This window comes from Meriones unguiculatus, chromosome 8, assembly GCF_030254825.1.
Source record: "Meriones unguiculatus strain TT.TT164.6M chromosome 8, Bangor_MerUng_6.1, whole genome shotgun sequence".
NCBI lineage: Eukaryota > Metazoa > Chordata > Mammalia > Rodentia > Muridae > Meriones > Meriones unguiculatus.
In genome coordinates, this window is record NC_083356.1 from 22,543,295 (window position 1) to 22,680,632 (window position 137,338).

A 137,338-nucleotide genomic window follows, 5' to 3' on the forward strand; every position below is an offset into this window, starting at 1 on the left:
CCAGTGGTTTTAGTGGGCTTCCTTATGGAACGGCAGCACCATTCCCTAGGGAGAGGATCCTGAACTGCAAAAAATGTAGGGAGGGAGCTGAGCACAAATGAGCATGAACGTGTTGATTCTCTCTGCTCTTGACTGGGTGTGGTATGACCAGCTACTTCAAGTCCCTGCCTTGACTTCCCCGCTCTGCTGGACTATCATCTGGGGTTTATTTAATAAAATAAACCCTTTCTCATAAATTGCTTCTCGCCTGGTATTTCATCACAGCAACAGAAATGAAACAAAGACAAACGTCTCCCCGCGGAGTTACTTTGTAGTACCTCCAAGGTTACTTTGGTCAAGTCATGGCCCTGCCTGAGACCCCCTCAGAGATCTGGAGAGTGCCATGATTCCTTGTTCTACCCCAGAACCTGTCTTCGCCTGGCAAGTGGCAGGGGCACCCGGCCCTTTCTCCCACAGGCTGCGGAGGGGTCAGAGCCTGGGTGGGCAAGGCAGAGGGCAGAGTAGGACACATGGGCCTTTAGGAGGGTCATCAGAGCTGGCTGGGGCCAGGGCTGTCCTGTGATGACCACACATGGCCAGGCCTGTTTTCGTCCTCTTTACTTTTATAGCAAAGCACAGAGTCAAGATTAGTGAACATTGATTTCAGCTCACAGTTCACAGGAATACAGCCCAAGGCCTGGCACAACAAAATCAGACTGTGACTGTGCTGGTGGAAACTTCTGAGGGAACGCAAGTGCTTCCTTGAAATCGAGCTAGCTTTCAACACGTGGCTAAGCCACTCTAAGCTCGAGGCATCTCCTGTGCCATCTCTGAAACGGTAAATCTTCATTGCCTGAGATGGCTCAAATTCCACTCTCTCCAGGAAGGCCTCTCTGCCACTCCAACCGAAGCAAGCACTCTCAGCTGAGGCCTGGGAAGAACTCATGATCCTCATGGGTTATCTTTTGCCTCAGGAACCCCTGAGCCGTTTGAGGCAAGGCCCTGTGCATTGGCCTTTATCTCTTTGGATGTGGTCAGCCAGCTTGGTGGACTTAAATTTTGCCATTGATATTAAGAGTTACCATCTCTCCTAGGTCCTGGGAGTCCCCAGCGTACAGTCATGGCATTTGAACTGTCTTGCTGTCCATTTGATCTGCAGTGTTCTGTACTTGGCAAGTGCCCTGAAAACGTTTGGCAAGTGAAGGCCTGCAGGAGGGCCTTGCTACCTAGACCTTTGCCCTGGGTTTCAAAATTTCTGATCTGCCTGCACACACCCTCACCACCACTAGAGGCCTCTCTAAACTAAAGCCCTGACCCTGACTCCAGTCAGCTTTCTCCTCTCCTCTGAAACTACCATTCCTTGCTCTCCAGGACCTTGAACCACATTCCATCTCCTCCTGTTGCCCAGCTCAGGAAGAGCCTCTCCAGACTTGTGAAGAGGTATCTTGGATCAGAAGCCTTCTCAAATGCCCTTGTCCTGTTCTGGAGTGCTTGGGCTGTCGGCCTTCCCTGGACTGAGTCACTGTCATTGTTGTCCCTGCATATGGCCTGCTAGGAACCTTTAGCTCTGTGCTGTTAGAAGCCCTCTCCACAGCTCTTCCCGGGGAACAGCCTGCTAGATGTATCCCAATACCCCTTCTTCCTGTTTTAGCAGGTCAACCCTATCCTCTTCTTCCTTCTTAGGACAGGTCAGGGTTGGCAGTGAGAGCCCTCCTCCCTCTGCCCTAGCCTTTGCTTTCTATTTGGTCAACAGAAAACCTGGAGTCAAGTTTTTGTTTCTTTAAAGAGTTAGTTTTTATTAGTATACAGTATTCTGCCTGCAGGCCAGAAGAGGGCATCAGATCTCATTACAAATGGTTACGAGGCACCACGTGGTTGCTGGGAATTGAACTCATGACCTCTTGGAAGAGGAGCCAGTGCTCTTAACCTCTGAGCCATCTCTCCAGGCCCAGTGGCAATGTTTTTTGTTTGCTTGCTTGTTTCTAGGATTGTTATGTCCTTCTCCATCCCCTCCTCTTCTCTGTATGCTGGAATGTAGATATGATGGCTATAGCTAGAGCCATCATATCTGTGAGGTCATCAGCTGAGGTCATCAGCTGTGAGGTCAAGCTGTCAAAAGATGACATAAAAGGAAGATCTAAAACCCTGCCACCCCAGGCTTCTAGCCTTCCCAGCTCCAGGCCAGAAAGTTTGTCAGCCTGAGAGTCCTGAGTACATGAACTAGTTGTGATCTTTTGATGCTGTGAGGAGCTGGACCTCACTGGACTAAGTCCTTCCATGTAGCCCAAGCTGGCCAAGCACTGAGGTCTACTACCTCGACCCCTCGAGCTGCTGGGACAGGCAACATGTGCCAGCACGACCTCATCGTTCCTTTTCTGGTTTACTTTCTTTTTGAGCCTGGCTCTTTGTGGCCCTGGCTGGACTCGAACTTCACCAATCCTTGTCCTCTGCTTCCAAGTGCTAGGACTAGAGGTGTGCATCACCATGTCCAGCTATCCTCACTGCTCTTGCCGAAGTCCAAACAGACCCAACCCTGCCCAGGATGGAAAGACAGGGAAGGAGTCCAAGCTTGGTGTGCGTTGGGGGAAGGAGGACAGGGTGTCTCCTGTGTATGTGTATGTGAGCTCCTCTGTATGTGTGTGAAGTGGGTGTCTCCTGCATATGTGGTTGTGAGGGGGGGTGTCTCCTGTGTGTATGAGTTTCCTAGAAGACACAAGTTCTTCAGGGGGCTCTGACTCCACCTCCCTGGTCTGAGGACTGGCCAAATTTCTGTGATTCAACTTCCCTGGTCAGCTAGAAAACCAATGACACACAGGAAGAAGCAGATGGCATTTCGCTTGTGAATATAAACTGTCACCAGAGGCAGACCTCGCTGAGCAGAGGGACATGCTGTGAGCCAGGTGTGAGCCCAGCATGGTGCAGAGCACCCTCCACTCCTCACACTCCGGCCTCTGGTGGCTGGGAGACTGATACAGGGAAACAACCAGGTCAGCACTGCCTGAGGTTCATGTGGGGACCAAATCCCTCCATCTCCTGGCCTGCTGTCCTGCTGAGTGGTCTAGAGAGTGAGGCCCTTCTCTGGGCTGAGTACCAGAACCTCCTAGAGAGGCAGGCCAAACAGGTGGAATCGCTGCTCTCAAAGCCAAAGCCTGAGAAGGAGCTGAGGCCAGGCCAAGCCAGCTTCCAGGAAAGGCCCACGCTGAGGTTTCCACCCGAGTGTGGCTTCCTGACTCTGGCCTGATCTCAGATACCTCCTGACAGCCTGCCCAGGATGTCCTGAAACTCCCTGTGCAGCTGAAGATGACCTGAATCGAATCCCCGCCTCAGCCTCCTTGGTGTACCTTCTCATACACCAGCAGAGCTGGCTACACCTCTGCACTCTACACGGGTCATGCGGGTCTTCAGCTAGGACTAGGAGCCGGATATGACATGACCTTGTAATCCTCTCAGGAAAACCTGGAGGTGCAAGATGGAGCCCTGGCCATTCCCACCACCCCAGCAGTCAACCTTTGGTGCATGGCATCAAAGCCAGGGCAAATCACAAGCATAGATGGGAGGAGTTTCAGAGATCTGTTGAGTACCAGGTGGATGTACATTTGGGAAGGAACCCCAACACTGCTCTGCTGGCTCCTGGAGCCCAGGCTCTCAAGAGCCCATTCTTTCTGGGCTCAAAGCCAGGGTGGTTCCCAAGCAAGGATGACCCCAGGCTGGAGACGTCCTGGTTTTCAGGCTTAGGCTGCAGTTAGCCCTCAGCGCAGCTAGGTTATAGGGACGGCCGAGGACTCTGGCCGGGGAGCCACAGGCTGCCTGAGGGCTCACTCCCCGCTGTGCCTGGCTTTTCCCGCCATCCGGCGGCGGCGCTCGGTCTTGCTGGTACGAGTGGCGCTTGGGGGCTTCTTGGTGGAGTCCTGGGCCCGACGAGGGTGTTTCCTCTTCACCTTCTTCCGACTGTGTGCATGCAGTGTGGCTGTGAGGGAGGAGATGCTGTGGGGAAAGTGGAGACCAGTGAGCCAGGGCCTTGGCTTACCCTCAAGACTCGGGCAGTGGCGGGGGCCCGGGTAGTGATCGTTACCCTCACAGATGAGTGTGATCATTCGACGCATGGATGGGAAGCTGGGACAAGCTCCAAACACGTTTCAAACTCGGCCTGGTCTGGCTCCACAGAGCCTGACAGCCTCTCTCTCAGACCAGGGTAATCCCACATGCCCAGCCACTAGCGCCAGACAGGAGTGGAACCCAGGAACTACAAGCCAGAACTTACCGCTGAGACAGCAGAGGATCTTTGGACTTCCTGGGCAAGGCTTTTGTTGGCTTCTCCAAAGAGGACACCTCCTCCTGGGACCCATCACAGTCCCCTTGCTAGAGAAGCAAAGGACAGGGACCGTTACAGGACAGGCATTCTGAGCAGGTCTGGCTTTCACACAGGGAAGTCTGGCCAGCCACCTCAAAGGCCTGAGCAGAGCTCAGAGAAGACTCTGGGCAGCGGTGCAGTGTGCCTCTGTCCCGCTTAGCCTCAGCTGTCAACTAAGAAACTACCAAGATCAACCTGGTCTATGGGCAAGGCCTGGCCCACACTGGGTGGTACCATTTCTCGGGCAGGTAGTCCTGGCTGTACAAAAAAGCTAGTTAACTAAGCATGAGCTAGTGAGCAGCCAGAGTAAGGAAACAGCGTTTCTCCAGTTTCTGCCCCGACTCCCTTCTATGCTGAACTGTGATCTGGAAGTATAAGAGGAATAAATGCTTTCCTCCCCTAAATTGGTTTTGGTCACAGTGTCTGTCATGCTAGCAGAAGAGAAAATAGGACACCGTTTGAGAACCAGAATGACAAAGGACAGTCTGTTCCCAACAGACAACAGCAACATCAGCAAGATGGCAGCAAGACACGCTGTGCCAGGCCTTACAGGAAGATGAGCATAAAGCAGGTAAGTGGCAGCCAGTCAGCTGGGCATGACTCTTCGGATGTACAGACACTGCAACTCAGGGCAGGAACTTTTTCCCTTTCAGACAGGAGCTCAGTATGTAGCCCAGCTTGGTCTTGAACTAGCGATCCTCCTGCCTTCACCTTCCTTGTGTGCTTCAATGACTGACCCTTGGAAATGTGTGGGATCTTGCCTTGTAGTTTTTGTGATGCTGGAGATTAGAGGTGGGCAGGCAGCACCCTCAGCCCAGAAATGCACTTTAGACTGTGACTCCCTTGGGCAGCTGGAGTCAACCAGCTGCATGATGAAAAGAAATGAAACAACTGGAAAGAAATATGTTATCTGTGCTGAGCACAGACTTGTGCTCCAGCATCTTTACCCTAAGATATCTTGCTGGCCTGGCATTCAGGTTTTTCTTTCTTTTTTTTTTAAGATTTATTTATTTACTATTTATACAGCATTCTGCCTGCATGTGCGCCTACACACCAGAAGAGGGCACCACATCTCACTATATGTGGTTGTGAGCTACCATGTTGTGAACTCATGACCTTTGGAAGAACAGCCAGTGCTCGTAAGCTCTGAGCCATCTCTCCAGCCCCCCTTCGTTTTTCTTTTTCTTTTGGGGTTTGTTTTTTGTTTTATTCTTTGAAATAGGGTCTGTGTAGCCCGAGCTGTCCTGGAACTCACTCTGCAGTCCAGGCTAGAATCTCCAATTCACAGAGATTTGCTTACCTCTGCCTCCTCAGTGTTGGGACTAAAGGCGTGCGCCACCACGTCTGGTCTCAATGCTTAAAAATTATTTATTTTCATGTGGATGAGGTTAAAGGACAGAGATTAAAGGTGTATGCCACCACCACCTGCCTTAGGCTCACTTTTCTAAGTAACTCACAGATGACTTAAAGGTCAAGGGAGGACATGCTAGGGTCTATGTAAATATGACAGCATCTTATTAAGACTTGAACATTTGTGGACCTGAAGATAGCCTGATAGAGATTCCTCCACAAGCCACAGGCAGAGCTTTGAGTAGATGTTCTGCTGCACTTCCTGGGATGCTGCTGATATTTTCATCAACAAGATGCTGAGTGCTTGCTAGAGCTGAGCTCAGCGCCCGGGGACTCACAGGGCTTTACCCCTGCATCCTCATGGCTACCCGCGCCTATACCCATGGCAGCACTCAACTGATGGATGGGCTGAGCCATGCAAGACAGCTGCCAGGGGCATACTTCAAGTAGGAGACCAGAACACGGACCAGCACTGAGCAGCCCCCACAAACCCATCTACCCCTAAACCCCTTCTTCCCCACAGCTGTCATGGGACCTACCTCAGGCAGGGGCAGACCTAGCAGCCGGGCCCCTGAGAGGTCCAGGTCACTGATGGTGGTCACAGTGACTGTGTGATTGGGGTGGTCGTACTGCACCGATTCTGTTTTTGCTGTCACCAGCCGCTCCAGCTCATCTGCCTCCTCTGCAAGGTGGGCACAGGTCAGTCCAGGCTTCCTCCTAGGAGGATGGGGACTGGCACACAGTCCACTTTTCTAGAGCCAGCCGTGTTTCTTGTATCTCCCTATGCCCCTCTCTCTTTCCCCATCTACAGAGTAGTCCAGAGTCCCGCCCACAGCCGAGTGCTGGAAATGATCCCTCTGTGCTCCAGCTTGTCCCTGCTCTGGAGAAACTGAGTGACAGCGAGAGCTAGTCCATCCCGGGCTCTCTGCTCAGCTTCAGTTTACCATGTGGTTGGGTCTCCTGGTCTCTGATCCACTTGTACATAGACCACCCTTGGCCCCTACATCACCACCAACATCTCTAAGCTAAGGAACTCACCCTCTCCACAGTGTTCTCCCCATTCCCCCTCAGCCTCGCCAGGGGACACAGAAGCCCAGGCTCACTGGATGCTCTCCACGTAAGGCCTAAGTGAAAACTTACCTAGCGCCTCCTCTCTTTCTGCCAGCATCTTCAGGTACTCCTGGTGGCGCTGGAGCCAAATGGGAAGAGGTGATGGTTAGTTGTTAACTTTACCCTTTGAGCACACCTATAGGATGGTATCTTGACTTTTGTTCACCGAGGTAGGAAGGCCTGCCCATTATGGGTGGAGCCATTCCCCCTGGCTGGGATCCTGGCCTATGTGAGTGGGGAAAGGGAACGGAGGGGCAGCATGTATTCATCACTCTGCTTCCTGGCTTGTGGGTGTGATGGGGGCAGCCACTTCAAGCTCCTGTCACCCTCACTCTCCTGCCATGATGTACTGTGCCCTTGAACTGAGAGCTGGAATAAGCCCTTTCTCCCTTAAGTTGCTTTTTTCAAGAGTATTTATCATGGTCACAGAAAAAGATACTAGGACAGAAACGAACACAGTGAGGACGGCCTTCCAGTCCATACCAAGCAACAGCCCTGTTCACTTCCATGGTGTGAGATCACAGTCGCTAGTTAATGCAAGAGGAGACTCATCCTTCACCCCAGCCCCCAGTGTCTCTACTTGTGTACGCACCTCCAGTCAGACTCACAGGCCCTCTGCTCTGTTCCATGATGCCCCTCTCCTAGGAGTTTGGGACCCCCAACTCCCACCCCATTCCATGAACTGTACCTCTTCCCGGAGTTTCTTCTGCTCCTGCTTCAGCTTCTGCTTTATCTCTTCAATGGCCGCCTTCCTGCGTTCTACCTTCCGCTTGTGGAAGCCTGTCAGGTAGTCCCTACAGGAAGAAAACAGAGGAGAAGTGGGGTCAAGAGGAGCCACAAGGAAAGAAGGGCTCTAGAGAAGCTCCCAAAGCCGTAAGCGCCAGGCTCTATCCTACCTACTAACGCATTTTACCCTCTCAACAGCCAGTCCGTGTTTGACAGATAGGGACACTGAGGAAGAGACTGGGGTACTTATCCAGGGTCACAGATAGTGTAGTTATGAGTCATTCAATGGCAAGGGTATCTTATGAGAAATGAGTTGCTAGTCCTTGCTGGACCATCAGAGTGTACTTACATCATCCTGGGCGGTATAACCTACCACACATCTAGGCTGTAAGCTACAGTCTCCAATAACACGCTCCGTTATTGGCCAAAACATCTTGGGCATCATCACACAATGTGTGAGGAGGCCGCTCCCCTCACCAGGCTTCACTCTCACCCGCTGCACCTGGGTTTCTCGCCCCTTCGTAAGTACACACAGCCAGGTGAACACACAGAGCAGGCGGGCGCTGCCTCCTATGGTAAACTTGATTTTGTACAAGTCACTTCTGGTATGGCTTTCTATTAACACCTCCACCAGACCCCAGAACTCTTTCACCGAGTCAACCAACACCCAGTACTCAACGACACCTAGCCTGTGGGCCCAGCTGCAGTGTAGGACCCAGGAGTGAGGCCCACCTTCCTGACTCTTGCTTCCCCTTCCTATCTGAGGTCTGCTCTGTTCCTGATTTCCTTGTTGTACTGAGGGTTAAACATAGGTCCTGATTCACGCTAGGCAAGCACTCTAATAAATTAATTCGTTTGTATTGATTTGGGGACAGGAACTCGATAAATTACCCAAATGCCCATGCTGTTCTTGAACTTTCTTTGATCCCTAACAGGGTTTGACTTTGCAATCCTCCTGCCTCAGCATCTCTGGTGGCTAAGATTACAGGTCCGCACCATCAGGCCTGGCAATTGCAGTTTCGTTTGGTGCGCTGTTCCCCAGGGGCTTTTGCAGACGCGTTATAGCAGTGGTTCCCGACCTTCCTTTTTTTTTTTTCTTTTTTTGGTTCCCGACCTTCCTAATCCTCATATTGAAGTGACTGCCAACCATAAAACTATTTCTGATGCTACTTCATAACTGTAGTTTTGCTATTGTTACGAATCACAATGTAAATATCCATTTTCGAATAGCCTTGGGTCCTGTGAAAAGATCGGTCCAGACCAAAGGGGTCGCGACCAGACCAATGGGGGCTGAGAACCAAGGCACTACGTGTCATTTATCCACGGTGACACCAAAGCACAAAGCTCCAGCCTCCGGGTCGCAAGTCTGGCTGGCACAGTCTGATGGATGAATGAATGAACATAAGCCTCTCTCATCCTATGCGCCCGGAGCCTGCTGTGTGCGGGGACCACGGACAGGGCTGGACTCGGGTGGTCCAAGGCACAACTCCGTGCGGGCCGTGAGCTGGGAGAGGAGAACCAGGACCTCCATCCCACCCGGCGGGGAAAGCAGTCAGCAGTCACGTCCAGGGGCGGAGCCGGAAGGGCCCTCTGCGTGAGCGTGCGCGTCCTGTGCCTGGCGTGCCTCTACCCGCAGCCCGACGGGAATCCGGTTCGACCCTGCCACTCACCGCCGCTTCTCTTCATCGAAGTTGAGAACGAGCCGGGGCCTCCGGTCATCTCCATCTCGCTTCTTCTTCTTGTTGCGGCCCATAACACGGAAGTCTCCGGCGGCGGCGTGGCTGCCCCTGGCCTAAAACAGTTCCGGTGTAGCAGTTTCAGATTTCCGGGAGGGCGCGCTTTGTGGGCTTGTTCCACGGTTCCGCCGAATTGGCTCCGCCTTTTAAAGGAGCCTCCCATCCTCATGCACAGCTTTTTTGTTTTGTTTTGTTTGTTTGTTTTGTTTTGTGTTTTTTTCCAGCACGGTTTCTCTGTATAGCTCTGGTTGTCCTGGAACTCCCTCTGTAGACCAGGCTGGCCTCGAACTTAACAGAGATCCGCCTGCCTCTGCCACCCAAGTGCTGGGATTAAAGGCGTGCTCCTCCACCGCCCGGCCTGAGTCACAGCTTTGATTCAGATCTTCTGAGCCGTTCTCCCAGAATGGCTTCAGTGAGAACCTAGGCTCCCATATTCCATCACCTAACCTGGCCCGGATAGGCCCTCTATATGGAGTTATTCATGAATGGCCAAAAGCCACTGATCTTAATTGAGTTCTGATGTCAACTCTTTGGTGATCTCCATGTGCAAGGGCTAACTGCCTGAATTTGAACACTGGTAATCACCTACAAACTGTGTGGCTCTGGAGCAGTTGCCTTGTTTTTTTTTTAGATTAAAAGAAAAATTGCCAGGCTGTGGTGGTTCACACTTTTAGTCTCAGCCCTCGGAGGCAGGGGAATCTCTGTGAGCTTGAGGCCAGCCTAGTCTACATAGTGAGCTCCAGGACAGCCAGAGTAGAGCTACATAATAGAGAGAACCCATCTCGAATGACTGAATGAATGAATGAATGAAAACTACCTGAGTGGTTTATGTGCAGCACATGAGCCGAGTGCCTATAAGCCCAGAAGAGGGTATCAGATCCCCTGCAACTAGAATTACAGATGGTTGTGAGTCATGCGGGTGCTGGGAACTGAACCCCATCCTCTGCAAGAGAAATAAACACTGAACTGTTGTTAATGACTTGGTCACCTCTCCAGTGCCCGGACTGCCTTTTTCTCTGTGCCTCACCTATTTATAAAGAAGAGAAAGTTGTAGTGGTTTCGGACAGTCATTGTAGAGAGGTGGTTCGAGAACTCTGGTGTGCACAGGATGTCCTAGAGGGCTTGCTGAAGTCCAGAGCCGGGGTTCGGGGTACAGCAGATCCACATTTGGGCAGGGTCCCAGACTGTCCATTTCTAACCCATTCTCAGGTGGTCCTGAATTCTGCTCCTGCGTGCAACGGACTTTGAGAGCCATGACAGTGGCAGGACAAGTGAGTTGTGTCAGGAGTGTGTAACACAGTGCTCTGCCATACTCAGGTTTGGTGCCCACGCCGCATACAGTGATACATGCCTCAGTCTCCTCGAGTATGGGAAGGAAGTTTAACGACACACTTTCTACTAGCCACAAAGGTTTCACTGTGAAGCATGGGGTGAAAGAACACTGGACAGGGATTTTAGTGACATTATACAAGTGACATTCTCAAGGCCTTGTGCATTTGGTCCTGTCAAGTTCTGTGCTGGGTGCTGCAGACATGGCCAATGCCTTTGACTCTGAGGGCTGGCCCTTTGGTCAAGTCAGTGATCTTGATAGTCCACGGGATGAGGGCTCTGCAGCAAGAAGCTCAGCAGGTTGCAGGTCAGGATTGTCCCCAGCAATGTGGAGGACAGGGAGGGGTCCCGAGACAGATGGTGATCAGACATAAAACAGACTCTTACAATCCAGTCCTATTTCAGATATAAGCCCAAAGAGCCAGGAAGCCACATTGAGTGCCTACTGTGCGCCAGACACACAGAGAGGCAAGCTATCACTTAAGAAAGGGCTGTGCTTGCCAGGCATGATGGTACGTGCCTTTTAAGCCCAGCACTCTCAAGGTAGAGGCAGGGGGATCTCTGAGGTCGAGGCCCATCTGCCGGGTCTACAGAGTGAGTTCCAGGACAGCCAGGGCTACACAGAGAAACCCTGTCTCAAAAACAAGACAAAACATAAACTGTAGTGGAAGTTTTGGTTTCTTTAAAATACTCAGTTATGTTCTGTCAACAGGTTTGTTTGTTCTTTTGTTTTAATCCTAAGTGTGGGATATGGAGCTGCTTTTAGTTTGTCCATGGCTGATAAGTGCCTCCTGCGGCTCAGAGAGGGGCAGCTGCAGATGATAGTTTAATTCTGAGGACTCTGAGAAGGTAAAAATACCAGAGCCCAGAGAAAGAAAAGGATCTTCGAAGAGAATGCTCCAAGAGAGAAGAATGCCTCAAGGGATTCTCAGAGAGAGAGTGGGCGAGGGGGAAAGAGACAGACAGACAGACACACACACACATACACACACACACACACACACAGAGAGAGAGAGAGAGAGAGAGAGAGAGCATTTTGAGGGAGACTCCAAGAAGGAAAAAGGCTGCTGCTCCCTGTGATGTTGCTGGTTCATTCTTCTGCTGTGTTTGCTGTTTCTGGTTTGCTGGACTGCTAGATATCCTGACGACTGAGATTGGTATTGACCCAAAGAACCCTATGACCCTAATCAGCAGGAACCAAGTTTAAAGAGGTCTACGTCCCCTGTCCCTTCTAACCTTTCGTTCCTACCTAGGATCAGGGGGGGTGGGAAGAGGGTAGAGGCTTAAGAAATCAAGTAAAATAGTTTTAAAAGGGTGCTACAAAACAAACAAACAAAAGAGAGAGGATTGTGCCAATGCTAAAATGTGAGACTGATTGCCTGTTCTTTGGTCTCCCTTTCCAGCTCCTTGGTCATTCCCCATAGAAGCTTTAGAAAAGTAGGATGCCAACTGTGATGATGAATTTTGGAAAGAGCATCACTTATAGTAGACATGACACCCCATGAGTGTCAGATTCTTTCCACAAGTGTCTCCTACTTGGATAGTCCATGTTAGATGCTGAGAAGTTTTCTTCAAAGTGTGGGTCCCCAAATTGGCCATGTGACAAAAGCCTGTAAGCCTAGCCAGCAGAGCCTGGAGGATCAGGAGTTCAAGGACACCCTCTGACAGATGGAAAATTGGAGTCCAGCCTGGGCTAATTGAGACCCTGTCTAAAGAGAGGGCTTCAGAACACTAGACAAATCTGTTTCCTTGAGTGATCGCTTCTGCTCCCCTAAGCCAAACCATTCTGCCATCCTTGCCATCACCCCTCTGAGTGGAGGCATTGTCCTGGCTCCACTGTGCCTCTGAAGAAGCCCAGAGCACTGACAGCTGCCATCTGCCTGCTGGGCTGCCACATGCCGTCCCCACTCCCTGTGATTGTGGACTAAACAGAAGTCCTGTTGTCTGACTTGGTAAGTCAGGGCCTGTTCCTCTTGTCAGTACCTCCTCAGACTCCCCCAGTCTCTGAGGATCGTTCACTTGATGCCTTCTGGATTGAGGCTGGGGCCTGTACCTTCCCCTCCCCACTCCCACCCCCCTTTTTTAGACATAGCCCTGGAACTCACTATGTAGACCAAGCTGGCCTTGAACTCACAGAGCTCTGCCTGTTGTGTGAGGGATTAAAGATGTGCACTGTCAAGCTGACAGTCCGCACAGTTCTTCTTCTTCTTCTTATTACTTACTTATTGTACATATTTGGGAGTTTTGAGGAGGTCAGAAGAAACTGGAGCTGGAGTTACAGACAGTTGCAGATGGTTGCCAGCTGCCATGTGGATGCTGGGGAATCGAACCCAGGTCCTCTGGAAGGGTGATAAGTGTTCTTTTTTTTTTTAAATATTTATTTTTATTATGTATACAATGTTCTGTCTGCATGTACACTGGAATGCCAGAAGAGGCATCAGATCTCATTATAGATGGCTGTAAGCCACCATGTTGTTGCTGGGATTTGAACTCAAGACCTCTGGAAGAGCAAGCAGTGCTCTTAACCTCTCAGCCATCTCTCCAGCCCAGTGATAAGTGTTCTTAACCACCAAGCCCCACCCCTGTGATGATCCTTACAGCCCCCCCCCCCCCCCCCGTGAGTCAGTGGAGTTTTGATCCCTGCTCTACAGGTGATAAGGCTTGAAGAGGGAAGTGACTGCATCAAGGCGGTAAGCGGTGGGACCAGATCCACTGCCCTGTACACAGCCTGGTCCTACCCTCCCAGGCTTCTTGTATGTTCCAGAGACGGGAACCAGATGACTGCCTGCTGGAGATTCTCAGGGGAGAGCTCTGCAAGACTACCCCTCCCTCAGTCCAGCAATAGCTCTGGACCCTGCAGGAGGCCCTGCAGAGTAAAATATGCCACCCGGGTCAGCATTGTTCCACTCATATTGGCTACATTTCCTCTTGCAATTATTTACTGGGAACCTAATGAGGGCCAGAGGCAGCAGGAGATGGCACATGGGAAGGAAGAAGACAAGAGCAGTGGCTGTTTATCCAGCTATTTTTACATGATGTCTGGAGAGCTGGCCCGTATTTCACTGAAAAGGAGCAGGCTCAGTCAGCTGCAGCCTGAGGCTACACAGTTGAGAGCAGGTCCAGCAGTCCTGTCCAGAGGCTTAGACATTCAAGGTCATCCTTGGCTCCTTAGGGAGTTTGAGGTCTGCTGAACAGAGGCCGGTGTGTGTGTCCTTTTTTTTTTTTTAATTATTTTATTTACATTTGTGTTTGTCTGTCTGTGCAAGGGTGGACATTACAGGAACTGGAGTTACAGACAGTTGTGAACTGCCGTGTGGGTGTTGGGATTTGAACCCTTGTCCTTTGGAAGAGCAGCCAGTGCTTTTAACCACTGAACCACCTCTCCAGCCCCAAACACTATAGAGTCTTAATGGGGGTGAAGGCAAACCAGCATTTTCAGAGCCCCCATCAGGGGCTAGGCACCACACATCCGTACACACCACCTCGGTGCATCTCACAGCCAGAGAGAGTAGACACATTATTAACGAATGCAATTTGACAGAAAAGTCAGCTGAGCCACAGAGCTGCTGTGTAACCGGTCCAAGAACACAAAGCAGAGGAGCTGGATTCGAACCTGGGCCTTTCTGATTCTATGCCCAGTGGCCTCTCTCCTTGTCTACCTCAGGGCTCTCTCCTCTACTCTGTTGTCCTCCGTTGTACTTGTACATGGTTAGTGTTTAGCTCTTGTGGATAGAATCCCGTGAAAACAGTCTAAGTCACATTTTCTTTGAGGCCCAGCAGGGTGCGTCTCCTGGTGCCTCAGAAAGGCATGGTGATCGTGGGGGTGTGGCTCATAAGAGCCCAAGGCCTGTGTATTCCGTTCTCTTTGGCCCTCCTCTATGGGTAGCCCCCCTTCCTGCATCCCAGAAGACCCACCCACATGAAAACTCTTCATCCTGCTATGGATGGGGAGACTGAGGCTGGGAGCACCCGCAGCCCTGCCAGGAAAGTGCCCGATGTCCTAGAGAATGAGCTCTACTGCTCTGAGGCCCCGCGTCCCCCACCCCAGCCTCAGGATATTATGTCCTGGATTGGAGAGTTTGAGAGAGCCTAATGAGATTCATATTTAAAGCCTTCCAGAACCTTGGCTTAGTTTCTGCAGCTGTTTCCTGGGACGTAAGAGTAGGGGGTAGGGGTGGGGGTGGGTAGACGGTGGTAGCCCATGGGTCCGCTGCAGTTGCTTGTGCTGGGTGGGACGGGGCTCAGTTATGAACAGCATCAGAGGGAGCAGAACCTGGGCTGGTGTCGGGAAGATGCCACCTCTGGAAGCCAGGAATGGCAGGCTCAACTGTTTCCACCAGCCCAACAAGCTACTTGGCTTCTGAGAGACCTGCTTGAGGGCCTTCCCATCAGCATCGCTACCTGACTCCTTGCCCCATGTCTCTGAAGGGGCCCGCTCAGAGCCCCCAACCACATCAAAGGCCTGCGACCTCAGCCCAGGTACCCATGTTAGGGAGAGGACCTGTCCAGGGCACGGGAGTCAGTGGCCTCTAGCCTAGACATCCAGCTGCCTCTGGGCTCCACAGTGGCCACGTGGTCCAGCATCCTAGAGCTAGGGAGCTTGCTTCCCTGTGTGCTCAGATGCTGAGGAGTCATTTTTTGTCCCTCAGAGCCCATTTCCTCCCCTTTGCATTGGTAGGCATAAAAAGGGAGCATTAAGAGAGATCAGAAACTACTCGTAGGGCATTGACCATGAGACACCCAGAGTGGAACTTGGCCTCTTCCAATAAAATCTCATTTAACTCCATAACAACTCTCATGCAAACTATTCCCCCAAGCATTCAACAGTAAACTGAGGCTCAGATCCGCTAACAGGCGCAAGGCCACACAACAGCTTGTAGCTTCTTGCCTAACTCAAGGTTCTCCCACCCTATGAGGTCTTGCTATGTTGCCCAAGCTAGCCCAAGTTAATCCCGTCTCCCAAGTAGTTAGTAGCCTCCGTCTCCCAAGTAGTTAGTAGCACAGGGCTGCATAACTAGTCCCAGCCACCTCCACCCTGTAGCTCAGGCTGGCCTGAACTTGGTCGCCAACACATGGCGATGTGCCTGCCCTAGCCTCCTAGATTTCAAGTGTGTGCCACCATGCCCAGGGTCTTTCTGGCCCACATGAAGGCAAATGAGGCCCTGCTGTTTGTCCCTCCACCTCCCACTGCTCTGCCCCTGTCAAGATGGGACTGGTTCACACTCTGTGGTCACGAAGCCCTCTGTGGGCTGGGCTCTGCTTAGCCTGGAGAACACAGGGGAAGAGAGACCCCTGGGACCACGAGGGACCCGCGGAGGAGTGAACAGAATCTAAGGTGGCCCCGGCCTGGGCAGGGCCCCTCACACAGAACACACAAACGCTCTCACGAGAAGGGCGGGGTTAAGGGGAGCAGAGGCAGCTGCCTTTATTGAGGGCTATGGGACGGCTGGCTTTATTCGAAGGCCACACACTTGATCTTGAAGTCGCCGTCGGCAGCCATGTAGTTGATGGCCTCCAGGCCGAGGCGGTTGGGGAACTTGAACTCGTGCCCGTCCGGCAGCTTGATGGTCAGGTCAGCCTGGTCAAAGGTGATGCAGACCTGGTGGGTGGAGAAGGGCAGTGAGCTGGGGCCAGGATCAGCTCAGAGCCTCGGCCGCAGCCCCTACACAGGTGAGGCCCATTAGGCTCAGAGAGAGAGGTCACTCACTCACTGGTCAGCAACCTTCGACCATGCTGTCCGGCCCGCCCAGGGCCCTCCCCAGCCCCCGCGCTGCCCACCTCCACGACGCTCCCAGGCTGGAAGGGGAAGGCAGGCTCCCTGTGTTCGGTCCCCCAGGCTCCACCATCCTTGCTGTTGCACACAATGGTGTTGGAGTCCCCATGGGCGTTGAAGCGGGGGTTGAAGTGCAGGCACAGGTTGTTGCTGTCTTTCCCCAGGTTCAGCACAAAGCTAGGGAGTGACAGGTGAGCCATTAAGCCGCGCTGGCTAGCTCCAGGCCCAAAGCTCACTGAGATAACATGGCCGCCGCAGCAGCTGGCCATTAGTGCAGCTTGTTGAAACTCGGGGAGTCCAGGGACCTGGGTTCTAATTCTAGCTTCACTGTGTGAGCTGAGCTAGACCCTGCCGATTCTCTGTCTGTACACGTGGGGGTGAGGGTGTGGGGAGGGGGGTTGCTGTCCTGAAGGGCTCTCTCTCCCAGACACAGATTGCCCCTTTGGTCAACGCAGGAGACTCCAGAAAGCGTCCTGTCTGTTTTGTGTAGCAGAGCACACCACATATGTCCCATCCTTATGGAGTCAAAAAAAAAAAAAAAAGCAAATAATAATGGGGGGGGGAGGGGAGAGGGCTCAGAGCACCAGGCAGCTCACTACATCAGCTACAAGGCAGACGGCAGCCACCGCCCCCTCGATGGATCTGGCCCTGGCTTTCTCCACACCACAACTTTCCCTCTGGCTTTATTAGGAAACCCTGACTCTTGTGGGTGTGGAGTGTGGCGGTGCTGAAGTGCCAGCACCGGGGAGGCGGAGGCATGCACGCGGGTCTCCGTGGAGGCCAGCTTGGTCGACACAGTAAGTTCCAAGCTAGCCAGGGATACATAGGTGAGACCCTGAAGCCCGGAGGAAAAAAAAAAAAAAAATAGCCTGGGGCCTGCAGAGCTTGAGTCCAAGGCCACATGACTGCTGAGAAACTACGCGATGGGGTTGTATGAATAGAGGAAAGCGTTGGAAAAAAAGCCTGAGCCCCGAAGGCAGCAGGCACGTGGGTGACCCCTCCCACCCCCTGCGGAAGGGGAGGGCGCAAACCGAGGTAGCTGTTGCGGCCGCAGCTGGTTTAGTTTAAGAAACTCCAGCCCGGGAGAAAGGGGGCGGGAGGAGGGGGAGACCACGGTGAGCGGTGAGGCCGACCAGACGCAGCTAGGAAGTGACTCACCCAGAAAACGCAGCCTCGGCAGCTAGCCATTAACCCCCTGCGGGCTGGGGAAAAGCGGCTCCGGCCGGCCACGCCCATCCCAGCCTCGCCCCTGCCAACATCATCCCTTTCTCCGTTCTCACCTCTTGGCTTCGGGGGCCACCTCGCCCCGGACTCTGAGGCACTCCCCAGGTTTGAGATTCAGGTTGCTGGCGACCAGACCCTGTGTAGAAAAGACCACCCAGCAGCGCTTAGATCGAGTCAGGAGGATATGGCCTCAGCCATCTGTGGTGGCCTGTGGTGTAGGAATGGGGTCATTCCCACCCTGGGTACCCTGAGCAGCCCTAGGGGAAGCCCGAGGTGGGGTGGGCTGGACAGGACCGGGAGTAAATTCTGGTCTTGATTGTGGTTAGGGAAAGGCCCCATTCCCTTCAGGGTGTGTTAGTTTTAGTAGTTTTAAACGTGTGTTTGTCCTACAGGACAGGCCCTAGAAGGTCCCCCCATCATCAGCTTGGAAATCTGGACTTTGAGTGGAGAGGACAATGGAGTGTGACCTCCCAAGTCTTCCTTTAGCTGATGGGCAGGACTTGCTTAACCAAAGTCCTGCTGAATAAAAATGTCTCCTCCTCTGGGAGTGAGAAAGCAGCCCAGACCTCTCTATTTCCCCACCCCACCCCCACCCCAATCCCAAGGCTGTCTCCCCAGAGGCACACAGTAGAAAAGAGAAGCTGAGGGGTAGGGAGGTTCTGCGGGAGAGTGCAGCCAGAGAGTGGCATGATGGATTTAGCAAGCTAGAGGACCCAGCACATATCTGACCTTGCTGGGCATTGCTGGGCACCTGCTTGGGTGGGCAGACAGGAGTTAATCTGGGTGAGGGGTTCTTTTGACATTTCAATCCTGTCCCGATGGCTGGCCTGTGTGTCTCTGTGTCCACATGAAAGCAGTTTCCTTGGCCCCAACCTGACCAGCCTCCGTTAAGCAGCCTGCAGCCTATCTCAGATTCAGGAGGTTTTTTTTTAAAGAGTTTTCTGGAGCAGAGGGTGACTGGGCCCTGGCCCTGTGACTGGGGACAGCTGCAGGGGGGGAGGGGTCAGGAGACTCTAGACTGGAGGAGAGGGGAACAGTGAGTGACCCTGGGCCAAAAACGTCTCCCTGCCTCCCCTTTTCCCTCCCTGGCTGGCCACACCCTTCCCAACTCCCACTTCTCAGAAAACTGCAAAGTGGCAGAATATTGGACCTTGCAAGACATAAGCTGCCAGAACTCAAGAGAAATCCAGAACATTATTAAGCCAGAGAGGCTGAGTGTTTTAGAGGGAACTATGACCCGCCACCCCCATTTTACAGATACAGCCACTGAGGGTCAGAGGAAAAAAAAAAAAAGAACACCTGTCTAAGGCCACACAGCTGGGCAATTCCCAAACTGGCTACTCTCCTGCACCCATCTGCTTCTGTTCAATCCTATAGACCTTGGAGTAGAGGGTCCCGCACTCACACAGGCCATGACTGAAGTGAAGAGAGGATTCCTGCGACCTGCCGAACAAGCTGTCTGAGGACTCCACCCGAGAGATGGGTTTCTAGGCCCGCTCCGACCCTTTTAACGGGACCGGACCGGGTGAGTCCCGACCCCCCCGAGGCGCAGCCAATTGCATGTCAGGGCAGGGATGGAGGCGGGGTCAACAGATTATAAAGTCAATTTTGGTGCAGAGGTGACCAGTCAGAGAGGACAGCGCCCCTCTTGGGTCCCTCCCCCAGGGTCCAAGCGCCGCCTCTTATTCTTCAGCCCTCTCCCACTAAAAAAAGATTTGTGCTGTGGCAGAGATTAGGGGAGCCAGTGGAAAATAGTTTAAAGATGACTTAGGCTCAAGAGTTGGCGGGAAGGGGCCTGGGGCCAGCAGGCAGAGAGGCCCGGGGGCCCACAGCAGCTGAGGAGGGTGGGGAGAGTGGGGGAGATGTGCCTGCAGAGAATTAGAGAAGGGCTAAGAGAGGCTGCTGCAGTCGGGGCAGGCCGGGGTGTGGCTCCGGCTGTGGCTCCGGCTGTGGGCCTCTCTGAAGTGCCGAGGAGGACCGCAGAGCACAGGCCCGCCCCGGGCTTTCCCCGGAAGCAGGGACTGTCACTACAGCTCAGTGCTGTTCACTAGGGCTAAAGAAAGACCGGGCTGGGCGCCAGGCCTGACACTGGTGTCCTTGGCTCCTACCTTGGGCTTCATCTCACTGCAGGGCCTGCAGAGAGTTCCGAGTGCCCTGGCTCTGACATCCCCCGGCTTGAGAGGCAGTCCTCAGAGGCAGCCTAGGGTGTGCCTGCTCTGCACCCCTGGCCTCGTTCTCACTGCTGGAAACCAGACATGGCCACCCTTCCCGTTCATTTAGCAGATAATTTCCTGAGCGTCTTCTAGGCGTCTATCCCTGGACTGGCCTCAGAGAGTCCTCCTTCCAGTCCCAGCCCCTCACAGTTTGCATAGATTCTGACTATGCACAGTTTGCATAGATTCTGACTATGAACTGAATTAAGAAATGACATCGTGCCTGGCGGATGGCGCCCGCCCACCTTTAATCCCAGCCCTTGGGAAGCAGAGGCAGACAGATCTCTGTGATTTCGAGGCCAGCCTGGTCTCCAGAGTGATTCCAGAGTAGCCAGGGCTACACAGAGAGACTCTGTCTTGAAAAACAACAAACAAACAAACAAAAAAGAAATAACACCATGCTGGGTCTGGGGAAGGGATGGTCCCCACTGTGGTAGCATGGAGACGGGGATATGAAGGAAGGTCTTGAAGGACCCAGCATTCCAAATGGGCAAAGGCTTTGAGATGAGCAACACTAGCCTGGGGAACAAGCTGCTTAGCGTGTGGGAGAGGGATGGATGGGAGTTGAGGATCATGCAGGGCCTTGTGGGCCAGATAAAGGGTTTCAGCATGTTGCTTCACCGGAGGGTCCTGGGGAGCTATGGATAGTCATGGGGTGAGGCGAGACTTAGGGAGGCTCCCTGGGCAGAGAGGAGGGTATGGACTCCTCCAGCGGCCGAGAAGGTCACTGAAAGGAGGAGCCTGCCCTTTCAGTCTTGTATCAGTCTCCTTTACCTTGCCTCAGACTCCTGCTTGTCTCAGCCTCCCTGGCCTGCCCCATCACCCTTCTGAGCCAAAGGCACAGAGACAAGCCAGGGTCACCTTGTGGGGACAACCCCTCCCACACAGGAGGGCAAGTGGTCTTGAGGTGACCCTGCACACCCAGAAGGGAGCAGGAGGGACCCTCTCCCGAGAACCAGCACATCCCCTTACACAATGGGACTTTTTCGAGCCATCTTGCAGGGGCCAGTCTGCTCAAGTGTGAATACCTGTAATGAGCCTGTGAGACAGCAGAGCCATCAGGAGCAAAAGTTAAGAGACATTTTTGGTGACAGTGACAGGGCAATGCCCCTAAGACACTGAGAGCTTGTAAGACAGCAGAGCTGTCAAGGATAGATAAGAAGATATTCCTAGTAATAGTAACTAAGAACACTCTTAAGGCATCTGACGTGTGTGTGTGTGTGTGTGTGTGTGTGTGTGTGTGTGTGTGAAAGAATGATAAATTAAAGCTATGCCCTGAAAAATGTATAAAAACTGGAGCCAGAGCCCACTCAGGCACGGCAGGCCAGACTCTTTGGTGAGTACACTGAGAGACCGCCACTAACCAGCCAATTCCCAAATGGCTGTTTGAAAAGCCCAGACCTTAACAAACCGGTTCTGAGAGGACCACCTTATCAGACTGGCCATAGAAGGTGGCTCCCAAGCAACCGCAGCTTCCTTCACATCTGAGGCCTGGCTGGAGCAGAGAAGCTCCGAGGCCTATCAAGTCATCAGAAGATGCGTCTGTGGCCCAGCTGGAACTGAGAAGTTCCAGGACCTAAAAGACACCCACAGCCGGAGGCAAAAGTGTCCCAAGCTCATACCTGTGGCCAGGTTGTATTCCCCATAAGATGTATAATGTGCTAGGCAACTCTTAGATATCTGTGTGATGAGTGTGATTAAAGCAGCATTCAAAAATCATTCTGGCGTTGGCTTTTATCAATACCTCGCCGCCCTTTGTGGCGTCTCAGTTAAAGTCCTTCAGCCCAATTAAGCGCTCGTGACAGCTGGTGTAGTTGGCAGGACTAAACTTTTTGGCCAATGATTAATATAACCCACCTCCATTAAAAGAGAGAGAGAGAGAGAGAGAGGGGAAAGAAAGGCAATCCAAATCTTGTTCCAGCAAATTGTGGGAGCCTAACTTTAAGCCATAACTGACGCCCGTGCCCAAACTCCGGATCTCTGAGACTGGAGGAAGAGGTAATTGGGACGAGGTAGGCTAACACCTGACTTTGACTAAAACAGACGCCTGAGCCCAACTCTGGGTCTTTGACCTGGAGGAAGAGGCCTTTTGGGACGCTGAAGGCTGGAGATATAGGTGCAGGTTGAGAGCAGAAGGAGAATGTTGGATGCCATAGAAACAAATGAGGCACTGGTTGGCCAAAAGAATTGAAAGAAAAAGCTGATAAATTGGTTGAAAAAAATATTTTTAACCCACCAAATTCAAACCTCGTTTGGTATTTACAAAAGAAAAAAAAATTAAATTCTTGTATAGCCTCGCCACAGTGATTTGGAAATGAAACGGTTAATTAGGAGAATGAAGGGTATAGAAATCACCCCAGTTACAGGGCAGGCCACCTGTGACTGAGGAAGAACAGAAATGGAAGGAAGTGGCTCAAAAGACTCAGGATAGGAGAGGGATGAAACCCACAGCCGTAAAAGCACCTTTAGTCGATCCCCTAATAACAAATCCCATTATTGAACAGGCGCCTAAAGCAGAGATACCAGCAATATTAGGAAAGACAGTGCAAGCTATTGATAAGAATAGATAAGTGGGCAAAAGGCTAGCCATAAATATAATAAAGAGAAGGGCTGGGAGTAGCTACCCCGAGTCCAACTCTGCATTGGGTCCATCGCTTCTGGTGGAAACCACCACTAAACACACTCCCAAATTGGAAAGAGTGGTTGATTGCCTCAACCCCTTTCCTCCTAGCAATTCTTGCTCACCAGAGATAGGAACAGGATCAGGGGGTAGACCGCCAACTCGAACCGAAGTAGAGATAAGGTAGTCTAGACCGTTCACTCTACGGGAACTGTCTGAATCAAGGAGGAAATATGCCCAAAGTGCGTGAAAGACGCCATTTTAGGAGCACTAAGTCACTTAAAAATGAGCTTGGCTGGACCATTACAAATGTCCAGACTACAGCAGAGGCTATAATCTATTGTAAGAATTTTAGAGAACTAGATACAGAGAAAGTAATTAGCTTTCAAGCAAATAAAAAACCACAGAAAAAAACTAATCCCCCCCCCAACAAACCATTTAAAAATTTAGCCAGAATAAAACCATTTGGATTAGGAAACAGGAATAGGATGCCAATTAGACCTTTAATACAGAAAACTAAACCAGGACCACTTAATAAGGTGGTAGGAAGACAAATAAATGCCTGGGGAAACAGCCGTCCTAAACCAACACAAAATACCAAAAACATATATTCAAGACCTAACTTCCAGTCTAAAAAGCCTTTTTTAGCCAAAGGCCCTCGGGACCCTGGGAAGCCAAGGGACCCGAGATGGAAGGGACAAAGCAAACGCTTTTCTGCATAAATGAGCAGAAATACAGACCTATGGTGTGTATGCCCATTAAGGTAAAAGACAAACTGATACCCATAAAATGGCTACTAGGTACTGGGAGTGATATATCAATTATAAATATATTTCAAGATACTTTTAAAACTGAAAGATATATTAATATACCAGGAGTAAATTCAACAACTAAGGTACCTCTTATTAATATTAGTTTACAATTATATGATAAGGAATTTAAGATAGAAGTAGCAAGCTTTGCAGCTCCACAAAATGTATTCGGAATTAAGGAAATAAATAGGCTTTTTCCTACCTTTCTAAATTATAAAACAATTAAAAAAACATGCTTGTAATTTAGCAGAGGTTAAAATAGACCCAGTACATTTACCAAAAATTAAACTTTCCTTTACAAACCAATATCCTATTAAGGGAGGAATTAAAGAAATAACTGAAGTTATCAAGGATTTACTTAAAGAAGGAATTATAACAAAAACACAATCATTTAATTACAATTTTCTCCAGTATGGCCAGTTCTTAAACCAAATGGCAAATGGAGATTTACAGTGGATGATAGAAGAATTAATGAAATTAGCCCTAAAATGCCAGGAAACTTACCTTACAGACTCCTGGTGTGTGGCTAATGGAATAGCTATCTGGTCAGGAAAATGGAAACTAGCTGGATGGAAGCTAGGAGGTAAAGATATTTAGTCCAAAGAAGCATGGATAGAATTAGATGAGATAGCCAAACAAGTAAAAATTAGAGTAACACATGAAGATGCACACACAAAGAAATGAAATGAAACTTCCAAAAACAATGATATAGTAGATAAACTTTCCAAGGTATTACAGGTAATTAAGTTGAAACCATTAAGGGAAGTAAGAGAGAACAGGGATGGAAAGATTAAATTAAAACGAAACTAGAAAATACAAAGACCATACATACAGGATATACCTATAAGTAGAGAAGAAATTCTACACTTACATAAGAGCATAGGCCATAGAGGACAACATGCCATGGATCAGCGGTTTAAACAGAGGAATCTTAAGGCACATAGAACAGATATTAAATGGGCATTTCAGCAAAGTAAAGACCGTCCAGCGGTCTTTAAATGACCAACGAGATTTAGACACAATTGTAGAGGAATTTGTAGGACACAAATTACATTTAAATAAGATAGTACAAATTGACTATATTGGACCATTGACGAATTTTAAAAATAAATACACATGTGCAATGGTAGATATATGGACAGGATTGAGACTCGCAAGAGCATCACCACATCCAGATCAACAAGGTGCAATTTTAGCAATATTAACATGGTGTACCATGCTGGGAACACCAGAAGTGATACAATCAGATCGAGGAAAACACTTTACAGGTAAAGACACCCAAAGAATAGCTAAACAACTTGACATACAATGGGATTTCCGTAAGGCATATACCCCAACAGCGGCAGGAGCCACTGAAAGATTTAATGTCCTGCTACAAGTTAAATTATTAGACCGAAATCCTCCTTTAGAGAAAGATTTAAAACTAGCATGTATAGAATTAAATAATAGACCCAGATCAAATAGACAGAGTCCATTAGAAGAAACAAGACAAATGAATATTATGCTAGATTAGTGAAGAATAGATTAGATAGAATATAAAACACTAATTAGACAACTTTATTAAATAAAAAGGGATATAACAATGTAACACATTATGATATTATACATACCAATTATAATATAACATTATGGAACACTACAGGGAATGAAGGAATTTTTTTTTTATTTATTCCAAATAATCCAACACACCTACCAATTATGTCTCCTGATTGGCCATATGTAACAGCACTAGAAATAAATATTCCAAAAAAGGCAACAGAGAATAGACATTATTATGCCAATCAAACAACTTTAAAAATAGCTGAGTTTGATGCTAAAAAAGATATCACTTTTTATTCATTATTAATATCACCACATGTAAATGTTAATATGACTACATGGAGTATACATAATTCTAGATTATATTCAGAATATGATAAGTATTATATTTGTGCCCACCAAACAGGAGGACAAGATGAATTTCCAATTCCATTTAATATTATTGTAAAACCTGAAAATCGTACAATCCCTGCACAGAGTGAACAAATATTTAGAGCCCCTAAAAAACATCAAACATTATATAAAAAGACATTCCCTGAAAGAACATTTAAGGTCTGACTGGGGACTGGAGACTCAGGTTCTGCCTCTAGCCCTGCTTATTCATTCTCTCCACTTGCATGTGTGATGTCCAGCTTTCCTGCCTGAGGGTGATTTAGGGTAGGACTTAGGGCTGTGGCACTTTCTAGGTGACTTTTTTTGTGTGTCTTAATCTGGAGCCTAGGCTGGTCTGGAATTTGAAGCAGTCCTGCCTGGGATAACAGGTGTGAGTCACCATGCCTAGCTGAGGTCAGGTTTTATAGTCCTCTTGTCCCCTCTTTCGAGGTTACCTTCCTTGATGTCTGGCAGACCCTTTCCTGCTCCTCTCCCACCTGAGCTTGGATATGGATTTGCCCAATGCTAATGTCCCCTGTAACAGGCACTGTGTTTTGTTTTTGTTTTTTGTTTTTTTTTTTAAGGCAGGGCAGACAGAGATAAAATTCCTTCTTTGTTTTCCCAGAAGTCCTCCGGTCCTCCTGCTGGTGGCACCCACTTATCTGTCAGGCCCGGTGCCCGGCGCCTTGCTTTCACAGCCTATCTCCTTTGAGCATATCATCTCTCTGCGGTGTCTGCCTTCCTCTGTGAACCTCTGCCCAGGGAACGGTAGCTGTGGCCAGATCCCAAGCAGAGGCAAGGTGAGGAGCAGAGGCAGGGTGAGGAGCAGAGGCCAGCATGGATGGAGGCTGTCACCCAAGGCCTTGGCTATTTGAATAATGTCCAGATCCTGGAAGGTTCAGTCTGTCAATTATTCCTGGCTGAGCTGAGGATCACAGGTATGGAGTTAGAGTGTTTTCTCCCTCCCTCATTCCCTAAGGCCAAAGCCCAGCCCTGGGGATTCTCCCCGAGGCTCAAGAGTCCTGCAGCAGCCAGCAGAGTGCTCTGGAATTCTCTCCTGCAGCCTAGCCCCCGTGGACCTGGGTTTAGCTTGTCCATACAAGTTCCAGCCAGCAAGGCCCTTCCTGGCCCTCCAGCTCCGGCCCAGCCCTGATACTCTGTGCTTCCTGCAGCCAGCACTGGCAGTGAGCCGTGGAACACAGGGTACCAGCCACAGCACAGCCACAGCACCCACCATGCTGGCTCCAACACCCAGTCCTTGAAGTCAGAGCAGGGAGGGACCCCAAATGTACCATGCCTGACCTGCTCCCCCACATCTTACGATGCATTTTAAGGATGTGGAAAACGGAGAGGGAGGGAGGGCACTTGGCTATGCTCCCTCGGGGAGCTGGGGCTGAGGAGGACAGCATGGACCTGGATTTTGAAAGTGGATTCATGAAGGGTAGGAGGGCAGTGTGGGGGCTGTGCCCCAACTGCAGATACCCTCTGCTAGCTTGTGCTGGTACCCCACTGTACTTCTCCCACTGTACCTCCTTGCTGCTTCCCACTGCCCCACCATTCCAGGCAGCCACCTTTCCTGTCCAGTTTGTTTCCCACCTGGGGTCTGCCCTCTTCTGATCACAGGCCCCAACCTCCAGGGCTCAGGCCTATGCTTTAACATGTTACTTTGAAATTATTATTGGATTAGGTTACTTTTCTCATGGTTATCACAGAACACCTGACAAAAAAGCAACTCAAGGGAGGATGGGCTTGTTTTGGCTTATGGTTTAAGGGGACATAGTACATCATGTCAGAAAAGGCATAGTGGCAGGAGTGCCAGGTAGCTGGTCACTTTGTGTTGGCTTGGGAAGAGAGAGATGGTGCTTGCTTCGGCAGCACATATACTAAAATTGGGAAGAGAGAGATGAATGCTGTCATTCACCTCGCTTTCTCCCTTTATTCTCCCCTGGCTACTCACATTCAGGATGGGACTTGCTTCATCAGTTAGACTTCTCTGGAAACATCCTCACAGGTATGCTCCTGGGTGGTTTTTTTGTTTGTTTTTGTTTGTTTGTTTGTTTTTAATTTATTATGTATAGAGCGTTCTGCCTACGTGTAACACCTGCATGACAGAAGAGGGCACCAGCACCAGACCTTACTATAGATGGTTGTGAGCCACCCTGTGGTTGCTGGGAATTGAACTCAGGACCTTTGGAAGGGCAGCCAGCGCTTTTAACCTCCAAGCCATCTCTCCAGCCCACTCCTGGATGCTTTTAATCTCGGTCAAGTTGACAGTGAGGATGAACAACCACAGTCCATTTCTTGGCAACCTGACACCCAAATGCTTCACTTTAATACACAACACTTCACTTCCGGCCCCAAAGTCTCAAATTTCTCTCCCCCTCTTTAAATTTATTTATTTATATGTTATGTATGAGTGTTCTGCATGTACACCTGCATGCCAGAAGAGGGCATTAGATCCCAGTATGGATGGTGGTGAGCCACCATATAGGTGTTGGAAATTGAACTCAGGACCCTTGGAAGAGCAGACAGTGCTCTTAACCACTGAGCCCCCCTAACTTACCTCTTAAACACAAAATACATGTAGCCCATCTCTAAAAATTGAAACAGTTCTAACACTGTTTTGAAAGCCCAGAGTCCTCCTGAGACTCAAGGCATTTTTAGCCAAAAATTCTTATAAAATTTGGAAAACTAGTTGTTTCCAGCATACAGTGGTAAACATTCCCATCCCCCAAAGGAAAGAATGTGATCAGATGCAAACAAGACTGAAAATCATTGGAGAAAATACCAAACGCCGCAGCTTCCTGTCTGGCATCTGGGACTCTAGCGGCATCCTCTGGGCTCTAATACCCTTTTGTAACCCCACCCACTCTCATTTCCTTGTAGCCTACCTTTTGGGCCAGCCATGAACCTTTCCTCAGCAGATGTCCCACAGTCCTAGTTAACTTTCATAGTTTCAAGTAACAACGGTCTCTTAGGGCCTCCCTACAGGGACTCTAGCCTTTCCACACATTGCCCGGCCTGGATGTTTCCCACAGCCTCCATAACCTTGTGAAGTTTGCATGCTTGAAAACCACGCAGATGCTGCCAAATTGCCCCTTGACCACAGGGGTGGTGTATCTTGTGTGCCCTGGCGGGTGGACCTAGGAAACTCTTCTCTCGGGGTGGTGTTTGAGCGAGGGACCCCTCCATCAGTCTGTTTGAAGGCTTTCAAGACTGCATTTTCAGTCTGCCTCTAAAGGAATCTTTCCTCCTGCCCCAGGCACAGCTTCTGTGTCAGGGCACTAATCTTTCTCTGTTGTAACTATTTTCTTGGTACCCCAATTCTCTGCCACTTTCCACCCTTTCTCTCTGTAGATCTAAGAACCACCATGTCATGGCTTTGATGCTGTGCTGTCTTGAAAACTCTAAACAACTTAGTTCATTGCTTTTGGATTCCGCCTCATTGGGCTTTTCAGGACATCTAACAGAATGCGAAGTTCTTGACTAGACAAAAACACGAATGGCCGCTAGCTTAGTTCCTAGTTGGGGTCTCCAGACCCCTCTGGAACCTCCTGAGCACAGTATTTTTTTTTTAAAGATTTATTTATTATGTATACACATGCATACCAGAAGAGGACACCAGATCTCATTATAGATGGTTGTGAGCCACCATGTGGTTGCTGGGAATTGAACTCAGACCTCTGGAAGAGCAAGCAGTGCTCTTAACCTCTGAGCCATCTCTCCAGCCCGAGCACAGTATTTACTGTTCACCTTTCTCTTTGCACTTTGGTCTTGTGAACTCTCGCTGGAATGGCCCATTGAGCTCCGCTTATAGCATTTGAGCTTCGCTAGCCAGCAGCTCCCGACTCTTCCTTATTCCTCCCACAAACCAGTTCAGAAGATCTGTTGGACCGCGTGCTCAGGCTCCTCAGAATGTCGGCCCCACTTCCCACAGCAACTGATTCTAGCTGGTGTGGTGACATGGTAAGCAACCGAAGGAAGGAAGGAAGGAAGGAAGGAAGGAAGGAAGGAAGGAAGGAAGGAAGGAAGGAGGTGTATTTTGGCTCATGGTTTGAGGGGAAACGGTCCACTGTGGGGAGGAAGACATGGCGGCAGAAGTGCGAGGTGGTTGGCCACATCGTGTTTGCTGTCAGCAAGTAGAGAGAGAGGACTATTGGGCTCAAAACTCTTTCTTTGTCTCAGTCTGGGTCTCCAGCCTGTGGAATGATGCTGCCCACAGCTGGGGCTGGTTTTCCTTCTTTAGCTAAATCTCTCTGGAAACATCAGCCTAGACATCCCCAGGGTGTGTCTCCTTCCCAGCATCTACTTGGGGACTCACGGCTTCCTGTAACTGCAGTTCCACAGAGTCCAGTACCCTTTCCTCACCTCCGTGGGCACCAGGCACACACATCATGTACATACATACATGCAAGGAAAATGCTTATAATCTTCAAAATTACTGTAATGCTGAAATCAGTGTTTACTGTACTCAATGGGATATTATGTTGGTGAACTTTTACAAACTTTTAAACTTACATTTCCTATATCTCTTTCTCCCTACTCCAACCCAATCCCTTCCAACACCCCAACACCACGTAGGAGAGAGAAAGGGTTAGTGGGAGAGGGGGTGCAGTTCTCTTAGCTGCTTCCTGCTGCTTAGGGTCATCTGGTTCCTCGGAGCCAGTCCCGTCCTCCTTTCAGGAGATCTCCAGCTTCTTGTCTCACTGCAACAGTAGCAACAAGGAGCCAAAGAGGAAAGCAGCAGCAGCCTTGTTCTTTCTTAGAGTTCCCCACACTCTCTGGGCTCTGGCATTTATTCTCTCTCCAGAGTCCTCAGATTTAAACTATGTGCAGCTGGCAAAGAGCTACTCTTAGAGCCCACATGGGGCAAAGAGTCTGCTGCTCTGGACCATCTGAATCAATCCCACATCCCCCACCTGGGGTTAAAACAAAAACATGTTTCTATCCACAACAATGCTAACAGGAGTAGTCTCAAACCTTCCATTATATTTGAGAGATTTTGAAGGTTAGGCATTTCTTCGTCTGAATTTCCAGGTATTCCGAGGGGTGAGTCAGCCCATTGCATCCTAAGGGCCAATGTCTTCTCTTTCTCCCCTAAACAGTACGTAAACAAAACTATAAGAGTTCATGCTGTGCCTTCATGGGTTTTAAATCACTCTCCTCTTGGGCCTTCATTTAGCTTCCAAGATGACTGGGTTTTGTTTTTTGAGGTTGTTTTCTCTGTGTAGCCCTGGCTGTCCTGGAATCCTGGAACTTGCTCTATAGACTAGGCTGGTCTCCAAACTCAGAGATCCACTTGCCTCTGCCTCCCGAGTGCTAGGATTAAAGGCATGTGCCGCCATTTTTTTTTTTTCTTTCTTAATGTGTTTGTATGTCTGTCAGAGAGGCCAGAACAGGGCATCCCTTGCAGCTGGAGTTACAGGTGGTTTTGAGCTGCCAATCTGAGGGCAAGAGCAGTTTGTGCTCACTGGGCCGTCACCACAGTGGTGCTTTGTTTTTTTTTGTTTTTTTTTTTTCAGACAAGGTCCTGCACTTTGTCTTGAAGGATGAAGAAAGCTCTAGATTACCGCCCTGAGGAATGCTGATGTTGTCACGTGAGGTGTGTGAAATCTATCATACACAGTAGATAGAGAAGCAAATGGATTGTGGATTCACAGAGCCTATTCTGATGAATTGCAGTGATAGAGGGTTGAAGGCTGCGGAGCGGGGAGAGGCAAGTGGGAATGAGTCATCCTTCAAAGAAATTGCAGCCTGAGAGATTTTTAAGGAATGCATAATGCTACGTTATCTAAAAGTTAAGGGGGGGGGTGGCCTGAGGGTGGGAACCTCATCCTGTGCCCTCCTGTTCCTATACTCTCCAGAGGACTGCAGCCTTTTGGGCAAATGCCTGTCTCCAGTTCAAAGCAAAGATAAGCTGTGCGCCCTGGTCTGAGTCCACATCATATTTCTTTCTTGATGGTGCTGGCACCTGAGGCACAGGAGGCATTGGATCTACCACTACGAGATATCCCTGCCCTCCGCATACCTATTTCCTAAGAACTAGGTCATGATGTAGCTGCATGTCCTGTGGGTGCACGTGTTATGTGGAGGCCAGAGTCCCCCAGCATCACCCCTCCTGCAACTTTTTTTAAAAAAATCCCCAGACAGGGTTTCTCTGTAGCCCTGGCTGTCCTGTAGACGAGGTTGGCCTACTTCTCAAGTGCTGGGATTAAAGGGGTGCACCACCACCACACACACACACACACACACACACACACACACACACACACACAGCTATCCACTTTGTTTGGGGATAGGTTCTCTCTACCCGGACACTGGCCCGAGTAGCCTATACTTGCTGGCCAGTGAGCGCCAAGGAGCCACCAGTCTCTATCTCCGGTGTTGGGATTACAAGTGAATGCCACCACACCTGGTTCTTAATTTTTATTTTATGTGCCTACTGTTTGCCTCCATATGTCTGTGTGAGGGCATCATGTGTCAGAGGGTCCTGTCAGATATTGGAGTTACAGTTGTGGGTGGGCATGTGGGTGCCGGGGTATGAACCCAGGTCCTCTGGAAGAGCAGTCAGTGTTCTTAACTGCTGAGCCATCTCTCTAGCCTCACATCTGCCATTCTTTTGTGGGTTCTGGGGACCAAACTTTGGCTCCTTGGCTTATAAAGCAAGCAGCTTACAACTCAACTAACTTTCCTGGCCCAAAATTGTTGTGTGTTAACAGCCCAACTCATTCTGTAGATCCACTGGCCTCTGCCTCCCCTGTGCTGGAATTTAAGATGTGTGCCACCATGCTGAAACAAACTGACACATAAGGCCTCGGAGATGCTACAAGGGCAATAGTCCAGTCTGTCTGTGCTGAGAAAGTGCTGTGGGAGGCATCCCTTCTTGCGGGAGGTGGGGGTGGGGCCGGCACCTCAGGCAGGACTCCCATCCCACAGACTGTGACGCACAGACACTCCCACTCATGTTTTATTAAGTTCAAGGACTGGTTACAACAGGGGTGGAGGTGGTGGGAAGGTCCCGCCCTGCCCCCACCTTCACTGGCACACAATAAATAAACAAACAAATAAATAGCTGGGGACGGGCAGGTAGACAGGTGGCACAGCTAACACTGACTGCAGGCGGGGACAACGTAAGGGCCCCCTTCCAAGCTGTGGACGGTACTATGGTGGGAGGGAGGGCCTCTCCACACCACCCCAGGACCACAGAGGGGCCCGCTGATCAGTCCGTGGAAGGGGAGGACTTTGAAGTTGGCCCTTTGTCTTTCTGAGATGAGGCCTCGCTCTGCAGCTCGCCAACCTCACAGCAATCCTCTTTGCCTCAGCCTCCCAAGCGCTCTAAGTACAGGCACCCATCACTCTACCTTGTAGGACCTGGTCCCTTGGCTGATCCGGTCAAGCAAGGATTGTCAACAGGGTCCTGTCTCTTGGCCTTGTGGATTATGCTATTTGGGATTTAAGAGGCCAGCGGATTGTTATTAACTGTCCTCCTGGTGGACATTCAGAGATCAGTGTCACTCTGCCTTGTGACTGGTGCTCTGGGGCTCCGGGAGGTGCAAGGCATTTTTTGAGTTCCTACTTGGCCCACTGAAGGCCCACTGTGAGACACTACCAGCAGCTGTTCCTCCATAGGCCCATTCAGGCCGGCAACGGGCTAGAGTTCCCTAGACCTCTGACTGGTCGACAGGGACCTAGGGACAGAGTCTAGAGGTCCCAAAGAAGAGGATGAACTTAAGTACTCAGGGTTGGGGGGGAAGAATTCTCCATTTGGCTTTGGGGCCCATATATGGTTCAAGGAGGGGAGGTGACGGGCCGGGGTGAACCTGTAAGATGTGGGGGGCCAGCTTCTGACGAGCAGCGTCCAGCCACTGCTGGGAGGGCTGCGAGGGCCCACAAGCCTTCCTGGCTCCCAGCCTCCCTTCACTGGGGTACGGACAGCCGTGCCGGGGAGCCCGGTACTGATCGTGACTCGAGGTCGGCAGCTGTGTTCGGGATTGGGGGTGGGGGAGGTGGCCTCAGTCCTCCAGCCCCTCCATCAAGTCCGCAATGCTCTCCACGTAGTAGTGGGGCACCAGGTCGTGCTGGCCGGCCGCCAGGTACGCCTGGGCCTCCTCGAGGCGTGAGACGCCCGTGAGGGTGAGCACGGTGGTCATGCCACAGCGGTGGCCGAACAGGATGTCGGTCTCCAGGCGGTCGCCCACCATCAGGGTGCGGGCGGGCTCCACTGTGAAGTCTTCGGTGATGCACTGGAACATGTAGGGGCTGGGCTTGCCCACCACCAGGGCCTGGCGCCCGGAGGCGGTCTCCACGGCGGCGGCCAGGCTTCCGGTACCTGCGGGCGAGGAGGGGACACTCGGTCAACAGGAGGGCCTCGCCTGTGCCACACACCTGAATTCTGATTCTGTCACGGCTGCTCCGGACACACTCTCTGCCTCAGTTTCTCAATCGGTCGTGAAGGCAGCAATGGCACGCACCTTCCAGGTGTCCTCCTCTAAGCCCTTCGGCCTCTCTGACTTTCTCTGAACTGTGGTAACACTTCCCGTGAAGGGGTGCTGGGGAGTCACTTTGTAAGCGGAAATGCACTTAGACAGCAATGGTGGGCATTGCTCCAAGAAGCCGCGCTCAAGTGGTGGCCTGGAAAATCGGCACCACCCGCCTGGAATGCAGCAAGGCACAAATACGTCCACACCTCTGACCCAGTCAGCCCGGCAGGGAAAACGATCCCCTAGAGAAAATTCCAGCTGGAGACAAAGAGCGACAGGCTGGAAGACGCCTGTGGCCACAGTGACCATGGGAAGCAAGCAAGGTCAGGGAAGAAGCCTGAGTGTACAACAGGAGGTCTGTTCAGGTGCTGCCTCCCAGGCAGCACCATCCTGCTGGCACAGTGGTCTTCCCTTCCTGCTCACAGGCCTGCCTCTGCGCCAGAACATTCTGCCTTTACGCCAACATCCACAACTTAACGAAGAGAAGCGCCGTTTACTTGGTGTACTCTTGAAAGCCCATTCCACACGATGAGAAAGCTGAGGCTCCGTGACATTATGAAACTTGCTCAGAGCTGGGCATGGTGGCGCACACCCTTGATCCCAGCATCTGGGGGGCAGAGGCAGGTAGATCTCTGAGTTCCAGGAAAGACAAGGCTACACAGAGAAACTTTGTGTGGAAAAAAAGACAGGGAGAGGGAGAGAGAGAAACTGAACCTCCATAAAGAAAGGCTCCACTTCACTGTCCTCCTAACACCTGCACCTCTCTGATGGCACTGAGGCGGGAGCCCGGATCGTGGGCCTCCTTAGCACATGCTGCACCACCAAACCAGACCTCAGCCCTGTTTCTGTTCATAGGGAGTAAGGAGCTACCAAGTTAGAAGTTCCTTCTTCTAGGACCAGAGACTCTGCCAAGTCACCCTACAGTATTTTTTTTTCCTCAGTGCAAGAATGGGCATGGAGGCATACAGCTATATTCCTAGCACTCAGGAGGTTGAGGCAGGAGGATCAGGAGTTCAAGGCCAGTATGGGCAACTTTGAGATCCAGTCTCACTGGAGGCGGGTGGTAGGGGTGGGGTTCATACTTTAACCCCAGCACTTGGGAGGCAGGCCAAGGCTGAGACCCTGTCTCAGAAACACAAAAGTAAATAAAGAAGATTGTGCCCAGCGGAGTCTTCCCCTTTCCCAGCTGCCAGGACAGAGCTGGAGCTGTTGGGAACCCTTGCCTCATGTCTGTCATCCAGCTGAGCTTTACTGAGGCTCAATACTGTCAACAGGATGGCCAGGCAACAAGCTTCCCAGTAGGGGAGCCGAGCCGTGACTATACCCCCAACTCAAGGCTGCTGTGTGTGATGGCGGACTCCCGCAGTGGTGGCCACCTCCGCTGGACAGCTCGGAGTGGCTACCCTGTGGCAAACACGCACACATTTCACAGGCGAAGGGGGAGAGCTGGGGAGTGGGTCCCACGTTATTTCAGATCTGACGCCGAAAGGGGACCCTCGCTCGTTCTGTTTGTATGCTCCTGTTTGTATGTTACGGCACACAAGCAGCAGGCATTTAAAAAAAATATATCTTCACAGCTCTGGAAGCTGCAGCGCTCACCAATGTGGCTGCAAGCCTGGGTTTGTCAGAGCTCTGCCTCCCCCTTCCAGGCAGTTCGAGTGACCAGCAGGTCGGGTGAGTACAGCTAGGCGGATTTGGAAAAGCCACGAGGGTTCCTGCAAAGGCCTGGGAATACGGCCAGCATCTCCCAAGCTCCTCACACCAACCCTCAGGCACCCTGGAAACCCTTGTCCCACAGCCTCAACCCAAGCCTTGTGGGAAATCAGACCTGACAGTGGCGTGGTGCGGTGGGGGGAAAGGATGCTGCTGCTGCTGTGACCAGATTTACGGTGAGAGGGATCAGGCGACGAGGAGGCAAGCAGGTCTCAGGCAGAGCTAGCTAGGGGCCGGGAAGGGCCCAGACAACAGCTACACCATCCTGACTGTATGCCAACAGCTCCTAGTTAACTGTCACCCGGCCCAGCAGCATGCCTCCTCCGGGAAGGCTTCCCAGATCCTCTCCACACGCATCTGTCTCACTGCCTCACCACAGCCTGGTGACCACCTCACTCTCTCTCAGGTCTATCTGGGCTGAAGGCTAGCAGAGCGGAGCGGCAGATAGTCAGGGCCACGTCCTGAGGAACCAAACCTGTCCACATCCATTCATCCCTTCTTGACAGTCTCTGTTGCCTCCCACTTCCCGACTCCTCCCAGCTTTCACTGCTCCTGCCTCGTTCGGGTTCCCTTGCACTGTGTTCTCTGGCAGCTGGCTCCCCCTCTCTGAGCCTCAATTTCTTTAACCGAGAAATGGGCCAACGCTCTCGTTTCTGCAGTGATCTGGAAAGGAAACAAGGGCAGCATGACCGGAAGCTATCAACAAACGGGAGGTCTGGCTACCAGCTCCTTCGGTCAGGAGCCCTGGGATGACAGGCATGGCGAAGGAGCACACTCGCACCCAGGCGGGGATGCTCCGAGGTTATGTAACTCACGGGGTTAACCGAGCGGGGCCAGAAACGGAACCGGGGTCAAGCTTCACTCCGCTCCAGGTCTCCATCCTGACTCTGGAGGTGCGCAACCCATCCTCCCAGGCCGCTTCCACGAACCCCACCTGCAGAGTGGGTGGGGCCGACGCCAAAAGCCCCGGAGGCCAGTTGCAGCCAGACCTGCATGCAAGCTGCAACTAACTTGCCTGAGCCACAGCGAGCCTCAGCCGGCTCGCCTGGCAAACGGGTCCGCGGACACTACCCCACGGGCGGCCGCGGCCGGAAGCCCCTGCACCCGTTCCCCGCGCCCCACGGCCCCGGAGCTCACCGGGGGTCCGGCTCCCGTCGCTGAGCGGGTGCCAAGGGTCGCGATCGGTGGCCACGAGCAGGCAGTCGGGGTCGCGCAGGTGCGCGCACGCCTCGCTCAGCCTGGCGAAGGAGAAGTGCTCGTCGTAGCCCACGAGCACGGCGCGCACGCGCTGCTCGTCGCCGGGGTCCCCCGCCAGGCGCAGCCCTGCGGCGCGCAGCTCGGCTCGCAGCCCCTCGCCGCCCAGCACGAACACGGCGCCCGGGGCGTCGGGCGGCCCCGGCAGGCGCTGGCGCAGCAGGCGCGCGGCGCACAGAGCCGAGCTGAAGAGCTGCTCGGCGCGCAGCCCCGCGAAGCCCAGGCGGGCGAAGCGCAGCGCCAGCTCGGGCCGCGCGCGCCGGCTGTTGTTGCTCACGAACAGCGTGGCCTTGCCCGCTCGCGCCAGCCGCTGCAGCAGCTCGGGGGCGCCCGGGACGGTGCGCTCGCCGTTCCACAGCACGCCGTCGCAGTCGAACAGGACGCCCTGCGCCTGGCCCAGCACGTCGCGCAGGGCCGCGCCGCGCAGCCGCTCGCAGCGCGCCATGCAGCCGGCTGGCCGCTCGCACGCGCGCCCGGCGCTCCCTCCGCGGCCGCGGGCCAGCTCCACCAATTGGCGCGCGCGGAGAGGGCCAGGGGCGGGGCTACGGCCGCAGGCCTCAGCCAATAGCGGCGAGCGCCTAGTCGAGGGCTCTTGCTGATCCCGAAGGCGCTCGGAGAAGGGGGCGGGACCGCGGCCGCCACCGGGAAGAGGGGGCCAATGGAGGGCCATCCTGGTTTGGAGCCGCGCTCTTCCCAGCCAATTAGAAGCGTAGGCCAGCTGGTTGCTAGGAGGAAAACAAGAGGCCGAAAGAGATGTCGTTTTGTCGCCCTCGGAACCACTGACGCTTGGATTCTGAGCAAGTCCTGAGAAACATGTGGATATGGTGGAGCAAAAGCTGCATCATGCTTGTCTTCGCAGGTTCTGTCTGGGCTATTCCCGGGGAACTTGTTTTTTGTTGTTATAATTTACATTTAGTAAGATGTATAACCTTTATTGTACACTTCGATGGTTTTACATAAATGATTTCAAAAACACGGGCGCAGGGTCAGCAAGATGGCTCAGCAGATGACTTGCCACCAGGGCTGAGGACCTGAGTTCCATCTCCAGGGACCTCACACTGGAGAGAACATACTCCTGTAAGTTTTCTCACCTCCGTAAGAGCATCCACGCACTCAAATTTTAAAACATTCTAGCCAGGTGGTGGTGGCACATGCCTTTAATCCCAGCACTCAGGAGGCAGAGGCACGGGGATCTTGGAATTCCAGGCCAGCGTGATCTATAGAGCAAATTCCAGGACAGCCAGGGAGCCACAGAAACCCGTGGAAAACAAATACCAGAAACAAAAATCTAATTCATGGACAGAAGGCTGGAACCCAAAGACTTGTTTATTTACTTATTTATTTACAGCACAGGGTATTCTTTTTGTTACCAGAGCCGATTCGTTGCCTGCATTGTTGATGGTGTGATCTCAGCTGCATTTTGTAGCTGGGGCCTTCTAATCTGGAAAGCCTTTGAATAACCAACGTGTGGAGACCAGGAATGGATGGGTATTTGTATTGTCGCAATTCTGGGGGGTTTGTTTTTTTGAGACAGGGCTTCTCCGTTTTAGCTCTGTCTTGGAATTCACTCTGTAGACCAGGTTGGCCCCGAACTCAAGAGATTGGCCTGAGTGCTGAGAGTAAAAGCCACTGCCTGCTTCAATTTTGTGGTTCTAAGCAGAACTGTAGCTGTCTAACCCCCAGAGTAACTTAAGAGACCAAGGGAAAACCATTCCTTTAAGACCCAACTATTTTCTGCTCTCTATGCCTTTTGTGAGCTGCTCTCCTTGGCTTGGAAGGTCCCTACCTTTTCCTTCAGCATTTTCACATGGCTAGCGTCAGGATGACTCTGTTTCCTCCTCCAGCAAACCCCACCTGTAACTAGGCTACCAAATAGGGTTTCTAGGCTAATATTTCTGTCACTTCTGACTGCCCAGTCCCAAAAGTTCCTCAGGTGTACAGCTGAATGGGCTGTTCGCCAGGGTGAGCTCTTTGTCTTCAGAACACATAGGGAGGAACTGCTAGACTGTCCCAGAGGAGGAAGCCATGGTCCTGAGACAATGAGCAAATCGCCCTGGGTGGGGGAAAGAACCCAGACTTCAGAGCTAATTTCCCTTACTTCATCTCACGCCCAGGCTTTGCAGGCCATCGCCTGTGCAGTCCCTTCTCCCTGGCCTCAGTAACTTCACCTGCAGATGGCGCTATTTCTTTGAAGAGAAACTATCAGGTAAGACCCATTCTCAGATAAGCAGCTCTGAGAAAGCGCCAAGCACAGGGCTCTTCAAACCAGGAAGGAGGCAGACTCTGTATCTCCAGGAGAGAAAGCTTTCATTTGGCCAGTTGCTCCAGTTTTGTTAAAAATAATTTATTTACGAGCCTTACAAAAATACATTGGCAAGAGAAAAATAAATGTCCTGTAGGAACAGGCAGGTCCGTCCTTCCATCTGGTAGCTCCCTTGAGACCGTGCCAGAGAGTGGGGAGTCAGGGGGGAGGCCCCAAGCGCAAAGTGAAAAGAGGAATAGGTCAGAAAGTAGAGGGATGGCCTGAGCCCTCCTGGCCATGGGGGCTGACCCAGCAGGCACCTAGGCACAGGGCAAGGGCTGTCTTGGGAGGGCAAGGAAGGGAAGGAGAGAGGGGACACTGAGGTCTTGTCAGGCAGGAGGGGCCTGCTCAATCTGTCTCTGAGGCAAGACCCCTGGGCCGGGGCTGGGGTGGCAGAGCTGGGGGGCTGGGATGGCCACCTATAGCCTCAGAGCTTCCTCCGTCCTCTGTAGCCGCTCCCTGGTCTATCTGAGCAGGCATGTTTGAAATGACTAGGCCAGGGGAGGCTGGGCTTGGGGAGGCTGGTAAACGCCGGCTCTGGCGCCGGGCAGGCTGCGGAGGAGCGGGAGGTAATGGCGGAGGCACAGTGGGGGCCCGGAGGCTGGTTCCCACCAGACGGCGTGGCAGAGCTTGAGGAGTGCCAGGGCTGCCAGAGCCAGGGGGCAAGGGTGGAGCTGGAGGGGATGAGCGTGCACTGGAGGGCTGGGGAGGTGGCATGGTAGGCCGGGCTGGTGCTGGGCGCTTGGCTGTGGAGAAAGTGAAACAGAGGAAAATTAGGGGTTCCAGTGTCTGGGCCTTTGTACATTCCTTCTGTATGTGTGTAAGGGGGGGTGTCTCTTTCTACAGTGGGTCCTCATCATTTACGTCTCTTCACTTCTCTGTGATCCTCAACATCTCAGCTTAAGTAGAGACCCAGGCCCCACCCCAGTTATGTGGTCACCTTTCCCAGTAAAACTGGCCTCAGAGGACTTGCCTTCTGAAACTGTCTTGTCCATTTTTATCTTGTGTCGCTCCCTAGAATATAAACCCTAAATGGCCGCTGGTTAGCACAGTCGGGGCATCAAATGGGCATCAATCACATCTACTGAGTATATAAATGCGGCCTGGCCCCGTTGATACATGGGTCCTGCCTTCGTCTTAGAAGCCCCAGCTCCTCAGGCAAGCTCCAGCCTCGTGAGGCAGCTGGAGAAGGTGGGGACTAGCTGGAGCTGAGGTCAGAATTCCCTGGCTTGGTGGACTGGGGTGTCTGGGGCGGCTGATTTGCATCCTGGGGCCTCTTTCCTCACTGGTAAGATGGGGGGGTCGACACCCCAACCTCTCACAGCTGCTGGGGCCAGCTTGGGTGACTCTGGCAGTGCCGCATCTTTCGGGCATGTGGCCAGCAACTTCTGCTGCTCTTCTAGCTACACATGATGCACCCAGCTTAGTAAACCCTGGGGAGGGCAGGGACTCTCCAGTGATCCAGTTCCCACGTGGACCCTTGGCCTCTTACGTATTCATTCTGGGCCAGAATGACATATTCGTGTGCCAGGGGACGTCAGGAGCCTCCAGGCTCCTCCCAAACCCCTCTCTTCCCTCTACCTTTAAATATACTTTTGGCCCTGTCCTTTCTAGTCCTTGGGCTTCTGGACCACACTTACACCGACTTCCTTTCCCTGGCACTTTCTGTGTGCCAGAACCCTGCACAGCCCCCGAGGTACCAGCTCACGAAGCTCTCCAAGGTCAGGGCAGTTACAGCTCTACTGCAGAGGAAGGAGCTGAGGCTCAGCCAGGCAGCATCAACTACCCAAGGACTAAGAGCTGGAATCTGGGTCCTGAGTGCTAGGCAGCAAACCTGGAAAAGGATTTCCAGGAGGAAAAGGATTTCCCACTGTCCATCTCTTCTACCTCATAGCCAACTTACTCCTCCGAGTCATGTCCTCTGCTGAGGCAGCTGTCTCCACGGGACTCCTGCTGACCTTGGGGGATGCTGGTTTGGGCAGTTCAGACTCTGTCCTGTCAAGGGAAGGAGAGGGGCAACAGTCAAGCTTGACCATCTCCTGGAAATCTAGAATCCCACGTGACTCCAGACGGCTGGGTGGAAGGACTTGTCCCCCAGCTGCCTGTGGCTATGTCAAGAATTTGTCCTCGGTCTCAGTCCCTCTAGTAGGTACTTCTGGTACTGATGGGGTTCGTGTCTCTTAAGCCCATCCTAGTTAATTTTAATTGTCAACCTGATACAACCATAATCACATGGGAAGAGGGAGTCTCAGCTGAGGGAATTGCCCACATCGGACTGGCCTGTGGCCACGTCGGTGGGAAATTGTCTTGACTGCTGGTTGATGTGGGAGGGAGCAGCTCACTGTGGGCCCGTGCTGTCCCTGGACAGTGCTCCTGAGTTGCATAAGAAAGCTGGCTGAGTACCAGCCAGGGCACAGAAGGCAGTAAGCAGTGACCTCCAGAGCTCCTGGCCTCTGTTCCTGCTTGAGACCCTGCCTCTGTAACAGACAACTAACTACCTGGTAGTGTAAGCCAAATAAACCCTTCCCCTCGCAAGTTTCTTTGGTCATGCTGTTTTTCCAAGCAACAGAGAGCAAACTAGCAAAAAAAACCCAGGGCTGTGGTATAATCCGTGGAAGAGTCCACAGGGCCAGAGTGGGAGGGGAAGCAAGCCTTTGGCTTTCCAGAGGATTAGTTTTCTTTGTTTTTGAGACTGTCTGGTGTAGCCTAGGCTGGCCTTGAACTATCCACGTAGGCAAAGATGGTCCTGAACTCCTGGTCCTTCTGCCTCCACCTCTCCAGTGCTGATTAAGTACCCCCATGCCCACTGTATGCAGTGCTGGGGCTTGAACCCAGCCCTCCTGCACGCTAGGCAAGTACTCTACCCATCAAGCCGCCCCCTCAGACCTCCCTGTACTCTTTAGGGGATGCTCTGCCAACAGAAGTCAGAGAGTGTGTGAGCAACAGCTGAAAGAGCCTGGCTTCCTAAAGGTCGGTTTGGCCCTCTCCCCAGGGAGGCCTGCCTCTCCTACCCGACTGCCCCAGTCGCCACACTGCCTGTAAACCACCTCACCCTCCTGAGCGCGCACCCAGCCTGACTTCACAGGAATGCAGATGGACACGTCCACTCTCCCTGCCCCAAGGCATGGGCTGTGCCATACGCCTGCCTCATCTGAGGGAGTCCATGGCCACGGTTCTGTGTCTAGAGCCCTTCCAGACCCACAGGATCAGAGCCAGGAAAGTTATAAATCCCAACCCTCCCCTCCCAACTCCCTAGGTTCCCAGGGCGTGAACAATGCCCGGCATAGTAGGTGCTGTAGAAGGGCACATGTTCAAGGTGAGAATGGGCTCCTTCCACCTACTCCAACCCGGAGGACCAGATCTACATGACAAATACCACAAACTACATTCCTACATCCTCAGGGACAGACTAATGCCTCTGTGGCCGGTAGCAGTCCATTCATGTGGCTTGGCCCTTACCTTTCTTTCACAGGCACCGAGGCTGGGGCTGGGGTGGCAGCTGGCGTAGGCACAGCAGCAGGTGGCAATTCCTCTGAGGCCCGTTGGCTACTAACCTTCTCCTGGGGGGCCAGGCCTGAGAAGATGCCTGATACACTGAAGTTGATTTCTAGAGGCGGAATGAACAGGTGCCAAGTTGAGAGCCTTCACCAGCTACACTTCGCCAGGGCTACACTCTTTCCCTGAAAACTATGGGACCACTCTTTGCCTTCGCCTTCCTGCTCCCACGGGTCAGGCAGCACTGTTCCCACGTCAGGGATGAGAAACTGAGCCCCAGTGGCAGGGTGGGGTGGGGAACAGCTTCCTCTAAGCTATACAGAGAGTTCGTGGGGCAATCAGGGACTAGGGAGGAGTCCAGGAACTGGGTGGGAGGTGACTAGAAATGATACAAAGTAAAGGACATCACCTCCAGGGAAGAGGATGTCTGCATTCTGTATCAGCGCCTCGACCACACCCACCACCTGAATGGAGGACACAGAGGCCGCATCCAGTTGGGCCTGGTCCCTGGCACAAAAGAGAACAAGAGTTTTAGTGACCCCAACCTTGTGTGACTTTGCTTGTGCGGTGGATGGCAGATGTATAGCTCACATCCCCCATCCGCCACTCCTTCAGCTGTGACAGACATCACTAATGAATTCTGGGCACTTTCCCCACTGTTCTTGGATGGATCGTCCCCACCAAGCAACTACAATTCAGCACTCGGGACAAAACCTTGTCATCCACCTGTGGCCTGGAAAGTAATGATGAGTCTCAGGTATCACTGCAACCTTATGGTTTGTGAAGCATCTCCCATCTAATTCCTTCAGCACCTTCCCCCTCTCACACACACTTAGAATTTGCATAATCTCTCCCCAGCTCCCCAGTTGACAGGAAGTGAAAAGCTAGAGAGCGACTCTCCAAGGCCATGTCTGGAAAGTTGGGAGTGTTGTGGATATAAACATGTTTTTGTTTGGGTCCCAGGTGTGGGATGTGGGACTGATTCAGACGGTCCACAGCAGCAGACTATTTACTTTGTGCGGGCTCTGAGAGGAGCGCTTTGCCAGCTGCAGGTAGTTTAAATCTGAGGACTTGGGAGAGAATAAATACCAGAGCCCACAGCGTGTGGACGCTCTGAGAAAGAAGGCTGCTCCTGGTTGCTGTTGTGAGACAAGAAGTTGGAGATCTCCTGAAATGAGGATGGGACTGGCTCTAAGGGACCCGACGACCCTAAGCAGCAGGAAGCAGCTAAGAGAACTGCACCTCCTCTCCCACTAACCCTTTCTCTCTCCTACCCAGTGTTGGGGTGTTGGAAAGGATTAGGGGGAGTAGGGACACCCAAAGGTGCCCCATCACCACCTTTACCCTCAGGCTGCCCCTCACAGCAGCTGCAGGACTGTTCGCAGGGACAGAGAACCGATGCCTGGGGAAATCGGCAGCCAGGGACCAGCTGGGGACAGGCTCTTTGTCCTGGTGCTGCTCACCCTTCTTTCTCCGGAGGCCACAGCAGGTTGGGCCCCAAGACAATGGCGATGTTGCTCGGTGTCATCTTGTTCACTTCCTGTTCCTCTGCCAGCAGTGCCAGGAACTTCATCAGGTATCTGGATGGGTGGGAGAGGGTCACGGAATGCTCGCTGGTGCCCTTAAAGGCCCGAGAACTTCCCTACCCTAGGGTTCCAGAGGGGAACAGATACCACAGGGCATGGTTACGCTTTTACTAGCTAAGTTCCCTGATTTATTTACTAGGTGCCCAGAGTATATAAGGAGAGCTAAGCCAAGAATCTTCTGTCTGCCAAAGGCAGTGCGGACGCTCTCCAGTGCTAACCCTGAACTGCCTGCCCAGGGCCACGGAGTGGCATGGGGTGGAGTTTGCAGCCAGGCAATATGGTTTCACAGGTTCAAGAGGATTTTCTGTTTGCTTTTGGACAAAGTCTCATAACCCAGCTTGGCCTCAAACTCTACATAGCATGAAGCTCTGATCTTCAAGCCTCTGTGACTGCAAACCCAGATGCACCAACACCTCCAGCTCATGGCATGCTGAGGATCAAGCCCAGGGCTTCGTATGTTGTGTTGGGGTGATCTTTTTATGCACTGGGTAAAGATGGTCTTTGTATTTCTGTCCCTGCAGAGAGCCGAGTACAGGGCGGACTTTGTCTCTGTTTTGTAAATATACATTTTCCTCACCTGTTTGGTTTAATAAAGAGCTGGATGGCGGGTGCAGTGGTGCACGCCTTTAATCCCAGCACTGGGGGAGGCAGAGGCAGGCTGGTCTATAGAGCGAGTCCAGGACAGCCAAGGCTACACAGAGAAACCCTGTCTCGAAAAAACAAAAACAAAAATAAAAATGAAATAAAATAAAATGCTGAATGGCCAACAGCAATGGCAGGAAAGAGAAGTAGGACTTTTCCTAGAGATGGGAACTCTGGGAAGGAATCTGAGGCAGAAAAGAGGAAGAAACAGGTGCTGGTACTGAGGACAGGTCACAAGCCACGTGGCAGAACATAAATGAACGTAAATGGGCTTAACTTACAATAACAGCTAGTTGGAAACAAGCTTAAGCTATGGACGAGCATTAATAATTGACAAAAGTCTCTGTATGGGGGCTGGAGGGAGAGATGGCTCAGAGGTTAAGAGCCATGGCTGTTCTGCCAGAGGTCCTGGGATCAATTCCCAGCAACCACGTGGTGGCTCACGACAATCTATAATGAGATCTGGCGCCCTCTTCTGGTGTGGAGATGTACACATTGTTAACATAAGTAAATAAATAAATCTTAAAAAAAAAAAAAGTCTCTGTGTCATTATTCAGGAGTTGGCTCCCTAAATGAAGTCCTGTTTTATTAGCACATGCTAGGTATACTAGGTAAGGACTCCGAATCCCAGCCTGATTTTTCCTTTTTCTTCTGGTTTTTCTTCCAAGACAGGGTTTCTCTGTGTAGCCCTGGCTGTCCTAAAACTTGCTCTATAGACCAGGCTGGCCTTGAACTCATGAAGATCCACCTGTCTCTGACTCCTGAGTGCTGGGATTAAAGTCGAGTACTGCTGCCGCCACCACCAACCCAGCTGTGCTTTTTCTTTCCTTAAGGAAAGGTCTCACTCTGTAGCCTAGGCCGGCCTCAAATTCAGCCTCCCGTGTCAGCCTTCCTTGTGCTATGCTGGCATTACGGGCATGAGCCACTCACTGCCCCTGACTGGGTTAGTCCATTCTGGTATCTGGTCTAGTGTAAAAGACAGGAACAGGACGTCATAGCTGAGGTTCTGTGTCCAGGCACAGCACAGGCTAGAGTCAGACCCAAAGCTCTGTGGGGGTGTCAGGGTGTGTATGTATGGGCCAGGGCTCACCTGAGATTGTTGAAGTTCTCTTGGGGTAGGCGGCTACAAACGTCATGTAGGGCCTCCAGGCGGGCCCCGGGCTCCTTCAGGCTGAGGAGAGAGAGCCACTAATGAACCAGCCCAGGGCCACATTTTCAGAGATTTCGCCTCCCCACTTGGCCCACCTCCTCACCTGGCTGCTTTCATCCAGTCGTCATAGAGTTCAGAGGTCATCAGGGGCTCTGGCAGCTCCCGGAGATACGACTTGAGGGCACCTGAAACAAGGCAGGGGAAGGCCTAAGGCGGCCTCCCGAATCTGACCTCTACATGCCCATGGACCCGGCTCTCTCTACTTGGAGGGAACCCCCGCCCTGTGCTCATACTAACATGCCTAAGTATGATCGTTTTTTTTGGGTCACAGCCCCTTTTAACACAGTACTTGGCAGTCTTGTCCTCATAACAAAACATATCAAAACAGATTTCAGAGGGTTCATCAGAGATCTGCATTAGGAACTCCTAAGGGCCCCAAGCTCTCTCTCTAGCAGCATTAAAGCCAAACCCTGACAGTTTTACCTTAGACGGCTCTGCCCCATTCCCACCTACTGCTTGAGCTCCTAGTGGACCAGGTACCTGCCACAGCATGGGGGTCTGAGCAGAATTCCTCTAGGCTGTGGGGATCTGAGGCCATTGTCTGCTTGAGGCGCTTCAGCACTGAGGCTCCAGCAGCCAGACGGAAGAGGCCCTAGGGTGCAAGAAGGAACATCTCATGGATCACAGAGGGCAGGGCAAGGCAGGGCAGGCTGCTGGGCTGCAGTATCCCTGCTGGCCTGGTGGTCAGTGATCATTACGGTGTCTATGGACCCTCCCAACTCTCAAGGTCTGGAATTCTTTTTTTGTTTGTTTTTGAGACAGGGTTTCTCTGTGTAGCCTTGGCTGTCCTGGACTCACTTTGTACACCAGGCTGGCCTCAAAACTTACATAGATCTGCCTGCCTCTGCCTCCCAGATTGCTGGGATTACAGGTGCACACCACTAAGCCTGGCTAAGGTCTGGAATTCTGAGCTGGGAAGTGTGTGGGCCAGGAGAATGGTGAGGAACAGCAGTCTTGTTAGGGGTGGAGGGTAAAGGCTGGCTCAGTATGGTTGGTAAGGAGCCTACAAGCCACTCAAGGTGAGGTAATTTTCCACCTAAGGGCCAGTGTGGGAAAGGAGTGGACCGAGGACCCCTGGTTCCTCATATGACTGTCTCTCCTCTTGCCACAGCCCATGAGGAGGGGACCCCAACAACCTAGGGCCAGCAAACGGATGCTCGGAATCTGTAGTACAATAGGGATCCCCTCCCCCAACACCTAGGGCCAGGAAATGGATACTCAGACTCTGCAGTACAGATTCTCAAGCACCCGCTGTTCAGTGACTCAGAGTCAGTTCAACAACGAAAAGGTAGGCCTCCCTGAGAGGGGAATTGTGGGTGCCAGCATGGGGGCAGCTTGGGGCCCTGCCACTCCCACCCCCCGTGCCCCAGCTCCCACCTCCTCCTGCATGCCTTCTGACAACAGCAACAGGACACAGGCCTCGATGGGCAGGGCGATGTCACGACCTAGCTCTTGCAGGTGGGTTCTCAGGGACACCCCATATACCCTGGAGAAGGGGGCGGCCGTCATCAAGGGGGAGGGGTCTGTGGGAATGAGACACATCAGCAGCCTGGTTCTTCCTGCCCCAGGCAGTAGGGCCAGAGCAGACAGGGCCCATCCAGGAATCCACCTTCCACTCCCGTTTCGGTGGCACACACACAACCTTCTAGCCTACCTCCTCAATCTGCCCACCTCCACTGTGCTGCCTAGTCCAGATCCCAACCTTCTAGCAGGTCTCCTGGCTCCTGTCCTAGGACTTCTCCATCCTCCATAGCAGAAGAAAGCCGGCCCTCAAGAGACCTAATCCAAGCCTGGCGCGGATTAATCCAAGCTTGCCCTCTCCCAGCTCCCAAACTCATGCATGGCTCCCTACTGCCTTTCAGGAGAAGGAGGAGACTTTTGCTTTTATTTTTCAAGACAGGGTATCCTGGCTGTCCTGGAACGCTCTAATGTAGACCAGGCTGGCTTCGAACCCAGAGATCCTCCTGCCCTCCGCCTCCCAAGTGCAGGAGTTAAAGGTGTGCGCCGCCCGGAGCCGTGAGGTGTGAGACGGGCTCGTTCGTGTCCCCACCTGCTTGGCTGTGATTGTCCCTCAGCTCAGCTAGGGCTGTGTCGAGTGAGGTCAGTGACCTTCGATGGTAGTCAGCCTGAATCTCCAGGAGCTGTGGGGACAAGGGACACCCCCCCCAGGAGAAGTGAGGGAAGGAAACTTCCTCAGGGTCTCCAGAACAGACACCCATCATCCTCACGAGGGGGTACCCAGAGGGCCTTCTCCCTAGCATCCGCCCCGAGTTTCAGGTGGCTGGATCTGGACCACGAACTCACATGGATGAAATAGTTGGCGTATGAGTCCTCCTTGGTGGCAAAATGGTAGAGGTCGGCCAAGTACTCATCCTTGCGGGCAGAAGGGAGGAAACAGGTGAGGTGGAGGAATTGGGCAGGGAAGCTGACAACATACTGAAGCAAGGGTCTACAGTCGGGGTCAGCCCACAGGACCCCACTCAAATCCCTGAGGCTTTACAGCGTCCAGTGGGTCCTCAGATCCTAAACACAATGTGTTCTTATTGGCCATGCAATCATTCTTTCGTCCATTCTTCTTTTACTTCATGAACACCATTCATTCATTTACTCAGCAAACACCACTCTTCATTCATTCATTCACTTACCCAGCAAACACTCAAAAGTCAGTCATCATACAAATTCTATTCATTCATTCAGCAAACACCATTCATTCACTCAGTAAATATTAAAGAGTCCAGTAAACAACCACATCCCAGTTAGTGAACATGATAAGTACGTCAGAGATCCCGGGTAGTGACCCCTCCATAGACTCTGACCCCCTAACCGCCGGGATTTAAAACTCAGTGCTGCCTCAGCCAGTCGTGTCCCTTCTGTGCCTTTCAATTTTCCATTCTGTAAAATGGACACGACACCCACGCGGATGCCCCAAGGGACCTCACCTTGCACTGTTCCACCTTCTTCTTTAGCTCCTCCTCTTCTTCCTTCAGCGTCTCCACCTTGTTGGCAGTGGTGGTGTGGCCGTGACTGCTTGGGCCACCGCCCAATCCTTGACTGCTCCCTGAGTTCTTGGCTGCCTGGCTGAGCCTGGGGAGGGTCCCAAGGTGGGTAGTCACTGCCCCACTGCATGGCCAGAGCTAAGGGTCCCCTTCATACATGTAATCACACAGGATTCTAGGGTTTACAGAGGCAAAATAGAATTTCCTTGGGCTTCTTCCCTGACTAGGCCAAAGTGCTCCAGGGCTCCCTCTGCTGTTGTTCCTGGTGATCACAACGACTCAGCTCCAGAATGAGGAGTCCTAGAGCCATGTGGGATCTCACAGACTAGTGGTTTTCCTAGTTTTGGGGTCACCTGTAGCACAAGGGACACCCTCAAATTATATATGCCTTTACCACATGTGCTCCCAAAGAGCTGCATGGCCACAGTACCCAAATGGGCCCTGACGTAAGGCTCAGGTACTCACTTGCTTTTGAGGGTGTTCCAGTCGGACACCAGCTTCTGCAGGCTCTTCTTGTGCTTGAGGATGGCAGGCAGCTCCTCCTGAGGGCAGGCACACGGAGGGTTCAGGGGTCTGGAGGGCACAGGGGGAGCAGGAGACCAAGGCAGCTGGAGCCCGGGGAGGGGTGCAGGGTCACCTCGCTCAGCCTGCTGAGCGGCTGCAGGACATCCCTCTCCAGGGTCATCTCAAACTCGGCTAGGATTCGGGCCAGCTGGTTCTGGATGGCGCAGCTCATCTCCAAGGCCTTCCTGTGGACAGACAGCCCAATAGGCCAAGGCTCCCTTGGCCCCTCACCCTCCCACCAAGAAACACTTGAAGGTCCCTGCCTCTCCATTTCCTGATTTCCTGCCATGGACATTTCTCCCAGCTCCGTCATTTTGATGCAGACACCCTGGCTGATCTGATCCCCACCCTCATCGCTTCCTGACCCCCTCTGGTGAAGAGCCAGGCCCCATCCATGCTCACCCCATGCTGGAATCAGGATCCAGTTCCTTGAAGCTTTCAGCCATCGTGGTAGAAAGAGCCATGAGAGGAAGCTTTTTCTGAAGGAAGGGGAAGACAAGCGAGCCTGACTTTACCGGTCTCCTCCATTCAGCCTGAGCCCAGAGCACTGGAGCACCCACACCCCAGCAGAGGGAAAAGGCAACTCCACAGGTCCACAGTTACGGGTGAGAGTGGAAACTGAATGACGACGGGGGGGGGGGGGGCGCACCCCCAACCCACGCGGGAGTACATGCATTCATTTACCATCTCCTGCCTACCTGGGGTCCTTCCCCCGACCCCAGAAGTTACTGGACTGGACCAGGAGCGATCAATCTCAGGAAGACTAGGAAACTACTCCGCGAAGCTGGGGAACAGGAAGCTGTCCCATTGTCTTGACACCATTGCCAAGAGGAGAGCTGGCCTTGTGGCTAGGGGTTGGGGTGAGATGGCCCTAACTCCTTCCCTGAATCATAGCGCATGTGGTTAATCTGGTCACCCTCCAGCTCATGCTCTCCAAGGTTCCCTATTGCCTCACACCCAGGCTCTTCGAAGGGAGGGCAGCCACGCCTGATGCCCTCAGAGGGCAGAGGAGGGTGCCGGGGTCCCCTGGAGGAGGGTAGCTGTGAACCTGGTGGGCGGTGGGAACTGAACCCAGGTCTCTGCAAGAGCAAGTGCTTTGCTGAGCCAACCCTCCAGCTCGGGCACTCGAATCTTTAACCACCCCCTACTTCCACCAGGAGTTATAGAAAACACTACGTGTACAATCAGAGGGCCCACAGGGTCACTTTTGTCACTGTGTGATCTTGGGCTAGTAAATTTAGGTCTCGGTTTCCGGTTATGCCCAAGTGATTTGTACAGGGGACTGTTGTTGCCAGGTCTGCTGCCAGCAGTGGGGAGACAACGCATTAGCGGTCTTAGCAACAGTCTGGCAGGAATCAATAAATGGTGCCTGTTGGGGAAACACTGAGCATCCTCCATCCAGCTCCGCCCACCTAGCCCGCCTGGGGGCGTGCCTGCTGGGAGCAAACATCAGATGCAGCTGCCGTCCCAGAGGGCCTCACTCCGGGCCGCATCCTTCACTACCCAGGCCTCTCCTCCCTGAGACCCCCACTTACCACCCGCTTGTCCATGTCAGCCCCGCTCTGGCCCTGCAGACAGGCTTGCAGCCGTTTGTGAACATTGTGGGCTGCTCGCTTAGCGGGCTCCAACCGCTGCTCTACCTGGGAGGTACAGGGGAGCGACAGATCGTGAGGGGAACAAGATTCACTGTTCCCTTCCCTCCTGGGGCTCCCCTGGCCAGCAAGGAATGACTCAACCAGGCCCTTGACTGCTGTCCCCGCCTGCTAGCCCTGACAGCCTGCACGGGCCTGCCTCCCAGCCCAGCCCGCCCAGGCACGTACCTGCAGCAAGTCCTCACCCAAAAACTCTGCAGTCTCCGGGGTGCTGTGGGGTGAGGGGGGAAGGGGGACTTCTGCTGAGCCAGTTTGGGTTAGGAAACCCACAGCCCCCTCTACCCTCTACCCTGGGCCCCACTTGCTTCCAGGACCCACCAAGCCCGGGTGGGCAGCCTCCATCGTAGTTGGCGCGCATTCCACGGGTGGTAAGAGGATGCATGCCTGCTTCCTCCTCCACCCTGCACTGTGCCCTGGGAGGGTGGACCCATGACACCGAAAAGTCAGAAGGGAGCTACCCAGGGCCCAGCTTTTGGGACAACAGAGGAAAAGTTTCTCGTCTCCCCATCCCCCCAAATTGTTTGCCTGCCCCGGAAAGAGGAGGCCTACACTGGCCCCCAGAACGGGAAGTGTGGAAGCTGGTCTCCGGGGTGGCCAGGCCCACAGGCACACGACATTAGGCTGCAGCTGTGGGTGGGTCCCAGGGACGCCCAGGGACATGGGTTCAGAGCAAAGGTGGCCCGGCTTCCTAAGTACATGCAGGTGTTTGTGTCAGCAGGTCTGGATCAAGTTTCTGGATACTCTGGGCCCAAAGAATGGGGAACTCCCGGGTTGGGGAAGAGGGGTAGAGAGAAAAGCTCCGAGAAACTCCCCAAACTTCCGCTCCCATAGTTCTGAAGCTGGGGACCGAGGAGACCGGCGGGTGCCTCTACCTGAGCCTGAGGAAAGCAGAAGCAGGACCAAACGGCAAGAGGCCCCTGGGCTGGGGGAGGGGACGTACACCCAGCGCAGGGCAGGCCCCTCCTCCCCAGGCCAGAACACTGCCAGTCCCTTCCCCCAGGGTCTGGGGCCCCGGATCGCCTCGGTTCCTCCCCCACCCTGCAGTTAGAGAGGGCTAACTAACTGTTCCCATTGTTCAGAGGGGACAAACGAGGCTCCGGGCCGCGTCCTGGCCCAGGGTGCATTCTGCTCTCTGCACCCTCACCAACTAGGAATGGAGGTGCCTTTCCTCACCCGCGGCAAAAGCCAGCTATGCCTGTCGGTGCGACCACGGTGGCTTCAGACGCCAGGAAGCGAGGTCAGGGCTCTGGCATGCCAGAGGGCCGCTGCCCAGACGTCCTCGACCTCCCTGACCGGTTCCCCACTCTCCTGCGCCCGCTCAGGTCCTGCGGGGCGACAGCAGGGTTGAAAGGGGGTGACACTCACCGTCCCAAGCTGCCCGTGTAGGCCAGCTGTCGCATGCGGTGCAGCTGCCTCTTCATCATCTTGGGAACGGGCCGGGCGGGTAGCGAGGAGTCACCGTGGGGGTCGAGGCTGGCAGCCCCCGGCCCAGCCTGCTTCCCCGCGCGCTTCGCCCCGGATGGGTGGGCGGCGCTCTGGCTTCCTGGGCCGCCGCGCTCCTCTAGCTGGTGCTGGCGCTGGCGCTCTCCTCCCCCGCTCACGACTCCGCCCCCCGGCCCCCAGGTCACTCCTTTCTCCAAGTTTGGAGTCTAGCTTTCTCGCGGTTTCCGGACCCCAGCGACCCCCCGGCTGGTTGCCTGGCAAGTGTCGGTCTGTCTCTCTGCAGTCCACAGTTGAGTGCGGGCTCCTCCTTCCCCGCACCCTGCCCGGCGGCGGGTGGCGGGAAGCAGGTAAGCCGTTCCTGTCACCACCGGCCTGGGTATAAACAACCTTTGCTCCCTTAAAGGGAAAAGACGCTGCCTAGAAAGGACAGGCCTTCTCCCTTGGTTATCCCCCATGCCTGCTGCACCATTGGCTGGGAACTTGGGGTACTTGGAACCATCAGAGACCCTTGGATCAGTCCCCCAAAGTTCTACATTCACTGTGTATAGTGGCTTGGTGGGACAACTCTCCTGGACCAGTCCTCATGCCACCGGTAAACAAGAAACCCCGGCCTGCTCTTCAGCCTTAGAGTCCCTGTCCCTGTCCCCACTTGTCCTCAGTTTTAAAGCTCTTTCTATTCCTCCTAGTCAATGTCCCCGGTCCCTGCCCTTCCTTCTTGTCAGGCAGTGATACTACAAGTGCTGCTCTTAATCCCCGAACCCAATAGAAGTTTTCTCTTTGGAACACTTGGCTGGGTATATAGTAGGTGCTCATAACTGCTAGTTACTATAGGGCAAGAGAGGCCGTGGGCCTCAGTAAGCTGACTCCAGTGTGCATCCTTCAGCTTTTAGGAGGGGGGAGGAGATGCTACAGGAAACCCCGAGCACCAGTTCAAAGCCACACTACTTGAGTGCCTACTGTGTGTAGACAGACAACCAGCTTCCTTCTCAAAGGTATCCCCTTTGCTCCAGACATACCCAGCACAGGCCTAGCACCTAGTGGGCACTCACTGGGAGCAAGCAGCCGCTTTACTCAATCCAGAAGTCCTACTGATTCCGCATCCCCACCTCCCACCCCCACTGGAATCCCAGCTCCTCCGTGGGCTGTGGATGGGGAGATGAGATGGCAGGCCAGGTTCCTTCCGTACCCCTCTTTTCCTAACAGGAAGGCTGCTGGCCTGTGTTTGCACAACAGGGGACAAGATTCTAGGGAAGGACCATCCTTGGGGTGCATCCTTGGAAACACTAGGGTAGACCTGGCCTCCTAATGTGTGAGGCATGCGATGCCTTCCTTCTTTTTGGTCCTGACCCTTTTCTTTCCCACCATCAGGTCCTACCCAGAACATTCTTGTGTGTCTGTTTACCGTGGCTTGGCGGTGTGTACCGCTCTGCTAGGTGAGCCTTAGGAAGCTAAAGATTCCCAAGCCTGCAGGCAAATTGCTCCAGGTGTCACCTTCTTGCCTCCAGGGAAGTCTCTGATCTCCGTGGTGCCTCAGCCTTCATGTCCAGGGCTTGCGGGCTGTCAGGTTGCTTGGCTGGTCTGGAAGCTCCTGAGGGCAAGCCTTGCTTATACTCTATGCCTCCTAGGCCTAGTCCTGAGTCTAGCCTGGGGAGGGAGACAGCTCCCTGGGCTGAACTAGCAAGTTCGTTGTTTTTTAAAGAAATGACCAGAGCGTGTGTTACCAAGCCGCCCAAGCTGTTGCCCAGCCCCCTGTCCCCAGCTCTAGCTTTCTGTTCAGCCAGACCTGGAGACCTTCTGGATCTGACCAGATAGGGCTGCTGTGCTTCTTGGGTGGGTGACCTCGATGTTGAGTCATTAAAGGCTGGAAGCTCCGAAGGTTGGCTCACAGGCTGTTCCTTCAAAGGATGTCGTAATCAGAAGTTTTGATTGGTAAATGCTGGGATCACTGCTGGGTTGGGCTCTCTCTAGTGGGAATTTTGGTCTTGTACTAGAAATGTGTTTTTTGGTCTTTTTTAGCATGGTTTGGTGTTTCGAGACAGGGTTTCTCTCTGTGTAGCCTTGGCTGTCCTGGACTCGCTTTGTAGACCAGGCTGCCCTCGAACTCACAGAGCTCTGCCTGCCTCTGCCTCCCCAGGCTCTGGGATTGCAGGTGCCTGCCACTGTCCTGTACTAGAGATTGAACCCAGGGCTTTGTGTATGCTTGGCAAGTGCTCTGCCACGGAGTCCCAGCCCCAACTCTCTTTGTACTTTTCTTCAAAAATTTAAAATTTAAATTTGATGTGTACAGATGTTTTGCCTGCATACTGTGAGGGTACAGTGCCTGTGGAGGCCAGAAGGGTGTCGGATTCCCTGGAACCAGAGCAACAGATTGTGAGCTACCATGTGGGTGTTGGGAATCAAATCTGGTTCCCTAGAAGAGCAGCCTTAACCTCTGAGCCAGCTCCCCAGTTCCCTTAGTCACAATTTGTATTTAGTGTGTGCGTGCGTGTAAACATCACAGCTCTCATGGGGAGTTCAGAGGACAATTTGTGGGAATCAGTTCTCTCCTTCTACCATATTGGTCCCAGCAATCAAACTCGGGTCCTCATGGACACTTTTATCCCCTGAGCTGTTTTGCCAGCCTTTTTTTTGGGGAGGGGGGGGCGGGAGGAAGGTCTTGCCAAGTTGCCCAGCCAGTCTCGAACGTCCAATGTTCTTGCCTCTTCAGTAGCAGTTATTACAGGCATATGCTGCCCCGAACCACTCAAAGGATCATAGACTTTGACTTTAGAATGGCACAGAAGTACCTCAGAGGTCACCAGTCAGCCCCTCCCTGATCCCTTCCCCAAACTATGGGCCTGTTGACCGGCTGGATGCCATCTTACCTAGCTCATAGCTGAGCCCTCTCTCAGCACTGTGGTGTCATGATTGACCTGGATTAGATCAGATCTGTGATTACTTGCATCCCCAAAGAACAGCCATGGGATTTGGGTGGAATGTTTCTCACCGGCACACTAACTCAATGACTTTGGATAAGACAGCTCCATGTTCAGCCACAACAGAGTTTAATGGGATTAGAGGAATTGGCATGTAAAATTCTCAGAAAAGTGCCTGGCACTGTCTGCTGTTACAGTCCTTATTCAGTCACCAAAAGTCAGGAGTGAGGAGAGCCTTGATCACGCCTGCCTTGGTTGCCCTTGAAATGTGTCTGGCTGCTTTAGGATAGTAGAATTTACTGGCGTGTCCTGTAGCTCAGATTATCTTTGCCCCCATTTGGCAAATGTGCACACTCAGCTGGCTGGCTGTGTAATAGAGGCCAGGTCAAAAGGTAGACCTAGGAGCCATTGCTGCTGGCTTTCTGCTGTGTACATGGCATTGCCTGGGAACCCCTTCATGGCTGGCCTTTGCTTTTGCCTTTGCTGTGGCCACTGAGGGGCTGACCAGCCTCCTCACAGATTTGCCTGCAATCCTTGTGACAGTCTGGGTGACATCTGCTAGTGAGACTTGAGCGGATGTGGTCAGTAGGCAGGCTGGGGTGGAGGCTTCTGGCTTCATCATATCATCTGAGACACGCTGCCACATGGCTGGATTGTGGCAACAATAGAAAACCTCCTAACGGAGGCTCCTGCCCACAGCAGCCAGGCACAGGTATGTTTCCTGGGGCTTTGGTAACTCTTCTGCCCACTCAGAATTCAGACCTTTCCGGGAACCCTGGGGTGGGGCCGAGGGAGGACTCCGCCTGATACTGCTAGCCCTGGGGGGATGTATGCTCTAGATCCCAGCTGGGAGCACAGTAGGCCAGGTGACAAAGCTGGAGAGCAGGCTCTGGTGGCTGCAACAATCAACCATCTCGATGGCCTCCTCTAGACTGCTGCTGCTGGTCCAGTCTCATGCTCACAGAGCAGTTCTGAGGACTCAAGGGCAAGGGGGGGGGCGGGCTGCAGGCAGCAGGCGGCTCCCCTTGGCTGCCCTGGGGGCAGAGGCCACAGAGGGTGTCTCAGGGCGGAAAGAGGCCTCTCCATCACTCTTGGCTTCTGCCAACGGATAAGCAGCCCGCACTGTGGTCACCGCAGAATTAACTGCTGCCTCTGGCCAGTGTCCCAGAAGTGGAAGTGTGGCTTTGAGGTCTGGGAAGTCCCACTGCTCTGGTGTGGCAGACGGGGTTCATCTTTTAAGAGACGGAGAAGATACTTCTCAGGGTGCTCATGCTAAGATGCTCAGGCAGGGGTAGCCCACCAGGGATCCCTGTGTCCCCCAGCTGGGCTCCAGTCTCCCATGTTCCTACCAGGTTTTGAGACAGGCCATACCTGGCTTGGGACTGCTCAAGACTATCTCATTCTGATAGATGAGAACAAGGCCAGAGGTGTGTGGGGTCAGGAAACTGAAGGGGCTCTTGGGCCTAGAGATCCCTCAGTGGGTCCCTACCCTGTGACCTTTCCAAACGGAGAACCTAGAAAGGGAGAGCAAGCCAGTGACTTTGGAACTCCCAGTTCACAGTCCCGCGCCCCCATGCCAACCTTTGCTTATCCAGTGGCCATGTAACAAGATTATGCTGGAGACAATCCTCGGAGGCCCCAGATGGGAACCGGAGGCTCTTTCCAGAAAGGAGCTGCAGCAGAAGTCATGTAGCAGGAAGGAAGCTCTGAGGTTGCTGCCTCCTGTCCTCTTGCTGGCTGGCCCACCCTGGGGCACCGTCACTCTGAATGTTCAAGATGGGCCTGACAGGGGCTCCTGGCCTGTGGGGCTCAGGGAACTGTCTTTATAGGATCTAAGGGAAGGGTTTTAGCAGCCGGCCTCAGATTAGGAACTGCCAGATGAGACAAAGTGAAAGTGTTTTCTCAGATATTGGACTTCCTGGAGTCTGTAGCAATGCAGCCACTCATGGGAGAGAGTGGGCAGCCTGTCCCCCCCCCTTCCCAACTGTGCAGGGCTCTCACTGCAGTGGCGGCTCTAAGCCAGCTTCTCACTGCACCCCACTGGCAGGTTCTTCTGTGTGGGGCTGCTGCACCCTGCTTGGGGACAGCCTTCTGCCACACCAGAGAGGTGAAAATAGCTGGGAGCCAGCCCCGGGGCAGGCCTGACACTTGTGCCGCTGGGGGCCTTGCTTCTTTCTCAGTGCATAGTCTGGGGCTAGGAGAAGCCCAGCAGACAATCTGCAGAGCACAGCAGGAGGAAGTGAGGGACCAGGGGTTTCCCTTCAGCTTGTGCGGCAGCTAGACCTCCTAGTGGCCACCTCTTTCCCAGCTTTGGTCACCACAGAGGAATGCTTGAGTGACTCAGTAGCAGCCACAGCCCCCCCGACCCCCAGTAGGGCCTCTTTTGCTGAGGGCTGAGGGTCTAGGGTGAGTGGGAGATGGGGACAGGCCTATAGGGCAGTCTTCGGGCCCCCAACTTCTGAATCTTTCCAAGCTCTCTCAGCCTCACAAGAGTGACAAGAACTGCTAGTCCAGGAAAAGGTCATTTTATTTTCATAAATACTCCTACTGTCACCCACACTGACCCTTACTTTTGACCACAGATGGGTGGGCAGATATGAGGTGCTCACAGCAGAAGCTGATAAGCATGGAACTCTAGGAGTTCCATGGCCCTCTAGGGGGCATGTCCTCTGGCTTTGCTTTCAAGTTCCCTGGCCTGTAGGAGGCCTGAGAGTACAGGGAAGCCTCTGGAGGGACTGGAGCTCCTTCAGCTCTGTAACCACGGGCCATTCCAAAAGAAAAACAAAGAGCCAAACCACACACCGAGTGCAAACAGCTAGGGCATGGGCATCACCCCGGTCACTGGGTTCCCACGGAGGAGGCCTGGGCTGGTCCCAGATCCAGCATGGCCTCCGAATTATGGCTGGGCCTTTCCATAAGGCATAAAAGACAGGCGGGGAAGACCCCACCTCAGGCTGGGGTCAGGGCCAGGCCTAACAGCCATGCGTCTTCCCTCACCCCGACAGTCCTTCCAGGGCAGACAGCCCTCCCTATTCCAGGCTCCCACTGGTGATGGGGGTCTCAGCCGCTATGGCAAACCCAGGCCCAGCTTCTTGCTGGGTTTGGCTCAGCAGGAGAACAGGCAGAGGGAGAGGGAAGAGTCACTGGGGGCCACAGGGAGGAGAGAAGCGCCAGGCTGAACAGGTGCAGGTCCTGCTGCCCCTCCTCTCCAGCCCCCCTGTCCTAGAGGTTCCCCCAGGTTTCTGGTGGGGGAAACTGATCCACATCTCCCATCTCATTGTAGGTCTGGTCGCCCATGGTGAAGATGAGCTTGTAGCGGAGGCGAACCTTCTCCTGGGGCACAGATGGCAGAAGCACAGGGGTCAGAGCAGGAAAAAAAAAAGAGGTCACCACCACCCTTGAGTACTACCTTGTCAGAGCTGGGCCCTCACCTTCTGGGGGTTAGCAAGGAGCAGGACCTGGGTGATAGCTGAGGGGTGGACGATGGGGTTAAATGCTGGCAGCTCTGTGCCGGAAGGTGGCTGCAACCTCACCTTCATGACCTGAGGGCAGGAGATGGACAGCTGGTCAGGCAGCCACTGATGAGGAACCAGCTCCCCTGCTGGAGTCTCAGGGACCGCTCCTGGCTTCCTACCACCCCTTCCCCAGCTCCCCCGTGAGGGAGATCCTGTCCCCTGACCATGCCCAGCCAGCTGGCTGCCCACCAAGTCTCAGGTCACCCTGCCTTGATGGAAGAAGGCCAGCCCAGTCTGCCCTGTCACCTTGGGGACAGCTGACTGGAAAACAATGTTTCGGATGGGCTGGGGAGCTGTGCTCAGCATGGAGACCACCACCACCAACACGTCAGAACGCCCCGGCAGTGGGTCCCGAGCAAAGTGGAACAGGACACGGAAGCCATGCTGGTCATAGACAGTCACTGGCAAGATGCTGCCTGTTGGGAGAAGGGTAGGGGAGGTGGTGAATGGGTGTAGCCAGATCATACCTATCTGCCTCTCACTCAGGTGTGGCCTTCACTGGGATCTGACGGGGAGGCAGAACACCCACCCTGGAGCCAAGTCACAGTCAAGTCCCTCCTAGGCTGGAGTCAAGGGCTCTGGTCAAAGGCTGGTCATGCAGTCTTTGGACTCAGGGTCAGTTCTAGCGCTAACAGGGAAGGTGTGGGGCTGTTGGTCACAGCTTCTGAGAAAGTCAACTAGCGAGTGCTACCAACTGCTCGTGGGTGAGAAATATCTGGGATTTAGGCCTGGATCTTTCTTCTAGTTCTGGCCCCTGCCCATCCTAGGAAGGACGTGTCAGGGTTCGATCCTAAGAAGCCCCATCCCGTGTGACCCAGAGATTAGAAAGCAGTCTTTCATTACTCCAGACTCGGGAGGCCCTTTGCAGGGTCAGCAGTGACAGCGCTGGGGGACATGAGCTGACCCGGCCCAGCCTTGCCCACCCCACCTCTCCCTACTCACTGGGTTTGATGGACTCCAGGGGCACAGTGATGTTGGTTAAGGAGAGCTCAGTGGGCGTGGGCTGCAGCGGAGGCCCAGGGGGGTCTGGGAGCATGGTGTGGAGGAGGCTGGTGGCTCCCGGACTGGGCGAACTGCAGCTGCTCTTACTCTGCAGGTCACGGAGGGTGAGACGGGGGGCTGGCTGCTGCTTCTCCCTTAAAGGGGACAGTGCGTTAGCAAATGACTTTCTGGTGGCCTTGTTAAGAGGCCCTGGAAGGACGGGGCTGCTCAGCTGTGTGCCTGGGGCAGCCTCACCTGCAGTGAGAGCCTCTCCCACTCCTGTTGCCTCTGCACCCTCCCATGCTGGGCCCCTCTATCTTTCTCTAGGGTTCTGAGAACTCAAGGGGCATGTTAGTGGGCACAGTGGCCCCTTCTCATCAACTCTGTGTGGTGTGGGCCCATCCCTGGGCACACTCTCGACACAGTGGACCAGCCAACATGCGGGCTCCCAGAATTACAAGTGACGGGTGATTCCCTGCTGGGCCCAGAGGCTGCTGGCTTGCGGGGACAGGGAGAGCCCTGGCAATAGCAGCCCTCACCACCGCACTTGCTGGGCCTCCGGGGGTAGCGCCTGTTGCAGGAGGGTCTTCCCCAAGAGGTCCAGGTCATCCAGGCCGCTGCTGGTTGGTGGGGGTGCCTGTGCTGGCGGTCGGCAGTCCATGCTGGGGGCCTGGGCTGGAGGAGGGACTGAGGGTTCAGTGCCATCTGATGACTGTGGGCAAAGGGGACAGGGTGAGATTCTCCAAAGTGTCAGGGTCACCACTTGTGTCCCCGCAGGTGCCATCTGAGAAAGCTACAGCAGAGAGGACAAAGACCACCTGTCCATGAGGCAGGCCACTGTGCCTCGATGGGTCTCCACACTGCAGGGGCCCCAAATCACCCTTAAGGGAAGATAAAGCTTAACCCTGAAGACAGGACTATGGTCCTGCTGGGGACCCTACGCTGCGGCCCAGGCACCTCCGCTGGAGGTTAGAACAGACTGTTGGCCTCTTCACTAGGGTGGAGCTGCCCTGCCCCTGGGAGCCTTGCCCAGTACCCACCTGGCTGCTTGTCACCCCTCAGGCTACTGGCCCCAGCTTCCCTTTCCCTAGGTCCGTCTGTCATAGGCTGAGCCAGCTTCAGCCCTCTCACCTGGAAGCTGTTCCACCCCACACCATCTGAGCTGGGGCCTGAAGGCGGTGTGGGGTCACTTAGGCCTGTAGAGAGAGCAAGATGAGGGGTTGGATGGGTGGGCAGAGGCAAGGGGGCTGACTGCTGACAGTGTGCTGGACTGAGGCTCCCCAGTTCCTCACTTGCTTCGAGGAGGAGTGAGACCTACACTGGCAGAGGGAACCAGTGGCAGAGCGAAAATAGAAACCAGCGTACCGGCAGCCATCTTGCAGCCCACACTTGCTTCCTCTCTTCCCGGCAAGGCCCTGCAGAAGCCAACTTATCGACAGAAGTTGGAACTTTCGCCTCTGTCTCTCAGAGCTAAGAGTGGGAGCTGAGCTAGTAAGGAGGGGAGGAGGGTCTCTGATCGCATCTGTGGGCAAGGTGCTGTCCTGTGCAGCCTCAGTGTCCCCATGTGGACAATGGTGAGGTGGGTCAGGCAGACTCTGAAGACTCTGGCATAGGTCACCAAAGCCAACTAAGTGGTGCTGAGGACCTGGGGACCAGCCTGGCAGGAAAGTCAGCATGATCCTGTCTCTCCTCAGCCAAGCTTGCCCTGTACGTGACTTAGAAAAGACAAGTGATCTTGTTTTTAGCCAGTGCTCCCCAGCAGGCAGGAGAACCGCAACTGTCATTTTTCACCAATGGCCTTCCTTTAAGACCACAGGGAAGTCTGGGCATGGTGGTACATACACTACCTACCTACCTATCTACATATCTATCTTCAAGACAGCATTTCTCTGTGTAGCCTTGGCTGTCCTGGAACTCACTCTGTAGACCAGGCTGGCCTCAACCTGTCCCAGCTTGGCACACACTTTTAATCCTAGCAAGTGTAGAAAGGTAGAAGCAAGTGACCTCTGAGGTCAAGGCTAGCCTGGTTTACACAGCAAGTTCCAGAACAGTCAGGACTAGACAGAAACTGTGTTTCAAAAACAAAACAAAACAAAACAAAAACAAAAGAAAATAACCAGGGGCTACAGAGATGGCTCAGATGTTATGATCACTGGTTGTTCTTCCAAAGGTCCTGAGTTCAATCCCCAGCAACCACATAGTGGCTCTTAACCAAAGAGATCCAGTGCCACCTTCTGGCATACAGGCACACATGCAAGCAGTATGCTATATAAGTAATAAACAAATCTTAAGAAAACAAAAACCAAAAATACCAATCAACCAAACAAAAAAGGCCAAAGAAAACAGTGTTCATTGCTTACACTTTCAATGTTCCCAGTGTGCTTGGCTCACCAGAAGTGGCGCTTACTAAATCCTGTCCTTCCTCCCTGGAGAACCTAGGGAACCTGCCAATCCTTCGCCAGGGCAGCTCCACTCCAGAGATCACCCCGCCTCTCCGAGGCAGCCAGAGCTGGCCAGTCCTGCCCTCTGTCAGGCTGGTCTTGTTCAGTCTCCCTGAGCCATGGGTTTCTCCAGCACAAGGAAGGCATGCTCGTCCATGGCCTCCACTGGCCTCCCAGTGGGGTGCAGAAGGCTGGTGCCTGCACGCTGCCCCTGCACTGTCTTCCTCCTTACCTAGAGACATGAGCTCGTCATCAAGCAGGGACACCGAGGCACTGGGCTGCTCTGGACTGCTCTGGTTGCCAGGATGGGTGGGCGTGACTGGGTATGTGGTGCCCGAGGGAGGGAGGTCCAGGCCTGAGAGGTCCAGCAGGGCTGAGGTGCTCCCTGAGAAGAAAAGAGAGTTGGGGAACTCCTGGGGGCCATTCAGAGCAGCAGGGGTGAGGACGGCAATCCTCATACCCCCACTCTTTGTAACAGGCCTCCTGGTCCCGGGTGAACACTGCAGCCCTGTTGAAATGCTGTGCCAAGCCCTTTCTTTAGCAAATAGCATTTATGTTCAGAATGCACCCAACTTTGCTTAGGGTCAGGATCATGTCAGAAACGTGACATTGGGGTGAATGCAGAGTGATGCTAAGACAGCTAAGGTGTCACTCCGTGTCACGGCCTAAAGAGACTGCTGCTATTCTCTCATTCCTGAAGGCTCTGTTTGCGCTTGGCTGCCTCTGCATGGTCCTCCCCCTTGCTGCTAGCCTTTCCTGTGACTCCCCTCCCTGCGAGGAGTGAAGTCTGCCTTGTTTGTGTCTAAAGCTCTTTCCTTTCTCCTGATATTCTAGTTAGGCCCAGGGTATGACCCAGCCCACACATCTGGATCCAGGTTCATGGGCTGAAGCATTCTTCCTTCTAGTCCATGGTAAACTTGGGCTCCCTTTCCCAACAGCTTCAGGCTTGGCACAGAATGCCTCAGCTCCCTTCTCGGGACCTTCATGGTCTGAAAAGGCCAGGGTCATGCTGAAGGCCCTGACGCCCTGCATGCTGAGGGCCCCGAAGCACCCCTGCTCTCTTCTTACCAGGGATGGAGCTGGCTGTGGCATCACCATTGACCTCCTCACCCCGGACCAGCTGCTTGTACAGGTTGATCACCTGGGTGAGATTGTCATTAGCCTGCAGGATCTCAGCTAGAACAGGAAGGAGGGGAGAGGTGGGGTTGAAGGAGTGGTGGGGCCTCTGGATAGGGAAGAGAAGCCTCCCAGTCCACCCCAAAGGGTATATGAAGGGGAACGGCCAGGCATCCCACTGCACTGATGGGGTCCAGACAGCCAAGCTGGTGTGGAGGCTGGAAACGTACCCAGAATGTCCCGGGGACAGCCAGCCAGTGAGCAGAGTGGGACAGAGAGTAACAGAGGGCCTGAGTGGCTGAGATGGGACCATCTGCCACACTGGTGCTAGGACCTGAGCTAGTCATTTTGTTTGTTGAGCCCCAGCTGGAAGTGGGGAGAGTTCTCCCTTCTGGGCAGATGAGATGCCTGCACAGGACCTTGTTCACGGGGGTCTGGAAGAGCAGTCTCTCTGGTCTGCAGCCTTCTCAAGTCAGTGCTGGGGAAAGGGGGACCCCTCGTGGTGGTTCCTTCCAACTGTGGGTGTCTAGCAGGGCCTGGAAGTGGGAGGAGGTAGAGGGACAGGGCCAGACCTGACCTGGACAGTTGCCTGGGGCTCACCTAAGGCCTCATCATTGTCTTCTGTGTCACTGGCCAATCGGAAGAGTGTGGGACGCATGCGCTCACAGCGCTGGTAGAGTTCCTGGGGGGAACAGCGTGAGTAGATAAGGGCTCTTGGGGGGCTCAGGGGGTAGTTGGGGGCTGGCTGGAGAGGGCGCACCTTCATGAGGTCCTCACTGCTGCTGGATGCAGTGCCCTGGCTGTGGCTCATCACCATCTCTGTCAGCAGCTTCACATTGTTGTTGACCTCCTCAATGGCATTCACCCGCTTTGAGATCTTCTCCATCCGCTTCTGGTCCTGTGGAGCAGCAAATGGCCAGAGGCTGTCTCAGGCCCGTCACTGGCCCTAGAGATGGCACAGGAGTCTGGGAAGAGGACTCTGAGAGCTTGCCACTCAGGGCAGCTGTGTCCATGAAGCAGTCTACTGCTATTGTGTCACTTCCACAGGCTCACAGTCTCCAGGGGTGGCCCTCCATCCCTAGACATCAGGGGTTTCTAGTCTCATGACTGTGGCCCTGCATCATTCTTGCCCTCCCTGCACCTGTCTTTCAAGATAACTTTCCCACACGCAGCAGTGAAAGGAAAGAGTCCTTGGTCATCACTCACAACCCAGAAACAGGTATCCTGTTTCTCCTGTGTCAGTAGGTGCCTGGCAGGTGTGTGGAGCTCATGGCCTTTAAAGGCAGCTATAGGAGGTAAATCCCACCCTCTTCCAGCCCATTCTGCTGGCTAGTATCCTTCTGCTGCAGGAGGTATGCATGTTCATGGCATGCATGGCCCTTTAAGATGTCCCTGAAAGAAGCCATATATCAGCCCCTCAGAAACTCAGCCATAGCAGGTTCCCTCAGGCTACTGGGCAATTCTTCCCTCTAAACACCAGCCTCCTAGCATCTGTCAGTTCTTTGCTGTGGCAGCTGTCCTGCTGGGCCACTATGGGGCATCATATTCACACACACAGCTCCTGCTCGGTGGCCTAGCTCCACACCCCATCTCTCCTACCCCTGTACACCAGGCCAGCCATCACCTCCTGCACCATCTCCTTGATGAGCTTGTTGGCAGCCCGGAGGTCCTCAGGGTGGGAGCTCTTCAGCAGGCGGGCCAGCATCTGCAGAGACAAGTAAGTGGCTGAGGGCAGTCCCAGGCCAGAATCTACAACCTGGCTCCTCAGTTACTATTTGCGGTACCTGGGCAGGATACTACTGCTCTCTGTGAAACGGTGAAAACAGATTGACCTTTGATGGGTGTCCGTGCGGGCAAGTGAGACACTGCACACACTCCCCACAGAGCATGGCAGAAGGATGTCCTCAGCACACAGCCCCCATCCACACCCCCAGCCTCTGTGAGGACACACAAGAAACTGCAGCAGTAGCCTTGGAGGCTGGCTGGGGGAAGGCTCATTTTAATAGCTCCTCTCTATACAAATGCTTCTGTAACTAGAAGCTTATCAACTATAGAAAGAAAGATAAAGCTATGCAGCTCCTTAACCAAGCCCTGGGTCACGAACTGGGCTTACTGAAGGTGGACGCTTGCTTGGGTCACTGTATTCAGTAGGCTCCCACACTGTCACCTCCACAGGGATCGCAGTCAGCACGAGCCTCTGCTCCAGAGGCCAGAAGTCTCTACCTGCAAGCAACTACTCTACCTTACCTTGGATTTTTCCTCATCTTCAAAGATCACATTCTTGGGCCTTGGAGGGGGGAGGGAAAAGACGGCATCCTCTGGAAGCTTGGGGTCAGACTTCACAATCCCTGGAGAAGACAGGGTTAGGGAGATTATCAGTAGGTGTCGGCAACAGGGGAAGCAGGAGAGAGAGATGAGACTAGAGTGGCAAGATCAAAGGAAGGTCAATCTTTCAACAGCTCCCCTGCTTTGGACTTGGATGGGTGGGACTCCTTCCAAGCTCGGTAAACTTCGTCAGAGATGGTTTGAGCCTAATATATATTAATACATATAGAAACAGAATTTAAATACTAGTTCCTTTGTATGGTTTTGTTTTCTGAGAGAGGGTTTCTCTGTGTAGCCTTGGCTGTCCTAGAGTTGCTTTCCTGATCAGGCTGGCCTCGAACTCACAGAGATCCGCCTGCCTCTGCCTCACGAGTGCTGGGCTCACAGGCGTGTGCCACACCTAGTTTCCTTTATATTTTTTTAAGATTTCAGTTATATGTGGTGTCTGATGTCTCCATGGGGTTGTGCATGTGAGTGCAGGAGCCTTTCGAGGTGAGAAGCCCCCTAGAGCTGGAGTTAGAGGTGGTTGGGAGCTCCCTTTATGTGGCTACAAAAAAACCGAACTTGCGTCCTTTGGAAGAGCAGCAAGTGCTCTTGACTGCTGAGATCTCTCCAGCCCCTACACATATTTTTTGAAAAAGGGTACCATGTAATCCTTTTGAACTCACTGTGTAGCCAAGGGTGGCCCTTCGACTTCACATCCTCCTGCCCCCACTTCTTGGGTGCTGCGATTACAGGTGCACACCACCACACTTGGGAATATGCAGGGGATCAAACCTACAGCGCCATGGAAGCTAGGCAAGCATTCTACCAACTCAGCTACATCCCTAGTTCCCGGGCACCATGTTTTGAGGCCGTTCTCTGAAGATTAGGTTGACCGCATACCACCTTTTTTTCACTCAAGCTGGCCTTAGGCACAGCCACAGAGGCCTCACTGCCTGAGTGTTCTGAGCTATTAATGGCAGACCTGTGGCTTTGTTGGCAGCAGCCCCTAAGACTGCTGGAGCCTGAGCTGCAGGTGGGGCATGTCACTGGTCCCTACCACCCTGGGGCAGAGGCTCACCCTGCTTCTTCAGCATCTGGTAGGCTTCTGCAATCTTCACCTCCTCAGGCAGGCCGACCGTCCAGCTGTACAGCAGCTCCAAGATCTTATTCTTCACCTTCTCTGACGTACGGGAGCCCAAGTACTTCAGAGACACACAGGAGGGGAATTCTCTGAGACTGCTCAGCCCCACTCACTCAAGCCTACACCTTGCAGTCTCCCTGATGCCCCTGAAGTCCTCATACTCCCTGGAACTTGCCTGGTGTAAATTGAGGGTTTTTTTTTTTGTTTTGTTCTTTTTGTTTTTCAAGATAGTGTAGTCTTGGCTGTCCTAGAACTCACTATGTAAAACAGGCTGGCCTCGAATGCATGAGACCCATTCCCTGCCTCTGCCTCCCACGTGCTGGGATTAATGGCATTTGCCAGCACTGTTCTTAGCCACTGACCACCCACTGGCTGTGTCAGCTGTCTGTGACTCAGTTTCCTCATTCCTCATGTGGAGCTGGTGGAGGCCCAGAGCACGAACACCTGCTCAGAGCATGTAGAACTGAACCTGAGACCCTATCAGGGAGCCTGGGCCTCCAGGTGGAGGAGGGAAGGACTCACGTGCAGCCCCACACATCACCTCCAGCAGTAAACTAGGCCAAGAGATGTGACATTCACTGTACAGTTCTCTCCTGGGAGACATGGGGCTGCATGCCCCACTCAGAGTTCTGTTCCGAGGAAGGGTGAGGGGGCTGGGCATCGAATATGTGGGAGAACTCAGGCCAAAGGCCGGCAGCCAGGGTGTGGTCCATTTGCTAACATACTGACTCAGGTTTGTGGTTTTGGAGCCTGAGGCTCAAAGAAACCACATCTAGGTGACGGGGACAGAGAGAAAGGTTGGATACCTAAGCATCCTAAGCTGGGCACGCCCAGGGACAGCATGTGTATGCTTTGGGATCAGCTCTCCTGCATACTGAGTGGTTCCTCAGCCAGGACTGAGTGGTTCCTCCAGGACTCAGCCAGGTCCTGGAGAAGGAGCTGTGCTGGATTCCTAATTGGAGGTCCCTAGGGATCCTCTTTCTGCAGCCTCCATCACTCTGAGCCTGGGCGAGGACGCACCTTGGGAGATACAACCTTGATGAGCTCATTCAGGAAGCGGAACTTGCCCACCTCATCATGGAACCTCTTGCCGCAGCTCTTCATGCATGTTTCCAGAACCTGGGAAGGGAAGCAGTGAGGGAGGTCCGACCTTGCCAGGGTCCAGAGGAAGGGAATGACCCTTGAGGGCACATGATGCAGAGGTTCAAAGGTCTCTGAGATTGCTCATCACCCCCTAGAGCACTGGGCCAAGGGCTCGAGCTGCAGTATGACCACAGGCTCCTCCATGGCTTGGAACATGGACTTTTCATTTCTTGCACATAGACTTTTTACAATTTTCTTTTTTTCCTCTTTTCCTTTTTTTTTTTTTTTTGGTTTTGAGATAGCTTTGACTGTCCTAGACTTGCTTTGCAGACCAGTGCTAGCTAGAATTACAGGTGTGCACCCCCATGCCCTGCCTTTTTTTTTTTTTTTTTTTGAGGCAACATTTCTCTGGGTAGCCTCAAACTCACAGAGAGCCACGTGATTCTATCTCCCGAGTGCTGGGATTAAGGGTGTGCGCCACCACTGCTTTGTTTACGTATCTTCTTTTAACAACCAGTTTGATACTAAAGCTTTTCCCAAACCCATGAAATCACAAGATCTCTGCATAATTAAGGAAGAAACCCCAAACAAAACTAACATGTTGAAACCTGCAGTTACTTCAGGCAATTTTCACCTAGCCTTGGACTCAGAAAGCCCTGCTCTAATTCTAAGGTGGCAGATATTCGAAGGGCCCTGCAGGGAATCACAGACAGCGTCCCACCTCTTTCGCTCCTAGTATAGCCATAACCTCAATCCTGCACCTCCCTCTCACTGCAGGGTCTGCAGATCCCGTGGGGGCTGGAGGGCCCCTGCAGAGGACCTGGGAGCTTTACAAGCAGAGACTCCAAAATATGCCTGCTGACCCACTGTGTTTAACATGGATCCTGGGGAGGTGTCTGCCGTGCAGCTGAAGTGGGCAATGCCTGCCACTGCCGTCAGAGGCCCAGCTGTGACAGGGGGCTAGGCCACTGCTGCTGAGAACTTTGGGGGGGGGATCAGACCTATATCCCTAGGCTCATAGGACCCCAGGGTCTTACCGTCAAGGCCTGGATGGCCTCCCACTCCTGTGGAGACTGGATCTTGTGGGCCAGCAGGCGGGTGGCAAGAGGAGGCCTGGGTAGGAGGAAGAGTCATGACTGCCATGGTACCTAACTCACTCAAAGGGCCAGTCACTGCATTAGCCTGCAGCACTTTAGCCCTCGACTGGGCCTGTGAAGCACATACCAAGGCCCATCTCTCTCTAGGTCAAACAGGACCTGGGATGGTGACAGCCAGGACCAGGCAGCCAGTATAGGCAGGGACCGTCAAGAGGTATAAACCTAGCTCCTTTTGACTTTAAGAACAAGACACGGGCCTGCAGATGTTGGTTATGGAGAAAGCATTTGCCTAGCATGGGGGACTGAGGCCCTACCACCAAAAGCAAAAGCAGCTGTGTCCTTGATTTGTAGGGGGATGCTAGGAACGGGTGGAACAGGTGGCCACAGCCTGAGTGCTGAGGCCATGCAAGGTGGCTCACAAGCACCTCGGCTCCTTGCTCTCCTCAGTGGCAGAAAAACCCCCATAAGCCCACTGCCAGTGCCATGTTACAGCAGAGAGAGTGAGGCTCAGAGTGATCAATCACTTGCCCAAGACTAATCAACCCGAGGTGAGAGTCCTTCACCCCAAAGCCCATGAACCCCACACCAAGGGCTGCTAGAGTGAAGCACCTGCCCCTGAAAGGAGGATGGAGGTGAAGCACGCTGTGATGCGGTTCCCGTGATCCGGAAGCATCAAGGGACCCGGGAACATCCAACCCAAGTCCTCAGGGACTCACTTTGGACAGGCATTCCAGGTAGTTCCGGTGCTTTGTTACATGAGAGGCCTGCTGGGGAAGGCGTAGCTGACCTCTGGAAGGCCCCCAGTAATCCATCAGCTACATGGTAGGCTAAGATTTGACCAAGCTTAGGACTGCCAGTGTCCCAGTGAGGTTCAAGAGCAAACTGCTGAGCCTCGGTCTCATTTATAAAACACGTCCAGGGAGGCTCCCCTCAACTCACGTAGCCCCCAGCAGAAAGTGCTGTTGTCTTTGTTAACTGACTATTTAGAATGGAAACTGGGGCTCCAGCCTGCCCGAGACCAGGTTCTGGACTACGCGTGACAGGGGCACAGTGTATGTTGCTGAGTGTGTCGCCAAATGGAGCCACTTACCCCTCAAAGTCTTCGCTAAGCTGCTCGCAGAAACCGTTGATGCTGGCCCAGTTCAGCTCCTTGTTCAGGGGGTTTGTGGCTCTGTCTGCAAGAGCGGAGGGAGTCAGAATGGGATTGCGGGGTTTCTGCCTCCCCTAACTGTACCCTGCAACTGGTGAGGTCAGGAGGGATGAAGCACATGGGGGAGGCTTCCCTCCACTTCTTGCTGCACAGCCCCATGCCTGAGCACCGACATTCCAGTGGCATCAATGGGCAAAAGAACACATGGCCGCTGCTTACCTGGCCTTCCCACCCAAGGGCTCCATCTCCAGAGACTACACCCAGGGACCACCTCCCACGATGATACCCCACCAGGCTGACTTTACCATCTCTGAGTTTGTTCTCAAGAACAGCATCCCTGTTCTTCTGGAATCTGTACTCAGGAGTCTTAGGGGTAAGGAAAAGGCCAGGGTCTAATCCCTGAGGAGCTGAAACCCCGGGCAGTGGGCCAAGAGTAGCCAGGCTCTCAAGAAAAGGAGAGTGGCCAAGAAACCACAGGAACCCAGAACAGGAGACTTGGGTCTGCCTGGTAAGTCTGTAAGGAGTTCACCAGTCTGAGGGCTACTCTTCCCAGTTAAGGACATGGTCCTGAAAAGACTGTACCCTGGACCTCATGCCTACTTCTGTCAGACCCTGTCCCTGGGGAGTGGCCCTGGAACGCTTCTTCTGCCGGTCCCCTCCAGTCCTTCACTTCTGCCCACAGTGGCAGTGGCTATGTCCCTGACTATTCTTTCCTATGGGCCCATGTGGACCATTTATTACATGATGCTGCTGTGACTCCTGCCACTGTGAACACACCTATCTCTCGTCTCATGGATGGGTGAGGGCTCAGTGGCAGGTAGGGTGAGGCTGGGGAAGCTAGAATGCAGGAATGAGTAACAGCCAAGAGGAGCATGGTCAAGAACACCATGAGCCCCCAGCACTGGCTAAGAAAGGCCTCGTAATTAAACTTCCCCTGGACAAAACACAGGCTGATGACAGATGCTTTGTGCATGGCGAGGCTGAAGTGTCCTCTTGATACCCAGACACTTCTGCCCATGCTGGGGGTGCAGAGGATCACAGCCCAGAGGTGGGGCTGTGAGAGATCAATGGACAGGAAGAAGCTGTGGCCCAGCATGTGGCACCTGTCCAGCTGGGAACCCAGGCTATTCCTGGGGCCCTAGACTGGCCTGGCAGACAGTCACTTGAGCCCTATTTATTAAAAAAAAAAAAAAAAAAAAGAAAAAGAAAAGAAAATACAGTGGTGGACAAAAGCCCTGCTCTCCTGAAGCTGACTGGCCCAAACAAAGGATCACTGACCACTCAGATTTGTGATCACAGAAAGGCAGAGCAGGAAGAATGGAGGGTGCTGGGGGCAGACTGTTCTCTCCCAGGTGCTCAGAGACAATATGGCTGGCCAAAGGGCTGAAGAAACATTCCCTCTTGGTACAATCTATCCCAGGAACCTTGAGGGGACCCTCAAGTCCTTGAGAGGTACAGATGTTACCAGTGAGCCCCAAAGGACACCAGGAACATCTGCTTCCTTGGGGAAGGCTGCATTTACTGTCTGCCTGTCCCCCACAATGGCAAGGACTGAACAGTGGAAAGAGACTCTGGTCTGGAGCCAGACAGAATGTATAGGGTACTGGCCTCTCAATGACAGCTGAGAAAAGGGTGAAAACAGGAAGTGTGAAAGGCATGTGAGCCCCAGCCCCAGCCAGTCAATCTGGATTCTGGAGCCAGAGAAGGGGAAAGTCTGAGCACTCAGGGTCAGCTTTTCCCCAGCTTTCAGGAAACTGAAGAGCTTAGAGCTGGAGGAGACAGGGGCCCTCCCTCCCCCAGCCTCCACCTGGTGGGGGTTGGGGAGTGGGGGGGGGGGCTCTGCCTCTCCTGGCAGGTAGCAGAGAAGAGTACTTGAGGAGAGAGGTTTCATAACTGGGTGTGACTTTTCAGATGGTGAAAATGTCTATGCTCCTTCCTAGAAGGTACCCCTTTACCTCTAACCTTTTGAGACCTGTGCAGTGGCGGCATCTCAAGCAGCCCATGGCCACTGAGCGTCTCCTTCCACCACTGTCCCTCCCCAACTGCCAGGATGACTCTCCCGACATTTTTCCAGATGGCATGGTTTAGAATCAACCTCCCAGTTCAACTCTGTTTAAGGCTGGCTTCAAAGGTTCTAGCCATCCCCCTGCACAGGTTTTCGATGTACCCTAGGTCAAGAGGTGAGGATAGACCCAGAGGTTTCCCTGGGTCCTTTTCAGAAAGGCCTTGGGAAAGACCTGCCACTAGATGGACCAGAAGAGGCAAACTTGCAGCTCCGAGGGTCAGAGTTCAGGAATGGGGTTGGCAAGGCCAAGGTTCTTCAGCAGTGTGGGACAAGGAGAGAAGAGGGAGGGGCTGGGGGCTTGGAAGCCAGAGTATTAGGAAGCGGTTTCTGAGGAGACAGGAAACAGGGGCAGAGGCCTCGGGAGGAAGCTCAGCAGGGGCTAGGAAAGCAATCTGGGACGGGGACGCAGAGTAACAATGGGTTTGGGTATATGACACAGAATTTAAGATTTCCGTATGGAGTCTTAGACGGGACCCTTCCTCTCCCAGTGTGGCCAGAGCTGCATCAGATGGGCCAGGACCCCTGGGCCAGGGAAATAAACAGATCTGAGAAAGAGCTGCGGGCACAGAGTGGAAAGACTCAGGCCTTGAGGGAGTGGGGTCCCTCAAAGGGAAGAACGGAGGGGCTGCTCTTGGCTGCAACAGGCAGGACCTTCGGGGGTTCGGGGGTGCTCTGGGCAAACGGGTCATCGGGTGGGTGGGCGGCGCCCGCTCATGGCCAAGCTGCGCAGCTGCCAGGGTCCCAGTCGATGGACTGGGGCGCCGCCCCTCCGGGTCGGGGGCGGGGCGTGAGGAGGGGGCGCGCGGACCCCGCCCCCGCCGGGAAAGGGGCCAGCCTCGCGCCCCCGGTTCCGGTTCCGGTCCGGCCCGCGCCCCTCCCGGACACTCACTGATTCGCGCCTCCAGAGTCTCCGGCTCCATCGCGGGCTCCATCCGCCACGGCCCCCCGCCTCGGCACCGCCCCCCGCCTCCCACCGCTCTCGCGGGAACTCTTCAGCCCCGCCCTCAGGCGGTTAAAGGGGCCGCGTCCGCCCAGGCGAGTCGGACGGCTGCGCTGGGGCGCCGGGCACCATCGAGACGCGGGCGGGACCGCCCAGAGCGTCACCTCTTTGCCAACCCCTCCTCCTGGTGGCTGACGGAGTCGCGAGTGGGGCCCGTCGGCCTCCTCGCAGCGACGGGCGCTCAGGCGGGAAAGGAAGCCGAGAGTCTGGGGGTTGCGGGCGGCACCATAGAAACACCACAGGACGCTCTAACTCAGTCAGCGTCACGCAGATCCCGGTGACCGCTTCCGGAACAACGCTCTGTGGCCATGTTTCTAAGGGGCTCTGAAGTCACTTCCGGAGCCCTCAGGGGTACTTCCGCTTAAGTGGGCAAGTGGCAATGTCTCTTAAAAGGGCAACTGGGCATAGTGGCTGCCGCGAACGTGACGAAGTTTAGCGTTTAATGTCCCAGGCATGGTTGTAAGCATTTTTTTTTTTTCGTTTGAGACAGGGTCTCACTGTGTGGCCCTGGCCATTTGGAACTCTCTGTAGACGAGGCCGGCTTGGAACGCCTGAGATCCGCCTTCTTCCGCCTCCCAAGGAGTGCGAGTGCGCCACTACCCTCCCCCCCCCAGCCCAGTACTCACACCCGGGAGCCAGGTAATGAGTTTGCCTGAGGTCACCCAAGGGTCAGTGCTTGCACCGGATACTTCCTCTGCATTCCGCTTACAAACCCGGGAAGAGCTTACGGCATTTGGGTTATTCTGTGACCCGCACTGGAGAGAAAGACAAGGTCAGGAATATATTTCACAAGGTGATGAGGAGCTGGGCGTGTTCTCGCACGTCAGTGACGCCAGCACTGACAGAGATCAGAGATCATCAGTTCTAGGCTAATGTGGGATGTCCGATCTCAAAGCACGTAACACTCACGAGGGAATGGGGAACCCCGAAGGGTGGTAGCAAAATAAGAGAGTCTCTCCCCAAACTGGGATGGTGGTGAAGCCAGTCTCTTGTTTTGGGGGTGGTTCAGGTGTTAACAATGGGAGATACCTCAGTTCTTTCACCTGCTTTTTCCATCCTCTCCTGTCGCCTTGGGCAGTTTCCAGGGAGGCCGGGTCAGTCGTTCTCTGTCGCCCCTGGCGGCCATTCGGGGAAATGGCCGTGGTCTCTTCTCCACCGAGCCTGTGCCAGAACAGGAAGAGTTAAAGAGCATCTGAGATCAAAGAACCGGAGAATCCAGTTCTGTGGCCTTGGAGAGGATCTGGATTCACCTTGCAGAACCACAGTGACCTCATTTCAGTCGTTTCTTTCTCGTGAATCCAACGCGCCCTGAGATGTTTAATTCTCTCCTGCAACCTTTAAGATACAGGAGTGGGTTAGGTCTGTGATAGCCACTCAACAAAAACCACAACGAGATGGGCTTGGCCTTCTTTGTTTTCTTTATTATTAAAATTGTTAATGAAATAAAACCCAACTGCAGGCTGGGCATTGGTGGCACACACCTTTAATCCCAGCACTCAGGAGGCAGAGGAAGGTGGATCTCTTGAGTTTGAGACCAGCCTGGTCTACAGAGTGAGTTCCAGGACAGCCGGGGCTACGTAGAGAAACCCTGTCTTGAAAAATCAAAACCAGAACAAAAACTCAAACTACATTTGCCAAATTGATACAGAGTCAGATTGACACTGACAGGCACTTTTTTTTGGGGGGGGAGGGGGAGGGAACCAATGGAGGCAAGGTCTCATGTATTTCTAGGCAGGACTTGAACTCAGGATGCACTAGCCTTGAACTCTCATCCTCCTTTCTCCAGCTTTGGAGTGCACCACCACACCTGTACGGGAATGGGGCTTTTGCAAGCTAACAGCACTCTACCAACTGAGCAACATCCCCAACTACCTCTTGCCTCCGTTTCGGGTCTTTACAGCCCAGGCTGGTTTATGTGGTGCTGGGGAAGGGGGGTTTGAGCCCTAAAATTGCATACATCCATGTTAGGCAGACACTTCACTGAGCTCTGCCCCCCCAGCTCGCCCGCTGTGTTATTTCTCTGCATGCTTATGGTTTGTGTCTCTCCCAGTCCAGAACTTTTAACTCCCTGGGAAGCTTCATCCCTGCATCAGAATCCCTGTCTGAGTGTTCTTTTCCTGTGTTACTAAACTACTCCGACAAAAGCAACTTAAAGGAGGCAGGTTTTGTGCTGGCCCACAGGTGAAGGGCGTAGGCCGTCCTGGTGGAGCGATCAAGGCAGCTGGGCCCATCACGCCTTCAGCTGATAAACAGAGAGTGCTGGATGCATGCTGCCACCCAGCTCCCTTTCTCCAGGTACACAGTACAGGATCCCAGTAGGGGATGGCACCACCTGATTATCTCAGTCAAGATAACCCTCCTGAGGCAGCCTAGCAGCTTATCACCCAGGTGGTCCTAGATCTGTCGCGTTGATAGTACCAGTCATCATAGTACCAGTGTCCTGGGACCTAAAGCAGTTGCTGGCATCCAGAAGGGGCGGGGACTGGCGCCTTCCCACATTAAAGGGGTCTTGGAGTCAGCACAGAACACACACAATTCTCAGCCCAAAGGAGATTTTACTTCCCCAGAGGGGACAAGCAGAGGGACTGCCTCTGTATCAGGCAAAGACAGCAGCAGGTGTCCCGTAGGAACAGTGTGTAAGGAGAAGAAGGGGGAGTCTGTACTAGGAGGAGTTGGTAAGTCCTGATTGGACATGATAATCAGTGTAGCCAAATAAACTTTGATTGCCGGACCTCGGTGATCAGCCCCAGGAATGAGTTAGGCCTAAGGAAGTGGCCAAATATAGGAATAGACCTTGTCGACTGACTTTGGGAATGTAATCTAATGGTTTAGCAAGGGAGAGAGAGCAGAGAGGGCAAGACCTGCCATGTTTGCCATGCTCTGGCCTATTAGCCCTTCATTGCATGTGGATCTCAAGGAAACCCGAAGGAGGCCTACTCACCTTCCCCTGCCGTCCTCTCCGCTTTCTTTCTCCCTTTCTCCTTCAGGCAGGCCATAGAAACTAGGATTCTTCACACCCAAGCACCCCTCTCCAAAGCTACTCGAAAACCTGGCCCTCCACAAACTCCCTAATCTTTTGGGGGAGAAGCCATCCAGGAGGATCTCTCATCTCTCTGTGTCCAGCGTACAAGAGCTTCATCTAGGAGGGGTCTGCTTCACACCTTGGAGGAAGAAGAGGCTGGGCCTCGGCCTCCCCTCCATCATGTTCCTCCATCAGGTCACACCCTTGTCTGGTTGCATTCCCCATGGCTGTCACTGCTTCACCAAACTGGAGCATGAAAATAGAGAGCTCACCTAGGGTCTTTGGGCCTTCCTTCTAAAGCGCTCTGACATAGAAAACTGATTAAATTAATTTGTTACACTTTCTCCCTGTTGATCTGTCCTATCAGTTTTATTAAACCCCTAGCCAGAAATTCCAGAAAGGCTGAGGAAGTTTCTCTTCCCAGCTGTGTATGATAAATATGCACTGAAAAAAAAAAATAGATTGTGCCCACAGTGAGCTTCTGTGACGTGGAAGTCATTGGATTCTCTGGAACTAGAGCTACAGACAGTTGTGAGCCACCATGTGGGAGCTGGATCTTGAACCCAAGTCTTCTAGAAGAACAGCCAAGGCTCCTAACCACTGAACCAGCCCTCCCTTTTTGAATCTGAATTTTGGATGTGGAAAGAAGGCTCAATAGTTAAGAGCAAGCACTGCTTTGGAAGGAAACCCAAGTCCAGTTCCAGGCACTCACATTGATCAGCTCACAACCTCCTGTTAACAGGAGGATCTGACACCTCTGCACCTTTGGTGCAGCCATGTACACACACACAGATGCACACATACACATAATTAAAATCTTTTTGGCTGTGCATGGTGGCATATGCCTTTAATCCCAACACTTCGGAGAGGCAGAGGTAGGTGGATCTTTTTGAGTTAGAGGCCTGGTCTACATAGCAAGTTCCAGGACATCCAGGACTACATGAGGGTAGTCAAACATCTATTTAAAAATTATTACATGCTTATTTTACACGTATGTGTGTAAACCATGGCATATGTGTGGAGGACAGAAAAACAGGAGGATTCAGGAGTGGATGCTTTCCTTGGGCTCCAGACTTGGTTGGCGGCAGGTGCCTTTATTCCCTGAGCCATCCTGCTGGCTCCACACGGGGCTTTATGCAGTACTGGCCACGAAACCTCGGGTTTTGTGCAAGATGAGTCCTCTGTCCACTGAGCTACATCCCTAGCCTGGCATTTAGTTATTGCAATGGAAGAAAGCTGCAGACACTGGCAGGCGCAGGGCTTGCCCTACCCCTGGCCCTTCCCTTCCCGAAGCACAGCGGCAACCACGGAGCACCTGTCTTCACCTCCCTCCCTTTGCCAGCTCTGCACACTAGCACTTTGTCTCCCTGCCACCTTGCAGGACAAGGACTCCAAGGACAGCAAGAAAAACTTGGAGAAGCTCCAAGGAAGGACTTCCTTGCCACTCTGCCACAGTTGCAGCTGCTGGGAGCTGGGGGGATGGAACATCTGCCACAGATGGAGAGAATCCTAAGAGTTGACAGAAGTCTTTGGCCTCATCTGAGCATCCAGAGCCTTTGGATATTTGCTACCGCCACCCGACCTCAGCAGGAGGCAGGGTTTCTCTGTGTAGCCCCGGCTGTCCTGGAACTCACTCTGTAGACCAGGCTGGCCTCAAACTCAGAGATCCTCCCGCCTCTGCCTCTGCCTCCCAAGCACTGAGATTAAAGGCGTGTGCCACCACTGCCTGGCTGCTTTTGGATCTTTTAAAAAACATTTCCAGGGTGAGAAAAGTAGGATGAGGTGAGGCCTACTTTTTTTTTAACTTGAAGTTTATAAACAGTTTACGGACATCTTAAAAAAAACAAAATTGAGGCCCACCGTGATCTACATAGAGAGCCCCAGGTCAGCTGGGGCTCAACTGGGAGTGCCTCCCCTTTTTTCTCCCCAATCCTAACAATGGTGCCTGCTTCTAGGCTCAGCACTCAGAGGCAGGTGGATCTCTGTGAGTTCCAGGCCAGCCAGGGCCACATGTGAGTTGTGTGTCTCTAAAGAAAGAAAGAAAATGGCAAGAGAGTTGGCTCATTAGTTAAGAGCATCTACTGCCCTTCCAGGGGACCTGAGTCTAGCTCTCAGCACCTATGTCAGGTAGCCCACTCTCACCTGTAGCTATAGCGCAGAGCATCCGACATCTCCATCACACTCACCCAATACCTGCACACCATAGGCACCACACACATAAAGGGTGGTGGGGCACACCTTTCATGCCAGCACTTGGAATGCAGAGGCAGGCAGATCCCTGAGTTGGAGGCCAGCCTGCTCTCCAGAGTGAATTCCAGGAAAGCCAAGGCTACACAGAGACACAGTCTCAAAAAAACTAATCATCATCAAGTCTTTAAAATTTTTAAACATCAAAAAAAAATTTTGAGTATAAACTTACATACTTATTTAGAGAGAGAAATAAGTTCCTATCCGTAGGAACTTTGGAGCTGGGCATGGTGGTGCGCGTGGTGGTCCCAGCACTTCGGAGACTGAGACAGGAGGGTCACTGTTGGGTTGAGGGTAGCCTGAGCTACATGGTGATTTCCAGGACAGCTTGATCTACAGAGTGAAACTTTGTCTCAAACCAGCAAACGAGACAAAATAACAATTCAAGCCAAAACTCAAGTTAACCTACCATTGTGTGTGGGTTTGTGGTTGCTCTTCCTTTTGTGGGTGTGGCTTGTTTGTTTTGAGATAGGATCTATGTAGCTAGCCTAATTCTCTAACTCATTGTCTTCCTACTTCAGTGTCCCAAGTTCTGGAGTTACAGGGTAATGTAGCCCAGTTTATTATGATCATTTAATCTGAACAAGATTTTTCTCCTTTACCTCCCTGCCAAGCTGCTAATGTTTTTGTGCGTGCACTTTTGTGCTGTGTTCTTGTCATCTAGCAAAGATTTCTTTGCATTTCCCATAAGAGAAAGTTCAAGCAACCTTCGTGGACAGTTAATAAAAAAATTTTGGGTTGGTTGTCTCAGCCATGAGGGCACAGGCTGCCAAAGCTGAGCACCTGATTTCCATGACCTGGTCCCACACGGTGGAAGGAGAGAACCGGCTCTTTCAAGTTGCCCTCTGACCTCCACATGTGGCACTCCAACACGGCCCCCATAACGATAATTAAATAAGCTCTAAACAGCCGCTCCAGAACCGCTGCGTTCCTTCCCTCCGTCCTGTGGAGCACTGTAAGCTGCTGGTCCCTGCAGGGCTGGAGTCGGGTCTGTTTGCTCGCCACAGCACTCCTAGTCCCTGCCCCTGTAACAAAAGCAAACAACTGGTCCAAATCCAATGAACAGCTGTGAGTTTTTCCTCTGTCTCTCACATCTGAATCCATAGACCTCTTAGGTCCAGGAACAGCATACAGCCTTGGTGAAGGGTTGAGTGCATTGTGTGCTCTTTGGATCGGCCAAGCCCAGAAATCCAGCCCATTTTGATCTGCCAGGGTCCTCCCATGTCAGTCACGGTCCTGGTCCTTTTTGTTATTGACACAGACGACGTGCTGGTGGCCCAAGCACGAGCCATGCTTGGATCTGCCTGGAAAAGGGAGCCGACATCTCCGAGGGTCAGTTTGTTCATCTGCAGAATGGAGATGGTAACACACACTTCAGAAAAAGTTACGGAGTAGCTAGGTCTGATAGCACAGGCCTGCCATTCCAGCTCCTCAGGAAGTCCTCCCTGGACTAGGTGGGTTCAACGCCAGCCAGGTGACGTGGTTAGGTCTTGTCTCTAAATAAAAAAAACATACAAAAGGGCTCAGGGCAAGTGTGAGGCCCTAGGTTTGATCTCCAGTATTGGTGGGTGATCCTGCCAGAAATCGATATCCAAAGTGCTGGGTTCAAGGATCACTGCGCAGCTTTGCTTACAAAGGCTGGAAGTCTGGAAAGGACTTAAGTGAGATGGTGAGATGGCTCAGCAGGAAAAGACACTCGCTGTTGAGCCTGAGGGCCTGAGTTTGATGTCCAGGAACCATATAATGGAAAGAGAGGACTGACTCCCCGGAGTAGTCCTCTGGCCTCTACAGTCATGGAGCGGCACAAGTACACACACACACACACACACACACACACACTGTAATGAAAGAAAGTATCAGTTTTCCCTTCAGAGCACGCAGGCACTGAACCGGAAGGAACAAAGCTTAGCTGGGCGGTCAGGTTTGAGAATCCTGGTCCAGTGGTGGAGGGAGAAAGCCTTCTCTGAAACAGCCCCTTTGGTGTCCTATCCCTTTTAGCTCAGAGCTCTCCCAGTGACAGAGCTGCCTCCGCTCTTTGGCAGTATTCAGTCAGACAGCTTGAACACTTGATTGGGGGTGCACAAGGACTATATAAACCTTCGGGAGTGGGAAGGGATTTTTCAGGGGCGGGGGGGTCTATCATTGGCCAGGGCTGAGGTTCTGTGGATGCATGCAGGCACAGAACAGGGAGGGAGGGAGCGAGCCTTACTTCTGCCTGTCTCAAGACTGAGATTTTGGGGTTCAGACACACCTTGACCTTACTCTGGCTTCATGCTGGTTTCTCTGGTGGCACAGTCCATGTGCCCTAGAAAGTAGGAAAGAAACAACTGAGCACCTACCAGTGGAGACAGAAGTGAGACTGGGTGTTTGAAATTTTACAAAAACATCACCATGTCTGAGAAAGAGCAAAGGTCAACTGACACCAGGTACACTAGACAGTGGGGTTCAGAGGACGTTGTGCTGGTACTCCAGTTAATTCCACTCTCCTTTATAGCTTTTCGACCATGTTGAAGTGGTTTTTAGGTTATTAAATTAAAAGTACTAATAGGAGTTGCTGGAGAGATGGATCAGTGGTTCGGAGAACTGGCTGTTCTTCCAGAGGACCTGGAAGCATGGGCTTCCAGGCTTCAAAAGCCTAGGCCAGGCCCAGCGTCTTCACTCTGCCTGCCAATACTGCTGCAGCGCCATGCCTGTCTGCTTCCTGCCATGATGATCATGGACTATCCCCCTGAAAGTGTAAGCCAGCCCCCAGTCAAATGCTTTCTTCTGTTAAGAGCTGCCTTGGTCACCTTGGTGAAGGTATCCCTTCACAGCAATAGAACAAGGAAAAGTAGGTGAAGCATTTTTTTTTCCTCTGTAAAAACGACTTGTTTTATTATAATTTTAGGTATGTTTGCAATGTCTGCATGTGGGGGGGTGCCCACGGGGGCGGGAGGAGGGTGATAGATCACCTAAGGGGCTGTTACAGATGGTGAGTCATGGCATGTTGGAAATCACATCCTCTACAGAGGCAGCAAGCTAACTTTACCCCTCTCTCCAACCCCACGGGGTATTTTTCAATCACGTGCATGCCCTGATTTGTTTTTGTTTGTTTTGAGGTTCAAAACGCTGCAATTCATAAACTGTTTCTCCTCCCAGATTATTCTCTTAATGGCCACCAGGAGGCAGCAAACACTTTCTCTCTTCTGCTTCCTACCCAGGGCGGGATCCTTGGCCCTAAGGGGCGGTGGCTGAGCTCTGCAACAGGACTGTGGGCTTCGCAAGTTGAGGCCCAGGCTAGGATGCCGTTCAGGGGTGCAGCCCTTGCCTAGCATGTCATAGCCCCAGGTCTGACATGCTAAGAAAGAGGCCCCAAGGTCGGTACCTGCAAGGAGAAGCTGGTACTGTGAACTTCGGCCCTGACCCCCAATTTGTAGAATGGCTTCACCAATTATGTTATTCACAAGCTGTAATGCTGTTATTCACAGCTTGCCCAATTTATGTACAAAACATTTTTTAAATGTTACATCATTAAGTTTAAAATGGTAGTAAATATACCTTTAAGATATTTTTTATTTGTTTTTTGAAATAAAGTCTCACTTTGTCGCACAGGCTACAAATTGACTATGAATTGACTTTGTAACCCAGGCTGGCCTCACACTCATGGCACTTGTATTACTCAGGCCTCTAGAGGAACAGAACCAACAGAATGAAGACAGGCAGTGGAGGTGCACATCTTTAATCCCAACCTTCAGGAGGCAGAGGCAGGCAGATCTTTGTGAGTTTGAGGCCAGTCTGCTCTACAGACAGTTCTAGGACAGCCAGGGCTACACAGTGAGCGAAGCCTTGTCTCCAAAACACCCATCTCCCCCTAAAAAAAAGAACTAATCGGGTGAATATATGTTTAAATGGGGTTTATTGGGTTGGCTTACATGACAGGTTAGGGGGACTTTCCAGGGAGTGGGCACAGGTTATATTGTCCAGCAATGGCCGTCTACATGCTGATGAGCCTAAGAAGCCTTTGCTCCATGAGGATGGGCGCCGCAGCAGTCCTGATCTGGTGCGGGAGGGCTGGAGGATTCCCGGAGAGCTGCTGGTCTCCAGCCCGCTTTGGAAGCCTGAAGAAGGTGATGTCAGCCAAGAAACGCAGCAGTGGTCGCAGCAACAGAGCAGATGACTCACTGCCGAGCCGCCGAGGCAGCAAGGCAAAGAGTAGAGCCATTTCCCTCTGACCTCCTTTTCTTCAGGCCCGGCACTGAAAGGGGCAGCCATGTTTAGGGCGTGTCAAGAAGGTGCCACACAGGTGTACCCAGGGGCTTACTTCATAGCTGAAGCCAGATTCAGTCCAGCTGACAACCAGGATTAACCATGACAGCTGTCTGCCTCTCTCAGCCTCCAGGGTGCTGGCATCAGGCACGAGCCCCCCGTTCTAACCATTTGAAATGCACAGTTCAGGGTAACTGTTAACAGCTATGGTGTGGATGGCCATCCCCATGACCTCCAAGCAGAAACTGAAGCCACTGAGCAGCTCCACTCTCACTGAGCAGACTTCCCACTCTCACTTCCCTGCAAGACCCTGGGAATGTCTAATCTACTTCCTGGTTCCATGAATCACCTATTGTAAATATTTCATAGCAGAATGGTACATTGGGTATCCTTTTACATCTTCCTGCTTTCACTGGCTGTGTTTTTAAGGTGCCTCCATGTGGTAGCAGATGCCAGCACTCAGCACCTTTTCATGGTTGAATAATGTTCTACTGTGTAAGTTTTGTTTTTGTCTTCTTTTGTTTACAGATCAGAGCGTTTCAGCCTTCTGCCCCCTGGTGAATGCTGTTGCTATGACCATTGTTTTGCTGGTGTGGTGGCTGATGTCTGCAATCTTAGCACCTGGGAGGTTATGGGAGGAGGATCAGGAATTCAAGGCCAGTATTAACTACACAGAATTCCAGGTACGCCAGGCTCTCTCAGGAGACGGAGGCAGGAGGCAGAGTTTGAGGCCAGCCTGGTCTACAAAGTGAGTTCCAGGATAGCCAGGACTAAGTGAAGGGACCTTGTCTCAAAACATACAAATAAATAGATAAATGTTTCATGTGAATCTGGGCTACAAGAGACCCTGTCCCCAAAGCCAACAAACAACAAAACAAAACAAAACAAAACAAAATAGGTGTCCATCGTCTGCCAGGAAAGAAACTGAGATAATTTAGTAGTGGGGTCTCTTCCTCTTGGCTGGGCCGAGGGCACAGGGAAGGAGAGGGAGTGGCCGGAAAATTCTAGAATTCTTCAGAGACTAGGGCAGGGCAGTGAAACGCTAGCTTGTGAGATTTTAGTAGGTCAGGGGCAGGTGACAGGGGGGAACTGAGCCCCCAAGATCCTCTGGATGCTGAGCCAGCAGGTGGTCACATCCACTCCCTCCCTTTGCATTTGCAGGGGTGGGGAGTGCGGGGGTGGAGGTGGGGAGGTGGGGGGGGTTGTATTGCCACGCATCCAGAGAGAAGGCCCGAGTGCCGCCTCCGGCAGGCTGGCTGAGTATCAGCCTGCAGTAATCATCTACTGATACTGTGACAGGCTTTTGAACTATTCAGCCAGCGCCGGCCTGGTAGGCAGGAATCACAGCACAGTAGCGCCTACTGTGTGTCAGACTTGGAAAGCCAAATGTACTGCACATGTCCTCGCCTCCAGCCCTACCCCAGCTCCGTGCAGCACAAGCCTTGCAGATACCTTCCAGCGGAGAATTTGTTCCATCTGGTCTGCTGGGCACAGCCTCTAAGAGAGTCACAGCTGGGCGGCGGTGGCAGCGGTGGCACAGGCATTTAACCCCAGCACTCCGGAGGCAGAGCCGGGAGGATCTTTGTGAAGCCAGCCTGGTCTACAGAGTGAGTTCCAGGGCTACACAGAGAAGTCCTGTCTCAGAAAAAAAAAAAAAAATTAAACATTTGAAAATGGTATTTTGGAGCTCAAATTCTGTGTTCAACTCTGAAAAAAGAACACGTCTGTAAAGAGGACATTTCCCAAAGGCCTGAACCTATTTACTTCAGGGGACCTGAGAGTCCTACAGACTTTGATCCTCTCTCTCCCTCTCTCTTTCTTGGTTTGGGGCCTGTTGGGTGGACACAGCTGAGTCCTTCTGATGGAAGCTCTTTCTAGACTCACACATTCATCCCCTGAACTCAGCTAAGGATCAGGAGGCAACTGGGCCCCGCTCTGCTTCTCCTGCTGTGTGGCTCTGGCAAGGTTATCTACATCTCTGAGCCTCAGTTTCCTTCTTCACTCAATGAGTATAATGACAGTCATTCAGAGGGCAGTCGAGGGTCAAACGAAGCAGAGCGTGTGGCAAACAGGAGCACCTGGGAACCGCTCTTTTCTCTAAGAAAGAGGGGTGAAGCTGGGTGGCACACGTCTTTAATCCCAGCACTTGGGGAGGCAGAGGCAGAGGCAGAGGCAGAGGCAGAGGCAGAGGCAGAGGCAGGCAGATCTCTGTGAGTTTGAGTCCAGCCTGCTCTACAAATTTCCACAACAGCCAGGGCAATACAAAGAAATTCTGTATCGAGAAACTAAAAACAAAACAAAACAAAGGAAATGTGGAAACAGGGCTCTTTCTTGTGGGAAGAGGACGCTTGTCGGGGGAGAGGCAGGAGGTGGTCAAAGGGCAAACAGTGTGTGTGTCATTTGTTTTCCTCACCGCCATGACAAGATATCAGACAAAGGCAACTCAGGGATGGAAGGGGTTACTTGCCCTCACTGAGGGGATACCATCCATCATGGCGGTGGTGGCGGCAGTCACGCTTCGGGAGCATGATGTCACACTGAAGGCAGGAAACAGATGAATGATGAAACTCAGCCGGCTTCCTCCTGCTCCCCAGCCCATGAGGTGGTACTGCTCACATTCAGGATGCATCTTCAATCAAACCTTTCTGGAAACTCCCTCAGGCGCTACCAAATGTGTGTGTGTCCTGGGCGACTCTAAAATGAGTCAAGCTGATGGTGAGGATTAGCTATCTCACTGTGACAGTGAATATTGATCATCAACCTGATTGGATGTGGAGTCTACTTAACTACCTCAGGGCGGTCCTGTGAGAGCATTTCCAGGGAAGACTAATGGAGAGAAAAGACCCTCACTCAGAGTGGGCGGCAGATTCTAGCTTCTGCCTGAGGAGGAGACATCCATGCTGCCTTTGCCCACCCAGCTCTGCTTCTTGCTGGTGCACCCATCTTGTCCTTGGTGGCATCTTGCATAGACTTTGCAATCCAGCATCTCTGGCTTTTGATCTTGGGCTGAAGGCCAGTGGCTCTCCAGGAGTCCTCCAGGCCTTCAGTGCCAGGTTGGGAATGCTGAGGGACTCAGCCTGGTGGGCTGAACAGCAACAGGGCTCTCAGTCTCTTGAGCATGCAGACAGCCATTGCTGGATGCCCAGCTCCTGGCCTGTAAGCTGTGTGATAATCCCCTTGTTTTGTTGGTTCTGTTCCACTGGAGGACCAGCACTAACGTGGCACTTACAGGATGTATGTGGACACAGGCAGACCCAAGTCCAACTAGGAGCCCCAGAAACAGCTCTCAATAGGAGAGAGAGTGGCCAGTGGCGTTGGGTACTGGAGTAGACCAGAGGCCTTGGCTGGGAGAAGCTTTCTATGACTAGGGTCATGCTGGGCTGGTCACCTTTGCCTGTCCCATGAGAGAGGCAGGTGACTGCCCGTCTCCTACTGACTCAGGCAGGCAACCTTGCTGCTCCAGAGTTTGCCAAGGGCTGGGCTGGGCATGTGGGTCAGGCTGTGATCCAGACACTATCTCTGATGCCACCACATATCTGCTTTCTCGCTCAGCAGTGACGGGACACCAAGGAATAGAGGATCCCATTGTCCGCAGGAAGACTGGGTGGCCTGGGCCCGAGAAGAGGAGCCAGGCTCAGGGTGAAGGCTCCAGTCCCAGAGGAGAGCAGCTGTTATTGCAGAACCTCCTTCCCCTTCTTCCTCCCTTCCTTATCTCTGTCTCTCTGTCTCTCTGTGTGCACGCACACGCATGCACACAGGTGCACACATCAGGTCTACATGTGCACATGCGTGCAGGTGTGTGAAGGCCAGGGGTTCATCTCAGGTGCCATCCACATTGGATTTTTGTTGGTTTCGTTTTGTTTGGGACAAGGTCTCACTATGTAGCCCTGGCTGGCCTGGAACTTGCTGTGGAGACCGAGCTCATCTGAACCTCACAGAGATCTGCTTGCTTCTGTCTCCTGAGTGCCGAGATTAAAGCCGTGTGCCACCCCTTGACATTCTTGTTTTGAGACAGGGTTTTTCACTGGGACTTGCTGAGTAGGCTGGCTGGCTGGCCAGCAAGGCTAGGGATCTTCCTGTCTCTGCCTCCCTAGTGCTGGGATTAAGAGTGTGTGCCACCGTGCCCAGCTTTTTATGTAGGTGCTGGAGATCAAACTCAGGGCCCCATTTTTATTTTATTTTTTTCATATACTTTATTGCCTCTGCTATTTTCTTGGCCCTTCTTTTCTATTGTTCTTATTATTATTTAGAGAACCTCACTATTTAGCCCACACTGTACCCAAACTTATAGCCCTCCTGCTTGGGAGCACAGTATGCCCCCACACCCTGCCTGCCTTTGAATCTGGTTCTGCCCAGTGAGGAACTCGATCCCGCTGAGGAAGAGTTCCAGGTGGAGAGATCAGCATGCTCAGGGAAGAGCCTGAACTCAAAGAGACCATGAAGCTGGAGTGGCCAAGGGGCTGGGGGTGAGATGAGGCCACGAGGAAAATAGGCCTGATAGCACGTCCCGTGTCAGCCACGAGGCGATCTTGGATTTTTGTCTGAGTCCAGGAAGAAGCCACGGGATGGCTTAAAGCAGCAAAATGGGGTGCTGTCATTTACATTCTACAAGGATGCCAAAGGTGACAGGAGGAGTGGGGCCAGGGCTGGAGAAGGAGAAGCAGTGAACGGCCGTGGTCCTATACTGTTCTTCCAGCTCTCCCAGTTTCTCTCTTTCCCTCAAGGCCAGCCCAGATTCCAGTCAGGTAAGATGAGCCAAGAGCTCTACAGGTTCTAGGGCCGGGGAGGGTGGCCAGCAGCAAGGACTGGAGAGGCCGCAGGACCAGGAAAAGACGTCAAGCGAAGGCAATCTTTGGGCCTGTGAGGCAAGCCTCTGCGCGTGTTTGCCTTAGGCTGCTCCAGTAGCTATAGGGAGATTCCGGAGACTGGGTGATTTTTGAAGAACACAAGTTTATTCGGCTCATGGTTCTGGAGACTTGGCAGGACAAAATACGGCGGTTAATACCATCCGCTTGAAAGGATCTAGAATCTGACAGGCCTGAGGGGTTTTCTACAGGATTAAATAAATACAGGCAGCACCACCCCGAGGGCTGGGGTCCTGGACTGAACACAAAGGAGGAACTGAGCAGAGCACCAGCATTCATCCCCTTCTGCTTCCTGCTCAGCTCCTCAAGCTCCTGCTGCCCTGCCTTCCTCTCCAGGATGGAAGTACCCCTGAACCGCAAGCCAGATGACAAGCCCTTCTTCCTTCAATTGGTTCTGCCAGGTATTTGGTGATGGCAACCAAAGAGTAACTTTTAGAAAGAGCACGTGTGATGCTGGATCTGGCTGGGCCTGGCCCTCTGTGTCACGCATTAACATGCCGGTGGAGCAAGCGTGCGGTGAGGTCATGTCCCTTCTCTCCTTATAAAGCCACAGGTGCCCTCGTGTGTGGCCACTCTTTCAAGCCAGCCTCACTAGCTGCCGACCCCAGGAGAAAAACAGCAGGAGTACAAGAGTCTTGCCTAGGCGTGGAGACCAGCACACACAGCGCATGAGCCTTAGTGCTGCTGAGGGGGCCTGGCCTGGTCTCCAGCACCCATGGCCAGGTGTGTTGGCTGTTACAAACGCCATCCACCCGCATCTTTCTCCTTCTCCATGCTCTGCGCGTGAGGACAGGCATGACTCTCTAAGGTCCTCCCGAGGGGCAGAGGGTTGACGGGCTAGAGCCAGCATTGCCAAGTGCTTGTCCTACAGTTCATGGTAGGCTGCATGGAAGGTCCAGGCCATCGCCTTGCTGGACACATAGCCTTCTGCTCTCAGGGGAAGCTCATGAGGAATCCCCCACACCGAAGAGGGTGGACTTATTTTTGGTCTTTTCCAGACAAGGTCTCAGAGGGCCCAGGACTGCCTCGAACTGCCTCGTACAGCCAAGGGGAACGTTGAGCTTCTGATTTGTCTATCTTCCCTCAGGTTCTGGGTTTGCAGGCAGGTGCTGCCGTGCCTCATTTGCTCAGTGCTGGAGAAGAGAACCTTTGTACACGTTAGCAACCAATTAAGCTATGCTCTAGCCTTACATTGTTTTTGGAGACAGAGTCTAAGTATGAAGTTATGGGTGACTTTATGTTTGTGGCAATCCTCCTGCCTCCACATCCTGAGTGCTGGGATTACAGGTGCATTGCCTCACTTGGCTGTGATAGCTAATCTTTTTGTTTGTTTGTTTGTTTTGAGATAGGGTTTCTCTGTGTAGCCCTGGCTGCCCTGGAACTTAGATCAGGCTGTCCTCCAACTCACAGAGATCTGCCTGCCTCTGCCTCTCAAGTACTGGGTTTAAAGGCGTGTGCCACCACTGACTGGCTTTACAATCTGTTTAATTGGAGAACTGTCTAGAGGTAAGTAAAGTGCACCTTTGGGTGTGTCTGTAGTAGAACATGCGGGGGGGGGGTTTAGATCCAGAGAACTCTGTTCTGATCAGTGGGTTATCGTCCTGATGGATTCATGGTATAACAGCATCATTGGGAAAGGAAGAGATGGTCCAGGTTGGAGAAAGTGGGTCACTGGGAGTGTGGCCTGGGGGGGAGCAGAGCTGCTCCTGGTGCCTTCCTGCATGCTGATTCATCCTCCGGTCTGGGGAGGGTAAGAAGCTCCCCCATCACGTGCCTGGCCTCATGTGGTGATATCTTGCCCACGTACAAGGGGCCAGGCAACCATGAGCTGGACCCTCTGAAACTGTGAGCCCAAACCAACCCCTCCCCCCTGCATTGGTTTCTTAGCTCGTTCCTGTGATGAAATACCTGGAGGAAAACAACGTGACAAAGGAGGGGTATGTGTGGGCTAACAGTTCTCGGCTACAATACATTACGGTGGGGAAGGCCTTCTGGTTAGAGCTCACACAGTTGCTCACATCACATCTGCAGCCAGGAGCTCACATAGCTGCTCACACCTCATCTGCTGTCAGGAGCTCACACAGCTGCTCACACCACATCTGCAGCCAGGAGCTCACACAGCCGCCCACACCACATCTGCAGCCAGGAGCTCACATAGCAGCCCACACCACATCTGCCGTCAGGAGCTCATACAGCTGCTCACACCACATCTGCCGTCAGGAGCTCACACAGCCACCCACACCACATCTGCCATCAGGAGCTCACACAGCCACCCACACCACATCTGCCATCAGGAGCTCACACAGCTGCGCACACCTCATCTGCAGCCAGGAGCTCACACAGATGCTCACACCACATCTGCAGCCAGGAGCTCACACAGCTGCTCACATCACATCTGCCATCAGGAGCTCACACAGCTGCTCACACCTCATCTGCAGCCAGGAGCTCACACAGCTGCTCACACCACATCTGCCATCAGGAGCTCACACAACTGCCCATACCTCGCTTGCATCCAGGAAGCAGAGAGAGACGAATGCTCGTACTCAGCTTGCTTCTCCTTTTTATGCAACTCAGGACCCAAGCCCAGGGGATGGTGTTGGCCAATTTTAGGGTGAATCTTCCCATTTCCATGAACCCAGTCAAGCTAATTCCTCACAGGTGTGCCTTAAAGCTTGCCTGCTGGATGATGCCAGAGCAGTGGTTCCCAACCTTCCCAATGCTGCCACGCTTTAACACAGTTCCTCATGTTGCGGCGACCCCCAACTATAAAATCATTCCATTTCTACTTTGTAACTGTAATTTTGCTACTGTTATGAATCATAATGTAAATGTCTGATATGCAGGATATCTGGTAAACAACCCCAAAAGGGTCTCACCCACAGGTTGAGAACTGTTGTTCTAGACCCTGTCAGGCTGACAGTCAGCATTAACCGTTACACTCTACTAAGTGGTTCTTGAAGGTATTTCGGGCACAGCGACGCCAAAAGTAACTAATATACTTTTAAAATTAAAATTTAGCCAGGCACGGTGACATTTTATTCCCAGCACTTAAGAGGCAGAGGCAGGCAGATCTCTGTGAGTTTGAGACTGGCCTGGTCTATAGAGTGAGTTCCAGGACAGTCAGAGCTACACAAAGAAACTGTCTCAAAAAGCAAACACACGGGCTGGAGAAATGGCTCAGTGGTTAAGAGCACTGTCTGCTCTTCCAGAGGTCCTGAGTTCAATTCCCAGCAAACACATGGTGGCTCACAACCATCTACACCCTCTCCTGCCCTCTTACAGCACTAATATGCATAAAACAAACAAAGAAACAAACACGCGCACACACACACACACACACACACAATCTTGCTGTGTAATCATACTGCCTGGTTTTGTTCGTCAACTTGACCAAGCTAGAGTTATCAGAGAGGAAGGAGCCTCAGTTGAGGAAATGCCTCTATAAGATCCAGCTGTTAGTCTGGTGGTCCTGGGTTCTATAAGAAATCGGGCTGAATAAGCCATGACAGCGAGCCAGTAAGCAGCACCCCTCCATGGCCTCCGCATGAGCTCCTGCCCCCAGGGTCCTGCCCCGACTGAGTTCCTGTCCTGATGAACTATGATCTGGCAGGGTAAGCCAAATAAACCCTTTCCTCCCCACCTTGCCTTTTGGTCGTGGTGGTTTTTTGCTGCAGCAATAGAAACCCTGACTAAGACGGTAACTCAGGCTGGCCTGGAACTCCCCATGTAGTGGAGGCTAGTCTGGAACTCAGAGCGAGCTTCCTGCTGAGGGACCTAAAGTAGCAGCTATCGTTAAGACCTAAAGTAGGTGCGGTAAAAAGTTAGTAATGCCCTGAGGGGAAGAGCCACCTCGCTGCGTTCTTTCCCCACCCACTAGAGATACAGTTGATAGGAAACTGGACCCTCCCCCTAGGGAGGGGCACCTGGTCCTGGTCATGGTCAATGGTCAATGGTCTGGGAACCTTCCTATAGCCAATCAATTCAAAATGTAGCATCTTGACCAATAGATGCTTGCCAGGAAGGAATTGCCCCTGCCTTGGGCATGCTGGGATAGACCAAAATCTTTAAATCACCCAACTAACCTGGGTGCAGGGCGCTCAGCTCCCACCGCTTCGGTGGTGGGTGTTGTGGGCCCAAGCTGCAGCTTGTAATTTACAATAAAAAGACCCTCATGTGTTTTGCAACGGAGTCAATTCCTGTAGATCTTTTGGGAGCTCGCAAACTGGGTATAACACTGCCTCAGCCTCCAGAATGTTGTATTTACAGTAGCCCCTCAAGATGCGTTGAGCTCCGTCTCACAGATGAATGACATTTAGACGGAGCGTCTAAGTGTCCTCCCCAGCCACTCAGTTTGCAGATGACAGAGCTGGGACTTAACGTTTGCCTTCCTCACGGCCGGAGCTTCCTGTCTCTCCTCCGCCACCAGCTTCCCCTGCCCTTCTGCCCTGTCCCTCTGAGAAGATGTTGCTGTGAGGTGGGCTGGGAGGGAGCAGGCTGGTATCATGAAGGTGTGGACCTGTTTGTTTTCTGGGAGGAGTAGAGAGGAAAAGAGATAGTTGGGAACCTCTGGTGTCTCAGGACCAAAGTCCCCCAACAGCCCGTGGGCAGAGCGTACTGGAAGCCAAAGGACCACGCACCCATCATGGAAGCCTGGGAACCTGCTTCTGTTCTGCTTCATTCACTAGCCACTGAGCCCTGGGCAGGGAGGAAGCCCCGACACAGAGAAGTTTATAAGGCTTTGTCTGCTCAGGAGCCTGAGGCAGGAGGATCGAGAGTTCCAGGACAGCCTGGGCTGCGCAGTGAGACCCCGTTTTAAAAACTCAAAAACAGGAGCTCGGAAGAGGGCTCAGCTGATACACTTGCTGTTCCAGCTGAAGGCTGGAGTTCGGATCCCTAGAGCCCAGAGAAAGCCCAGTGGGTCCACGGGCAGCCTGTGATGCCAACCTGCCTCAACATACAAGGTGGAGAGTGGTCCGGGAAGATGTCCCAGGACTCCCAGACACACATGTGCGCCCTTACACACCACACATATGTGTGCGCCCACATGCACACACACAGACACTGACGCCAACATTCAAATTCATGGAAAAACAAACGCACGAAACCTCTCAAAACCCAACCCAACCAGTGTACAGCTGCGTAAGGAGAGGCAGGGGCGGGCCTCCTTCTGCCTCCTGAGTGCTGTTTCTCTCCCCAAGCTTCATCTGGCATGGTGTGTTTATCTATCCCCGGGGAGGGAATCAACCCAAATGCAGGGATTTATGATAAAAAGGATTTCCCACCAGGTGTTGTGGCACATCACTTGCCTTTAATTCCAGCCCTCGAGAGGCAAAGACAAGCAGATCTCTATGAGTTTGAATTCCAGAAAAGTCAGAGCTATGTACAGACACATACACACACACACATACACACACACACACACACACACACACACACACACACACACACCTCATGGTTTCTGTAGGTCAGAATCCTAGAAGGGGCTGATCTGCCTGCCCACGCCTCTGGCTCTGATCTTCTTACCAGGCCACAAGGAGGTGTCACTGACCTGGTCACTCTAGGCTAAAGTGGGGTCAGACCCAAGGCCGAGATCACACGTGTGGCTTGAGGCTGGTGCAGTGCTTTGGCGTACAGGCCTTTTCATTAGGATCCCTACAATGAGGCTGTGCTGCTTGTACTGGGGAGGGGAGGGAAGGGGGTAGAACAGTCCATTCTCTACTGCCGTATCAGAATACCACAGACCAAGCGAAGGACTGACAAGAGAGGTTTCCTCTCTGCGTCCCGGAGGCCAGAATGCCCAGGAGCGTGTCACCTTGTGCTGTGTCATAGCAGAGCTGAGAGTATAGGGCATGCAGAGAGGAAACAGGGCCCAGCCCAGCCATGTATTAGGAGCCCATTCTGGCAAGAATCCACCAGGCGATTAGGTGACCTAATCACCTCCTCAATCACCTCCTCAAGGTCCAGCGTCGTAATTTGACCCAGTGGCATTTTTTTGTTTGTTTGTTTGTTTTAAGGTTAAGGCTACAGTAGCCCAGGCTGGCCTCCATCTATCACGTGGCCAAGAATACCTTTGAACTCTTGATCCTCCTGCCTCTACTTCCCAAGCCCTAGAGTGACAGGCCTGCACCACTGTGCCCAGCTGAAGACAATTAATTCACCATGAGTTTTACGGTCACCAGTCAGACTCCAGTGCTAACCTTGGTGGTGATGGTCTATCGCTGCTGTGTCTATTATAACTGTTTCAGCTAGTGGCAGCCTATCACTTCTGTCTCTATTATAACTGTACCAGCTAGTGACAGCCTATCAGCGTTGTAGTCTATTCTAACTGTTTTCAGGTGGTGACAGCCTATCACTGCTGTGTCTATTATAACTTCCGGTTAGAAGCAAATTGCGGATCCAGTGATGGGAGAGGAGTTGATCTCACAGAGGTGTGCCTGGAAGGGCTGGAGTCCCCTGGGGAGATGGCTCGATGCATAAGAGCACTTGCTCTGAAGGCGTGAGGACCCCAGTTCAAATCCCTGGCAGTCACATGGCTGGGCGTGCCTCCTCCCATCATTGGAGGGTGGAGACAGGAGGATGCCCAGAGCTTGCTGCTCAGCCAGCTTGGCCCAAAGAGAGAGCTTGTGGCTCAGTGAGTGAGATCTGTCTCAAGGCATAAGGCAGAGAGCAGTAGAGGAAGGTCCTAGATGTCCTCCTCTGGTTTCCAAATCCATGTGTATGAACTCCTGCACCTGCACACACTCATTGGTGTATCACACACATGCATGCCATACAAGCGCGTACACTTCCGGCGAACGAACACACAAATCTTTCATTGATATAAAATATCCGTGCAAGCTTGGCTTGGTGGTACACACTTGTACCTGGGAGCCTGAGGCAGGAGGATAAGTGTGAGTCTCAGGCCCAGCTGAGCTAACTAGTGAGTTCTAGGCCGACCTGGGTTAAAGAGCAGGACTCTGCATCAAAAACAAACGATAAAATATATAGGCAGCAGGACACATAGCCGCAGGTATGGCCGTGTCCCTCTGGCTTCAAAGATTCTCTTCAAAGACACAAATTTTTAGGAGCCCTTCCCACAGCTTCTGTGGTGAGAGTTAATACTATCATCATCAGAAGGGCACCAGGCCTTCTACTGCGCTTTCAAATGTCTTATCTCATTCGGCTCCGGGGAGAAACACTGAAAAGAAATTCATTTCCTTGTGGGTAAAACAAGGAAATCAACCACTCCCTCCTGGCCTAGCACTGAAGGTGGCGTTCTGTGGAAGCACTGCGCAGGGAGCCATATACCAGCTCCTGGCATCACAGGGGGCTCGGCAGGCCCGGTCTCCCAGTGCCCTGCCCGGTACAGTTACCGCCAAGTTGGATGGAAGCCTCTGTGCGTTGCCAGTCCAGAGCGCTGGCAAAGTTCTGTTTCTTGGAATGTGCAGCGTGGAAGTTTCTGGGTGTGCCTCCGGAGAGAACGGAGGGGAAGAAGAGGATGCCTGTAGGTGCTCAGGGGCAGGAAGCTGGTTCTGGAATGCAGATCTGCGGGCCTCAGTGTTCCCAAAAGAAGCCGGATGAACAGCTGTGCCGACTTCCTCGGCAACCACTGGAAGGACAGACAGAAGACAGGTTTCCTCCCGGCAGAGGGACTATGTCGGACTGTGTTTCTTTGTGTTGCTAGTACCCGCTTGTACATATCAATCCCGACCACCACAAAATTCACAGAAATAAATTTGGTCTGTGTCCCAGCAGGGCGCACAGTTTTGTGCGAGGCGCCACGCGGTGCCAGGGGTGGAAGCCACGGGGCGTGTGCCGAGTCCACAGTCCACACGGAACCACCCAGCCTTCACAGAGTGGTCTGGTTTTGGTTTCCTCTTCCTTCTGCTGTTTTTAAGCTTTTAAAATTATACTTTTTGTGTGTGCGCCTGTGTGCCATGGTACATGTGAGGAGGTCAGAGGGGACAATTTGCAAGAATTGCTGCTTTCCTTCCATCATGCAAGCTCCGGGACACTAGTCCGGGCGGGTAGCCTTGGCAGCAGGCCTCTTTATCTGCTGAGCCATCTTACTGGCCCCAGATGTTTCTCTGATGCTACCATGTACCATGTTTTAAAACACATATGTGCATCTGTGGTTCCTGCCTCTAATCCCAGTACTTGGGGCAGAAGCAGGTGGATAGAGAGCCTAAGGCTAGCCTGGGCTAAACAGCTTCTGTTTCACAAAGAAGAAACAAATTATGTGTACAGTCAGAAAAAGAACGGATGAGAAAAGGAAAAAAAAGTCTTCGAATGACTCATGACATCATTGAAAATTAGAAGCTTGGACATTTTTTTTACTGAGCCAGCCTGTCTTTTTGTGGTTGTAGGAGCTGGGCTCAGCAGGGAGGTTGGGTGGCCTGCCAAGCTCTGGGTGTTTGTGGTTTGTGTGGGGGTGGCACTAGGGCCTCCTCCCCTGGGCTTTGTGGAGTCTTGACCACGGAGGCTGGTAGGGATTGGAGGCCGGCCAGGAGGATGCGCAGGAGCGGGAGGCAGGCTGAGCTGAGCGAGGAGCTGTCTTTCTGTTTGCTGGGTACCTGCAGATGCAGGCCAGGAGATATTAGGGAATCAAGGTCCAAAGTCCTTATTTATGGCCTTGGAGTAGTTAATGTGTAATATTCTGGAATATAAGCCTGACCGAGAGGTGATGCCTTGAGCAGAAGCCTCTGGGAGCGCCTGGGAGAGCTGTGACCGAAAGCTGTCACCATGGCGGTGAGGATGCTGGGTCACTTCCTTCCACACATTTGTCTTTGCTTGAGTGGGTGGGTTGGGTTGGGGTGTTTTGGTGCTGCCCTTCTCTTGGTCTCACTTTCTCCATGAGCATCTAAAGAAAGCTGGGTTGCCAGGCATGGTGGTGTATGCCTCTAATTTCAGCAATTGGGAAGTAGAGGCAGGAGGATCTCTGTGAGTTCCCAGTGGCGGTACAACCTGCAAGCCCAGCACTCAAGGGCCAGAGGCAGGTGGAGCTCTGAGTTTGAGGCCAGCCTGGGCTACATAGTGAGATAGTGAGTTCCAGCTACATACTGAGACCCTGTCTAAAAAAAAAAAAAAAAAAAAAAGAAAGAAAGAATGAAGGAGGGCAGAGGGAGGAAAGGAGGAAGGGAGAGGCTGAGTCTCAAGATGAAGTGATAGGAGGCCGCCATCCACAAATTGCAAGGGTGTAGTACTCTCTTGAAGAGCCTGTGTTCGGATCTGGTTCCTCTGTGGCTTGTGGTATGACTTTGGACAAGGGGATGCCCCTCCCCCAGGGGCCTGGTCTCCCTGACGCACACGGGATGGGACCGCACGGCACTCTCTGGGGTCTAGATGGTGAGTTCAATTCCTAGGGCTGTTGGGAAAACCCGCTTCAAAACAGGGAGCTCACCACCACAGCCAAGTCCTGGCCAAGCCTGAAATCCAGGGTGGGCAGGGCCTGGCACTCCCTAGGGAGGCACTTTACTTATCTACTCCAGTTTCCTGTGGTTGCTCGGCTTCCATAGGTCCCTCCTCCAGAGCTTGGTAACTATGGGTTTTACCCCCTTCCCTTTGGGGGTGTTTCTGTGCCCCAGTTTCCTCCTTCTTTAATATTAAAAAAATACTATTTCCTCCTTAAAAAATTAAAAAAATTTTCTAAGTGTTTTGCCTGCACACAGAGGTGTGTGTGTGTGTGTGTGTGTGTGTGTGTGTGTGTGCATACCGTGTGCATTCCTGATGCTCACAGAGGTCGGACAAAGGCATGGGATCCTCTGAAACTGAAATTATAAATGGTTATGAGTCACCGTATGGATACTGGGAACTAAACCCATCTTTAAGAGCAGCAAGTTTTCTTAAGCGCTGAGCCATCCCTCTGGTCCAGTTCCCTTCCTTTTGAATTTAGGACATCAGTTACAGTGGATTTAGGGTCTATCCTGGACAAATACCGTCACATATTTTGTTGTACCAAGACCCTGTTTCCAAGGAGGCCACATGAGCAGATGCCAGGGGCGGGGTGAATGGGGTGCAAGTGTATTTGGTGAAGGACACTATCCAAGCCAGTGTAGGCAGTGTGCAGGGTGTCTCTGTGACAGGGTGTTGGTGCTGGAAGGGATAGCTGGACCCTTGACTCTGCCACTCAGGGAGACCTTTTGTGACTCAGACACATCCTTGGCCTTCTCTATTTTGACCGTCTCACCACTCCTTTCCTTTCTTCTTTCTCCTTTCGGATAACACCCTCATCAGTGGGGAACCCAGGCCTAAAGGGGTAAGGCTGGCCCAGTCGCTTGGCCAGCTAAAGGTGGGACGCGGTCCTACCCGCTCCTACCAGCCCTAACACCTACGAACTGCCCCATCTCCCACCTGACTTTGCCTCCTATCTCTCTGGTCTTAGCCTTGGTTGAGTGGGGACAAGACTGGGCCTGGACATGCTCCCAAGTGTCAGAGACCCCATTTACACAAATGTACCTTCAACCCTGGCCTTCTCTGTACCCTAGCCCTATGGCAGCCTCCAACCCCAGCTTCAAGGGCTCCAGTTCTTCTGTTTTAGCCAGGAGGCACAGATGTAAAGATGGGGCGCTTCTCCCCACCCTAATCCCGTTGCTCGTTCCACCTGCCCAGGAAGCCAGGGTAGGGTGGATGACACCTTTTACTGGGGGCTGGGGGCTGGCTGTGCATACATGGTGACTCTCACATTTTCACGCCTGTGCTCCGTAGGGAGAAACTGTGGGTTGTCCTTTCAGGATGAACTCATGGCTCTGGGATAGTTCTGCTGCCAAGAACCTGAAGAAAGTAGAGGTCAGTCAGTCTGACTAAACCCAGAGTAGCTACAGGGAGCTGCTTTGCCTCCCACCTCCAGATCTCTTTGCTCCGAGAACATGGCAAGCTGTCCCGTTGGATTTTTGGACATATTTTCATTGTGGCAGTCTAGGAAAGACTGCTAGGTTCTGGTGAGGAGAGGCCAGGGGATCCGGGAGCCACCTCACAGCACACAGGATCCTCCAAATAGAGACCTGACCTACCCCATTCCCTAGGAACAGGCCCAGGACCCTACTCTGAAGTGCTTGTCACTGAAGCTGGCATGTCTCTGCTGTCAGAGCTCCCACTGCTAGCCTGAATGTTTCTATCTATCTATCTATCTATCTATCTATCTATCTATCTATCTATCTACTTTCTCTGTTGAACATCCCTGGTTGTCCTGGGACTCTTTCTGTAGATCAGGATGGCCTTGGATTCCCAGAGATTCGCCTGTCTCTGCCTTCCGACTGCTGGGATTAAAGGCATGCAGCACCACCGCTACCCTTTATTTTAAATAGACGCCCTCAGCTCTGCTCCAGGGCTCATGCCTATAATCCAAGCACTCAGGAGGTCAAGGTAGGGGAATCCCAAGTTCAAAGCCAGTCTGGGCTACATACAGCGAGTGGGGGTATCTTGGCAGGTGCCATGCCTGCCTTGCATGTTGATCGGCCATTCTCCATCCTTCTTTGTAGTGAGAAAGGACAATCTTTCCACAGCTGTGCTCTTGGCCTCAAGTCCCCTCCACTCCACCCACACAGGGGAGTTGATTCAGGAATCCTTGGTGATGCTTGTCAACGAAACAAAACAAGTCAAGGGGCTGGAGAGGTGGCTCAGCCGTTAAGAGCACTGGCTGCTCCTTCAGAGGACTTAGGTTCGATTCTTAGCACCCTTCTGTCAGCTCACAACCTTCCTGTCGCTCCGGTTCCAGGGACACCTAACGTCCTCTGCTGACCTTTGGAGGCACCGGGGCATGCAGATGGTGCATGGACATCCATGCAGGCAAAACATTCATACACGTAAAATAACAACAACAAGAAACCAGAAACCAGACAGAGAAGTCAATAAGCAGAACGGTGAAGAAATGTTGCCCCTAAGAGCTGTTCAGCTCAGCTGTCACCCTCTGGTCACGAGTGTGAGTGTGAAAGATCCACATTTCCAAGCGGTGGGCCTTGAAAACTCAGCCTCAACACTTACCCTTTTAACCGCCAAAGATGGCGGAAGAGTAGTTAGCTGTCAAAAAGCCCGGTTACTGCTAATGCCCCGTGTGGAAGCAGGGGCGGCTATCCTTATTTCTGCCACCTGGGTCAGGCCTTGCTCTTGGGCCTCACCAACCGGACGCTGAACTTCCTGCAACCTGCTTGAAGGCGGGCGCCGTTGATTTCGGAGTCTTCCTCAACACGTGCCATACCCTGGACACTCAGCAAACGCTTTTTGCGTGTGTGTTTTAAGGCCTGGGTTTGGAAATCTGGGACTTTACACAAGCTAGGCAAGCGCTCAAACCACTTAGCCACATCCCATTTATAAATGAATTCTCTTATCTGACAATTTTATACTTGCGCATAATATATTCTGATTATTCTCCCCCACACCTTTTTTGGTGTATGTGTATGGCTTAGCTGTCACCCCCCAGGGAATGCTGCCTCCCCCCCCCCCGAATGTTATCCACTTCCTTTGAGACAAGGTCTCTCAGTAGCCTGATGCTTAAAATTAGTCGATTAGGCTTGATTGCCTGGTCGGAGAGTCCCAGGGACGCTCCTTGACTCACACTGCAACTGTTTCTTTGTTGACACGGGGTTTACCGTGGAGCTCTGGCTGGCCTGGAACTTGCCAGTAGATTAGGATGACCTCACACACTCACAGAGATCCACCTGCCTCTGCCTCCCAAGTGCCGGGATCAGAGGCTTGCGCCCAGCCTGACTTGGTCAGTTCTGCGTCGTCGTTGGTGGTTTGGGCCTGAGGAGGGCAGTGTGTAACTTGAACACTCTGCACCAGCAGGGATCAGGCTGTCCGTTCTGTGAACCTCTGGTCCTGGCCATTCTCTCCTTGGGTTGTGGGGTGGAGGAGCGCCAAGCAGAGGCTATGAGGACTCTGGGAAGCCTGAGTCAGAGCGTTGTGGTCTCCGTGAGGGCGGGCAGTGAGCTAACGGGGTCATCCAGGATGGGATGGCAGTGGGAGACGGCAGCGGGGCGATGGGTCCCTCTCATGGTACCTTGCGGGCTCTCTTAAGAACAGAGTGTTCTTCCGTTGCTCCAGGACCAATTCGAGGTCACAAACCTGAACATGAAATCGGGGATGGCCCTGAAGATTAAAGGCAAGATCCAAACAAATGTTGACCGGTGAGTAAGGCGTGGGCAGAGCTGAGGGCCAGGACCCTCAAAGTGGCAGGAGGTGGCTAACTCTTTTCCCTGAGTGGCTCCTACTAGGAGCAACCTTTGCATCCAGGCTTTGGGGTAGGAACCTTCGCAAGGTCGGAACTGAAACCGTGCTCTCTGTCCCTTGCCTCAATTGCCACCAAAGGGGCAGGTGGAAAAGGATGGTGCTCTGCCTGGCGTGGCAGGTCTGAAGCCTGTACAGAAGCCCTCTGGGACGCCGACCCATCAGGCCATGTGATCGTAACCAGAAGCAGCCGCCAGGGGGCAGCAGAGGCCTCACTTGTTTTCTTTACCTGAGCACTAGGTTGACAGGCATACAGCGGGATGACAGCATTTCTTGAGACAAACCTATAGCCACCGTGAGTCAGGAAAGAGGTGGGCAGACACACACAGTAGGAGCTAAGAGGAAAAAAGCCCTTCTTTCCTACCCAGGTCCCTCGTTTGCAGAAACATGCCGGCATGTCTGGTCTGAGAACCCTCGTCACCAGGACGGAATCCCACCCCCAGGATCTACTACTATCAAGGATGCTTACTGTCTAACGCAGGCCCTCTAGTGGTCCTGTCAAACCATATACCCCCCCCCCTGCCTGTATCCCTCTGGTGACACTCCTTCAGCTGCCTCCCCCAGACTGACAACCCTAATCCCTGAAGGCACCACTGTGAATTACCCCGTCAGCAGCCTCCACCTCACTACAGTGCAGAGCCGGACACAGCTCTCAGTGACAACATTGTCACTTTCTCTTCTGGCTCATGGTCAGCCAAAGCCAGGGGGTCCTAAGCCGCTGTCCTGTCCCTCCTCCCTACAGATTCACCATTAACCTGGGCCAGGGGAAAGACACGCTGAACCTGCATTTTAACCCTCGCTTCAACGAGTCCACCATCGTCTGCAACAGCTTGGACGGCAGCAGCTGGGGACAGGAGCAACGAGACAATCACATGTGCTTCAGTCCAGGGGCAGAGGTCAAGGTGAGCCCAAACCGTGGCTTTCCTGCCGGGACACAGGGTGGGGGTGGGGGAACGCTACCAGGCACCATCAGGACCTTTCCCAGGCTCCCCTGGCCCTACTGACATGCTCCCTCTCCCTGCAGTTCACTGTGGCCTTCCAGGATAAAGAGTTCAAGGTGACGCTGCCTGATGGACACGTGCTGACCTTCCCCAACAGGCTGGGCCACAACCACCTGCCCTACCTAAGCATGGACGGGCTCCACATCTCCTCCTTCAAGCTTGAGTGAGCATCTTCTCAGGAGGCCTTAGCCCCAGGGACCAGCCCTCCCTCCCTGCCCGCCCCCCCCTTACTTGCAGCTTCTGCCCTCCTGACAAACCCCACCCCCAAGGTCAAGGTCAAATAAAAGAATCCACATTTATTATTTCCACAGCGAGAACTGTTAGCACTGTCCATGCATGTTAATGCTTCCCCAGTCTGTGAGGCCGGGGAGGAAACTGAGGCACAGGGTTCGGTACTGCCGAGAGGAGAGGCTGGGAGGTGTCTCCCTCCTGGTGATCTGAGCACCTGCCAAGCTGCCCCATGGCATTATGGGGTAGATACTGGTTCCAGGCACCTGGGGCCAGGGTGTTCCAGGAACTGCAGATAAGGGTCCCACCTGGGCGAGCATTCCAGGCTGGTCACTCATTACCTCGTCTGGTCCCCCTCTCCTTGCTATGGGGGGGGAGGGTGTATGGTGGAAGGGGATCCTCAACTCTCCAGACTCCCAGGAGGGGTCCGCACACCTCATCGCGGGTTGAGGCCTGTTTCTTGGCTGCCTGGACAGACAGCCCTTAACAGAAAAGCTTTTACTGTCAGGCCCAAGAGGCAGGTTTGGGGTACACATGAGATGGAGTCTACCGGCAAGGTCACGCCTGACCTTCCTCTGGGAACTAAGAGGAGCCGGCAACGGGGACTGTCAAGAACACAGTGGTGGCCTTCTGGGGCGGCTCTTAAATGAGCAGGGGCTGGCAGTCCCACTCACAGACAATGGCCCTGTGTTGCCCCACCCCCACCACGGAAGCATCCTTGGGGCACAAAGGCCACACTGTGAGGCCACGGGGGGTGGGGTGGGGGGTGGCATAGGGTGTGACTGAAGAGCTAGAGGGCCTAGAGGCCGTGGAGGGAGCTGGGTGAGGTCAGCAGGGACCCTTCACCCACGCTTCTGCCTTACATAGGAGGACTTGGGGGGGCAACCGCCCGTGTCTTGCGGGCAGAATGTAGTTCCGAGAGGTGTGGGCGAGCTCAGACCCCTCTGCTCGCTAAGTCCTGAGGCCGGCAGGACCTGAAACCTAGGCCTGGCTCCTCACACCTTGACCTCATCCTCCTCCTCAGCGTCAGCGAATTCGAAGGCGTTGACCTGCACCGTGCTGGGCACAGGGGCCCTGCCACTGGCTGGAGCTCCACTCCAGTCTTCATTCAGGCTCTCCCACGAGCCATGGACTTGGGGCAACACCCCCGCCAGCTCCCGCCGGGCATCCATCTCAGTGTAGTGGCGGCTGGCCCGGCTGGCCCCCCAGCTGTCTCCACGCCTGCCAAAGGCCACGTTGTGGGGAACCTGGGGACCCTCTCCCACAGGACTGGGCTTGACCTCAGCTACAGGGCCCAGCACAGCAGTCACCCCGTTGGGAAAATGTCCACGGGATGGCGGGCTTGTCACAGTGTCTGGGGTGGTTATGGCATGGGCAGGGGGGGTTGCTGCAGGGGAAGGGGGGTTTGCTGCAGGAACAGGAAGGGTTGCTGCAGGGGGAGGAGGGCTGGCTGTAGGGGCGGGGGTCTCAGCTGCCTGGGCTTCTGAAAGGCTCATGACCCCTAGCAGCTCACTGAGGAGTGAGGGCCCAAGGTCAAGGTCGAAACGGAAGGACAAGAGCGAGTCGGAGCGTCGAAGCTCGGGGTTAGGGTTAGGCTCAGAGAGGAAAGAACCCTGCTCCCGGTCTGGAGCGTGGTCACGGTCATGGTCACGGTTGCCGTGCTTTTCCGCACGTGGCAGGCGCGAGATGGTGCAGAATCCAGAATCCAGGCCTAGAAAAGGAATCAGGAGGTCAGGGCTGGGGTCCCTAGCCTCTTGTTGGAGACAAAGAGCCAGGGCAACCCTGATCTATGCCGTGGCCCTTGGAAAGCTGTACCCCTCGCCGGCCTCCATTTTGCCTGCTTTTCTTTTCTTCTTCTGGGTTTTCGAGACAAGGTTTCTCGGTGTAGCCTTGGCTGTCTTGGACTCGCCTTGTAGACCAGGCTGGCCTCAAACTCACAGGGATCAAAGGCATGCACCAACCACCGCCCAGCTCTCCTGCTTTTCTAATGTAAGGACCCCACGGCCTTCTGTGCTCTCTGAAACTAACCCTGCTTGTGGAAGAGGTAATACAAATTCAAGCTCAGTTTGGAACGAGACAGACATCATCACCCAAAGCTAGTCTGTTAGGGTGGGTATGCCTGCAGCTTGAATCTTGACAACCAGCCCCTGGCGCGGACTTGGCCATAGCTCCCGGTTCTCTCTCTGACCCTGACTGATGGCTGTAGGTGAACCCATAGCATGTGAATTGACCTGTGGGCACAGGAAAGAACCAGAAGCCAGGACTTGAACAGAGAAATCACAGGCTCTCAGGACAGACACATGCTCTCCAGCCCAACCTTGGCTTCCAGGACCTAAAGAGCTGCACGACTGTAATGCAAAACATGACCACGAGGGGGCAGCAGTAACCAACGGGCCCCTCCTGAACTATCTATCCTGCCAAGGCCAAGGTGGCATTCACACCTGAGTCAATTTGCCAAGTTACAGAGTTACAGGAGCCTTTCTTTGTTCAAATAACAGCTTCTGCCCAAGCACCTGGTACAAGGCCGCCTAGTGCCTTTATGACTTCAACCTTTGTTTTGTTTTGCTTTTAGAGACAGGGTCTCAAAATGTTAACTCAGGGTATCCTGGAACTCACTATGTACATCAGACTGACTTCACAACTCTACTGAATCTTAGCAAAGAGACTAAGGGATTCACAGAGGTGAAGACTGGAGCTCAGCGGTCCATGGGCTTACTTCAGTCAGAAGAACAGGGACTAGAAACCCGAGTTGGCTCAGAGCCTCCTCTTGGTACCCTCTGACACCGGGGTGGGGTGGGGTGGGGTGGGGGAGCTTGCTTAATGTTAGAAGACAGGAAGGGGTAGACTGGCCACAGAGCCCAGAGATGGTAAAGGCCTGGCTGAGTCACAGAGCGAGTTAGAGAGCTGCTAGAGCCTAAACTCCGTTTCTTTTTATCTTTTCCCTTCGAGACAGGATTTCTCTGTGTAGCCCCGGCTGTCCTAGAACTTACTGGGAACACCAGGCCGGCCTCCAACTCGGAGATGCACCTGCCTCTACCTCCCGCTTACTGGGACTAAAGGCGAGCGCCCCCACTGCCTCCCACAAACTCCATTTCTGTCCGTCTCCATGTTACAAGGCCTAAGCAGGCTGACACCCCACCTCCCTGACCCCCCTCAGCCTCAGCCTAGGTTGGGGTCAGACTTCCTCCACTGGGAGATGGAACAGCTGTGGGGAGAGGCTGATGTGGAGGCCTGGCAGAAACCTGGAACCTCTCTGAGGGCTTGAATCTCAACAATGACAAAGAGACCGTGAACTCGGGTCCTCACCATAACCGGAACGGCCGTCCGTGGAGCTGGCAGGACTGCTGTCAAAGCTGAGTTTGCTCACCACCAGGCTGTCGTAGGTGGCCTGGTTGAGCTGGGGCAGGGAGATGGCGTTCTTGATGATGGGTGAGATGGCGGGTGGAGCGGGTGAGGACGCAGTCGGGGAAGCCATTCTTCGAGGTGGGACCCCGGCTCTGCGCACCTGCTGGAGTTTCCTAGCCAGGAAACTTCGGGGCGAGCGGTGGGTGTTTCCTGAGCGGCCTCCATGGTTGCTGAGGAAGGAGGTATCACCGAAGACATCCCCGCCACGGCCCACGTGCATGGTGTGACGGAAGTCCCCAAGCGGGGGGCTGATCATGTCCGCTGTTAGCCGCCTCTTTCCGTGGGAACTGGACACCCAGCCCACAGGAGACAGCTTGCCCAGGCTCATGGTGGGGGCTCCTGTGCCCCCCTGGGGGCCGGGCATCAGATTTGGTTGCTCACAACTGCTGGTCCATGCCCGCCTGGGGCCAGGGAAGATGGCAGGCCGGGCTGGAGGGGGGACCCTTCTCGGGCCCTTTCTCTCGACGAAGACGGCAGAGCCGAGGCGAACCCTTGACTATGAGGGCGCTGTTCCCCGTGTTCAGGATGAGGGAATCTGTTGCTTCTCCCTCTCCTAGAGGTCCCGGTGAGGCTGATGATCAGAGCAGGCAGGAGAAGGGCCTGAAAAGAGGGTGGAGACCTGGAAGGGCAGAGAGACAGCATTGCGGCATGGCGGGCAGGAGAGGAAATGCCAGTCCAAACACTGGCCACCCAAGAGAACAAATGAGGCTGCTTCCAAACACACATATCCTTGATGAGAGCCAGCCAGGCTCAAAGGAGGACCCGCAGAATTCTGTGTAGGCAGTTCAATAGGGAGCCGGGGCGGATGGCTGCCCCATGCTTACTGAGCAAGCGCAATGACCTGAGCTTGGCTCCCCAACACCATGTAAAAGTCGTGCATAGGCGCATGCGCCTGTAAACCCAGTGTTCGGAAGGAGAGGAATGGAGACAGGAGGATTATGGGGAGTCTGGCTAAGAGAAAAGAAAACAACAACAAAACACAAGTTTCAGGTTCAGCGAGTGACTGCGTCTCCAGGGACAGAACAGGGCGTCCAGTGTCCTCCTCTGGCGTCCATATGTGAGATCACGGGCATATGCACACACACACACGTGCACGCCAGAGTTTGAGAACGGGCAGAGTGGATGGCAAGAGCGACCAGAAGTGTGGACTCCCGAGTGCCACGGGCTGGCACAAAGGCTCCATTCTGCTCCGAGTTTACAGCGGGCAGCGGTGAAGCAGAAAAATGAGCGATCACCACGTTAAGACCAGCGGGTGAGGTGCCAAGGGGCTAACCTGCACAAGTCAGGCGACTCGGACACTAGAGCCGCTGGCCGCTCCAGAGCGCTGGAGAAACTGGAGTGACTTCCTTGCCTGTCAGTTCTCAGGAAGGAACAGGGGAACGGGGCGCCCCATCCCGGCGACCTTGAACCCTAGGCAACAACCAACCTCTTGCCGGCCCTATTTCAGTTCTGTGGGGGTTCAGCTCTAGGTGCCCTGCCAAGATCTTGTGAGCGGCTGTGTACACAGCCTGCCACGCGGCCAGCAGGCACTGGCGCTGCTCGGAACCCTCCGCCTCCAAGGTGCTTCCTGGAAAAGGGATCCTTCGGTGACAAGTGGCTCTTTCCAGCCGGCTCCTGCACGCTTGAGCAGAGTCAAGGCTCTGAGAAGGCCTGCAGGATTTTTTTTTTTTTTTTAATCCATTTGTCAGGTTGACGTAGGAGCCTTGGTGTTCGGGAACAAGTTTTAATGAAAAAAAAAAAATTAGCCCAGTGGGTGCCAAAAACTACTCTCTATGTGCCAATGCCCTTCCTGATCCTCACCCACCTCCTCTGTTGCCCTGCCCGTTCTCAGAGGGTCTCTCTGTGTCCTCTCCTCTCCTTCCCTAAGGGGTTGGAGGGCATTTGGGATCCTGTAGTCTGAACTCTGGTTTTCTGTGACCCAGAGAGGGCCACGCTTGCTCAAGTTTCCATCAAAAAGCTAGTCCAAACTTGAACTCGGGGCCTGTGACTCACATAAGCCCTCGCCGGCTTTTGGGGCCCAGTCTTGTTTCCCTGAGCACGCCGAGGGTGGGGCGACGCCTGGATTTTCCTGCCTCTCACCCTCCCGGCGCTTAGCACGTGACCAGCGTAATCACCAGCTGAGATAACCTTCAGGCCGCAGGACCACCCCCGGACACCTTCTGAGGGGGTCGGAGTAGGCTGGAGAGTCCTCACCCTGTGACCTTGGGCCAGTCACCTCTACACACCTGCTCAGCTGATAAAGATCTAGACCGGAGTTTCAACCTTTTTTTTTTTTTTTAATTTTCTCAACCCTAGCCGCCGCCTCCAAGTGGCATAAAAAATTCTCAATGCAGCCCTTCTATAATGTTATTTGAAATTCAAAAGAGGTTAACTAACGAGATTAAACAAAGAGGAGAACTGGACAAAGCTTGCTTTGTTTGGGGACTGCATTCTCTTCCTTCCCATTCCTGGATCCTCCCCCAACCCTAGCTCCTCCTCCCCCGGTGCTGGGGGGCGGAGGGGGGGGTGGCGCTTCTGAATCATCTCTATCCCTGGCACCCCCAGCACTGAGAAGCCCTCGTGGAATGTTTGCTGAAGTTATAAAGCACTCCGCTGGCTGTTGGCTGACCAGTGACATGATGTCACCAGATGAGTCTCCAACAGCCAGCCCCTCGAGGCTGGAAGGCTGGCTCAGGCTCCAAAGAGGGCTGCCGTGCCCAGGGAGCAGACTCACTCACCGTCCCGTGGCAGGTAAACGCTGGCCAGCTTTCCCAGCTCCGCAGGAACTACTGTCTAGAGAAAGGAACTGTGGAGCCGGGACCAGGTCCGCTCTGCAAACCGGCACTCGGAGGGCTCAACTGTGTCTGCCATGTGGATGCGGCCTCCCCATCCCCAACCCCATTCTCTTAACTTTGACTTTCTTCCAGGGCGAGGGGCTCCTGCCCTCACCTGACCTTCTGAGCAAGCTTGTGGTGAAGCCACCTCCCAAGCGCCCCTGGGCACCTATAGGTAGATAGCATTCTCTTACGCCCATCTACTGCAGCAAAAGGTCCCGGCCCAACTGCAGCTACCGTTTCTGTCTTCCTACGGAGAAGGCAGGAAGAGCCTCGCTCCCAGAGAAGGGAGGAAGGGACAGAAGATCTAGAAACTCAGTCCTTCCATCCCGGAGCACGGCAGGCCTGGGGTCAAAGCCAGCGCTTCCTGAGTAAGGGGCATCTTTCACTCCAGCCACCCTTTGGTGGAAGAAGCCTCTTGGTGCTAACCAGACTATTGCCGGCCTTTAGGTTTGTCCCATTGCCCTGGGTGTTGAGGGGACCTGTCTTCTCACAGGCCCAGGAGACCCAGCCCCTGTAAACGCTCACTTCACCCATTTTACACGGGGGAAAATGAGCCCTAGGTCACAGAATAAAAAACAGCCTGGACCCTGGAGCTTGCTCACGTTCTACCGACACTGGCAGAACTGCCTCGCCATCTGAGTGACGCTGGCAGGAATGGGGAAGTTACCAGTGGAAGGAATGGGGCCCTGGCTCTGCCCGTCAGCATCTACCACCAGGGCATAAGTGACTACAGCGAAGCGTCCGTATCCCTAGAGCTCTCATATTTACCGTGGGGCGGTCTGGCCACCTGGGCACGTGGCCTGAGCGCCCTCGGTAGTAATGACCACAGGGACGAGCTTTGGGGCGTTGGCCCAGTCCATTCACCCAGAGGCCAAGAGGGGTGGATGTGGAAGCGAGGACACTGGGTGAGAGGCTGGTGGGAAAGGGCCAGGGGGCACAAGCAGCCGCTCCTTGGAATACCCAGACACGCCCTCAGACAGGTGCACAGAGCCCTACCTCCCGGCAGTATGCTAGGGGTGTGGGGGTGCAGGGAGAGGGAGGGGGTCCCGGGTAGGGGGGCGGTGGCTGGGCACAGCCCTTTGACATCAACACTGGACTGTGGGATTTTGCTGCTTCAGAATTTCCCCAACCTGTGACATTTGGGATTAGAGAAAAAGTCCTCCAGGTACCAATATCCCCTCTAAGTCCAGCAATCTGAGGTGGAAGACAGGGAAACTGAGGCCAGACAGGGGGTAGCATGCTGGCCTGCCACCATCCTGGATCAAGGGTCTCTGAACCTCACTGCCGTAGGATAAGAGAGATGGCCTTGGGCTATTAGGGAGCAACTCGGAAAGTCCAAGGACGTTTGTTGGTTGGTTGGTTGGTTTGTTGACACAGGCTAGCTGCATAGCCCAGGCTGACCTCGAATTTGTGACCATCCTGCCTCACTTTCCCAAGTGGTGAGATTAACCTGCGTGACACTACGGGCTGACTAAAACGCCTTCTTGCCTCAGCACCCCAAGTTGAAACTAAGCCGCCCTCCACGCTACCGCTGTCCTCCCTCAGGCCTCAGTTTCCCGGTCTGGAAAACGGCCTTCAGACTAGTCTTGCAATAGCTGGGCAGCAGAACGAGCTGGGATGGTAAGTCCAGGAAAGACTTCAACCGGGAAACATTCCCTTCTGGGGACCTCGGAGGGGAGACTTTGGGGAGCCTCTCGCTCCGCTCCGGCGCGGGCAGAGGGCAGCGACTGCCATGGCCAGAAGGGAACCGGACGGGATGACCTCATCCGCTGCTCCAGCTTGGAATGCAGCTGGGGAGGGGGCAGGGTGCCCTGTCCCCGTCCCCGCCACCCCCGCCCCAACTTCCCGCTCTGGCGCTGGCGTCGCCCAGAGGCCCTGGGGTCCCTTCCCTTCCGCTGCCCGAGCAGGAATGCGCGCCGACGGCCCCAGGGCTCGCCCTCTGCTCGCCCTCGGGTATACCGTCTTGCCCTCCGATCCTCGGTACCCGGCGCCCTCTCGCAACGTGCCAAAACCACCCGAGAAGTCTGAGCGTCCCGGCCTTCCACGGGTCGGCCCCGCGCGCCCTGCGCGCGCCCAGGACGGTGGGCACTGCCCTGGCCCGCGCCCGCGGTTACCTCGTGTGGCCGAGCCGGGTGGTCGTGGGCCGGGCGCGCCGGCGCGTCCCTGCGCAGCCGGAGAGTCGCTGGGCCGGTCTGCGCCGCCCTGGCCGCGGGCTCGGCGGTCGGCTCCCCGGGCGGGGGCGGGCCGCGGCCTCCCTCCGCCCCTGCTCCGCCCGCGGCGGCCGCGCCCCCTCCCGGGCTGGCCACGCCGCGAGGGCTGCAGGGGCGCGGCGGGGGTGCCAGGCTAGACCAGGCCCCTTGCCCGCCGCCCCTAGGCGGGGCGACCTCGGGAATGTTCGCTCCGTCCCATCCCGGGGACTGTCCCAGAAGAGGCCACTAGGACTCTTTGCTGCCCATGGCACCTCAGCTGACCTCAGGACTGACAGCTCTGTCCTGGGCCTGCAGCCTTTCTCCATTGGAACGGGGCGCGGGGGAGGGGGGCTGGGGAGGGATAGGGGGAGGGAGAGGACGGGACTGGCCAGAAGACGTTGGATTTTTCAAAAGCGTGGGCCGTTCACTCTCTCCCTTTTTCTCCAGTTCCCAATCCTGGCCACCTAATACAAGCCCTGCGCCCTGCGGGGTACCTGCAGAACACTTAGCTCCTCGGGGAAGGGGCCATCTCTGCATACCGCCACATAGAGGGGTGCGGTGTAGTGCGCGGTAATGTCATGGACCCTAAAGCTGGTATGGCCTTTGTTCCTTCCTTGCCTTTCAGTGCCTCAGTTTCCCTATGGGGCTGGAGAGTAAGCCTCAGCCGTTAAGAAACACACACACACACACACACACACACACACACACGTGTAAATCTGCTAAAGTGGAGTTATCAAACCAGACATCTGATATTATCTTATCTCCTGTTCTCGGCTCAAGCTACTAGGAGAGTGGCTGAACAGGTAAATGAGGTCACACCTTAGAAACCTTTAGTGTGACCCCCTTCCTTCCCTCCCCCCCCCCACCGAACCTCAAAGAATGCATGGAGCCAGCCATGCTCAAGGAGAGAAGACATCCTGGCCCCTCCATCATGCTGTACCCTCTGAGTTCCTCTCTCTGAGAACAGACAGAAATCGTGGGGGCTGTGTGTGGCCTGGGTGGGTCCCCAAGGCAGTCAGGGAGGGGGGTATTGAGTAAGGTTCCAGAAGTCTTAAACAGAGGAACAGGGTGCCTAGGAAGACCACACTGGGCCCACTGTGGGCAAAGGCTTTGAGCTGTGAGGCTGGGGTGGAGCTGGGCAGGGACCGTAAGGACAGGGAGGAGACAAGCTCTTAGGTCTTACTGCTCATCCCAGAGTGCTCTGCTTCCAGAGCTGGCTCTCTGCACCCTCCCACCAGCTACCTGGGGAAGGGTCACCTGGAGAGGGGGTCATTTTTCCAGCTGGACCGATGGAAAAACTGAGGCACAGAACATACCAGTGGCATGCAGGTAAGATAGAGATACAGGTGGTTTCAGATCCTCCCTCCAGGGCATCCCAGGGAAATTGGGAACAGTGTCCCCAAGACTCAAGAGTGGAGGAGGCTGGACCACTGTCAGGAGAGAGAACTGGGCCAGAGCCTGGGTATTTAACTATGGCCAGGTGGCTGTACATGCGGAGGTGCAATTAAAAATCAGTCAGCCTTTATTGAACGCCAAATGCATACCACGCGTAATCACGTTTAATCTCCGTGAGAGCAGTATGGGAACAATTCTGTCACCAGGTCCACTTTGCAGAAAAGTGAAGAGGCTTGTCCAGGGCCTCCTACCTCTGACCGGATGACACATTTCCCGTTTGTCAAGAGCACCAGCGACCCAGTATGATTAGTGATACCACTTACTTTCGCCCTCAAAGGTGATCTGGTGAGCAGGAGAGCAGCCCTTCCCCTCAGTCAGGGTTCCTGGAGCAGCTCGGAAAGGAAGCTATTTGATTCAGTGCCGAAGACCCAGAATTCAAGGCTGGCTGTGTGCCCTGTGTAGGCTTCTCTTTAAAATGGGTTGAGCTCCACAGGCATTTACCATACCTGAGGCTGTGCTGCAAGCCCTGGGAGATGGCCCAGAAAGTTGTCTTTGTTTTGTTTGCTGAAACAGCATCTCACCGTGTAGCCCTGGCTGGCCTGGAACTCATTAGGTAGACCAGGCTGGCCTGGAACTCACAGAGACCCCCCACCTGCCGCTGGAGCGGCAGGAGTAAAGGTGTGTGCTACCACACCGGGCAGAGGAGGCCTTCCGGATTCAAGTGTTCACTCCCTGTCCGCTCTTGCGCCATCCTCTGGACCTTGGCTCATTGGTTCAGAACCTTCCAACCTCTAGAGCGGATTCCAGGTACTCCGTCTCTCCCGGCTGGCTGTGTAGCCATCTTCTGGGTGGACATTCTTGCCCCATTGTCCTGAAGGTGAGAGCAGCCCTTGCTCATCTTTGTAGACTAGACTTAACTGGAGTTAAGCCTATCTCTAGGCAGGTCGAAATCCCTGCTCTTGGCCTAACACCGGAGTTAAGGTTCTGACTCAGTTTCCCCTGAAAAACAGAAGGCAGAGAAAAGTCCTGAGATCCAGGCTTCGGGAGTGAGCATCCCTGAATTTCTCAGATCTTTCTCCTCTTCTGCTTTTCCATAGTCCCCTGCCTGCCTCCAAGGCTGTGCCGGGAGCGCAGGGGTTAACCCTGCCAGAGCCCTAATTACCATGCTGGATGCAGAACAAATGGCTCCCAGCTGGGGAAGGGAAGGGGCGCTGCTGCCTGGGAAGGACTTGCCTGGGATTCTGTGCTGACACCAAGCCCTAGGGCTGTGTGCTGTCAGGGCTCAGCTGCCCCGACGTCACCCTTCCAAACTGCGGGGGAGAGTTGTGGGAAGAAGGTATTTGCGAGCAGGGCGCTCTCTAGGGAGGCGGGAGGACTCGTGCTCTCGTGGGGTGGGGGGGACTCAGGCTGAGATGGGGTACTTCCCGCTTGGGGTTCTGTGAGCAGAGAACCTTGGACTGGGTGAGTTGGCTTGGCCAAGAGCCTTTCCTGGGCAGCACACTTCCTTGAGCTCCACACTCTGGCTGGATTCTCTGCTCACCGGCCTAGTGTGCCCAATCCTCTGAACCATCCACCCGCAGCTGCCTAGCCGAACCCTTCCCACCGACCTCCTCACCCTCCACCCATCCATTCACCCACTCACACTACTCCCCATCTCTTTATCCATAACATATACCCATCCAGTCACCCAACCATATCCCAACTCCTCCACTGTCCCCCGGTCACCCATCCACCCCCCCACCTCCCCATTCACAGACACTTTGTCCCTCAGGCATTTATTCTCACTCTCCTCCAGCATCCCTGACCCCTGCCCGCCCAGCTGTGCGTGGTCATAGTCAATTACTCATTTTACTTTCCATTCGGTGATTCCCTTACACAGACTCACTTGTGGCTTCTGCTGGTGGCCCCATCTCTGAGCCTGTACACCAACACACGCACACACCACTACCACGCCCACAATGGTCAGGGTTATCACAAGTAAAGATCCCTTCACCTGGACCCAACCTCAAGAAGACAGGCGCCTTCTTCTCAGAGACTAGACTCCAGCAGGAGCTTAGACACACATGGACACCTCAGGGGAGGGGACAGCATTGGGGTCCCCAAGAGTTTTGTCCTGTGAGATGTCCTTACACCTAGGGGATATTGCCTTGGGGCCATACCCCAAGCTCTCCCTTATAAAACCCAATACACTTAAAAAAAAAAAAAAAAAAAAAAAAGGACAAGGTCTCACTACGCAGTGTTGGCTGGCCTGGAACTCACTATGTAGACCAGGTTAGCCTTGAACTCACAAGTGCTGCGATTTAAAGGCATATGCTACTAGGTCCAGCCCCAGGATTAATTTCTTCTCTTTTCCTTTTTTAAACTGCTTTAAAAAAATTAATTTTATGTGTATGTGTTTTGCCTCCATGTACATGTGTGTATCATGTGTGTGTCTGGCACCTGCTGAGCCCATAGGGTGCTGTATCCCCTGGAACTGGAATTGTAGATGGTTGTAAGCCACCATGTGGTGCTGGGAACCACGCCCCTGTCCCCCAAAACTTGCTCTTCGTTTTTGTTTTTCTGAGACACGGTTTCTCTGTGTAGCCCTGGCTGTCCTGGACTTCCTATACAGACAAGGCTGGCCTCCAAGTCACCAGTGATCCACCTGCCTCTGCCTCTGGGATTAAAAGTGTGTGTCACCACACTCGGCTCTGAATACGCCTCTAAGTCAGGCAAAGTGTGGTTCAACTTGCCCCATTGCCCGCCACGGGCAGGGAGACCTTCAGCTCACAGACCCTCTCCCTAGGCCTCAGCTGCACAGTCTGTGACAAGTTACAGATGTCACAGCCGGCCATGGCCAGGAAGGGGTGGCTGCGGTTGCCATTTTCTTTCCCCATTGGTGAGATTCAGCCCACATGTGCCAAGGGAAGAGCTGCTGGGAGTAGCCCTGGGCGAGGACTTGTGGGGACTGTAGGGGAGACTTGGGCAGTGGCTGCTTTCTGGTAGGGAAAACAAGAGGTTAAAGGTCAAAGGAATCAGGAATGGCAACACTGATAGGGAGGCCTCTTGGAGAAGGTGGCATTTGAGCTGGGGGGGATGGGGATGAGCTTGGGCACACCTAAGGACACTCCATGATCTGGCCAGGTAGAAGCCGGGCTGCTTATCTGCCTTGCCGTAAGGTCACAGGGGGCTGTCATAATTCTAGGAAGGCTTCCTGGAGGAGGATGAGGTTCTATTTAATAAATTTGCAGGAGGCTGTGTAACTAGAAGGCTTGAAAGCCAGGCCGAGCACGGCATTTGGAAGTGTGGCATGCATGCACACACGTGGCCATGGCGGTGAAGCCTTATCGGAAGAGGACTGGGACCTCGGCGTTGGGCTTGGCCTGAGGGCCTGGTGACCACAGATGAGTGTCAGTTTGACAGACCTAGCTATTTCTCAAGCCTGGGCGTGAAGGGGTTCTTAAGAGCCACAGGGCCAAGACAGGAGTTTAATCCCGAGGGTTTCATGGAGTGTGGGGCTTGAGGCCCACGGAGCAATAGCTCAAGAGACAGCTGTGGAGCCGGAAACGCCTCTGGAATTCCAGGCTCTGGGAAAAGGGCGAGAGCTTGGATGAGTTTTCTCCTGAGGACCCTTCTGGGCTCTGGGTTCCTAACTCCCTGGTCCACAGGGAAATGGGGGTGGGGAAAAACTCCCCCCCACACCTCACTGGCTGTCCTCCAGAAGAACAAGACATTGGGCAGTGTGGGGTGGGGGAGGGGTCTGAGGAAGGATGTGGGGCTGGTTCCTCGACCCCACCCTGAGGAGGACAGATAGACGGACGGACACAGGGGAACATGGGATGAGGGGGGTCTGAGGCGCCTAACCATTGCAGAGGATGGAGAGGACATTAGAAAGGGTCAGGGCCAGGTGACCCGTTGTCCCCTGGGTGATGGGACTGAATTCTTCCAAGCTGGACAGCCCCGGGATGGAAGGGTGGGGAGGGGTCCAAATCCAGGAGACCTTTGTTCTTTACTTGAGGGGGGTGGGTGAGAGGGGAGGGGTGGGGGGGGGACAGGAAACACGTTAAGAGTAGAAGAAACAATAGCCTATTCTCTCTGGTCCAGCCTGGCTGGAGAGATAGGCCTTCGGGCTGTGGGCCAGGCCTGAGCCCCCAATCATCACCAGCATGGCCCCTCCGGCCTGGCCCCGAGATGAGCAAGTATATCGGAGAGCCTCCCTCCTCTTCCCTGTGGGCTCTTGCCCATGGGGTTGGCACTCTTACCCAGTGGCACTCTTGCACTCTGGATGCTGCCCCTGGTTCAGCCAGTGACACCCCTGCTCGCTCCTCACTCCGTCCCCCGCGCCACCCCCACCCCTACCAGGCTTGCTGGCTCCTGGCTTCCTGCTCCCTCTGCGGAGGCTGGTGATGGGAGGAAGATGGTCAGGGGCCGGATCCTGCTGCTGTGTGCTGGGAGCTGGCGGGTTGGCTGAATTCTTTCTCATCCTCACAGCCCATTGTCCAGTGAGGACACAGGGCCGAGGGGACGGAGCCACTTCCTCCTCAGCTTCACATCACTGGGCATCGCTCTGGGAAATGGGTCTGTGGCCTCTCACATGCTGAGGGCACCCAGTCATCACTCCTGCTGATTCTCAGGTATCAGAAAGAGTCCCACATGTACCCACATCCTCCTGGGGCAAGAATGGCTGAGGCTTGGCTGTCGCATACATCCTTTGGACTCTAGAGAGCTCACCACTTTCCTGAGAAAGTGAATTCCAGCAGGCAAGATGTCTTCCTGAAAAGCAGAATTCAACCCCTCTAGCTTCCGCTCACGGTCCCTCCCTCCATCCCAATTGCCCTGGAGTTCCCTCTTTCAAGTGTCAGAAGGCCTGGCTCCAGCTAGTCTTAGCTGGGACTCCTGACTCCTGGGCAAGCTTCCTACCCTCCCTCGTCTCAGTTTGTCTGTCTGTAAAATGGGAAGAATAATGCCTACCATCAAAGAAGCCGCTTTACAAGCTCAGGCTGGGGTGTGCGTCATGGTGACCACAGCCCACCCGGGCTTAAGGTTTTGTCATGGACTTCGTGTCACATCCCAACAGACTCATTAGGCACCAGGTCAGGAGAATGCAACAGGGCGAAGCCATTGCCTTTGAACTCAGGAATTCACACTCCCAGCTGGCAGAGGAGGACTCGCGGCTTTGACAGTTTTATGTGTGGAGAACCCTTTGTGAAATCACACAGACTCCACAAGGGTGGGTGTCTCACAGGTGAGGAGAACCGGAAATCGGCCCAGAGTGGTGCTGTGACTTGCCTGAGGTCCCACGGCACCTCTGTGCTGGGGAATGGACAAGTTGCTTGTCAGCAGGCCCTTAAGGGTTAACCGTGTTGACTGGGGCCCAGAGCAGGCCTGGGAGTCTTCTGAGGAAGGGAGGAGTGTGTGTGTGTGTGTGTGTGTGTGTGTGTGTGTAGCGGGCCATCCTTTCTTCTGGGTCTCTAAGGCAGCCTTGGTGGGCAGTGTGAGCTCCAGCCAGCCTTGTGTTGACTCAGCGAGGTCTCCTGCCAAGGCTTGCTGGCCTGAGCCCCCGAGGGAGGCACAGGCCACATTCTTTGCCTGCCAGAGCCTGGGGGGGTGGTGAAGTGGGGGTGGTGGAGAGTGGCTGGCACCTCCTGGTGGAGCCTGTGTGCCTGGGAGGAGCAAAGGGGTTTGTAGAGACTCGGGGTGAAGGGTGGGATGAGGCGGGAAATGCTTTTCAGGGAGCCAAGGCTGGGTACACAAGGGGCTACCTCAGGAGAAGTGGGGTCGGCCTGGGGTGAATGGGTTAGGCTGGGGGAGGAGGTGATCCGGGTAAGTCATCGTTCTGCCTTCCTGCCTCAGTTTCCCTACTTATCAAATGAACATATGGTCATAAGCCCTCCTTGCCTTACCTCACACTTCTGGGAGGATCAAAGGCAGGAACAAGTTGGTCCAGAGTGAGCACCCGGCGTCGTCCATCAAGGGAACATCACACACTGGCCTGGCCTTCCTCACGAAGTGAGTGAGGAAGAAGGGACACGGGGCCAGCCCAGAGAGTGTACACAGTCAGTCTCTCTAACACTTGGCCGCTCCTTCTTCCTCTCATGACAAACCCCTCAGGGGTCTGCAGCCCCTGAAGGAGTCAGAGACCAATGGTCTTCTTTGCTTAGGCCACACCCACGTACCTCTGCCTTGGGGCCTTTGCACCTGCCATTCCCTCTCACTCCAGTGCTCTTCCCACACAGCGTAAAGGCCATCTGCTCCTTCAGATCCCTGTGAGACCACGGACCTCAGTGGACTCCCTCCAGCCCCCTCCATAGCCCAACAGCAACTGTTCACTTATGCTCCTGCTCTATACCGGGACTACCATACCCTGACCATCTCCCCGCCAGCTCCGTCCGCTCCGTGAGGGAAGAGACTGTGACTATCTTCCTCCTGCATCTTCCCAAGCTTCCCACGATGCCTGACGCCTTTTATTATCTCCCGTTACAGGGGGGCAGCCGAAGTTCCAGAGAGGCTCCGTGGTTCCCCTCGCCAAACAGCTGGGAGAAGATGGAGCTCCCACCAGGCTGGCTGCTTGGATTCTAATCGGAGTCTCTTTCCACCACCTCCTCTGCAGGCCCCTGGGCTCCCCAGCAGAGAGCGTGTGCCTCCTTGCCATCTCCTGCACAGGACCGACATGTACCCCCTTTCTTCTCCCAGTGGATGCCGCGTCCCAGTTTGTTGGGTTGGATGTGGGGGAGACAGGGACTCATTTTGAGGCCCCTGGATTTGATGCACAGTCCAGTTGCTACCCTGTCAGGAGGCCCCTCTGCCTCCACTAAAGGACAGGGGCCAGTGCCTCGGGCCTGCAGTCTGGGCATTCCAGGACTTCCTCAGCAGCTCAGCAGGCCAGCTGGCCTCGAAGCCCTCCCAGAATTGCCCAGCAGCTGCAGGGTGGCCGGATGCCCCGCCCGGTGCCTCTGGGCCCAAGCCCAGGCCGCAGGCTCGCTGTGGCTGGCATTGCTCCTTAGGCTCAGGCAGGAACACCACAGGGATTTTAAAAATAAAGGGCCTTGAGACAGTGGCCTGGCTCGGGCAGCCAGAGCTGGGGCGGGGCCAGACAGGGACAATGGTGGCGGTGGTGGGGGAATGTGGAGCCTTGGGGCTGGCCACCAGGGCTGCCAGGCCAGAGTGGCCCACCGTCCATCCCTTCAGTGGCACTGCACTTTCATGAGGAAATGTGGGGGCCAGCCGATTGGCTCCTTACCAAGCTTTACTGAGTACCTACTATGCGCAGGACTACGCTGGATCTTTCAGGGTCTGGCTCTCCTCAGCTGTCACCCTCTCTCTCTCTCCCATCCCCCTCCAGACCATTTCAATCTCCCTCTCTCCTCTAGCCCAGCTAACAGGAAACACAGCCGGAGAGGTCAAGAGTCCTGGGCCTTCAGAGCCCAGTGTCCACACAACACGGAGCTGTCTGTGAAGGGGGGGCAGGCGCTTCCTGTTTACAAGAATCCCAAGGACCCTCAGGGGTGGTGCTTGGGACAGGCCTGGGGGCAGCCCCTCTGCTCTGGCTGCCTGGGAGGGGCCTCCAGGACATCAGCCAGCTGGGCTCAGACCTGCCCTATATGGGATAGGAAGTGAGGAGCCTTTGGAATGAGGGCTGGCTGGAGGAGTTGAGTTATCTAAGCATTCGGGGCAACGTCCTAACGTCCTGGGCCTCAGGCCTCAGGCAGGGCTTTCTTGAGTACCCTCTTTCCACCTGGACCCCCACAGCTTCTTTAGGGGAGAGTTGAGGAGCCTGGAAGAAGGACAGATCCGTTCTACCTACAGGAACCACAGACTCAGTAGAGGCTGGGCCAGCTGTAGGTCCCCAGGGATTGGGGACCTGGGCCCCTATCCTCAGTATGGGCGAAGGCCGGATCCTGGCTAGCTCAGACTCCCTCACCTTCGCTGAGACATCCTGGAGGGTGGGCGTGCCTCTGAGGCTCAGGACCCTCGGGAGACGTGTTTCATAGCAAAGCTCCAGGGCCCTGGTGTGACGGACAGCAGGGTACAGGGCACAGCTCAGCTCCCCTGCAGTCACGCCAGCCAGCTCTCCGTGCGGTTACCCAACAGGTATTGATCCAGGACCTGAAGGTCAGGGCCTGGCCCGGTGGGAAAAGGCCAGCCGTGACAGCAGAAGATTTGTCTTACCACTCACCTAACTGGAAAGAATTCAGTGCCCCCTTCATTTGTTTCTGTTCTTCTCCACAGCCCCCTGGCTCAGAGCAGCAGAGACCAGCCCTCAGGGCACACTCTGTAGGCCTTTGAGGCAGCTGGAGGGAGCCAAGATGACAGCAGGAGGCAATCACAGAGGGCTTCTCGCAAGAGGCAGAGGCTTCCCACCAAGGATTCCTGAAACGTAGCCTAGGAAACAGCTTGGCCAAAGGTGGGACATTTCTAGAGAAATTTAGCAGTGTGATGGGACTGGGAGACAGGCCCAGGAGAAGGAAAAGAGGTTGGGGGTGGGGGTAGGGTGGTGAGGGGGTTGAAGTCCTCTGAGTTGAGCTTCCCATGCAGTAGAACGCCCGCCCTCTTTGGTCCCTCAGGAATGCAGCATGGAGGCTGATAAAGGAAAGGTCAGGGGCACGGTGTGTGTAGGGGGTTGCTCTGTGGCAACAGAGGGGCCTTTAACCTGGGACTGGCCCTGGGATGAGCTGCAGCCTCCCTAGGCCAGCTCTGCCCTGAGGGCTGCCGGGACTGTTTGTAAAGGCTGTGCTGAGGCTGAAGGGATATCCGGCCCTGCCAACATGCCGTCCGGCTGTGTGACTCTGGGAAAGTCGTTAGCCTTGGTGGCTTCAGTGTCCCCCTTCCCCACCGCACCCCACCCCGGTAAGATGGAGCTGAAAGTAATCGCCTCCGAGGCCCAATTAACTAACCGCTTAGCACCGGTTTGCCCAGTGCTTGCGCCATGCCCCGTGCTGGTTTGTGAGTGTTATTTTCAGGGAAGGAAAAGTTGGTTCTGGTCCAGAGACACGCTAACAGGTGGGTGGGAGGTGATTAACCAGGAGAAGCCTCCAGCAGAGAGACATGACGCTCGGTGGGGTTTCCCAGGCTTACAGAGCCAAGGAGTCTCCAGAAAACACGTACTCACGCAAGCGTGCGCACACACAAACACACACAGGCACACAGGCACACAGGCACACACACACACACACACACACTCTGCCCCCTCCTCTGACGGACAGCTTGGGGACACACAGAGGCCACAAGTGTGGGACACATTCTTCTCTGACACATCTCCTTGTGAGATCATTTTTTTAAAGGTATCTTGTTTTATCTATTTATTTACTTACGTATGTACCTATTGTGAGTGCACACGCTCATTCTTCTATTTTTTTTTTTTTTTTGAGATAGGGCCCCTCTGTGTAGACCAGGCTAGCCTTGAATTCTCCGAGACCTGAGCTCACCTGCCTCTGCCTCCTGAGCACTGGAATTAAAGGCGTGTGCCACCACACCCCACACCAGCCTGGGGCTCAGCGATTGGTTAGACTAGCTGGCCAGCGGGCACCAGGAGACCCCTGCCTTCATCTCTATGGCTCTGTGACTATAGGAACCAGTGTTGTCTGCTGGGCCATGTGGTGGCGAATGCCTGCAAATCCCAGCACTAGGAGGCAGAGGCGGATCAAGACCAGCCTGGTCAGTAGAGCAAGTTCCAGGACAGCTAGGGTTACAACAGTGGCAGGTGGATCTCTGTGAGTTCGAGGCCAGCCTGGTCTACAAAGTGAGTCCAGCACAGCTAGGGCTACACAGAGAAACCATGTCTTAAAAAACAAAACAAGTAAACAGAAAACAATTAAAAATTAAAAAAAAAAAAAAAAAAAAAAAAGAAAGAGGACATAGGCAATGGAGAGCTAAGCCCTGGACCTCATGTTCTCGAAGCAAACACTTTACCAACTGAGCAGTCTTTGCTGGCCGGCAAATACCCTCTTTTCTTTCTCTTCTTCTCTTAGTATTTATTTTATGTAGATGAGTGCTCTATCTGCATGTACACCTGCACGCCAGAAGAGGGCACCAGATCTCATAGGTGGTTGTGAGCCACCATGTGATTGCTGGGAGTTGGACTCAGGACCTCTGGAGGAGCAGCCAGTGCTCTTCACCCCTGAGCCATCTCTCCAGCCCCCAAATACCCTCTTTCTAAAGCAGTCTTTTATCCAGTGCACCCCGCCTCCCTCTTGACGACTCCCTGATGCTGTGGGTACTCGTTTCCTCCCATTTATTGGGCAGGAAACTGAGGCCCACAGAAGCTAAGAAACATGCCGAAGGTCTTTACCCCACGGACTGTGAATAGTGTGTTTGGGGTTCGAGTCTGGACATGGGCCCTTGGTTTGAAGTTTCCCTAAAAGTTGCTGTTCACTCCTTTGCCCTTTAAGGCCTTTGAACCCAGAGATGGCTGCTTCTGCCTACACAAGACATGGGCAGGTGGTTTGTGAACCACCTAGGCTGAAGGTTCCTTGGGGACAGGTGGGTTTCGACCTGGGGTAGGAGACGTGGGGCCGTGAGAGAGACTGCTCCAACTCTTCCTTACCCAGAGCTGGGCTCTCGCCTGGATCCTGTCGGTGAGGCTTGCTGTGATGGCGGCAGCACTGAGGATGGCAGAAGGAAGGAAGGCCAGGATCTCGTCAGCACCCGGCTTGCCCCACCTGACACCCAGCGTGCCCTGGCTGGCGGCCACAGTGATTCACCCCAGCTCTGAGCCCCAGTTTCGCCTGTAATCAGGAAACGGCTGCTGGAGAGCCTGGGGCACTTTCTGCTGAGCCCAACACCCTCCCAGGAGCCCGGGGAGAGGCTGAGGAGGGGAGCTGAGGAGGTGGCCAAGGGCCTGGAACCAAGAATTTGCATAATTTGTTCTTTTCTTTGAGGAGGGTGAGAAATCCCCACAATCCCATTTCCCTGGAGACCGCCCCATCCCTCATCCAGTCCATCTTCCCCTGCGCCAATTGCCAGAGCCCTTGACAGAGCGGGGCTTTCCAGAAGCTTCCCTGGAGAGAGACCACTGTGGAGAGACTTTTTGCTGGGGTCATTCTGAGAGCACCTGGGGTATGGTCAGCCTTGTGAGGCCTCAGCTTGCTTAGAGGCAGCACCCGAAGGCTGGTACTGCTCTGAGCATCCTCAAGAGTGAGTGTGCTAACCAGCAGCAGCATGGCTCAAGAATCTGTACAAAGGCCCAGAGGGGACATGTTGAGTACCACAAGGGGATGCCGGGGAAGTAGGATTTGAAGGTACCCTCTTTCCCTCTGGACAGTCTCCTTGGGGAAGCAGGGAGCCTAGGCAGACTTTCGTGCCAGGGCTGTGGAGTGGCGATCGGCAGGAGGGGCCAGCCCAGGCACAGAGAGGAGGGGGGAAGTAGCGCTCGGATTCGGGGGAAAGATGGGGAACTTTGGGTACCCCCACAGAGATGGCCCAGTGAGTAAAGTGCTCGCTGCTCAAGCCTGAGGACCTGAGCTCCAGCTCCCAGAGCTCATGGAAGCAGCCAGGTGAGGTGATGTGCCTGTAACTCCGGTGTGTGGAGGGAGGCAAGGGCGAATCTTGGTGTGTGTGGAGGGTGTCTCCCTGGCCAGCCAGTCTAGTCAGCCTGTGAGCTCCAGGTTTAGTGAGAGACCCTGTCCCCCCCAAAAAAGAGCTGATGAGCTGGCTCAGTGGATAAAAGCTGTCCCCTGACCTCCAGGCACGTGCTGTGCCACACTTGCACAACCCTGTTCTCTCTCTCTCGCTCTCCACTCACTAAAGAAATAAATAATTTAAAAGAATAATGTGGAGACAGATAGGGGAAGACAGTCAGAGGCCCAGTGAGGAAAGGGAGGCCACCGAAACCCCCGGAAACAACACGGCAGAGATGGGAGGGCCTGCGTGCGGGCAGTGTGGAGGGTGAATGTGAAATCTGGTTGGGGAAAATTGTGGGATCAGGTGTTGGGAGCCTTGGGCTTCTTCCCAAAGATAATTGAGGGAAATGTTGGCAGGCGGGCTGAGTGGCGGGGGCTTTCAACAGATCTTCAACATGAACGAATGCCAGTCTCCTGCAGCCACTGGAACAAAAAGAGCAGGAGGCTGCTGGCTAAGGCAACAGGAAGAGGCTTTCTGCCTCTGCGGGGCAGGAGGCTGCGATCAAGGTGTGAGCGGACCCTACAGGCGCCATTCCTTCTCCCGACCTCCCCTGGCTCTGGGCTGCTCCATGTGACCTTCCCTGGGTTTTCTCTTGTTCTAAGGAGACTTGTCATTGGACGGAAGGTTACCCAGGTCCTAAAAGTCATGGTCACAGTCCCAGGTTCCAGGTTCAGGGGGGAGCAGCAATAGCCCAAACCCGCACACTGTCCCCTGTTCCCCGCCTCCTCGAGGTGAGGCCCCCTGATCCCTCTAGCCTGGCCTCCTGATCATGAACTGGGTGGGCCTCACGCACGCACGTGGCCACTACTGGGGCAAAAAAAGTGTTAAAATAACTAGCTTAGCCCTTCCATCCCGGCTCCGGGGACCTTGCGGCAGCAGCAGCGTGTGGGCTGCGGGCGCCACCTTGTGTCCGTCTTACAGTATTGCAGGAGTACTCTGACGCAGTCTTGGCACCTGTAGTTCCATAGGCGCAACACATACGAGTATGTATTTCTATAGAGTATGTGAGGAGGCCCCACGAACCCCCAGTGCCACCCTGCGTCAACTCCCCCAACAGGGATCCTGACCTCTCGGACCTTAGTCTGGTTTTGTTCTCTGTGGAGAGGAACCGCGTTCTAGTTCTGGTTGGTGTCTTGCGCTTGGGCGTCTAGAAGGACTCCTCCACGGAGTTGCGGTAGGTGAGCGCTGACTGGCCTGGCTGCGTTTGCTCCCTGGGTGAGGGTTCCCCGTTTCCTTTCATCAGGTCTGCTCTCAGTAGCTAGATATTCCAGCGGCAGCGAGGTGCTGCGCCCTTCCGGGAACGCATGCGCACACTTCTGCGGAGAAGCGAGCTGCTGGGCGGAAGGGTCTGTCCTCCCGGGACCTGCTAGCGGATTTTCTCAGGGGAGGCTTCGGTTCACCTTCTCACCGACAGTGTTCCACACACTCTTGGCGACTCTTAGTAGTTTCTGTCCGTTCTCCCCCCACCCGCTTCTGAATTAATGAAACCACTCAGCTTTTGTTTGAGACAGGGTCTGCCGTTGCTCTGAACCTTCAGCAAGCATACTCCCTAGTTGGCCAGGGAGCCCTAGGCCTCTGCCTGTCTCTGCCTCCTGTCTCGCTATAGCTGCCATTACAAACACCAGCATGCCCAGCTCTCTCTAATGTGACGTCTGTGGTATTGAAGTCTAATGCTGCGAAGCGACAGCCTTACTGACTGAGCCTTCTATTTCTTTTCTTCTTCCTCCTCCTCCTCCTTCTTCTTCTTTGGTGTCTTTGAGACAGGGTTCCTGTACCCCAAGCTGGCCTTGAACTCTCTATACAGCTGAGGATCACCTGGAACTTTTGATCCTCCTGCCTTTACCTCCTGGGTGCTGAAGTTAAGAGCGTTTGAAAACCCTCCCTTATTTATTCTGTTCTGGAACTTGAATGCGTGAGCTCTTGAAGGCAAGAGCTCTGCTGATTGAGCCACAACTCTCCTCTTGTTTTTATTTGTTTGTTTGTTTGGTTGGTTGGTTGGTTTTTGGAGACAGGGTTTCACTGTGTAGCCTTGGCTGTTTTGGACTTGCTTTGTAGACCAGGCTGGCCTTGAACTCACAGAGATCCACCTGCCTCTGCCTCCCAGAGTGCTGGGATTACAGGAGTGCACCGCAGCACCCGGCTTTGTTTTTGTTTTTGTTTGAGACAGGGTTTCTCTGTGTAGCCCTGGCTGTCTTGGAACATCCAAGTGTTGGGATAAAGGTGTGCACCACCGCCACTGGGCTTGTTTGGGTTTTGGTTTTCCGTCTCTCATTTTTAAGATCAACCCTTAAGTTGCTTTTGCCGCAGCCATGAGAAGAGTAAGTGTTGCTAAAATTCCATCGCAGGGGGAGAAATGAGCAACATCTGCCCCTTCCCCCACAGGGTCACGTTGACAAACCAGCGCACAGTTCCACCAGCGGTCACTCTGCGGAACCAATGGCTTTGTTGGGCTTCCTTATGGAGGGGCTACTTACAGGGGTGTGCGTGAGCCTCCGCCAGAAGCCTTTGCTGAGAAAACTTTTACCTGTCAGGGGCGAGGGCTAGCCCATAGCTGCAGACGGAGCCCTGTGCCGGCTAGTTTTATGTCACCTTAACTCAAGCTAGAGTCATTGTGGAAGAAGGAACTTCACTTGAAAAAATGCCCTGCTTGCTTGGCTTGTGGGCAGGCCTGCGGTGCTCTTTCTTGATTGCTGATTGATGTGGGAGGGCCCAGCTCACGGAGGGTGATTTCGCTGTTGGGAAGTTGGTACCGGATGAGATGAGAAAGCAGGCTGGGTAGAAGGATCCACATTGGCTCAGGACCCCCAAGACCAAGTTCTCAGCACAAGGGAGATTTATTTGTCCCAGAAGACCAAAGGGAAGGGAACAAGAGAGAAAGACAGCAGAGGGAGAGGAAGAGAGGGAAGGGGAAGGGCACAAAGGAGAGGGGGAAGGGGTATTTGCTCCAGAAGGAAAGGAAAGACTGCCTCTGGATAGGCAAGTGAGAGTTTACAAAGGTGAAAGGGAAACCCCCATGTTAGGATGAGGTGTCTAATTTTAATTGGGCACGTTAATTAGGTGAGCCGAAGGGGGCTTTTGATTGCTGGACTTCACTACATTGAGAGCTGGATCTTGGTAGTCAGCCTCGGGAGGATGAAATGGCCACACGGGAACAGATCCTCGTGGTTAGCTTTAGGATTGTAATCTAATGGTTTTTAGCAAAGTGGAGGGAATGGGGCGGGGGGGCAGGGGCCGGGCCTGGCTGCCACAGCTGTGTTTGCCACGCTTGGTCCTTCCACTGAACAAACCGTGAGGAGTAAGACTGAAAACAGGACGTGTTCGAGGTCTCTGCACCAGCCATCCTCAGGTTCCTTCCCTGTTTGAGTTTCTGCCCTGACTTCCACGCTGTAGTTAGTGTGAAACTGTCAGCTGAAATAAACTCTTTCCTCCCCATGTTGCTTCTGGTTAGGTGTTTCAGCTCGGCAATGGAAGCCCAATTAAGACACCAGTTCCTTTCCATACCTCCCCCCCATAGACTCTAGTCTCTCCCTAGGCCACATGCAATTAAGGCAGAGTAGCATATAATACAAGAGTAGCTGGCTACTCAGGTGAGGCTCATGGGCACCCCCCCCCCACCAACAGAACCGTCCCCGAGGGGACATAAAGAGTCAACAAGTCCAACTGGGTGAACCCTTTTGCAATGGGCAAAGCTGATTTCCCCAAGATGGTCATTGCTTGGCTTGGAGTATAGTCAGTTAACGTCAAGTGGTTAGTCTTTCTGGCTTTGGTAGGAAATGGTTCTTCCAAGGCCATGAGTCATCTTGCTTTGAATCCTCAGGTTCTATTGTTTTAAGCATTTTAAGCAGAATCAGATCTGGAATTTCTGTTCTTGATCTGAGTTAGCAAGCCCACTACCCTCACCTGCCAAGGCTCAAATCCCCTATTCCCTGGAGCCTGTGAATATCACCTTCCACGAAAAGGCTTTGCTGGTAGGATTAGGTTTGGGAATCTTGCGATGATCCTGGATTATCCACACGGGCTCAGATTCAATCACGCACATAAGAGGGATGAGGAAAATCTCACACACCTACACATCACTCACACACACATTCACATTCATGCTCACACGAGAAGGTATATAGAAGCAGAGCAGAGAAATTGGATATATGCTCAATACCTGTAATCCCAGTGCCTTGGCTGGATGTGGAGGCAGGAGAATTGCTACTAGTTCAAGGCCAGCCTGGGCTACGTAATGAGTAACAGAACTACGTAGAGGAGATCCTTCTTTTGTCCACTCCCTTCCTCCCTCCCTCCCTCTCTCGTTTATTTTGAGACAAATGCAGCTTCTTCCCAGGAGCCTGCAGAGGGAGTGCGCCCCTGCAGATGCCTTGACTCTGGCCAAGATGCAGATGTTGGTCCCCAGAACTGTGAAGAAAGAAAAAGCCACCAGTTTTCAACTACAAACCAACTTTGTGGTGTTGTTTTTGTTTGTTTTGTTTTGTTTTAAGATTTATTTATTATATATACATACACCTGCACACCAGAAGAGGGCACCAGATCTCATTATAGATGGTTGTGAGCCACCATGTGGTTGCTAGGAATTGAACTCAGGACCTCTGGAAGAGCAGCCAGTTTCTTAACCTCTGAGCCATCTCTCCAGCCCTACAGTGTTGTTTGTTTTTGTTGTTTGTTTGTTTTTTTTTAACAAAACATTGTTTAACATTTATTTATTTGTGTGTGTCTTCATATTTACTTGAGATAGGATCTCACTATGTAGCCCCGGCTGGCCCAGAACTGTTGAATGTAAACCACGAAGCACCACGTACACAGATTGGAATCAGTTCTCTTCACTGTGTGGGTTTCCAAGTCAGGCTGTCAGTCTTGGTGTGCTTTTTTTTTTCTTTTTTCTTTAGCCCCGGGAAGCTAAGAGTCAGCACATCCTTTTTGTAACTACCCAATGGACCCCACCCTCGGTGTGGAGACCATCTTCCCCAGCCATGGCCTTTGGCCTCTGTGGTGACTCATGTGTCTGGGGTACCTGGCCCCATACTGTCAGTGAAGACCCCACATCTTATTACTGCACTCAGCTCGCTTCTAGGGGCTTTCAGCTTTTGTCCTCTGTGTTTGTATTTTAGACAAATGGTTTTTCTTTTACATTTCCGTGGAAACTTTGAAATCAACTCAGATCTCATTTCATTTCCAACTTAGTTCTCATTTAATTTCAGCAATGCTTGACTTTTTGTTGTTTTGAGATAGGCTCTACTGTAGCCTGGCCTGAATTACTAATCCTCCTGCCTCCACTTCCAAGGCTGAGATTACTGGAAGTCATCACCATGGCCAGCTCATAGTGACTTAAAAAAAACAAAAAACAAAAAAACAGAACAAAACAAAACAAAAAAAATACTGAGCTATGGACCGGGCATGGCAGTGCCTGCCCTTAATCCCAGTATTCAAGAGGTAGAGGCTGGCGGATCTATGAGTTCGAGGCCAGCCTGGTCTACATACATAGCAAGTTCCTGGCCAGCCAGGGCACCTAATGAATTCTATTTCAAAAAATAAATTGAGGTCTAATACACACATCATAAAATCCATCCCCTATATTTTTTTCCTTTTCCCACAGGGATTAGCCCCAGTCGTCTCACAAGCTGGGCAACGCTCTAGTCCTGGCTTCCATCCTCAGTGCCCTCCGTCCACCTGTGTGGAGTACCACAGTTGAGGTGGGTACAGACGATTCCGAACGTGAGGGTTTTTGCTGTCAGGCCTCACGGCCTGAAGTTCTGTTCCAGGAAGCACACGGTGGATGACGAGAACGGACTCCCCAAAGCTGTCTTCTATCACACAGGTCATCGATGTGACACACAGCCGCCCCTCCCCCACAGTGAATACAATAAATAAATAAAACCTGGTGTGGCCTGTGCACCTGTCATCTCAGTGCCCTGGAGGCAGAGGCTGCAAGACCAGGAGTTCAAACTCACCCTCAGCTGCTTGGTAAATTCGAGACCAGTCTGGGTAACACGAGAGATCCTGTCTCCAAAACCGTCATGCATGCATTCATGAAGACAAAGTGGGCATTTTTGTGGATTCTCATGTGTTTACGTTCACTGCCAATGTCCAGTCCCTGAATATTTGTTTCCTTCCCAGACGCCAGCCACCTGGTCAAGCTGGTATGCGTTGGTATGCGTTGGCAGTCTCCCTTCCCGGAGGCAGGAACTGAAGCAGAGGCCACGGAGGAGCCTGCTTTCTTGCACAGCCCAGGCCCACCTGCCCAGGAGCCCAGGAATGGCATCCTCCACATCGGGCAGGGTTCTCCCTCATCATCAGTTAGCAATTGGACATGCCCACAGGACAGTGGGCAATTCCTCCGTTGAGGTTCCCTCTTTCTGAGTGACTCTGGTTTGTGTCAAGCTGATAGTTAGTGCAATGGGGGAGATTTTTTTGTGTAAGTGTCCTCAGTACTTCTCCCCCACCCCCAGTGTTGGGAAATGGAACCTGGGGCCTCCAGCGGACTAGATGAGGGACTCTCCATTGAGCCACATCGCTAACTCTCTTAGGGAACTGAAGAGATGTAAGGTGCCTCTGTGCCTAAGTTTTTGGGGACCTGCCAAACCGTTTTCCACACAGCCCATGCTCCCGCCTGCGATGGTGCCTGCTCTGTTTATCTTTTGGAGCAGGGCCATGTGGTGGTGTGAGCTGTGTGGCTCTCTCGCCATCTTTCCTAATGACTCACGCACAATGCTGTTTTGTACTTTTCATTGTTGAGGTTCTTCACGTCTTTTGTTGATTTGTTCTTAAGAAGGTTGTTTTTGTTTGTTTGTTTGTTTTTGTTTTTTAACTCTCACAAATGTTTCCACCCTTTCCCTTTCTTTCTTTTCTTTTTTTCAATTTTTTTTTTTTTTTGATAGGGTCTTTCTATGTAGCCCTGGCTGTTCTGGAACTCATCATTCAGACCAGGCTGGCCTCAAACTCACAGAGATCTGCCTGTGTCTGCCTCCTGATGGGGTGAAATGAAATGAATGGGCCACCCAGTCTAGGTTTCTGTTTTGTGTGTGTGTGTGTCTGTGTGAGTCTTCGCTTCTTGCTATGTTGGGTAGAGACCAGTTAACTGCTCTGCACTGAGTCACAACCCTAACCTCTTTTTTTTTTTTTAAGATTCTTTTAAAAGGCTTATTATTATTATTTTATTTCTGAGTACCCTGTGTGTCTGTATGCCACACGAGTGCAGGGATCTTAGAGGCCAGAAGAGGGCGTCAGATCCTTCGGAGCTGGAGCTTCAGGCAGTTGTGAACCACCCACCATGCATGCATGCTGGGAACTGAGGTCCTTTGCAACAACAGCATGTGCTCTTAGCCACTGAGCTGCCTCTCCAAGCCCTTTTCTTTAAAACAAAACAAAACGACAAACAACCAGACTGTTTTAAAAATAGGAATACTAGATTTACAGCAATGTTGCATGAGGATGATAGAATTTCCCATAGAGCTTCTCTCTGAATCAAACTCCCACAGCAGAAAGGTGTGTTGGTTATAACGAATGACACTTGCCCCCGCCTGAGTCACCTGTTGGCGTCAACTCTCCTTCACTGAACCTCTGGCAGCCCCTTACCCCTGTGGTCCCTGGAGTTTTCTCAGACATTATAAGCTGGGATGAATAATAACTTGTAACTTGAAAGCAGGTGTTTCACTTAATCAGGGTCCTCCGAGGCTTGTCATTCTTCATTCTCTCTCTCCCCCCTTCACTGTCTCTCTCTCTCTGTTCCTCTTGTTTTTGAGACAAGGCCTCACTACATGGCATAGGCTGGCTTAGATCTCCTTGTTATTCCTGCCTCCATCGCCCAAGTGCTGGGTTTAAAGGTGTTCAGCATCACAACTGGCTCTTGCCTAGTCTGTCCTTTCTCTTTGTTTGTTTGTTTGTTTGTTTGTTTCTTTCTTTCTTTCTTTCTCTCTCTCTCTCCTTCCTTCCTTCCTTCCTTCCTTCCTTCCTTCCTTCCTTCCTTTTCTCTCTCTCTCTCTTTCTTTTTTCTTTCTTTCATTCTTGGAGGCAGGTGTGGGGGTGCAGTGGACAGCATCTCATTGCTCTCCAGCTCCCTGTGTAGCCAAGGTTGGCCTTGAACTCCTGAGCCTCTTTCTTTCACTCTTCACTTCCCAGGCGCTGGGAGTATCACCAATACTCCCATTGGTGTATTGTTCCATTTTTAGCACAGAATACTATTCCATTGTCTGGAGACACCCTGGCTTATCCATTCATCTACTGAAGGACATTGTGCTTGCTCCACGTGTTGGCAATGATGAGTAAAACTGAAAGCAACACGAGTGCAGAATTTTGTGCGGATGTTTTCATCCTGGGCAAATGCCACAGAACATGACTGCTGGATGGCGTAGTCAGAGGACGCTTCTTCTTATCAGAAGTTAAATTGGGCTGAGTGTGGCGGCACCCCCCTTTAATGCCAGCACATGAGAGGCAGAGGCAGGAGGACCTCTGTGGGTTCAAAGCCAGCCTGATCTGTATAGTGAGTTCTCGAACAGCCAGCGCTGTGTAGAGAGACCCTGTCTACTAGTGAGTCATCCAGGGCTAAATAACAAGACCCTGCTCCAAACACTACAAAATGAAAGACCCCCCGACAAACAAACCACTTAAAAAAGAAGCAAACAAAAGAAGGAGCCCAGAATACGCCCCTCTCCAAACTAACTTGTGATATCATCCTCCCAAGTAGCTGTGCTGTGTTCTTACCAGAAATGACACCGTTTCCCGTCATCCCTCATCCGAGGACAGTCGGTGTTCTGGACTCTGGATTTTTTAAAAAGAAGCTTCCTTATTTTTTATTTATGCCCACACGAGTCCACACACGAGGTGCCTGCAGGTACCCAGTGGGTCCAGAGCGTGTGCCAGCACCCCCAGAACTGGTGTTACAGGTAGTTGTGAGTGGTGGAAACCAGACCCAAAAACGCTGCAAGAGCCACAGGTGATCTTAACCCCTGACTGCTCTCTCTAGCTCCAATTCTGGACTTTGTGTTTCACTCCGGATATCACTGTGTGGCCGTGGCTGGCCTGAAACTCACTGTGTGGATTGAACTGGCCTCGAACTCACAGAGAGCTGCAGGCCTCCTAAATGCTGGGCTTAAAGGTGTGTGCTGTCACACCCAGCACGAAGTTCCATGTTTAGAGCTGTCTCTCTCTTGGTCTCTTGTTACTACCAAGTATCTGTTTTTGCTTTTGTTTTCCAGAGAAGCTTAGACAGACTTCCTATCATTACTCTTATTAAAAATTATGCTGTTGCTGGGTGTGTTGGTGCATGCCTTTAGTGCCAGCACTCAGGAGGCAGAGGCAAGCGGATCTCTGTGAGTTCGAGGCCAGCCTGGTCTACAAAGTGAGTCAAAGACAACCAAGGCTACAGAGAGAAACCCTGTCTCAAAAGCCAAACATAAATACACAAATAAACAAACAAATAAAACTATGTTGTTATTACTTTATGTGTCTGGTGTTTTGCCTGTGTGTTTGTGTGTGTTTGTGTGTATGCCTGTATCCATGGAGTCAGAAGAGGATATTGGATCCCTGGGGACTGGAATTACAGACAGTTATGAACATCCCTGTGGATTCTGGGAATCAAATCCAGGTCCCCTGGAAGAACAGCCAGTTCTCCGAACCACTGATACATCTCTCCAGCAAATCCTATTAGTACTTATAATTTAATAACCTAAAAACCACTTCAACATGGTCGAAAAGCTATAAAGGAGAGTGGAATTAAATGGAGTACCAGCAGGACGGCCTCTGAACCCCACTGTCTAGTGTACCTGGTGTCAGTTGACCTTTGCTCTTTCTCAGACATGGTGATGTTTTTGTAAAATTTCAAACACCCTGTCTCACTTCTGACAAAATATCTTAAAAGAGCAACAGGAAAGAAGGAAGGAAGGAAGGAGGGAAGGAAGGAAGGAAGCAAGGAAGGAAGGGTGGGTTTATTTTGGCTCACAGTTTGAAGGTTACAGTCCATCACATTTGGGAAAGTCCTGATGTCCCTAGCTTGAAGCAACGGGTCTCATGGCATCCACAGTCAGGAAGAAGAGAGACAAATGCCTGTGCAACCCAGACCCTCAGCTCTGGGAGAAGCATCACCCACTTTTAGGGTAGTCTTGCCACCTTAATTTTTATAACCCTTCATGGGTATGCCCAGAGACTGAAGTAATCCAGATCTGTCCTCTCTGGGTGTGCCTGGGGCCTGCCTCCTGGATGATCCAGAGCCTCTTTGGTGGGTTAGCATCATTACCCATCATACCTGCAAGAGACTGATGGGCAAAAATCTTGACACTCAACGTGAGGGAGCCGAGGCAGGAAGAACCCAAACTCACTGCAGGTATTGGTGGGATGGCGGCTGGAGCTCACACTCTGTGAGTTAGAGGTGTTTCTTAGAGCCTCTGTGCAGGACTGGGCCAGGCTACACACAGGATCTTCTACAACAGTGAGTATGGCTAGTCTGTGAATGCACGCTCTTGGAGGGAAAAATCTCACTCGCTGACTAAAGGCACTAGACACACACCAGCACATAGCGCTCAGTGCATGTACAGGAAACAAACAAACAGGTGGAATGAATCCTTGGAGAGAGGACAAGTCCTCCAGGGGACAACCTGGGCCGGAGAGGTGGTGTGGGAAGCTGTTGGGAGTCACTGGAAATTGATCTTGCTCTGAGCACAGGTAAACTTCCCCCAGAGCTATACACCCTTAAGCTCTGTGGAGTTAACTGGCTGGTTCCTGCCTCAGGCTGGCCTGGAGCTCACTCTGTAGTTCACAGTTGCTAACCTTCCTGCCTCAGCCTCCCAAGTCCTGGATAACAGGTGCTGGCTACTACCTCAGGCCTTGGTGTATTTTACATTTATTCCTGTGTGTGTGTGTGTGTGTGTGAATTTTGGGAGTCCATTCTCTCCTTGAAATCAGGTCACTAGGCTTAGTGATAAGAGCCCTTTACCTACTGGGACATCTCATTGGTTCATTTACAGTGTTTTACATCTAAATAAAAGGGAGAAGAAAAAGGTCTCTGACATAAAACCACCCTCTCCCCAAACCAGCCATGGAACTCATCAGTCAGAGTGTCCTTGGCTGACACTGGTCCTGTCCATTATCTCTCATGGCGGAATGAATTTTCTAAGCAGACCTAATGTCTTGACCCTCTCCATCTCTCCAAGACTCTCTCCTCTACCTACGTCAGCGGTTCTCAACCTTCCTAATGCTTTGACCCTTTATACAGTTTCTCAGGTTGTGCTGACCCTCCCCCCCACACCGTCCAGCCATGAAATTATTTCTGTTGCTGCTTCGTAACTGTAATTTTGCTACTGCTATGAATAGTAACGTAATATCTGACATGTGACCCCAACGGGGTCACAACCCACAGGTCTCGGGCACCTTGGACACGCTGTCCTCCCTTCCCCCATGCCCAGGCACCCTTGTGACTCTTGTGAAGCCACATTGTGGAAGTGACGCTGGCCGACTTCCAAGGGTGGATCATGAAAGGGGTGTCTTCCTCTGGAGGTCTTTGGCATACGTTTCTCCGAAACCATGATATAGGAAGCTGATGGTCCTGATGCCACCCTTGCCACGGAGACAGAGCGGTGAGACCTCAGAGCGAGCAGCCACGATGTCCCAACCCATGACCCACACGACTTGTTAGGCCCTGCTAGGCCCTGCCCACCACAGACTCCAGAGCTCACCCGGCATTCCTGCCTGCCTCAGGCTGCTCCGTCCTAGGGTGAGCTGCCACTCGGAGGAGATATTTCACAGAAACATCTGGCTGCCTTCTTCCTCAGGGTCCTTTCATCTCCACCCTGCCAGCGCTGCGCCAGCATGCCCACTTCCCCATCGCAGAGATGCCTCCCTCCCCGACAGCAGGGATCTGCTCTTTCCTCCAGGCCAGATGTTGCCATGCCCCCTCCTGGAAGCCTTCGGCTTGCAGAGCGTGGCGGTGGCGGGAGCAGATCATGACTAGGTTCAGATCCCGGGCTACCCACTTCCCACTTGGGTATTGGGCAGGGTGTGTGACTCAGCCTCAGATTCTATAAAGTCTGGGGAGTCACAGTGGATCTTTCACACGGAGACTAAAAGGATCGCATTACGGGAAATGCTCAGGCTGTCCCCGCCACAAGAGCCCTCTGGAATGTTGGCAGTTATTGTCCCAGGTTTCAGGGGCTTGTCCTCTCATCTCCAGAGTCCCATTCACTGGAAACTTAATGATATCATCCATTCATTTGTTCATTCTTTTTATGCAGGGTGAGCTGGGCTCAATTGGAGGCCACCACACTCACTCATCCACTTACTGGTAGTCTGTTGGCATTGCCCACCTCTCTGGGGATGAGCTGCGTGTCTGGTACCGAGCCCGGCCGCAGAGAAGCAGTGATGGGGACAGTGGGTCTCATCTTGACCATCAGAGGCTTACCTTCTCTGGGGAAGGTGTCAGATGCATACAGAAAAGTCAACAGGCTTTGATGAGAGCCCCAAAGGGTGAAATAGGGGAAGGCAAATGGAGAAATAATTGAGTTCTCTCCCCCGACCCCTTTCTAACGGGTGGAGGGAACAGATGAGCAAAGCCCGAGGACTTGCTGCTATTTTAAAGGACCCAGATTCGGTTCCCAGCTCCCTCATCGGGTGTTTCACTATTGCCTGTAGCTGCAGCTCCACTGGGAAGATGAGATCACTAACGGGGAAGTACCCCCTCCCAAGTCCAGGAACACACACAGGGCTGAAAGGGGGTCGTGAATCCAGCCTTTCTCTTCCAGCCTAAGGTGCTCATTCTACCGGGAGCCTGTTGCAGTGAAGGCTGGGCCCTGGCTGGGATGGTGGCACCAGGCCTTGGCTCAGGGTCAGCTGCTGTACCCATCTGTGTCACCCAGTCTCAAGCGACTTCCCCTATGAAGAGCAGGAGAGCTTACTTACCAGCTTTCCCAGCAGGGGTGGCTCTCTTAGCTCATCATCTCTTTCAGGGGGAGGGGCTGGTGGGATGCTGTGAGTCACCAGGATAGAGGCAAGGAGGACCCATGGCTGGCGATGGCGCGAGTTAAAGCGAGCAGAAAGCCTGGTCCTTTTGGAAGCATTAGGCGAGACCTCAGGACTCTGTCCGGGCTGTTCCTTCCGCCTACTCTACCCTTCCTTCCGCCCACTCTACCCTTCCCTCGAACCTCCATTTCAGCTGGCCTTTCTGATGCCCCTGGGTTGAGGGTTTCTTCAGTAGTGGCTGAGAAGGAGGGCCTTTCTCTTGGGGTCTTCAGGGCATCACGTGGGGCGGGGCACAGACAGGTGAGGCAGGAAGGGAGGTCACAGCCACACACACCAACAAAGCACATGCTCTAACTCAAACAGGCTGTGCACGCAACTTCAGGAAACCTGTGACCTCTGAGCAAAGGACAGGAGGTCTTCCGACGGTGGTTTTCGCAGCTGACCTGATTGATGCTCCAATGGACTCTGCACATCGCACGCGCATAAAGTATTGGTATATAAACTGCCACCAACTTTGTGCTAAGCGCTACCTCAGGGTGGCTAGACACATCTATTGTTGTCTTCTGTTTGGCCCAGGTCATGAGGTGATTGTGGTGGGGACTGGGGGCTGGGTCTTAAATCCAGACCTTCCGTGATACCAGGTGGGGCAGGAGCGCCAGGAACCCTGCCAGCCCCTGGGGGCAATGACTCAGAGGCAGGTCCCCACAACCCTCCTCCACCCCTCCCTTTTCAGCTGACTCAGCCGGGCTGTCCAGGGCTGTTCTCTGGAATTCTGGCCCCCAGGCAGTGTTCTCAGCCACCTCCTCTTGTGGGCCAGGCACCCCCTACCCCTCAAAGAGATGCTATACCAGCAGCTCCCTGTCTTCAAGCTCCTCTCTGCTACAGGTTTGCTGG

At 53.3% G+C, this 137,338-nt stretch overlaps 7 protein-coding genes and 3 long non-coding RNA genes across 17 annotated transcripts; 3 read left to right on the forward strand and 7 right to left on the reverse strand.

Annotated features, from left to right (window-relative positions):
* Positions 1-3,535: 3,535 nt before the first annotated feature.
* On the reverse strand, positions 3,536-9,343 carry Nol12 (nucleolar protein 12). Its single transcript, XM_021654025.2, has 6 exons — positions 9,187-9,343; positions 7,479-7,584; positions 6,821-6,869; positions 6,220-6,362; positions 4,241-4,338; positions 3,536-3,963 (listed from the first exon to the last, which is right to left on the reverse strand). The coding sequence occupies exons 1-6, from the start codon at positions 9,267-9,269 to the stop codon at positions 3,795-3,797; spliced, it is 648 nt and encodes a 215-aa protein (XP_021509700.1). The 5' UTR covers positions 9,270-9,343; the 3' UTR covers positions 3,536-3,794.
* A 6,638-nt stretch (positions 9,344-15,981) lies between these two features.
* Positions 15,982-19,139, reverse strand: Lgals1 (galectin 1). 2 transcript variants are annotated; one of them, XM_060389079.1, is made up of 4 exons: positions 18,984-19,139; positions 17,635-17,714; positions 16,360-16,531; positions 15,982-16,180 (listed from the first exon to the last, which is right to left on the reverse strand). In XM_060389079.1, the coding sequence occupies exons 1-4, from the start codon at positions 18,990-18,992 to the stop codon at positions 16,034-16,036; spliced, it is 408 nt and encodes a 135-aa protein (XP_060245062.1). In that variant the 5' UTR covers positions 18,993-19,139; the 3' UTR covers positions 15,982-16,033. The 2 variants fall into 2 exon arrangements, with proteins under 2 accessions (XP_060245062.1, XP_060245061.1); XM_060389078.1 differs by lacking the exon at positions 18,984-19,139 and adding an exon at positions 18,308-18,334.
* A 6,811-nt stretch (positions 19,140-25,950) lies between these two features.
* Positions 25,951-30,838, forward strand: LOC132655797 (uncharacterized). Its single transcript, XR_009593653.1, has 3 exons — positions 25,951-26,072; positions 27,098-27,145; positions 30,657-30,838. It is a non-coding gene; the product is annotated as an uncharacterized LOC132655797 (long non-coding RNA).
* A 1,245-nt stretch (positions 30,839-32,083) lies between these two features.
* Pdxp (pyridoxal phosphatase) lies at positions 32,084-37,073 on the reverse strand. Its single transcript, XM_021654007.2, has 2 exons — positions 36,465-37,073; positions 32,084-33,463 (listed from the first exon to the last, which is right to left on the reverse strand). The coding sequence occupies exons 1-2, from the start codon at positions 37,024-37,026 to the stop codon at positions 33,147-33,149; spliced, it is 879 nt and encodes a 292-aa protein (XP_021509682.1). The 5' UTR covers positions 37,027-37,073; the 3' UTR covers positions 32,084-33,146.
* A 1,831-nt stretch (positions 37,074-38,904) lies between these two features.
* On the reverse strand, positions 38,905-52,643 carry Sh3bp1 (SH3 domain binding protein 1). 6 transcript variants are annotated; one of them, XM_021654017.2, is made up of 18 exons: positions 52,394-52,643; positions 51,197-51,239; positions 50,912-51,016; positions 49,779-49,855; positions 49,450-49,561; positions 49,278-49,354; positions 48,756-48,900; positions 48,121-48,189; positions 47,867-47,957; positions 47,194-47,339; positions 46,297-46,408; positions 45,860-45,941; positions 45,697-45,777; positions 43,842-43,958; positions 42,788-42,885; positions 42,343-42,490; positions 40,789-40,878; positions 38,905-39,026 (listed from the first exon to the last, which is right to left on the reverse strand). In XM_021654017.2, exons 1-18 carry the CDS (start codon positions 52,450-52,452, stop codon positions 38,939-38,941), a joined length of 1,740 nt encoding a protein of 579 aa, XP_021509692.1. In that variant the 5' UTR covers positions 52,453-52,643; the 3' UTR covers positions 38,905-38,938. The 6 variants fall into 6 exon arrangements, with proteins under 6 accessions (XP_021509692.1, XP_021509687.1, XP_060245060.1 ...); XM_021654012.2 differs by having other exon boundaries at positions 38,905-39,629; positions 40,787-40,878; positions 52,394-52,632; XM_060389077.1 differs by lacking the exon at positions 52,394-52,643 and adding an exon at positions 52,202-52,331 and having other exon boundaries at positions 38,905-39,629; positions 40,787-40,878.
* A 5,252-nt stretch (positions 52,644-57,895) lies between these two features.
* Gga1 (golgi associated, gamma adaptin ear containing, ARF binding protein 1) lies at positions 57,896-73,601 on the reverse strand. Its single transcript, XM_021654010.2, has 17 exons — positions 73,175-73,601; positions 70,161-70,245; positions 69,011-69,086; positions 67,911-68,009; positions 66,828-66,951; positions 65,687-65,787; positions 65,064-65,144; positions 64,200-64,337; positions 64,040-64,121; positions 63,392-63,499; positions 62,556-62,708; positions 61,014-61,078; positions 60,422-60,594; positions 59,844-60,037; positions 59,148-59,317; positions 58,818-58,928; positions 57,896-58,719 (listed from the first exon to the last, which is right to left on the reverse strand). Exons 1-17 carry the CDS (start codon positions 73,215-73,217, stop codon positions 58,609-58,611), a joined length of 1,914 nt encoding a protein of 637 aa, XP_021509685.1. The 5' UTR covers positions 73,218-73,601; the 3' UTR covers positions 57,896-58,608.
* Positions 73,602-96,323: 22,722 nt separating this feature from the next.
* Positions 96,324-102,173, forward strand: Lgals2 (galectin 2). Its single transcript, XM_021654008.2, has 4 exons — positions 96,324-96,391; positions 100,682-100,764; positions 101,607-101,766; positions 101,889-102,173. Exons 1-4 carry the CDS (start codon positions 96,386-96,388, stop codon positions 102,030-102,032), a joined length of 393 nt encoding a protein of 130 aa, XP_021509683.1. The 5' UTR covers positions 96,324-96,385; the 3' UTR covers positions 102,033-102,173.
* Cdc42ep1 (CDC42 effector protein 1) lies at positions 102,142-110,563 on the reverse strand. The gene is made up of 3 exons (XM_060389080.1): positions 110,429-110,563; positions 105,400-106,117; positions 102,142-103,804 (listed from the first exon to the last, which is right to left on the reverse strand). Exons 2-3 carry the CDS (start codon positions 105,860-105,862, stop codon positions 103,089-103,091), a joined length of 1,179 nt encoding a protein of 392 aa, XP_060245063.1. The 5' UTR covers positions 105,863-106,117; positions 110,429-110,563; the 3' UTR covers positions 102,142-103,088.
* Positions 110,564-112,023: 1,460 nt separating this feature from the next.
* Positions 112,024-119,937, reverse strand: LOC132655799 (uncharacterized). 2 transcript variants are annotated; one of them, XR_009593656.1, is made up of 4 exons: positions 119,799-119,937; positions 117,781-117,874; positions 116,140-116,650; positions 112,024-112,897 (listed from the first exon to the last, which is right to left on the reverse strand). It is a non-coding gene; the product is annotated as an uncharacterized LOC132655799 (long non-coding RNA). The 2 variants fall into 2 exon arrangements; XR_009593655.1 differs by lacking the exon at positions 119,799-119,937 and having other exon boundaries at positions 117,781-119,032.
* Positions 119,837-132,896, forward strand: LOC132655798 (uncharacterized). The gene is made up of 3 exons (XR_009593654.1): positions 119,837-119,968; positions 120,107-120,281; positions 129,096-132,896. It is a non-coding gene; the product is annotated as an uncharacterized LOC132655798 (long non-coding RNA).
* Positions 132,897-137,338: the final 4,442 nt, after the last annotated feature.

Excerpts from the sequence above, each read along its gene's own strand:
- Lgals1 (XM_060389078.1), bottom strand. Across the intron at positions 16,532-17,634 it reads GTGGCCCCCGAAGCCAAGAG|CTTTGTGCTGAACCTGGGGA; the intron begins GTGAGAACGGAG and ends GTCACTCCCTAG. Across the intron at positions 16,181-16,359 it reads AGCCTGGGAGCGTCGTGGAG|GTCTGCATCACCTTTGACCA; the intron begins GTGGGCAGCGCG and ends TCCACCCACCAG.
- Cdc42ep1 (XM_060389080.1), bottom strand. The coding sequence starts at position 105,862 with ATGCCCGGCCCCCAGGGGGGCACAGGAGCCCCCACCATGAGCCTGGGC. Across the intron at positions 103,805-105,399 it reads GGACGGCCGTTCCGGTTATG|GCCTGGATTCTGGATTCTGC; the intron begins GTGAGGACCCGA and ends TTCCTTTTCTAG.
- Lgals2 (XM_021654008.2), top strand. Across the intron at positions 100,765-101,606 it reads ATCCAAACAAATGTTGACCG|ATTCACCATTAACCTGGGCC; the intron begins GTGAGTAAGGCG and ends TCCTCCCTACAG. Across the intron at positions 101,767-101,888 it reads GTCCAGGGGCAGAGGTCAAG|TTCACTGTGGCCTTCCAGGA; the intron begins GTGAGCCCAAAC and ends CTCTCCCTGCAG.
- Pdxp (XM_021654007.2), bottom strand. The coding sequence starts at position 37,026 with ATGGCGCGCTGCGAGCGGCTGCGCGGCGCGGCCCTGCGCGACGTGCTG. Across the intron at positions 33,464-36,464 it reads CGACGGGAGCCGGACCCCCG|GTACCGGAAGCCTGGCCGCC; the intron begins GTGAGCTCCGGG and ends CCTCGCCCGCAG.
- Gga1 (XM_021654010.2), bottom strand. The coding sequence starts at position 73,217 with ATGGAGCCCGCGATGGAGCCGGAGACTCTGGAGGCGCGAATCA. Across the intron at positions 60,595-61,013 it reads TGGGGTGGAACAGCTTCCAG|TCATCAGATGGCACTGAACC; the intron begins GTGAGAGGGCTG and ends CTTTGCCCACAG. Across the intron at positions 58,929-59,147 it reads TCCAGTCAGCTGTCCCCAAG|GTCATGAAGGTGAGGTTGCA; the intron begins GTGACAGGGCAG and ends TCCTGCCCTCAG.
- Nol12 (XM_021654025.2), bottom strand. The coding sequence starts at position 9,269 with ATGGGCCGCAACAAGAAGAAGAAGCGAGATGGAGATGACCGGAGGCCC. Across the intron at positions 6,363-6,820 it reads AGAAAGAGAGGAGGCGCTAG|AGGAGGCAGATGAGCTGGAG; the intron begins GTAAGTTTTCAC and ends CCCACCTTGCAG. Across the intron at positions 4,339-6,219 it reads TAGGTCTGCCCCTGCCTGAG|CAAGGGGACTGTGATGGGTC; the intron begins GTAGGTCCCATG and ends TTGCTTCTCTAG.
- Sh3bp1 (XM_021654011.2), bottom strand. The coding sequence starts at position 51,459 with ATGGGTCCACCCTCCCAGGGCACAGTGCAGGGTGGAGGAGGAAGCAGG. Across the intron at positions 47,958-48,120 it reads ACGCCAACTATTTCATCCAT|CTCCTGGAGATTCAGGCTGA; the intron begins GTGAGTTCGTGG and ends TTGTCCCCACAG. Across the intron at positions 45,778-45,859 it reads GACTGGATGAAAGCAGCCAG|CCTGAAGGAGCCCGGGGCCC; the intron begins GTGAGGAGGTGG and ends CTCTCTCCTCAG.